The sequence below is a fragment of the Rhinatrema bivittatum genome, chromosome 6 (assembly GCF_901001135.1).
Source record: "Rhinatrema bivittatum chromosome 6, aRhiBiv1.1, whole genome shotgun sequence".
Taxonomy (NCBI): Eukaryota; Metazoa; Chordata; class Amphibia; order Gymnophiona; family Rhinatrematidae; genus Rhinatrema; species Rhinatrema bivittatum.
In genome coordinates, this window is record NC_042620.1 from 54824675 (window position 1) to 54968853 (window position 144179).

Sequence of the window (144179 nt, forward strand, 5' to 3'; positions counted from 1 at the left end):
AGGAATTGCCGTTCCATGCCGTTCCATGACGGTTTAGCTTTTTTATTTATTCCCATCCTCTAGCCTTTTAGGGATCCACAATATTTATCCCATGCCCTTTTGAAATCCTTCACAGTTTTAGTCTTCACCACTTCCTCCGGAAGGGCATTCCAGGCATCCACCACCCTCTCAGTGAAGAAATATTTCCTGACATTGGCTCTAAGTCTTCCTCCCTGGAGTTCAAATCAATACCCCTAGTTCTACTAAATTGTTTCCAATGTATCAACCTCCATCTCGGGCCAAGGGTCCATGAAACCCACAAATCCTAAAACCAGCCCCACCCGTCCTATCATTTTGCCCCACGGAAGGTGCTACCTGGGTGAGGTGAGATGCCAATTAATAGAGCATCCAAATGGAAATTTACTTTAGTTTGTTGGGAATAACCAACCCTCCTTTCAGCTTACTTGAATACAACATTTTGCTGTACATTCTGTGTGTGTATATGGGGGAAGCTGGGAGGGAGGTAAGGATTTTAACTCTGCACAATATCATATAAGGAACCATTTCTTTATTGTTTTATGATTTTGTTAGTTATTGCAACAGGCAGGGTTTGAAACGCATGGCACAGCCAGTCTTCAATGTTGTGATTCTGCCAATTTAGGGGCCAACGTAATAAGACCCGTGGTAAAACAGGTGCTAGTTGAGCCCAGGTTTTTATCACCTCACGTGGCTAAAGCTAGTGCCTCTGCAGGATGTAAAAATAAATGATGCAGATTATTTGTGTGCACAAATCCGAGCACACATGAAGAAATGCGCATACCTAGGCACTGTAAGGCCCTATGAAATAAACGGCAGCATCACTGCAGAAAAGCCACGCTGATAATACGTACACAAAAGCAAACGAGTGAACGTGTCTCCCTATTCAGCAAAAGTATGACCTGGAATATAATTTTAATATGCTGCAAAAAACATGGAAAACATTTTTATGGGTGATAATTCACACCGCAAGGCAGCAATAATGACGGGTCTTTTAAGACCGGGAATAGCAGTGCCTGTTCTATTGGCTGTTCTATTGGCTGCATCGGTAAGCGTGGGAAATGTAGCATTGGCTGTATAGGGGAGAGCGGGAAATTGTAGCACATGTTTCATTTGTTCTATACAGTGGCATGATCTTCAAAGAATTGTGATTGGTGTACATACATGTCAATAATCACAGGATACTTCCCTTTCCTGCTAAATTGCACATCCTTGCATTAGTCTGGTGTGGGTGTAGTTTGGAATTGGAGGGAGTAGGAGGTGTCGTGAGGATAGCAGCAGGTTTAGGAGTTATTTTTGAAATTGCTGATTGCTGTGTTTATTGAACTAATTGCTTATTCATTGTTCTTTCCCGAACCCATTCTTAGTCACTGCAGTATGGCAAGTTGACTTAGGGAATGGCCTCTGCTACTACTGGCCATAGTAGCATGGGATCTTCTTAGTGTTTGGGTACTTGCCAGGTTTTTGTAGCCTGGTTTGGCCACTTGGAAACAGGATGCTGGGCTTGTTGGACCCTTGGTCAGACCCAGTATGGCAATTTCTTATGTTCTTATGTTCTTAGAGCATTTTTTGTTATTGTCTTGCTGTCTGTGTTTTTATCCTCTAGGCAAGAAAGAGCAGAATGGCAGTTTTTGAAAATGGAGTATGACAGAGTGGGGCAGTCTGAGGGCGAGAATGTGCATGACAGGTGGATGAGTGCGAAAGGATGGATAGGAGGAGTGTGGAGTGTTATGGAGTCTCAATTTAGTGGACCTTTGGGCCGACCTGCAAGAGACTGGGAACGGTATTCAATGTCTCTGGTACACCGCAGGCTGGGAGGCAGATGTTCAGGCAGGACGTAGAGGTGCTCTTCACCCTGGAAGCTGGTGCTCCCTGGGAGGAGCCCATAGGAGCCCAGCCGCTGGGACTTAGGTGAGCCTTCACCCTTGGAAGCCGAAGCCCTCCCAGGAGGAGCCCGTAGGAGCCCAGCCGCTGGGACTTAGGCGAGTTGCTGATCTTGAGACTGGAGCGGGCAGGCAGATGAGCAGGACTGGAACTAGAACCAGACTAGAACAGTAGACAGGAACTGTAGCAAGACTCAGATACTGGAACCAGGCAGGAACTGTAGCTAGACTCGGGTACTGGAACCAGGCAGGAACTGTAACTAGACTCGGGTACTGGAACCAGGCAAGAACTGTAGCAAGACTTGGGTACTGGAACCAGGCAAGAACTGTAGCAAGACTCAGGTACTGGAACCAGGCAGGAACTGAGGCAGGCAAGCAGGAACCAAGCAGGTACTGTAGCAGGCAAGCAGGAACCAAGCAAGTACTGTAGCAGGCAAGCAGGAATGAAGCGAGTTCCAAAGGCAGCTCACTCCGGGGCACAGAGCAACAGGGAACCGGTTGGTAGCCCGTTGCAAGGCAAAGACTGAGTGTCCGAGGCCAGCTTATCAAGGCCGCAGGTCTGACGTCAGGAACTGGACGGAGTCACCACTGGCAGGAAACGGCCTATAAAAGTGCCCAAGTGGCGCGCGGGTGCCTAGAAGCAGGGCATCCATGGGAGGCTTCCTGACAGCGCAGCCCTCACGGAGACGCCGCCGAACAGGCCGCAAACTAGGCCAACAGAAGCGGGAACAGGTCCAGGAACACAGAGGTAAGGGTCTGGTCGCGACCCTCGTGGCCAGAACCGTAACAGTGGAGTCAGTCTCAGATAAGTGTAGTCAGGGAGGGCAGGTGGGGCAGGAGGAGAGGTGTGTGCAAGTGTTTGAGGGTGCAGCTCGGCATAGGAGTGGAGGGAAAAGAAGGCAGATGGAGGAGATAGAGCCCAGGGTGGGGGAAGGGGAGATGGGAGAGGGAGTAGTGGAGAGGGAGGTAGGGAGGTAGGGAGCCATTGCAGGCTAGTCCCAGTAATTTGGAGGAGAAAAGGCAGCAGAGGGAGGCATGATTTTCAGAGAAAGAAAAGGATCTGCTTGCCAGTAAGGTATGTGAGAACTACCATGCATTCTTTGGACAAAAGACTTCCACTAGGTTAAAGGAAAGAATATGGAAGAGTATAGCCAAAGGTGTAAGCAGCCAGTCAGTTGCAAACAGGTCAGTAGAACAATTAAAAGGATCGTTGACATGACACCAGATTAGCTGTAAAAGCCAAGGTGGCTCAGATAGAATTGTCACAGTACAAACAGGAAGAGGGTCACCATACAAGGTCCAGCTTGCAGATGTAGAAGATCTAATAAGAGCTACTCTACAAAGGGACTTTTTCACAGGGGTTCATACAGGAGGGACTGACACAGACACTGCAGACGGAGGCTGTGGGTATAGCATAGAGGTAGAGGAGACTGCTGTAGAGGAGACAGGAGCAGAACAAGAAAATTCAACCTTGAATCATTAATGTTTAGTGAACCCATGGGTTATTCGCAAGAGGACAATGATAGTATTCAGCTAAATTTGACTTGCATTGAGATATCATCCAAATCTGGGGACAGTGTGTACTTTGCCATTGAAGAGACCTCTGCTGGCAATGAGGAGGGGATAATATTTGAAACTCCACGCTCCTCCATAGATGCCTTTACAGAAAACCCAACTGCAGAACTCATTGCTAGGCAGCAGCAGATTCAGGGCAATATGACAACAGGATGGAGGTCTATCCATAATGAGATAAAGCAGCTGCACAAAGAAATTATAAAGATGCAAAGGAAGACTACATACTCAACCCAGCACTTATGTGCAGCAGTCAGGGAGTTGAATGCTATTTTGCAGACCTAATGAAACTCACTAAACAAAGGTTCAGCCACCTAAAATAACTCCTCTCACAGAGCTAGAGGCAGAGGCAAATGCAGAAGGCGGGATCAGGATAGTGAGAAATATAAGAGAGCTCATGGTACAAAATCAAAGGCAGTTCCATAAAGAAAATAGGAAAAAGCATAAGCATTGTCAAGTTAGGTGTAAAACACTGATAAGGCAGGCTAAGAGAGAATTTGAAATGAAGTTGGCCGTAGAGGCAAAAACTCATAATAAAAACCTTTTAAATATATCCAAAGAAGAAATCTGAGGGAGTCAATTGGACCGTTAGATGATGGAGGGATTAAAGGGGCTCTTAGGGAAGATAAGACCATTGCAGAAAGACTAAATGAATTCTTTGCTTCTGTGTTTACTAATGAGGATGTTGTGGAGATACCAGTTCCAGAGATGGTTTTCAAGGGTGATAAGTCAGACGAACTGAATGAAATCACTGTGAACCTGGAAGATGTAGTAGGCCAGATTGACAAACTAAAGAGTAGCAAATTGCATGGACTGATGGAATGCTTCCTAGGTTTCTGAAGGAACTAAAAAATGAAATTTCAGATCTGTTAGTTAAAATTCGTAACCTATCATTAAAATTGTCCATTGTACCTGGACTGGAGGGTAGCCAATTTATCCCCAATATTTAAAAAGGGCTCCAAGGGCTATCTGGGAAACTATAGACCAGTGAGCCTGATTTCAGTGCCAGGAAAAATAGTGGAAACTAGACTAAAGATCAAAATCACAGAGCATATAGAAAGACATGGTTTAATGGAACACAGTCTGCATGGATTTATCCAAGGGAAGTCTTGCCTCACAAATCTGCTTCATTTTTTTGAAGGGGTTAAAAACATGTGGATAAAGTTAACCAGTAGATGTAGAGCCTGATTTTAAAAAGCATTTACATGCGTAAAACTGAGTTTTATTTGAGTAAATGCACTTTATTCGAGTAAGTGGGCTTTTGAAAATTGCTACCATATATGCCATTGAATTGTCCATAAGCTTTGCTCGTGTAAGTGCACTTTACATGGGTCAAAGGCTTTTGAAAATTGCTACGATAGTAGTTACATCTACACACTTAAATCCTTTTGAAAATTCACTTGATAGTGTATTTGGATTTTCAGAAGGCATTTGACAAAGTCCCTCACGAGAGGCTTCTACAAAAACTAAAAAGTCATGAGATAGAACGCAATGCCCTTTTGTGGATTACAAATTGGTTAAAAAGACAGGAAACAGAGAGAAGAATTAAATGGTCAATTTTCTCAGTGGAAAAGAGTAAACAGTGGAGTGCCTTCGGGATGATCTAGAAAGGAATATCACATGTCAGATAATCAAATTTGCAGATGATACAAAATTATTCAGAGTAGTTAAATCACAAGCGGATTGTAATAAATTGCAGGAAGACCTTGCAAGACTGGAAGATTGGGCATCCAAATGGCAGATGAAATTTAATATGGATAAGTGCAAGGTGATACATTGAGGGAAAAATAACCCATGCTGTAGTTGCATGATGTTAGGTTCCATATTAGGAGCTACCACCCAGGAAAAAGATCTAGGCGTCATAGTGTTGCAGTCTGGGAAGCTGCGGTTCGAGAGTGGACCCTTGAGCCGAACCACCCTGGGTAGAGTAGCTCGGGAGGCAGAGCCACAGGCACAGGTCTTCACCTGGGAACTGGGAACCCCCCAGGAGGAGCCCGTAGGGTCCCAGAACCTTGAGACTTGGGAGTGTTGATAAGCTCTTCACCCGGGAACCAGGACCCCCCAGGAGGAGCCCGTAGGGTCCCAGTCCCTTGAGACTTAAGCACAGTGTCAGTCTCTCTAGGAAGGCCCGGGCAAGGAGAAAACACAGAGTCCAGCAGCAAGAGCCAATAGGCCAGGGAGCACAGAGCAAGCGGGAGCAAGGTCAGAGTCAGTAAAGTCTTGAATGGAACTTGCAGGGTGCAATATGGGAGCCAGCAGCGAGTAGGCCTGAGCCAGGCAGGAACGAGAAGGTAACAAGGCCCAAGACAGTCTGGCAGCAGTTCCAGCCCAGGCCTGCGTAGGACGCTGTCAGGAGGACAGGAGCGCAGCAGCTGCGTCAGACAAGCCGTGGACAGAGGCAGGCGGCAGGCAGCGGCTGAATCAGGAACGAGCAGAGGTCAGTGGCTGGCGGCAGGCAGAAGCAGAGTCAGGAACAAGCAGAGGTCGGTGGCTGGCGGCAGACAGAAGCAGAGTCAGGAACAAGCAGAGGTCGGTGGCTGGCGGCAGGCAGAAGCAGAGTCAGGAACAAGCAGAGGTCGGTGGCTGGCGGCAGGCAGAAGCAGAGTCAGGAACAAGCAGAGGTCGGTGGCTGAAGCAGAACAACGGAAGTGCAACTAAGAACTACACACTGTAGCGACCCTCGTTGCAAGGCAATGAGAGGACTGAGGAACGCCGGTTATATCGGGCTTGGGGCGTGGCGTGGCCAGCTCAGGCGGGATCAGACTTCCGGTGAGCGCACGTCCATAATGCGCGTCCCCGCGTGCGCGTGGGGCGGCAGCGAGACGGCCCAGCAATGGCGGGCGTCCTGAATACTCAGCAGAGCCGCGGAGGCGGCGTTCCCGGCCTCGGAGGTGAGCCCTGATCACAGCTAGCAAGGGGGAAGCGGTGGAGACCGCAACACATAGTGGATAATGCATTGAAATCATCTGTTCAGAATGCTGCAGCAGTCAAAAACACAAACAGAATGTTAGGAATTATTAGAAATGGAATGGTGAATAAAATGGAAAATGACATAATGCCTCTGTATCACTCTATGGTGAGACTGCACTTTGTGTTCTGTGTACAATTCTGGTCGCCGCATCTCAAAAAAGATATAGTTGCAGTGGAGAAGGTACAGAGAAGTGCAAGCAAAATAATATAAGATCAGCTCCCCTATGAGGAAAGGATGAAAAGGTTAGGGCTGTTCAACTTAGAGAATAAACAGCTGAGGGGGGATATGACAGAGGTCTTTACAATCATGAGAGGTCTAGATTGGATAAATGTGAATCAATTATTTACTCTATTGGATAATAGGACTAGGGGGCACTTCATGAAGTTAGCAAATAGCACATTTAAAACTAATCAGAGAAAATTCTGTTTTCACTCAACATACAATTAAGCTCTGGAATTTGTTCCCAGAGGATGTGGTTAGTGCAGTTAGTGTAACTGGATTTAAAAAAGGTTTGGATAAGTTCTTGGAGGAGAAGTCCATTAAGTGCTAGTAATCAAGATGGCTTAGGGAATAGCCACTAGGGATGTGAATCGTTTTTTGACGATTTAAAATATCGTCCGATATATTTTAAATCGTCAAAAATCGTTAGGGCCACGATACAATACCAATTTCCCCGATTTATCGTCAAAAAATCGTAAATCGGGGGAAGGGGGAGGGCAGGAAAACCGGCACACTAAAACCCCTAAAACCCACCCCCGACCCTTTAAATTAAATCCCCCACCCTCCCGAACCCCCCCCCCAATGCCTTAAATTACCTGGGGGTCCAGCGGCACACTAAAGCCCCCTAAAACCCACCCCCGGCACACTAAAACCCCCTAAAACCCACCCCGACCCTTAAAATTAAATCCCCCACCCCAAATGCCTTAAATTACCTGGGGGTCCTTAGCGGCGGTCCGTAGCTTAAATTACCCCCGGGTCCGTAGCTAAATCGGGGGAAGGGGGAGAGCAGGAAATCCGGCACTCTAAATCGTGGTGTCTTCAGCCGGCGCCATTTTGCAAAATGGCCGCCGCAAAATGGCGGCGGCCATAGACCAATACGATTCGAAGCAGAAGGTCGTTCCGGACCCCCGCTGGACTTTTGGCAAGTCTTGTGGGGGTCAGGAGGCCCCCCCAAGCTGGCCAAAAGTTCCTGGGGGTCCAGCGGGGGCCCTGGAGCGATCTCCTGCCGCGAATCGTTTCCGTACGGAAAATGGCGCCGGCAGGAGATCGACTGCAGGAGGTCGTTCAGCGGGGGTCCGGAACCCTCGCTGAACGACCTCCTGCAGTCGATCTCCTGCCTGCGCCATTTTCCGTACGGAAAGGATTTGCGGCAGGAGATCGCTCCAGGGCCCCCGCTGGACCCCCAGGAACTTTTGGCCAGCTTGGGGGGGCCTCCTGATCCCCACAAGACTTGCCAAAAGTCCAGCGGGGGTCCGGAACGACCTCCTGCGTCGAATCGTATTGGTCTATGGCCGCCGCCATTTTGCGGCGGCCATTTTGCAAAATGGCGCCGGCTGAAGACACCACGATTTAGAGTGCCGGATTTCCTGCTCTCCCCCTTCCCCCAATTTAGCTACGGACCCGGGGGTAATTTAAGCTGCGGACCGCCGCTACGGACCCCCAGGTAATTTAAGGCATTTGGGGTGGGGGATTTAATTTAAAGGGTCGGGGTGGGTTTTAGTGTGCGGGGGGTGGGTTTTAGGGGGTTTTAGTGTGCCGCTGGACCCCCAGGTAATTTAAGGCATTTGGGGAGGGTGGGGGATTTAATTTAAAGGGTCGGGGGTGGGTTTTAGGGGGTTTTAGTGTGCCGGTTCACGATTTTAATGATTTTAACAATACTCTAAACACCCAAACGGCGACGATACGATTCCCTCCCCCTCCCAGCTGAAATCGATCATTAAGACGATCGAGGACACGATTCACATCTCTAATAGCCACTGCTATTACTGGGATCAGTAGCATGGGATCTACTTTGTGTTTGGGTACTTGTTAAGTACTTGTAGCCTGGATTGGCCACTGTTCGAAACAAGATGCTGGGCTTGATGGACCCTTGGTCTGAACCACTATGGCAATTTCTTATGTTCTAATATTAACTTCATGCTGTATACAAAGAGGTGTAAACAGCTTCTGTACTTCCTTCTGGTGCTGATGTATCTCTTGCCTGCAAGCCTCATCTCTTCGCAGACAGCTCTCTCTCCCTGGCTCTGCCTTTGCCTGGCCTGTCTTCGCTTGTCAATACTGTAGGTGGATATGGACAATTAGCTAGTGCACCTCTAGCCAATGCAAATGAATTTCTTACATTCAGCTCTCATCTCCTTGCACATGCCTTCATCCTGCAGAATCTTCATATACTTGGTCATTTCTCCTCTGTTGCTTCTAAACACATGAGTAGCATCACTAAAATTCCAGTAGTTCTTGGGTTCTAGAGCTGGAAGTGTTCTGTGTTGAAGGTTTTGACAAATTATTTTTTTTCTTTTATGCAGGTTATAATAAACGTCATCACTCATCCATGCTGTACACAGAAAAGTGGCAAACAGCTTCTGGACACCCTTCTGGTGCTGATGGACCTCATGCCTACAAGCCTCATTTCTTCACAGACACCTCTCCCTCCCTGGCGGCCTTTACCTCGCCTGGCTTCCCTTGTTACCTCTGGCCTGTGCGAATGTTTCTCTCACACTCAAGAGCCTGGAATGTCTTCATTCATAACTGCTGTATGTGAGTAGTAGTATCCTCACCCGCTACCCCTCCTTTTTCTAGGTACTCATTCTCCCATCATTCCCTTCTTTTGACGTCCCTTCCCCCTTCCCCCTTCCCCCTTCCCCCTTCCCCCACAATCCCCCCTTCTTCTTCTCTTATGCAAGACTTGCACATGACAATTTCTCCAACCCCTCCCCTACCCCTCGTTTTCTCTAGGTGCTCACTCTTCCAACCCCTCTTCTTTCCCCCGTTCCACCCCCTTCTTCTGTGCAAGACTTGCTACTTATAAATTCTCAACCCCCTCCTACCCTCCTTTCTCTAGGTACTCTCTCTCCCATCCACACCTTCTTTTGACTTCCCCCTCTACCATTTCCTCCTTCCTCTTCTCTTATGCAAGACTTGCTCATGACAATTTTTAAATGTTTTCATTTGTTTATTAACCTCCTCTTTTCAGGTACATGTCAATGTCAGCACTTATCACTGCTATATGCGTAGATCGCAATTTTGGCTCCTTCACTTTCTTCTGGTACTGACACTTTTTATTATTGCAAGCCTTGTCTGTTCGCAGATCATCGTCATTTTACTGTAATGTTAATTAAACCATTTGCACAGAAAGCACCTTGTTTTATTTATTTAAAGGTTCCTCCCATCAATTTCTATTCACGTAAGGTACTCCCTCTCCCAAACCACCTTCCCTCCTCATGCAGGACTGCATCTTCACATCTTCTCTGCCCACTGACCTCATCACTATTCTCACCAGGTAATTTATTTTCCAAACCCCCTTCTCTCCTTCCCCCCAACGGTCTCTCTCTTCTACTCCCTCCCTCCACTTCCCACTTTCTTTATTATCCTCACAGTCTGACCTCTTGCCTCTAATCACCTTTATTCTGTCCCCTCCCACCCCCATAAGTGTTCCCTTTGTCATAAGAGTTGTATTTATCACAGCACTCCCCCCCCCCCCCATCTCTTTCCTTCCCCTTTCTAAGTTCTTCACTAAGTAAAACCTCCTAAAACACTACCCACCTTCTATGGTCTTCTCCCACCCCACCCCCAACCTCCTCTCTTATTGCAGAAACCAAACAAAATAAAAGACATACACACCTTTGGAATTTAATTGTAGAAATGTTTATAGTTGTGTAGACTATTAACCATGAGTAGATGAGTGTGCCGCTTGACATCCTGTTAGCAATGTACATAGTCAAGTAGAAATGAATATACTTGTATAGTCTAATAAACCTGTATATATTTGTACATACTGCCAGCCTTGTTCACAGTCCCATTTGTTTTCCTGGGGTGAAGGGAGCGAAATCCCCCTCACTAACACCTTCTCATGGAATCTGCCCTAGGGGGGGATCCCGCCAGGTCGGTCCCGGACCCAGGAACGCCCTGCGAGGAAAGAGGTCAAGGGGGCTTTACACCCCTTTCTCATCGTCTCTGCCCCTCCCAAAACAGTGTGGAAATCTCCAATTCCCAGTACACTAGTATCAGAGTACTGGTGTCCATGAGCCCAGAGACTACCACCCCAGTATGAAGGGAAATTAACTGCAGCATGGTTGCTGAGCTTGGCAGAGGTGTGCTATGTGTGCTGCCTGATCAGCTCTGTAAGGCAGTGGATTCTGGACACTGGGCTGGCAACCCCAAAGTCCACCGATATCAAGGACAGGATCCAATGCAGTAGAGAACATTTAAAAATATATAATTCTTAAAGAAATACACAACTATTATTGATACATTAAACAGAATGTACAAGAACATAGATCCTTAAGCACAATTCCAGAACTTTCTGGCACAATCCTCAAGGAATTGGTGCTGTTCATCCAAAATAGTCTGTTATCACCTTTCGCCTTATTTCATTTCCCCTCTCTGTGCTGTTGTTTTCTGGGGCTGGAGTGCACATCTCTGGTTCTGTTTCAAGGAACAGGTTCAGTTCCTGCTTGATGCCATGCTGAAGGGCTATATTGTGGAGCATACAGCATGCTACCACAATATCTGCTACATTTCCTGGGCTGTCCAGGCACCAGAATCTACTTTTAAGTAAACTTAATGTGCACTCTATTATCCCCTTGGTTTTGTCATTTGCCTCCTGATATTTTCTTTCAGCAGCACTTTGATGCACTGCCAATGGTGTCAGAAGCCACAACCTACATCCTTAGCCAGCGTCACCTGTAGATCACAAAAATATATATATATATTTTTTCCAAAACAAAATAAGATTGTTCTTCCTGAAAGTTTCCTATCTTTACCACCCCCCATGAGTTAAACACTGAATCATATCATGCACACTGGCTAACCATGAGCCTATAAACACTAAACTATTCTGTCTTAGATGCACAGCACTGCACACTGCCATGTCTTGTATATTATTAGGTATGAAAGCACACATGTAGCATACTGCATGTACAATGATAACTTAACTAAATCTGCATATTAGTACATTCTGACCGATACATGTTTACTCCAGTAACAACTATTTGGTTAAACATGTCAGCCTGAAGGCTCCCAAGGTATAATGTCATAATCTTTTTCATGCATGTGTGCTAAAATGCAAAGCTAAAAGTAACACATGTGAAAAGTAACACAGGTAAATAACCAATTTAGTAGGGCACATGTAACAGAAAGCACGTACTAACTAGACTTTTATTCCTTCCTCTGCACACTATTTTTAACTGCACATCCACATCCCCACAGAGCAAATAACAATTACAAATTAGTCACTTTGTTATATCTTACCAAGCAACCAGCCTTCACCAGTTTTCCCTTCTGTGAACTGCTGAGCCAGTGCTCACTGCAACAGGATGAAGGAATCATGGCTACTACCAGGGAATTTTGCCACAGCGCTGAGAATCTTCAGTTCTGCGTTGCACACCACTTGCACGTTAAGGGAATTTATTTATTTATTTAGTGCTTTTTTCCGGTATGCCATTTCTCTTCCATGAGGAGGGGTGAGAGCCACATGGGTAAAATCGATAGCACCCATCACATTTGGCATAGCAGCTATATCAAAAAATGCTCTCTTCATTTATTCCCACCTCCGAGCTGCTGTGGGATTCTGATGTACTTGACCCTCTTCAGAATGGCTCTCAGTACCTGGGTGAAGTAATGAGAGAACATGGATTTCTCCATGCCAGCCACCACAGCCAACATTTTCTGGAAAGAACCGGTGGCCAGAAAATGAAGGGCTCCGAGCAGCTTCACCAGGTCTGGGATGGCATATCCATATTCTGTGATTCTGTGAGGGGATCAATATCCACTCTGAGCTCTTCATACAGGGTCATGATAGCCCTGGAGCTCAGTCTGTAGGTCCTCACCACATCCAACACATCCCCAGCAGCTTGGTCCTGAGGTGAAATATCCGCTCCCTCTGTACCCTTCTGTGGCCTGTTCCAGTTGGAACAGCCTGCTCCTTATGATCCCTCCTCTCCACCAGCTCCCTCCGGATCCTCTCTCTCCTGCCACAACCTCTGTCACCTGCCAAACCTTCTGCTACTGTCATCCTTTGGCAAACCTGTAGGATATACCATCAGGAACAGCTGGACACAATCAGAAATCTCCATCATAAATCACACTAGAACTGCACAGACACACAACCACACCACACCAATGCAAGCAATGAAATAAATTGGCCCCCGAGTTGGCGCTCGTGTTCTTTCAATGGCAGTAAAAACCCGCATTAAAAAAATCCACAATCGAATTATTATGTCTCCTTTCATTGCCTATGATTAGATAATCATCTCCTTTGCATGCCATTAGCATGGACTCGCGTATGTGCTTTTTCCCCCATGCACAAATCCCTTATTACATCGCCATATATGGCTTTGCGCGTGAAAAAACATGTATAAATTCATGGAAGCTTGAGCGCACCTTATTACATCAGCCCCTTAGTTATTAAATCATTTTTATATTCCTATATACTACTACTTCCAAAAACACACTGTTCGTGTAGATAACAATCAGTACATTCATAATATGTAAACATGAACAAATAAATATGCCCAATAAAATAATCGCATAATACATAAAATAACTGCATGATACATAAAACAAACCCCAGCCCATATAAAATGTAACAAATGAAATAACAAAATAATAGAATAAAAAGACTCAGCTCACCCAAAAGCCTTCCTTATCTTTTCTGGCAGCTGGTTCCACAGCTTTCATACTGCAAAAGAAAATGGCCTATTCCTTATCTGCGCTTGCCTTTGGTTATGAAGAGGGGGCACCTGCAAAAGTAATTTCCCTGCAGAACGCAGAGTCCTAGAAGGAGAATATCAAGTCAACGTATTGCGGCAAATACATGGTTTTTCAGAGGTCAACATTTCATGAAATGGAATGCTTAACCATGATCCAAATCTTTTTCATCAGAACTAGCTAAGTTGCAGCATGAAGGTGTTTCAGTTTTGTTTGCTATAAAAATTTCCAAATGCTTCATTTAAAGACAAATTGGTCATTTTGATCTGATTAACATTCAGATCCTCAGTTTTATGGCAATCGTTTTCAAATCCAGATGTGGTGTTATAGTTATTTAGGGTAAATTTGCAAAAGGTTCCAGCTGTCTAACTTTGGGGTCCATTTACTAAACTGTGGGAAAACGGTATGGACAGAAACGAAAAGCCAATCAAACTGTCCAAATATTAATCACACAAATCAACTGGGGCAGTAGAAGAAAAGTATTTATTCAGCAAGCTTTTTTTTAAGGGCAAATCTAAATACATTTTGATATCCTTTATGGGCTGCTGGGTGACTGAGAGGTCCGGGATACTTCTCCTTTTAGCTGAGAAGTATTGCACATTTTCCTGGCTTGCTGACACCTGTGAACTCCATCATATATATGGGTATAGATTCTCCTAAAAAAAGCTTGCTGAATATTTATTTCTTTCTACCATCCCAGTTGATTTGTGTAAAATGGTAAGGACCATGCTGTTTTATTTCAGGAAAATTACTGCATGGTTGACTAAGCTGCAGTACCCAAGAGCTGCAGTTTAATAAATACTGAGGTAATTTTTGACATGTTGCAATAGCTAGGAACATCGTATGTTACTGACCCTTCATCTCTGGCTGGCTCCAAATGTTTTAAAAGGTCTTTGGCTTGATAAATGTTTGCTACTCACGTTATGTAATCCCTCGGTGGGGTAGTGGTCTAAAAGTAGCCCTCTTCCTCACACTCCCCACCAAGCCCTTAGAAATTTAACAAAAGCCCCAGAAGCCCCACCACCAGATTAAAGACAATACCCACCCCCAACCTGTCAGAAAAATGTACCTGGATACTCCTGGTGGTCCACTGGGGGGCAAGAGTGATTCCCATCATTCCTGCCTCACTGACACCATTATTCAAAATGGAGCCAGTTGATCCCTGCGGCTCTTTTGCCTCTCCATGTGGGGGACCAAGAACTACCAGGGGGTCAATCAATGGTGATACCATTTAGAAAAATGGTGTAGCAGAAGCGAGCAGGGATCACTCCCGCCTCCACTAAAACCCCTCTGGACTATCAGAGACTTTCAGGTAAATTTCCCTGATGATCAGGCACTGCGATGGTGGGGGGGGGGGGGGGGGTAGTAGGAGTACATTCCCCTGTGGGAGGACATTACATTTAACCTAGGGATGTGGCTTGGGAGGGCTTTTGTTTGACTTCTAAGGACCAGGTGTGAGTGCAGGGAAGGGGGCTACTTTTAGACTACTATCCAACCAGGGACTTGAGCACCCTAAGGAAGTGAACATTTTATCCAACCACAGCCCCTTAAATTCACATCAATCACATTGGAATGCGCGTTAGCATTCCACTATTCCCAGAGAAAGTTCACCCCACCTTCAGATGTGTGGTTAGCTTTCTGGGAATACTGCAAATTCTACTGATTACTGTAATCTGTATTGTTCATTTTGCATAATAATGAGCTACTTTACATATACCTGCATGTGATGAGGCTCATTATTTATGGCCATGCATTAGGCCTAATTTTTCCAGTGTTTTAGAGCAATAATGTAGATTTTTCACCCATTAAGTCTTGTTAGTTAGGGCAATAACACAAATTGTTGACTATCACAGCATAATAAACAACACCCTGAGTTAGTTAGGAGGCTAGACATGACCTCCTGAAAATTTACTCCTCTAAGTGGCTAAATATAGATGTCTTTTTTCATTAGGTGCCTATAGTTTTCCACTTAAATTATAAGCATTCCTGTAGGCATGATTACGTCGATGATAGCAGGAAAGGGAACAGCCATTTTGTATGAATTTTCAGTGCTTGCTGGCTAAATTTAATTAGCTAAGTCCCTGCAACAAATTAAAAGCTTAAATCTGTCTAGCTAGGTTATAGCTGAAATTTCACCTAAATAAACTTAGCTAGTTATAACATAGTTTCCTAAGTTGGCACTGAGTGCCTAGTTGAAAAAATGACCCCTGCACTCCTTCCTTAGAAATACAGGTAGAGGTATAATATGTTTTGTGATAGGATCACTTCATCGATGAACATTGCTCTTTTATTTTAAATTATGCACAGTATTTGAATTTAATTTAATTCAAAGTGCCTGAAAAGTAGAATATAAATCAAATAAAAAATTTGCATTTGAACAAACTGATACATCTGGCTTAGTAAGTAGATTTTTTGTGAGAACTTCTATTACTAATTTAAATAATAGTCATGGTAGTGGGATTCCTTCCTGACACCCCTAATGATTTGGAAAATGTGTATCCACCATTAATTTTTGACCCTGGCTGCTAGCGTCTTATAGTTTGCATACCCAATTATAGAGTTGGGCCCCAGTTCATTATGTCTGCTAGCTTAAAACAATTTTGGTTATCCCTAGTCAATGCTTTTCTTGCCTCTAAGGACAATAACATTGTGTAAGGTTATCAAATGTTTGTCTACCGGGAATTAAACAAGAGGAAGAGGAGGCAAAGAGGACAGGGACCTTGTGGGGCATTGGGTCCAGCTGTAGGTGTTTTGCTTGGGGGTTCTACTGGGAAGTTTTCTTCTTGGGGATGAGTTTGTGGTCCAAGGGAGGCTCTGCTAGAGGGTTTCAATTCAGTAGAGTTGGAGTGATGGACGAGGGAGGGGGAATTGCACATGTGAAGGATGATACTCTGGAGGGTTGCTTTGGGCCACCACCAGCCCATGTAAGGAGAGTGGAGGAGCTGGGAATGAGAAATTGTCAGCACCCCTGAGCAGAACCCCTCCCCCAGCTAGAGTACTTCCCTCCCAAGTTCCCCGCTGTACTAGCCTCTTTTACTTCCAGGTAGAAAACATTAGTCAATGTTACAGTAATATTCTAAGAGGCGGAAAGAGTATCTGAGGACTAGCTAAAATGTTTGAACAGGACTGGGATTAATTTTCATAAATGGGTAAGAAAACTATATAAGAAGTTAGCAGGCAGATTGAAAATGAATTGTGGATTCTAAGGGGATTATTTACTAGAGGGTTTCTCTCATTTTGTGTCTATGAAAAAAATGCTTAATAAAAGGGCCCTATGTTTCCAAATCATGAGGGCTACCAGGAAGTGATGGCCACAGTCATCACTATTATTTGCATTAATAGCAGACGTTTCACAATAAAACTGCTTACTAATCCAGATATATCAGTTGTTGAAATGAGAATAATTGAAAATAAATGGCCAATGTACACCTCCTGAGGTATAGTTAAGTTTTTGAATTAACAGACGATTAATGAAAATGTTTTCATTAATTCAACTTGCTTTAAATTTAAATGAGCTGGTCAGCATATTAATCAGCTCATGTACCTTTTAATGTAGAGAGATTGGAATTATTGTTTTAAGAAGTGTTAATGAAATAATTCCTTGGTTAAACGCATATAACATTCATTAATTCTGAGTTAACATATGTGTGGCATGTCCCTGTTCATGACCTACTCTGAACTGCTGCCAAAACCCTCGGAACACTGCACACAGCCAGGCAGTTACAGTATAATGACGTCTTTATTCCTTGTTCATGCCTATTACTTCACAATTTGAGCATCAGTCCCTTCCCTGGGACACCAGGGCAATGCAATCATGTACAGCAGATATTTATCAACAGGCTCACCTAAACTCTGTGCAACTGCTCTAATCCCCTTTACATTAGCTTTTCCCTCCGGAACTGGAAGGGCAGTGGTAAATCTACCCCCATTCTCCCTCTGATCTTCGCCTGCTTTTACTCTGTGGCCTTCCTGGCAGGGCTTTGACCTTAGCCTCTTCTGGCAGTGTAGGCATAAGCCAGTTACCCTAAAAAGAGTGTGCAACCAAGCCAAACTTTGCATGCTGAGCAACACAAGATGGAAGTCAAGCCTATACATACCTTATTTTGTGCCTGTTTGTAAACCGTTGCGATGGTACATAACTTAGCGATGGTATAGAAAAGTTTTTAAATAAATAAATAAATGTGATGACCCCTGCAGTTTTAATGTGAATGCCTGTGAGAACTGCACTGAGGAGAAGCTGCCATTGTTATTCATATTGTACAATCTGTCTTGACCTTACAATTTTGTTGGTACTGCCAGACACAGTTGTGCTAAGCTGTGGCCTTGACAAACTTTGTCTGTACCCATGAGACCCAGCATTGTTTTCAGATATCTTCCAACTCACGCCATCATCTGCATGAGAGTATACACACATGTATCAGGAAAAAGGACATCTTATTTGAAGCCCACCAATCTTATGTTAGTAGATTGAAGTAACATCCAATCAATATCAACTTTTGGACCCTACACATTTGTATATGTATTAAGTCATGATGAAAAAAAAAACACTTTAGACTTAAAAATTTAGGGCAGCTGCTACTGCTACTTCTCTACTTCTGCTTACTGCTATTTATGCAAACCTCACACCGATGAACTTTGCACCTGGACTTCTCACAAAACTCAAGCCTACGTTTTGAGACTGGGTTCCTCTGCTCAGTCCAGCCCTGCTCCATTAACTTTGGAATACTTGCAGATCTCATCCTTGCCTAAGCCCTTATAAGCCAAGCCAGTCTTCACTTCTGTCCCCTGCCTGCATAAATTACAGAGGCATCTGTAAGCATTCTGGGTCTGCCACTCTGGAACGGTGATGTTAACCTGTTGTTTGCCTGCTGGAGACCCAGCTGACTGCCCTCTAAGCTAAGACAGGACCTTGATTCTCCAAAAGAACAACCTGACTACAGCAGATATTGAGAGAGCTGAGAACATCTTCTTTACATCTTTCTGCACTCCTGGCTAACTTACTACTTTAAGCTGGTTACTTTAGTTTACTGGCAATGCATTTGAGGGTAGAAGCGAACTCTAGTAGTTCCTGCCTTGCAGTTCTAATTTCCAAACTGTTACCAACTGACCTGAGATTAGCACCATTGTGAATTTTTGACATACAAGAAAATAGGGCTGGCTGACAAAGAACCCAGCACCATTTTCTTATATGGTAGAAATTCACAAAACACCAGACTTGAGTCAGCAGGCACCATTTTGAAAATCAGGATGGACAGGGAAGAAGTGACTTGGCAACTTTGCTTTCCCTGAAGACACTTGGATGGGGTAAGGGACCAGAGAAGGAAGTCAGGAAGGAAGGGAGCTGGACAATTGTCAGTTGTTGTTTTTTTTTTTTTTTTCAGTGGAGAACAGGATCTGGAGCTAATTTATTTTGAAAATAAAATTAATAAGAAAGAACAAAATGTTTCTTTTATTTCATTTTCAAAAATGAATTGAAACAAAATGGGAAATTGTTAACATTTGTCATTTTGTTTAAAATAAATGCACATCCCTACTTTTTTATCTGTGTGTGTATATGTGTGTGAGTGAGAGAGAGGGTCAGACCAGGCAATGGAGCTCCTCTTCAGTGTCTTCTTTCTTTGGCACTTGACATCGTCTGCTAGGCTTAGGCCCAGGAGTCAGGACCAAGCATCCTGATCCGGCTCCAGCGTTGGGCTTGGGTCTGGGCCAAGGCCCAAGCACTGGGATCCAACCTCCAGTCTGGGCCATGGCATCAGGCCTTGGCCTGATGCCATGGCCCAGATGTTGAGACTCTGCTTCCGGACAGGGCCCTAGTGTCATGACTAGGACTGGGCCAGGACATGGTGTCAGTCATTAGAAAATTTCCTGTGCCTGGTCCTTTGCTCGTATGTTGTCCTAGGCCTCAGCATTAGGCCAGGGCCTAGGCCAAGACCCTGGCATCAGGCTCAGGCTTAGGCCAGGCCCCTTCATCAGGTCATGGCCTACAATTAGGCCCAACCAGCCACTTTTTTTTAAATGGGTGTTCAAGAAAAAATGAGATTCCTGATGAAATGTTGTCAGAATTTAACTCATTCCATTTTGAAAATGATTCAAAACATTTGTGTTAAGCCATGCGATATGGCTTTATTTCACTTTGTGATGTTTTCACAAATAGCGTTTTCAGTATTTTAAGCTGAGAGAGAGACTAGCTATAAGGCCCTCATACTAGGTAGGTGTTTATACCTCTATAGGAGGTATTTATACCTCTATAGGAGAACCACCTAGCTACTTGAGGTGAGGTTTAGGTATTAGTGTAGTGGTTAGGGGCCACTTTGACATGCAGAGTGCGACATACGAACAGAACAGTGCACTCTTGTGAAGATTTGATGACCTTCGGAGTGAGGAAACTCACCCAAAGATGAGATTTGTGCAATGTTCTCTCCACCTAGCTTGATATTACCCAGGTGTATATATATATATATATATATATATATATAGATATGTCATCTAGCTACTTTATAATATTCAATCCTAAATACAGACCTGGCGGTCCCAGCACAGCATAGCACAAGGTATTACAACAGTTTGTCCTGTAATTTAGCTTCGGTACTTAACAGACACTCTGCTTTGAATATGAGAGAGATAAATTCAGAGATTGTTCTATTTGTTCAAGAGAGATATCTCCTAACTCTCCTTCAATTACTTATGTTAGATCTCACTGGACTCTTCATGCAAGAGACAAGTATACATAACTCACAATAATGGGAAACAAGGTATGTGATCACAATCACTCTTCCCAGTTTCTTTTCTCAGTTTCATTCAGCATTGTAATTAATCTATCAAAGGTTGATAAATACTATCGATCCAGCCACTGTTATTACAATTAACAGTTTAACTGTCCTCATCTGAACCTTACCTTGACTTTTCTGCTTTTCCACAATTAAATTGCTCACTAATCAGACACACATGCCCTCATTATTCACACAGAAAGTATGTGCCTTCCTCTCTGTGCATTTCTATCCCTTGTAAGTAAGTAGGAACACACCCTGGAAGTTGAGAAAACCCTTCTGCTCTTGGCCTCTGCCAACAGACACTCTTGCTCACAAGAAGCTTCACTGTTCCAGTTCTTCAGAGAACACTACACCACCTGTGATAGATACTTTAGAAAAGGTTTTTGGATAGTTTTCCCCTGTGTACACCCACTGCCTTTCTATGACAGGGCAATCTTTTGGGAATTCGTAGCCTAATTACACATCGGGATGGGATCTGAAACGCTTGTTCAGTGGGGAACTCAAATGTGTTATTCCGCCAGTCTCTTCACAGCACCCTCTCAGCACATGCTCACAAAGTGGTAGGGACTAGCTCATTTGCATACACACTGGCAGCAATTTTTCACAGCACTTCTGTGAACTGCAGGCTGATTTTCTTGAACATTTGGCTCTGAAACCCAAATTTTCTTCAAAACAGATTCTGTTAGCAATTGAAAGTGGTCCACAGTATTTCCCCAAAGTCACAGGCCCCACTTATAGGGTAAAAATTAGAGATGTTAATCGGAACCGGAATCGGTTCGGATTCCGGTTCCGATTCACATGTGGGTTTTTTTCAATCGGGCCTGATCGCGGTTTTGTTTATCGGCTGTGCCCAAGCCGATAAACAAAAAACCCACCCCAACCCTTTAAAAGTAACCCCTTAGCTTCCCCCACCCTCCCGACCCTCCCAAAAACTTTTTACAGGTACCTGGTGGTCCAGTGGGGGTCCTGGGAGTGATCTCCCGCTCCGGGCCGTCCTCCCACTCCCGGGCCGTCGGATGCCACTAATCAAAATGGCGCCGATGACCCTTTGCCCTTACCATGTGACAGGGTATCGTGCCATTGGCCGGATCCTGTCACATGGTAGGAGCACTGGATGGCCGGCGCCGTCTTGTGCTCCTACCATGTGACAGGGACTGACCAATGGCACCGGTAGCCCCTGTGACATAGTAAGGGAAAAGGCTATCAGTGCCATTTTGAATACTGGCAGCCGACGGTCCGAGTGCAGGAGGTCGCTCCTGGACCCCTGCTGGACTTTTGGCTAGTCTTGTGGGGTCAGGAGGGTCCCCCAAGACTTGCCAAAAGCCCTGGTGGTCCAGCGGGGGTCCGGGAGTGATCTCCTGTTCTCGGGCCATTGGCTGCCAGTAATCAAAATGGCGCCGATGGCCTTTGCCCTTACCATGTGACAGGATATCCGTGCCATTGGTCAGCCCCTGTCACATGGTAGGAGCACAAGATGGCGCCGGCCATCCAGTGTTCCTACCATGTGACAGGATCTGGCCAATGGCACGGATATCCTGTCACATGGTAAGAGCAAAGGCCATCGGCGCCATTTTAATTACTGGCATCCGATGGCCCGAGATCGCTCCCGGACCCCCGCTTGACCACCAGAGCTTTTGGCAAGTCTTGGGGGACCCTCCTGACCCCCACAAGAGTTGCCAATGGCACGGATACCCTGTCACATGGTAAGGTCAAAGGGCCATTGGCGCCATTTTGATTAGTGGTAGCCGATGGCCCGGGAGCGGGAGGATGGCCCAGAGCGGGAGATCATGGGAGATCGCTCCCAGGACCCCCACTGGACAACCAGGTACCTGTAAAAATTTTTTTGGGGGGTCGGGAGGGTAGGGGAAGCTAAGGGTTTACTTTTAAAGGGTCAGGGTGGGTTTAAGGGTTATTTTTGTGTGCCGTTTTTCCCACCCTCCCCCAAAACGATAAAGGAACCCACACAATCAATATCGTGGGGTTTTCCTATCGTTTTGGGGGAGCCCCCGATTTCTGACGATTTTGAAAATATCGACGATATTTTCAATCGTCCGAAGCCCGATTCACATCCCTAGTAAAATTTCCTCATATGACCCTACAATAAAATGTATACTTTCTCCTCTGATTTTTATTTTTTATTTTCTAATCATTTTCATGGCAAAGATCAAGAAGAATAAAAAAGGAGAATTCTACATCATTCAGAAGAAAAATGTTTTCCATTAAAGCAGTGAATTCTAATTCAATACAGTCAATAAAGCTGGAATTACCTCAGCATATACTTCCAAAAGCACAAAGTATAGTTTCATATATTAATGGGTCAAACAAACAGTTAAGTGCCTTCCAGATACTTCTGATATGGACCCCAAATGCTAATATATTTTGCATGTTGTTTTTGAGGTCAAAGCATAACAATTCAAAATCTGCAAAGTCTTTGATCTGCGAACACCAGTATTCAATGTTGGGACCAACCTTCCAAAAAGCGGCTAATGGTAAATCTGGTCACTAAAGCTGCCCCACCAATGTTCTATATTTAACTGGGACCAAAGACCTGTTCCAGCATCCCAATACTCCCAACTCAGGTGTCACTTGAAAGGGGAAACTAAGAATATCAGCAATTTCCTGAATAACTTGCTTCCATTGGGCAGAACCGCCATGTGAATATGTGCCAGTCAGGCCACAACCTCTCCAGCATTGAACTCCAGCATTCAGGAAGCATTTAGCATAAAAGATGGTGGTGCAATAGGTTCTAGATGAGAGAACAGCTGTTCTCTTGGTACAAATAGGGATGTGATGTGCAGAGCTCCATATATGCTTCCAGGTTCTGTGGTCTAGCTTTGAATTTAGATCATTTTTCCTGGCATCCACTATAGATTATACTGGGTTTTTTCCCCCTATATTTACTAGGAAAAATTCCTGAATATATATGAGAAATACTCTTACCGTATGCATCAGGGTCTCTCGTATAAGTCTCCAGTCCATCTAGTTGACATAATATATTGGTTAAATCAAATCCTTCCCCCAATACCCTTTGTAGTTGGAGTTAAAAAGCATGGAAATAAGGAGGGAGGGAAAATCCTTCACAAAGTGCCTGAAAATGAAGAAACCCATCCTCATCCCAAAGTTGAGCAACCAACACAAGGCCACTATCTCTCCAACTCTAAAAGTTGGTGAAAACATACACCCTGAGAGAGTCGTCATTTCATATATAGGAGCAATCGTAGAGTTGACATCATCCACCCATCCCAAGAACTTCAAAACCTGCTACCAAACTTGAACAGTATGAGCAAGCATGGGACCATTTCTACAAACTCTTCTACTAACAGGAGAGTGCCGAGAAAGAAAGGGGAGAACCGCCAAATCAATCACCTCAGCCTCAAGTTTATCTAGCTGAAGCCATTATTCTTCATGAGATGTTGACCAGGCTTTCCTAAAAATAAGAGAGATTAGGCAGGGCTATATCACTCTGCAGCTTGGATAGCCAGAGGCATCTCAACCCTATCTGAGCATGTCTACCTGGCCAAATAAACTTAGAAATACACTTATTCATATCCTTAGACACACTGACGGAAATCTGGCAAGATACATGCTGACACAAATATAAAAGTTTTGGAAACAAGGTCATTTTAAGCAAGTTAATTCTACCTGCCAAGGAGATGGTCATGTGTTCCCAGGTCTGCATTTTTTGTTTTATTTAAGATATTAGCTAGGGGGTAGATTCTCAAAGGGTTACACATGTAAGATACGCGCGTAACCCCTGAAAAGCTGCCCCTTCCACCCCCTGCGAGTGCCAAGCCTATCTTGCATAGGCTCGGCGGTGTGCGCAAGCTCCAGGACGCACGTAAGTCCCAGGGCTTTCCTGGGGGGGGCGTGTCGGGGGTGTCAGGGGCGTGTCGTGGCCGGCGCATCATCAGGGGGCGTTCTGGGGGCAGGGCCATGGGCGTGGTTCCAGCCCAGGGGCATTCCGGGGACATGGATGTGGCCTCCAGACCAGACCCGAGTTATGCCTCGGGCAGGCATAACTTTTGAAATAAAGGTAGGGGGGAGAATTAGTTAGGGCCGGGGGCGGGTTAGTTAGGGGAAGGAAAGGGAAGGTGGGGGGGGCGCCGGAAAGAAAGTTGCCTCCGAGGCCGCTCCAATATCAGAGCGGCCTCGGAGGGAACGGAGGCAGGCTGTGTGGCTCGGCATGCGCAGACTGCCGATTTTGTGCAGCCTTGCGTGCACCGACCCCGGATTTTAAAAGATATGCTCGGCTATGTGCCTATCTTTTAAAATCCAGCGTACTTTTTTAAAATCTGCCCCTAGGTATTTATTTTATTTATTTATTTATTTAAAATATTTTATATACCGTCGTTTAGTAATGCACCATCACAACGGTTTACATATAGGCACATATATTTGGTTTGGTTATAAAAATAAATTTACAAAAGTGACATTACAATGTCAGTACATGCTCATATAAAATAATGTATAAGAAATGTGGCATGGATCTAGTCCATGTATATGCTTTATATGATAATCATACAAGGGTTATGCTTAAGCTGGAATTCTAACTTAATTATTGAGTATAAAATAGAATAAAAGTTTGTGGGACCACTTATCTAGGTAACCTTGTTCTAATTTTTTTCATTCTCTGTTCTCATTGTGAAATGCTTTTCTGAATAGCCAGGTTTTTAAACCTTTTTTGAAAATTTTTGGATCAGTCTGTAATCTTGTCTCTAGTGGCAATGTGTTCCATAACATTGGTCCGGCCAAGGATAGTGCTCTCTCTCTAACTTGTGTTAGTTCCGCTGTTTTTACCAATGGGATTGTTAGTAGCGCTTTATTGGCTGATCTCAGATTTCTTTGGGGTACGTGTAAGCATAGCACTGTGTTTAACCAGTCAGCTTTATCCTCATTGATTAGTTTGTGAATTATGCAAAGTGTTTTAAATTGCACTCTCTGTTCTATTGGTAGCCAGTGTAGTTCGGCCAGTGTTTGAGTAATGTGGTCTCTTTTGCTTTTGCCAGAGAGTATTCTGGCGGCAGAGTTCTGAAGGACTTGTAGAGGTCTTATTGTGGAGTATGGTAATCCCAGAAATAGTGTGTTCAGTAGTCAGTATTTGTGAAGATAAGTGATTGGAGGACTGTCCTGAAATGTTTCTGGGTTAGTAACGGTTTTAGCCTCCTTAGGATCATGAATTTGGCGTAGCCTTCTCTGACCTTTAGTGATATGTGGTGTTTAAGGCTAAGTTCTGTGTCTATTATTACTCCTAGGTTTCAGGCTTTCTCGGCTATATCCACTTCCTGCCCATTTTTAAGCTTGATAGGATTTTGAATTAGTTCCATGTTTTTTCGTTCTAGGTGTATTAAATTCCATTTTTTCAATGTTTATCACTAGCTCCATTTTGCTTAGTAATTGCCTAATTATGTCTTGGTACATCATTGCTAAGTTTAGTGTTTTTTCGATTGTTTTATCTACGGGCAAAATTAATTGAATGTCATCTGCGTAAATGTAGTGTGTTATACCGAGTCCTGCTAGAAGGTGGCATAGCAGTAACATGTAGATGTTAAACAGTGTTGCCGATAGTGCAGAGCCCTGCGGTACTCCTGTCTTTAGTTTTATTTTATCTGATGTTGTGTTTTTTATCTGTACTTGAAAAAATCTATTGTTTAGTATAAGTATGGAGTGGTTTACTGTGTCAAACGCTGCTGATAAATCCAATAGTATCATTATGTAGTGTTTACCACTATCAAAACCTCGTAGTACATTATAATTATACACATAAAAATCTTTAAAGTTCCTTGGAATAAAAATCCCTAAATACTAAAAACCATGGGCCCTCCTTTGATTTTTCTCAAATAACAAATATGTAGGTGGTCCCCCATTCTCCTTTGGGGTTGATGGGGGATTTGGTACAGAATATTCCAGTTTTTATAACTGGTTTAGGCCATTTCCCACTGGTAGATTTTTAGTCCATTCAAAACCCTCTAAAATCTTTAGAAAAGCATAATGGAGATCCTGAACCCCATCTTACCTGACATCCCTTAAATTAGGACCAATTTGGGCAATTTATGAAATTTCAACACCCAATTAAAATGGGCTTTCAGGGCCAATTTGGGGTCTCAGATCACCAGTAGCCGCCAGAAAAGGTTTCTCCACCCTGGTCCATGTATTTGTTTTTTCCCAATTTCAGCTTTTAAGGAAGTTCGGAGACCTTCCATAAAGGGCTGGGTGATGTTCACCCAGACCCTTTAAATTACTGTGGGAGCTTGGACTGGTTCCTCACCCTAAATTGTGGTTTATTTCCCAATTTTGCCACTTAGTTCTCTTTTTCTTTTAAAATTTAAAAATTGTTCCAATCTAGCTGCAAACCAGAAATGACTCATGCTCTCACTTCCGGTGTGACCTGCATCTGTTATCAGCACTGGAGACTTTCCCATCTGTCCCCAATGCTACTTTCTGGCTCCAGATGGTAGAGGCAGCATCCCCAGTGCTGTTGTTGCTTAAACCAAGTGCCCAGTGTCACCGTGATTCACTCATGATCGCAGAAGCTGCTTCTCCTCCTCCCCTTCAGCCTCTCATGGACCTTGGGAAGCTGATGGCACATTTCTTTTTCTGTCGTGGGGCAGGAAACTCTTGCAGCTACATTGAACAGCTGACCGCTGCCTCACATAGAGTACCTGGCTCTCCTGAGCAGCCCTTCTCTTCTGGCCCTTGCAGCCTCTAACCAGATGCCACCTTCAGTTGTTCCAAATTGGCCCGGGACCTCGGGAACAGGTAAATAAATAAAAAATTCTCCCCCGCCCCCCATAAAGTTTTTAACCGTAGGGTTACATGTAGAGTAGAGGCATATGCTGAAGAGCCAGTTGGGGGGCTGCAAGAATAGGGGCTGCCTCAGTTTCACTGTGCGGCTACAAGGTCCCACTGCTTCTGCAACTGCTCCTCCTCAGATCCAGCGGAGTTACTGTTCCTGGCCCACGTCTTCCTTTGCAGCACTGAAACTGTTCCAGGTTTTAGAGAATGGCCAGCAAGGCTGCCTCTCACTGGCTCCTGTATTTTCTGTGGCATCCTTGTGACTGGAGGCTTCTGGAAGGACCCCACATTGATGGTATTGAGACATCACACTATAGTCTCCCACCACTATTAAGAAACTCTGTGCAGAGTCTGTAGAAAAAGTTTATTAAAATAAAATGCCTCTTGACCTTGGTTAGGAGTATATATTGTTGTTAGCAAAAACATCTTCTGTTGCCCCATTAAGAAGCAAGTATCTACCACCTTTGCCCAACTTTAATTTCACTGGACTGAAATTAATATGTTTGATATAAAGATTTCCACTTACAGTATATTTTGCTAGATCTTGAGGAGGCTAAGTACACCTCCGGGAGGTTTTTTCCCTTAATAACTTTTTATCCATTCTTAAATTGTGTTTCTTGGATCATTACAATATTCAGCTTTATGCAATTTTGCCTCATGAAATAAAAGTTTCCATTTACGTAGGGAATTAAATCACTTAGCATTTATTGTCATTACCATCCAGCATTATATTTTATTTTATGAGCTTGTCTTTAGAAATATAATTATCCCATTGTTATTAGATATTATTCTGTCAGGATTATTAGGTTGTTCTTTCATAGCTGTCTTATTCATTATTACCTCGTTTGTAATACTCCTTTAGTACCAGTATTTCCCATTTAGTTCGTTGTGCTTTCAGCAATTCAGTTCTATCTTCTATTAAATTGTTCTTAAGTATCTTACTGACCTCTGATAATGCTAAGTTATTCCCATGCATCCATCAATATGTCATTATAACATAAAATGGTAACCAAAAACATTGACCCTTGTCTAAAAGCTAATCCCAAGAAAACATTCCAAATAAGACTTTCAACAAAAAGTAAGGAGTCTCTGTAGGTTATGATACTTTTTTTTAGATTAAAAAAAAAAAATGCTGCTGTAAATCTTTATCTGTTGATTTAATAAAAGTTAGCATGCCCTAAGAAGATTCCACTTTTCTTCAGGACCAAAATGGCTGTTGCTATTCAACATAATATATATCAACCAACCTCGTTGCCTTGTGCACAAACTCTGCAACCTACCACATAACAAGGGAACTGCTCGTTATGAGGACATATGTGCGGGTACCGACCCTGAAGCAGTCTTGTGTTCTGACTGCTCCCTTCTGGTCGGCTCCCCTCTGGTCGGGAGCCGACCAGAGGGGAGCCGACCAGAGGGGAGCCGACCAGAGGGGAGCCGACCAGAGCCGACCAGAGGGGAGCCTCTGGTCGGCTCCCCTCTGGTCGGGAGCCGACCAGAGGGGAGCAGTCAGAACACAAGACTGCTTCAGGGTCGGTACCCGCACATATGTCCTCATAACGAGCAGTTCCCTGGCTATTCAACATAAGCCAAAAACAAACATGCTCAGCATGACTAGATAAATCTACAGAATTACATTGAAGTTTTTGGGGCAGCCACAATGCTCTGGCAGCATGATCCTTATGCCCCATATAAAGATGTAGTAATGGACTGTAATATCCTTTATGTGGATTTGGGACTGTTCTTTCTTACCAGGGATCTGATGGATCAGAACACAGTCACATATTTGCTGCTATATGACTCTGGATCATGGGTCTCATTCAAGAAAGGTTATTTTGACCTTCAGAAGGATATTCTAGCCTTGCTATATAGGGCCTAGAATTTCTATCATTTTCTGTCTATATTATCTCAGACTACTAAGTAGCATCCATTCCTATTTTTTGTCCTGTTTCAGCATCTATGGCTTTGCATTTGTTTAGGTCTTCCCCCTGCTTAAATCCTACCTTTTTGTGGGCAGTGGCTTAGGGATATAAATTTCCCCTGAACATGTAATTAGGGTCATTGTATCTCCCTAAAACGATTGATTCAGAGGGATCTGTCTGCTTCCCTGGTAGATGGTACACAAGGAGAGTGGGCATTTGAGAGTGAAAGAATAGTGGAGCTTTGAAAGATTTTTTGAAATGTGGATTTTGAACCAGTTTCATTTGAGAAGGCCAAACCCCCAGTATATGGAAGGGCTGGATCTTTTAGCATTGAGACCAGTTAACAACACAGATTGGGAATTGTGGAGTTTTGGGGACTTTGAGATTTTTGTAGAGACTGTTGGAGTTACCTGTTTTGGAAGATCTAATTTTTGAACAAGGGGCTTGTCCTCTTTCTAGCCCCTGTTTCATGCTGGAACTTGAAAGAGATTATCCAACCCTCAAGGGAGAAAGAGGATTCTAGAACTGGACACGGGTTTAGATGGGAGAAGAACACTTTAGGGATTTACCATGAACAAAGAGTCTATTGCTTTTTTGGTCATAATTTTCTTGATGTTAATTTTCCATACTGGCCTGTATCTTAATTTCTAAACTTCAAGCAAAGTTTTCTTTCAACACCATCCTCGGCCTCTGTGTTGTTTTTTTTTTTCTATCTGTATCCCAAGTGGTAAGACTTCCCATCAGTGAAAAGCAAGAGTGGGGTGAGTTTGATTTTTGTGATTGCATCCATGATTGCACCAGGGGCCCAGGAGGCAGAACCCCCCCCCCCCACCCCCTATTGGATGAACCCCAGTGTCTCCACTGTGTGAGAAAAGGAGAGGTCCAGGACATAGAACTGCTGCCTCGGGAACTTTGTGACCCCCCTAAATTCACTGCACTCCACGAATGCGGGGGGTCACAACCAGTTGGATCTGTTGGAAGATATCAGAGGTAGCTCATAGTAAATCAACTGCTGGAACTCTTGGGGGATCAGTTCGGTATTAGGAGAATTTAAGTCCTATCGCATGAAATAAATACAAATTGTATACCGTTTCATCATTGTCAAAGGAATCTTTTTTTTCTTTTTTCTAAAGAAAAGAATGCCTTGCTGACTGAATATTTATAAAAGAAAGTTAAGTTCTCAAAACAGTGGGTTTATACAATGCAAGAAATTTCATTGAGAGTTTTATCTAATATCAATATGTTCAGCAGAATATTTGAAACACCGGAAAAAGGCTATCTCATAATAATATAAATATAGATCTTATTGTATTTATGAAATTATTTTATATATTACACATATGTCTGTTCATCACATTTTCAACTGGATTATAAATCCCCCTGCACATAAAATCCGACCTTTACATGCGTGACCGGCCTTTGCGCACGCCAAGCCTATTTTTGAAAAGACCCGGCCACACACGTAAAGGCCGGTATGCACATACGTGGCAGCCTTCATGCAAGGGGTGGGCCCGGGGGCGTGTTCTGGGTGGGGAGGGGCCGGGCAGGGTGCAGGCCGGGATAGTGGCATTGATCGCTGTCCAGGAGCCTCACTCACTGGCCAACTGCCGGCTCATGCAACTTACTTCAGGTCGGGCCCTGAAGTAAGATGGAAAAAAACCCCAAAAAGATAGGACTTAGGGGTTGGGGGGGAAAGGGGAAGGGAAGGGGAAAAGAGGCTAGGTTAGAGGGTAGGGAAGTTCCCTCCCAGTCTGCGATGTGTTGCCACGCGAAACTAGCAAAAATCTACCTCCCTTGCAAACGCCTCGCCACATGTGCACACGGATTACAAAATCCAGTGCGCATGTGTGTGTGGCCCGCTGGTTTTATAATATGCATGCACCTATTAAAATCTACCCCTTTATTTTTTGCATTTCTTGAAGGAATGAAAAAATGCCATGAGTTAAACTTATGTAAAGGAGAGCTAATTTCAGTCATGGGGAGAATGAAAGAAAAAGAGGACTGAGATCACATGAACACATGAAGAATATCAAAAGGAAGAAGAGTAAATAGTAGCACATTTAAAACTAATCGGAGAAAATTCTTTTTCACTTAATGCATAATAAAGCTCTGGAATTTGTTGCCAGAGGATGTGGTTAGTGCAGTTAGTGTGGCTGGGCTCATAAAAGGTTTGGATAAGTTCTTGGAGGAGAAGTCCATTAACAGCTGTTAATCAAGTTTACTTAGGGAATTGCCACTGCTATTAATTGCATCAGTAGCATGGGATCTTCTTAGTGTTTGGGTAATTGCCAGGTTCTTGTAGCCTGGTTTGGCCTCTGTTGGAAACAGGATGCTGGGCTTGATGGACCCTTGGTCTGACCCAGCATGGCAATTTCTTATGTTCTTATGTACAGAAGCACATTAAGTTACAGGTGTACATGAATACGTGCAAAAAACCAGCAAAAAGATGCAGAAGTATATCCATAATTTAATACAAAAAGGACTGGGGAGTGGAGATCATTGGCAGCAACTGATTGCATTTCATGAGATTTAGAAGGGGTTCTGGATTTAAGAAAAAAGGCATCTAAGGAATATAAACTGTTTTGGGACACGTTGCTACACAAGAAAAACTGAATTGTTAAGTTGCAGAGTCGAATAAATGTGGGATGAGTGTGGTATGAAAGATTCAGGTATCGCATGATAGCAGGGGGAAACAAAAGAAAATGGAAGTCTATATCTTAATTGAAAAGTAATGAGCAGTATCTTGCTGTTCTGTGTATGTTCTCTTACTGCTTCTGATTTTGATTAAGCTGCAAGTGACACTGAAACCATGTTCAGTATGCCAGTGAGTGGACAAGTTATCTGGCTAAAGTTAGCCTTATAATGTGACCCATATATTCAGTGGAATAAACATCCCGCTGAATGTACGTACCTAAAGTATTCCAGCTACATGCAGACAGATAACTAAAGAACCTAACTGGATATGTATGAAAATAACTGGTTAGGTTTTTTAGTTATCTGGCCTTATGTGTCCAGATCTATCTACCTATCTGTCTATTTATTTATTTATTTATTTATTTATTTATTTAGACAACATTTATCGATTGCCATTCCACAGGACAAAACAATTTACAAATAAAGTCATAGTAGATTAATTTAAAGCATTAAAAACATCACAATACAATAAAAGTAAAAAAATAAATATTAAATCACTTTTAAAAATCTAATAAAAATGATTCATATTACATATTCAAATAACTTCCTACTTAACTGGATACCTTCAAAAGATATCCAGATAAGTTGTGCTGTGAAATATTAAAAAAAAAAAAAAAAAGTAATGGAATCTGTGGCCTGATTTCCTTCATCCCCCTCTAACAAATTTCATTGATGTCCCTGTTGGGCAGTGCATCCCCAACCCCACATTCCCTCCTATATGTTAAAATTGTTCAGGGGTCCACAAGCCTGGCCCTCTCCCCATGCCAATTGCTAAGGTTTATAATCTCATGCCAGATTTGCCAGCTATTACTGTGCATTCAACAATAGTTAGCTCTGGTTTCTTCTCACAGACTTTGCTTCCTGCAGGCAGTGGACCCTGAGGACCTTGAGTGTCACTGATTAGTTGTCAGCAGTTTTTCACTTCTGCATCCCTTGCTATATGGCTTGGCATTTGGAATTTACAATGAATTAACTCTCCTTGCCCTTTTGTTAAAAGTGGTCTGTGAGTACTGGATGAATATCCTTGAAAATTAGTTACCAGTGGATGTCTGGATGAATGAGATCCTGTCACAGGACTTCTCTGTTTCTCTCTATTCATATTTTCTAACTGTTGTGCTATTCTTTCCTGTTGTCTGCTTAAATTTTCCATAATATTGGTCAGTTAGGCTATTACCTATGCAATGCTTCCAGCATTGCATAGGTAATAATGCTCGAAGTGTACTGTTTAGTTATGATAGAAGCAGCTGGGATCGCAGAGAACAGTGATCCTGGCAGAGGATCCACAGCCCACTTTTGGAGGTATTGGGTTGGTGGGAGGGTATCATCCAGCAATGGGGGAGAGAGATAATGGGGAAGGCAGACAAGGGACATTTAACATTTTTTATGGGGGATGGGGGAGGGGGGAGACCCATGATGGTGGTGACCATTTTAGGAAATTGTTTAATTGCCAAGTTGTAGGGCACATGAGGGGGGGGGGTGGTAGATATATGTAATGGTGGGGTGTGTGCAACAGGTCAGAAACCTGCAATATTGTTTTTATAATTTGCACTACTTACCCTACTATTTCTGAAGATATTTAGGGAAGTACCGAGTTATCCATCCATACGAGGCCAGATAACATTAGGCCTGTTCTAAAGCATGTAACTCCTTTGAAAATGACTTTCTAAGAGGGTAATTTACAAAGGTTTACACGTGCAAATGTAACATATTATCATAGCAATTTTCAAAAGCCATTTACCCGAGTAAAGTGCACTTTCTCAAGTAAATCCTGTGGACAATTCAATGGCATATATTGTAGCAATTTTCAAAAGCCATTTACTCGAGTAAGGTGCACTTACTGAAGTAAAACCCAGTTTTACTGGAATAAATGCTTTTTAAAACCAGGCCTTTAGCTTATAAATTAAATAATAGAATGATAAGTCTGCCTACTCTCTCCCTGTTTCTCTTCTGGTATTTTATGAGAGGTCCCTGTTGCTTGTTTCAAGAAGACCAGTTGAAGTTTTTCTAGCGCCATTCCCAAAATAAATAGATAAGTGATTTTCTCTATTAAGTTTATTATAGTAAGAGATTTTCATTTCCAGAGTTCTAGTAAGGAGCTATGGTAAGAGGTATAGCACTTCTATCTTTGACTCACTTTCTAGGTCAGGAGAACTCTCTCTATACTAAGAAAGTGCTGTTATGTTTAGTAGGTGTTTGTTGACATCTCACTCTTTTAGTTGCAGAAGTCAGCTCCAGTCAGCTTCTTTACCAGCTGAAATACCAGCTTTCAGAATTTTTCTTACCCTTCCCTTTATCTATAGAGAATGCACTTTTGCTATGCTGAGATCACCTTCTTCACTTGAACTAGGTAACCAGAATAATATAAATACATTGAGGTGATCTCTCTTTCTGCTGCACTCTTTCTGATGAACGTGAGGCAGGGATATGATAGAGGTGTTTAAAATTATGGGAGGTCTAGAACGGGTTAATGTGAATCAGTTATTTACTCTTTCAGAAAATAGAAAGACTAGGGGGCACTCCATGAAGTTAGCATGTAGCACATTTAAAACTAATCGGAGAAAGTGCTTTTTCATTCAACGCACAATTAAACTCTGGAATTTGTTGCCAGAGGATGTGGTTAGTGTAGCTGTGTTTAAAAAGGATTGGATAAGTTCTTGGAGGAGAAGTCCATTTCCTGCTATTAATTAAGTTGACTTAGAAAATAGCCACTGCTATTACTAGCAACAGTAGCATGGAATAGACTTAGTTTTTGGGTTCTTGCCAGGTTCTTATGGCCTGGATTGGCCACTGTTGGAAACAGGATGCTGGGCTTGAAGGACCTTGGTCTGACCCAGTATGGCATGTTCTTATGTTCTTAACACACTCGAATAATTCCAGTAAAAGCTGATTGTTAATCATTGCATCTCAGCTTTGTAGGTTTTAATTTTAGCTGACTTATCCTTACCTTATATATGAATTATATAAGAAAAACCTCTAAAAGATCATCCATACATAACGCATTCATCAGTTGGTGTTCTCGACTCTTCCATTAATGTTTTATTTTTCACTGTACAGACAGAACAAACTTTCTGTAACTATCAGCTGTGCATGACTGCCTCCATCACTCTCTAGCATGGTTCTTCTTATATTCTAAACTTTAACTTTTACTATTTTACTAGTCAGTGTTACAATATCCACTCTCCACTGATTTCTCTGAAGGACAATTTCTCAGACATCTCATTGACACATGTCAACATTGGAGCAATGAACACCTCGCCACATGTGAAGACCATGCAGATATTTCTGATGTTTTTCTGTTTTTCTAACTTTATTTTGGGGCTGAGAAATGTAGTCAACTCATTCCCATAAAAGTGTTCTTCCTTGGGCAGATCACCTGTTTCTTTACCCAGGTCTTGCTCAGGTTCCCATGGCAACGGCTGCTTGAAGAGCTGAGCATGGCTTGGGAAAACCTGGTCTGGAACAGTTTCAGGCCTTGACCTGAAATCCTAATACACAAAAAAGTTTCTCAGACTTTTCCTTTGGTCTCAAAAGTAGTTATTTGGACATTAATAAGACCATTTCAAAGTACAGTAAGCTGTTTTGTTAATTAATTTGTTCTCTATTACCTGGAAAATGCAGAATGTTCATTCGCTATTCAATCAGCCCTATTTAAAAATTGTAAGCATCGTACTAGTAACCAGTCTAGAGGTGTCTCAACTCCATTTTGGTGTTTCTTGTGCTTATTTAATTTGTATTCCCCTTAATTTTGTTGTTTTCCTCATCCTGGCAATGCTGCTAGTGCTGATATTTTTAATTCTGATGTTGGGGCTTTCTAGAGCCATGGGCAGGCTCCTTTTGCTTTCTCCCCTGTCCCCTAAGGATTTTGAAAAGTTAATTTGGTTTATTTTATTCTTCTTTTTTTTGTTTACTTGTAACAGTTTTGCCAGCTCTCCCATGGTTCCAGAAGTGACGTCAGTCTGGTGTCACCACCAGACTGGGCCTTTCTCCCTTTTTGGCTCCAAGATCTTCCCCAAGCACCCAAAACTATGGCCGGTTATTTTTTTTTATCCAAATGCAGAGGTATGAGCCATCTTCTGCTGCTCTTGCATTAGTGCAGCAGTAGCAGAGCTAATCCTTTGGGCCGCTGGATCTGCCCCCTCAGTAATGGCCTTATTGGAAGCTGCAGTGGGCAGAAGCAGTCCCCCCATGGCCTGGCCTTTTAAAAAAAAAAAAGCCTAAAATCCTGCAGCCATTGGAACTTGCAGCATGATGCTGTGCAAACCTTGTTAGCTCTGTGACAAGAGACCCTGTGGCTCCCCTAAGTCTCCTCTGGCTCCTTTTTATGGCAGCACAATACTACCTGTTGCCTACTTCCTGCCTGCAGAACCACTCCATCATCCCATCTTGGGCCACACAGCCCCCAGACAGCCATATATAGTATCTATCCAATGGGACAGAGGATATCCTTTCTGGTCAGGTAATTGTGTATAGAGGAATGGGTTCTTTGTTATATTCCCCTTACTAAGTCTTCGTGTTGTTCTCTACATATGTCACATTTTATTTTTCTTATATCTATAGTCATTTTTCTTATACGGAGTAGTGCGCCCCCTGCCCCCACCCGAGGCCTTCCCAGCCGAGCCAGAGTTAGTTGCAGTGCACCGACGTGGAGGAAATGTGCCCTGCGGGGGTTGGGGCCATGTGGGAGGAGTTCCCCTCCCAAGGGGGATCCACCACCCCAGTCAGACCACACTCTTAGAGGTTTCACGCCCTCTTGAATTCAAATCAGTTTTCTAATTCAGCCAGTCGCTGCTCTCAGGGCTCTGTGATGCTGTTCCTGCTGTATTTCTACCTTAATGTAAGCCCCGCCCCCTGGGAGCAACTCACACCCCAAGTCCCCGCTAGAGTAGTCGCTAACCTGGCCTTCTAATATAAGGGGTGTTTGTTAGCAGTGGGAATAAAGGTTTACAAGAATAAAGAATTAGAAACCAAAAGTTGAAATTTTATACCTTTTTGATCACTAGGTAAATGTACACTATCTTAAAGTACTTAGGGAGAAAACACTCAGACTCAAACTCGTAGAGTTAGAGCAAATAACTTCTTTATCATTTTTTGTTTTTTTTAGTTTGTTACATAACATTCTGAAAACATCCCAAGTCCAAGAGAATTGACAACATAAGTCAGAAAAATATAAATACAAAATTTGCTTTCTCTATCCTTTAACATATGTATCCTTCCTTTTTATTATAATTTTATTTCTAAAAATAGGTTCTTTAAATTCCTTGTAGATTCAATGAAAACATCAGGTAAGTAAATGTTTTCCTTATTCCGTCTCTATTTTGTTTTTGTTTTTTTTTAAACTCTCTTTCTTTCCTTTCATAAATGTCTCAGTCTTTATACATAACCTCTAATACTCTTTCTGGTCCATTCTCCTTTTCCTTGTCCTACAAAAATTATTTTATTGTCTTTGTTTTAGTGAGCTCACCAATTGAACACTGGTGGGGCCCTTTCTTTCAGATTTAGCTTCTTCTTCTTCTTTTCAAAGACTCCAGTTTTCTCCATTGCAGGTCTTCCTCAGATACCTACTACATATCTAAAAATACTAATTAAAAGAAACTATTCTATATTTTTTTTAACTTAAACCCTACCTAACTAATTCAAATAAATGAATAATTATAAGCCCTCTAACTAAACCCTTAACCAGGCAGTCTCTAAAAAAAGAGACTGCCTGGTTAAGAGACCCCTATAATCTATATATTATAAATAGATTATAGGGGTCTTTATGCATTAGCATAGTTTACTTGTGCACATATACTGAACTTCTTTAGAAGGTAATAATTCAAAGCTTTAGTTATAGGCACTTAGTTAATAAATATGGCCCTTGGTCTACAGCTCAGAACTGGCCAATTTTTAACCTGTGCCTCAGCTTTTACAATATTTCTTAAAGCTTAAGAAATTCTCTTGAAATCATAGAAACATAGAAATGATGGCAGAAGAAGACCAAATGGCCCATCCAATCTGCCCAACAAGCTATGCACATTTTTTTCTCATACTTATCTGTTACTCTTGGCTCTTAGTAACCTTTTGGTTCTATTTCCCTTCCACCCCCACCATTAATGCAGAGAGCAGTGTTGGAACTGCATCTCTGTGAAATATTTAGCTTAATTAGTTAGAGGTAGTAACCGCCGCAGTAAGCAAGCTATACCCATGCTTATTTGTTTTCCCAGACTATGTAATTCAGTCCTTTTTGGTTGTCTGTATATAGATCCTCTTTTCTTCATTCCCCCTGCCATTGAAGCAGAGAGTTATGCTGGACATGCATTGAAAGTGAAGCATCAGTCTTTCTCCCCTGCCATTGAAGAAGAGAGCTATGCTGGATATGTGTGAAGCATCAGTCTTTCTCCTTTGCCGCTGAAGTAGAGAGCTATGCTGGATATGCATTGAAAGTGAAGTATCAGGATTATTTGGTTTGAGGTAGTAACTGCCATAACAAGCAAGCTACTCCCTGCTTTTTTGTGAATGCAAATCCTTTTTTCCACATTCATTCACGTCCTCTAGACTTTATGGATCCACAGTGTTTATCCCACGACCCTTTGAAGTCCTTCACAGTTCTGGTCTTCACCACTTCCTCCGGAAGGGCATTCCAAGCATCCACCACCCTCTCTGTGAAGAAATACTTCCTGACATTGGTTCTGAGTCTTCCTCCCTGGAGCTTCAAATCGTGACCCCTGGTTCTGCTGATTTTTTTCCGACGGAAAATGTTTGTCATTGTCTTTGGATCATTAAAACCTTTCAAGTATCTGAAAGTCTGTATCATATCACCTCTCCTCCTCCTTTCCTCTAGGGTGTACATATTTAGATTCTTCAATATCTCCTCATAAGTCATTCGATGAAGACCTTCTTACTTTTGGTCACCCTTCTCTGGACCGCCTCCATCCTGTCTCTGTCTTTTCAGAGATACGGTCTCCAGAACTGAACACAGTACTCCAGGTGAGGCCTCACCAAGGACCTGTACAAGGAGATAATCACTTCCCTTTTCCTACTCGATATTCAATCAATATAGGATCCTCAGACTCCTAAAGGGTTCCTTTAAATTTAGGTAGTAACAACAGCTTAACAGTGGCTCTGTCTTCCTATCAGCCAGGTTTAAGTTCAACCGGCTTCAGAGAGGAAGTTATGTTACATTAACTAGACCACTGTCAGTTTAAAACTAACAAAATTCAATAAAATTCTTTTCTTTTTTTTTTGAGTCCCTATCACATCCACACGCTAGAGTCATTCTCTAGCGGGGCTCTCTAAGTTAACTAAAAGTCTCACTCACACATTCACATCCCCACACGCTCAGATTGTCATAAAAAAAATACTCACAAAAATGCCTTTGAGAGAAAAGATCTTCACATACACAACCTCTCTCTCTCAAGGCTGCCCACCCACTCACTGTTTAACTGTCACACTTGGAATGCTGACAGCAGCCGTCCCAAGCTCAGTGAGCCTATGACAGCCACATGCATATAGAACTTTCATTCAGACACACCTAAACTTGCCCCTTTTATTCCCCCTTACCTCTTTTCAGAACTTTTCTTCTTTATTTTTTTATTTTAACCCATATGGGTTACATTAAGCAAGCATACCACAGTGCACTTTCTTCTTGGGTTCTATCTGAGAAGGTTGTTTGCTGTTTGAGCTCTCTCAGAGTGTCTCAAATATTTATTCAATTGCTAGTGCTAGTTTGCTACAATTAATTTTCTATTGCTGAAAAAGATATTTGTTCTTTTTTGCTGCTGTGCCCACCAGGCAGCTAGGCTTTTTTTTACTGCACTTTTTTTTTATTGAAATACTTGTTGACTATCGGTCTCGTGCCAGTGTTTAGCCTTAGATGGAGTTTACCACCCACTTTTGGCTGCATTCACAAACAACCCAAATCCGAGAAGACCTGTTCCCGTTGCGCCGGGGACCATTACTACCGGCCTAACACCATCCGTGGGCTGAGCCTCATCTTGTCTTGCATCCTTGTCTTTCCCCTATCAACACCACAGCGACCTGACTACCTCAGCTCTGCTAGCCTGTCTTGCCCCTATCAACACCACAGCAACCTGACTACCTCAGCTCTGCTAGCCTGTCATGCCCCTATCAACACCACAGCGACCTGACTACCTCCGCTCTGCCAATCTGTCTTGCCCCTATCAAAACCACAGGGACCTGACTACCTCCGCTCTGCCAGCCTGTCTTGCCCCTATCAACACCACAGCAACCTGACTACCTCAGCTCTGCCAGTCTGTCTTGCCCCTATCAACACCACAGCAACCTGACTACCTCAGCTCTGCTAGCCTGTCTTGCCCCTATCAAAACCACAGGGACTAGACTACCTCCACTCTGCCAGCCTGTCTTGCCCCTATCAACACCACAGCGACCTGACTACCTCCACTCTGCCAGCCTGTCTTGCCCTATCAAAACCACAGTGACCTGACTACCTCTGCTCTGCCAGCCTGTCTTGCCCCTATCAAAACCACAGGGACTAGACTACCTCTGCTCTGCCAGCCTGTCTTGCCCCTATCAACTTTCTGCCACTCTGCCTTGCTGCCATACACCAGACGACTCTACTCCTTGTGGTGTTCTTGCCACTATCATGGTTCCTCAGTGTGTTGATGCTAGTCTTTCTTTGCTGCTTGTCCCTTTATCGGCACCTTGTGGGTTTTTTTTTGCGGGGGTTCCGGACCCCGGCTGAACGACCTCCTGCAGTCGATCTCCTGCCGGCGCCATTTTCCGTACGGAAAACGATTCGCGGCAGGAAATCGCTCCCGGACCCCCGCTGGACCCCCAGGGACTTTTGGCCAGCTTGGGGGGGCTTCCTGACCCCCACAAGACTTGCAAAAGTCCAGCGGGGGTCCAGAACGACCTCCTGCAGTCAAATCATGTTGGTCTATGGCCGCCGCCATTTTGCGCCACCATTTTGCAAAATGGCGGCGCAGAATGGCGCCGGCTGAAGACAACACGATTCAATTGCAGGAGACCGTTCCGGACCACCGCTGGACCCCCAGGTAATTTAAGGCATTTGGGGGGGGGGGGGGTTCGGGAGGGTGGGGGATTTAATTTAAAGGGTCGGGGGTGGGTTTTAGGGTATTTTAGTGTGCTGTTTTCCTGCCCTCTCCCTTCCCCCGATTTAGCTACGGAGCGCCGCTGGACCCCCAGGTAATTTAAGGCATTTGGGGGGGGGGGTTCGGGAGGGTGGGGGATTTAATTTAAAGGGTCGGGGTGGGTTTTAGGGGGTTTTAGTGTGCCGGTTCACGATTTTAACGATTTTCACGATACTCTAAACACCCAAACGGCGACGATACGATTCCCTCCCCCTCCCAGCCGAAATCGATCGTTAAGACGATCGAGGACACGATTCACATCTCTAATTAATACCTCCTTGAAGTATTCCCCCATCTTAATAAAGTTAGTTTTTCTGAAGTCAGGGACCATGCCTTTGAATGATCCACCCTGACCATGCTCTACTATTGAACCACACCAGCCAGTAATTATTGGAATCCAGATGACTAGGACATCGAAAATACTTTCTCTATTTGTAAGTACCAAGTCCAGTTAGGGTTGGCAAGTGGCTCCATATTTTAAGGAGAGGTTGATCCAGTCCTGGTTTTACCCCTTTGCAAACAGCACAAAATAAGCTTCTCAAAAAAAACATAGGAACACGTAATTTTAAACTGGACAATTTTTTAAACTATTTTCAGTTATAGAGGAAATGACTTCAGAAAATGAGCTGATCTGACTAAATTCCTGGTAAAGGCTCTAGGTCAATCATACGTCAGAAAAACCTCTATTTTTTGTTTTTTAAGGTGAAAAAATGTGTGTTTAATGTGCAAAGAGCATAAAAATATATTTTACTGTTCTTCCTGCCATAGCACATGCAGATCAAAGCTAAAGAACAAGTACAATATAGAGCAAAAAAATATATCTCCTCATCCAGGTGTTCTCATGTAATCACTTCTTACTTAGACTAAAGTTAACTTTTAAATATTTTTATATTACATCAAGATTAAAGTTTATGAGATTCTGGAACTTCATCAATAGTGTAAAATAACTCAAAATTTCAATATGGAAAAAATGAATGTGTCTGTTCTGTAAATCTGAATATTGAAGTTCCATGTGGTCTTTATAAGTATATGTTTTTGGAAACCATGATGTATTGAAGAATGCTTGTGCTGTGTAGAACATATAGAAATGATGACATTGACAACATTTTGCAGAACTGCTGCATCAGGACATTTCCTATAGGAAGAAACTACAATTTAAAATTGCACAGCTCAAATCAACTCATCTTTTTAAAAAAATATTCACACTTACTTGAATCATTTCACAACAGAATAATTTTTAATGTGGCATACACCCTCTCAATGTTTTTAAATTAAGAGAACTACCACAGATGTAGTGCTTATAAAGCTTTGTTAAGTATCACATGGCTTTCAAATAAACCAATAGGTAACAAGCCCTTTAAATTTTTAGCAAATCACAAGCAAAATAAAGGTGAATTTTAAAAGCCTGGCACGTGCCAAAACTGGGAGATACATACACAAGTTGGGCCAGTGCACACCGAGCAGATTTTAAAAGGTGCCCAAGAAAGCGTGTATCTCCTGCTACACGTACAAAATCTTTTTCTAAAAAAGGGGGAGGGTAATGGGTGTGGTCTGGGCTGGTACAGGCATTCCTGGATTTTTCATTGACACCAGCACATAAATACTTACATGCACAGCACAAGCCAGGATCCCCTGCCACATAGCTTTACTTTTTCTTTGGATGGTATTTAAGTTATAAAATAAAAAACATCTAGGCATGTGAACAGGGTTTAAGGATCGAGGCTAACAGGGGGGAAGAGAGGCTATTAAACCTGGGGAGTTTGGAAGCCCCATCCCTTGTCTGGGTGAACTGTGAACGAATTGGGAAAACTGGTAATTGCATCAGCACACGAGTCTACTAAAATCCTCCCACTTACACAGTAGAAGCAGCATTAATGCACACATGCACACGCCCACTTAAAATTGCACATACAGGGGCGGATTTTAAAAGGAGCGCGAATAGCCTACTTTTGTTTGCGCTCCAGGCGCAAACAAAAGTACGCTGGATTTTAGTAGATACGCGCGGAGTCGCGCGTATCTGCTAAAAACCTGGATCGGCGCGCGCAAGGCTATGGATTTTGTATAGCCGGCGCACGCCGAGCAGCGCAGCCTACCCCCGTTCCCTCCAAGGCCGCTCCGAAATCGGAGCGGCCTCGGAGGGAACTTTCCTTTGCCCTCCCCTCACCTTCCCCTCCCTTCCCCTACCTAACCCACCCGCCCGGCCCTGTCTAAACTCCCCCCTTACCTTTGTCGGGGGATTTACGCCTCCCGGAGGGAGGCGTAAATCCCCGCGCGTCAGCGGGCCTCCTGTGCGCCGGGATGCGACCTGGGGGCGGGTCCGGAGGGCGCGGCCATGCCCCCGGGCCGTAGCCACGCCCCCGGGCCCGCCCCCGGAACGCTCCCGACACGCCCCGAAAATGCTGTGCGTTCGGGCCCGCCCCCCGACACGCCCCCGACACGCCCCCTCCGAAAACCCCGGGACTTACGCGAGTCCCGGGGCTCTGTGCGCGCCGGTAGGCCTATGTAAAATAGGCCTACCGGCGCGCAGGGCCCTGCTCGCGTAAATCCACCCGGTTTTGGGCGGATTTACGCAAGCAGGGCTCTGAAAATCCGCCCCACAGTGTGCATGTTCAGCCTACTTTATACCATGCATGCAAATGTTATAAAATGGATGCATCTCTGGACGTGAGCCAGCAACCTCGTGTGGCTGTTTCAAAGTTACCATCGCTATGAAAATGAATGAAATATTGCACTGGCAATTAGTCACTCAGTCCAAGCTTAAAGAACTGCCAGTTCTGTTGTTCCTCGCTCAAAAATCTATTTCTTCTCAAGTTGGTATAAAATCCTATCCTGATCCCCTTCTCAAATATTGCGGGGGACATGATGCATAACAAAACATCCAAGCACATCAAAATTGTTATAACATTTGGCTGCCATGGGCAGCCTAACTTACCTCTGAATACTGCTGACACTTCCCCAGCAAAAGGCCACCTTGACTAGCTGTCTGACTCAGGCCTCCCATAGGCTCACCTGGCCTGCTGAAATAGGCTCTGTGGATATTCCTCCTCTGTGGTCACAAATCTGCTTCATCTTTGGCAGGGCAGAAAATGACGCCATCCAGTTCAGGATCCTCGCATCTGAGCTTCAGTGGAACCAAGAAAGCATGGTGGCCAGCTTCTGGTGGTGTCTTGCTTGACCGTATTGAAGATGAGTTAGCTGGGAGGGATGTGTCATCAGCACTGGGTACCCTCATTACCCTTTGCATCAATAAAATAAAAAATACAATAAAATTACATAAAACATAGGACAATGAAAGGAATGTTCTTACATGAGCACTTACAACCACAGTCATTTGGGGTTTGAGGTTTCTAATTTGTATATTGTAAGTGGTATAAAGAATTGCTATAAGTTTTATTGTAACTCAGTCTAGGATTTATGATGTATAGTGGGTAATAAAATGTTAATTATAAATAAAGACATATAAAGCCTGATTTTATAAAGCATTTACACCCTTAAAATTGGGTTTTACACATATAAATGCACTTTACCCATGTAAGTTGGCTTTTGAAAATTGCTACAATATATGCCATGGAATTGTCAATAGGCTTTACCCATGTAAGTGCAATTTATGTGGGTAAATGACTTTTGAAAATTGCTACAATAGTAGTTACATTTACATGTATACATCATTTTGAAAATTACACCCATACAGCATTAAATAATTAATGGCATAAATATGATAATTATTGTAAGAAAGTTAAGAAATGAATAATTTTATTAGTAATCTTGAGTTCCTTGAAGAGCTTAAGACATTTTGCAGTGCCATCTTGAGAAAATGTTCTGAACCTTATGAGAGTCATGACATGTACATAGATACATAATTCCATCCTAAGTATTAGTAAAAAAAAAAAATGTAAATTAGTAGCATACAGTACTGTTAATAGAGCAGTAAAAAAAATCCTCAAGCATTTAAGAAACCTGTTCCTCTTTTATCATTGTTTTTAATAACAAGTCTAAGAAAATGGTCTCAAGGTTAATTAGAAAAATTATCTCATCTGAACAAAAAATCAAGCATTTGTAATCTCTGTTTTGAACACACTAATCTTTGCCAGATCTGTTTCAAGAATACCTATAATCCATCATTGTCAGCCCTTGATCAGTTCTTAGGAGGCATCAAAGATTCAGCAGTGATTCACAATGTACCTTCTACTTTAATAATATTAGGCATTTTAAGGTTTTCCCCTTCAATGGTATATAAAGTAAGGACAAAAAGAAAAAAGAATTATTGATATAGCTAGAAGCCAAGAAACAATTATTAAAGGTATGTAGGTGGTCTTCAGGCTAAAAATCATGGTACCGATGAATCAAAAAATTCAAGTGGTCAAGCGATTGACAGTTAAGATTCAATGCAAAAAAGTGCAAAATCAGATATTTGGGGTACAAAAATCTGAGGGAATGGTACTCACTAGGGGCTGAGATACTGATGTGTACAAACAAGGAGAGAGATATTAGGATGATCCTGTCTGATGATCTCAAGGTAGAAAAACAGAGTGATAAGGTGATAGCCAGAACCCTAGGGTACATTGGAAGAGGTAGAACCAATAAAAAAGGATGGAGGTGATAGTGTATGTGTACAGGATGTTGTTGATACCTCAACTAGAACATTGTGCCTAGTTCTGGAGGCTGTACCTCTAAAAGAATATAGACAGGCTAGAGACAGTATAGAGAAATGTTACCAAAATGTGGCAAGGTATACACTAAAAACCATATTAGATGACAATGAGGGACCTAAATATGTATATCCTAGAGAAGACAAGAGAGTGTGGGATATAATAGAGACATTCCAATATCTTAAAGGTATAAATATAATGCTTTAGAAAATAAATCATGGTATGAGGTTCTGAAGAGTAATGTCTGAAAATGTCTTCATGGAAAAGGTAAATTAATAGAATGGCCTTCCAATGGAAGTGATAGAAACATAAATAATAATGGAATTCAAGAATGCATAGGATAATCACTGGAGGTCGATATTCAGGGTCGCTTAGCTGGATAGGGATGACTTATCTGGCTAAGTGGCAGTGGCTGAATATTTGGCCCCATTTAGTGGCTACCATTTATCCAGATAAGTACTTATCTTGCTAAGTGATGGACAGGAAATGACCATTTCAGGGAGAAACTACATATCCAATTAACATAGTTTAATAAGTATTGATATTTAAACTTATCAAGGTACGGCATACATGAATCACAATACAAGAAGTAAAGTAAAGGCAATCATTATTATAACATGCGCCTTATCGCAGGCTTTAGGGCCTTAACGCCCGCAATAATGCCATAATGTCTGTGATAAATAAAGCATCACGAGATGCATATGCAAATTTTTAAATGGCGGAGTTAGGGCAGAGTAAATTAAAATGAGGAGTGCTTAGTGTTGTGTGCGATAGCGTAACGCATGCTATCACAGCTTTTAATGCCGGAAATAACTACACATTTTTTCCTGGCATAATGCGCTAAAAATTGCAAATACTGTTTTGGGCAGAAGGGGGGGGAGGGAAGGGGAGGGGAAGAGAGGGGAGAAGAAAGCGAGAGAGCTTCTGCAGACACACACATATTAATCAACTTTTTATACCACTGTAAGGGGCACTAGTAAGTCGGGTGAGGTTTTGGTGGTGTGCTAGGTTTTGGGAGGCAGTTTTACATGTACAGTCAGAGGTACAACAGCACAGTACACTTCAGTGAAGATATGATGTGATTTGGATGATGAGATTTGTACATTGTACTCTTGACCTAGCTTGATAGCAGCTAGGTAGAGAGTGCATCAAACTAGGTCGAGAGTACATTGTACAAATCTCATCTTTGTGTACATTTCATCTCTCCAATTCACATCAAATCTTCACTAATGTGTTCTGTGCTGTTTGTACCTCTGACTGTGCATGTAAAACTGCCCCCCAAAACCTAGCACACCACCAAAACCTCACCCGGAATTACTAGTTGCCCCTTTTACAGTGGTATAATTAGTTTATTTATAGGGGAACTATTAAAAGGTTCTCTGTCTCTCTCTGTCCCTCTCACTAATAAATCTAGGTCTTTATTAATTAGTAAATAACCTGTCTATCCAGAAAAGAAAAATGACTTAAAAGAGTATATAGGCATGCAAAAAAAACCCCAAATAGGCAGGATAGGATTACACAGAAACAAAAACGGTATCGGCAGATAAATTAAACACTGGTATCTCCAATCTTCCCACTTGAGCCTACCTTCTGTGTTGCCACAGATCCTAAACTCTTCTTTATCCCTTGTCTGAACCAAGTATGCTTGAATTCTATCACTTAATTAATTTAGTCACCTTTATTTCATCATATCCTAGTAAACTAACTTGGCAACCACAGTGCTTTACCAGAATCTTAATTAAAATCACTTTACAGTGCAGCAAACCATGAGTCTCTTAAAAGCATATGGTATTAGAAGACGAAAAATGAGTGAAAAATATTGACTTTGCCTTACTAAAATATGACCCTCATCGATTCGTACTGTAGGTACATTGTTATTCTTACTGTGCATTAATAGTATTTCTGCCTGCTCTTTCAATAAAGATTCATGTGACTGAACAAGTGTTAATCTTTCTCCCTCTCCAAGATATAGGAAATGAATGTACATAGTCTTGGAAAGATTATCTCCTTGGGTCAAGCATGCACCTTTCTTCTGCAGGAAGAGAAGATGGAAGGATCAATTCACTCACTGGACTTTTGGATTCTGCAGAGTGTATGTCTACAGATATTTAGGTCTTATTGATTAGAAACTGTCAAAAAGAGGGATAGATGGGAGATGTTATGTGGAGTCAAAGGGGCATTCTTCAGAAAAACATTAAAGTTATTAGAGGAATGCAGGAGAAAGAGTCACCATAGAGGCTTTATTGATGTCCTCTGCTCTACTTGCAAACCTTCCTACAAAGGATTATTCGTCTCCACATATACACACGCTTAAAAATAGGTTTTGTATGTGCAAGTGGACTTTTGAAAATTGCTACAATATATCCCATTGAATTGCCCATAGGATTTACCCACGTAAGTGCACTTTACGTGGGTAAATGACTTTTGAAAATTGCTACAATAGTAGTTCATAGACATGTGTAAATCCTTGTGAAAGTTACCTCCACATGTTTTTGTTCACCTGCCAGATTTTTAAGTCCCTAATATATTATTAACCTCTGTATCCGGCTGAAATATCTATAGGCCAAAATATTTCCTCTGCAATGCAGCTTCCATCACAGTCAATGAAAGCAATTTAAACACACTTGTTGTTTATTTCTTGTTTTAGTAAAAACAAAACAAAACAGGAAACCTAGCTAGAACAATCCAAATCATTTTGTTCTATTTCATGAGAAAGAAATATGTAATCTGTTTCTCCAGTTGTAAAATTGACCTACCTTTTTCATTGCAAAAATCAATTTTAAAGGGACAGTGTTTACATTTCTCACAGGGGAGTGTAGCATTCCTCCTCTCAAAAACAGAGTGGCCCTGACTTTAACATCTATAGTTCCCTTCATTGTATGCACATCAGCTCTATTATTCTCACCTAAACATACATTCATTTCTCTCAATTTTTGAACTCCTCTCCCTGTCTCACACATATAGTGATTCGCTCAAGCCTCATACAATAGTAAATGTGCTATAAATATTTTTGCATGCAGACAAACTGTTGTCTACTCAAAGATAAGCATTCATTCATAGCAGCAGCACCATATCTTCTCAAGACAGTATGTAGATGACAATGCACAAGTACTACAAGCAATACAGCCCTTCCACATGACTTAGCATGAGTCACCATCAGTATTCATAGCACTACCTACTGCTATATAGAGGCTTATGTTTATCACACACAATTATTAACTCATATATATATATCACAATACCACTCTCAGACCACACATAAACCTCTAATCATAAATCAACATACAAACCTCATCTATACTCACAGCAATACATGCCACATGGCATACATGAATAACAAATACAAGAAGTAAAGTAAAGGCAATCATTATTAAATTTTAAACAAAAGAAAAACTAAAGGCTGGATTTTTAATGGCCCGCATGTGTAAAGCACAGAGGTTACACGCACAAGAGCCAGGCCTCGGCAGAGGGTGGTCTGGGGGGTGGGGCAAGGCTAGAGCGCACCGGCACTCCTGCTCCTTTGCAGGAGCAAAAAGTAAATAAAAAAAAATGGGGGGGGGGGTGTGCTAGGATAGGGATAGGGGGTGGGTAGGATAGGGGAAGGGAAAGGGAGATTAGGGTAGGGGGTAGGGAAGTTCCCTCCCAGTCAGCTCCTTAAAAGAATGCGCGCACGTTCTTTTTTTTTTAATCTACCCCTAAATGTTTATGATCTTTTTTTGTTGGTTTCAGGGAAGGGTGATGTGGTGGACTGTGACTAGATAATTCTCTCTGTCATCCTGCTAAATTTCTGCAATGGATAACAAAATTTTATGTAATAAAGTTGTGTCAGGCATTTCTGTTAACATTGTTTTATCTACTTTCTAAATACACAGCTTGTGGCAAGTTTGGTGATTCAATCATTAGAAATGTAGATAGCAGGGTGGCTGGTTGACGAGGACCACCTGGTAAATTGCCTGCCTGGTGCAAAGGTGGCAGAATTCACGCGTCACCTAGATAGGATTATAGACAGTGCTGGGGAGGAGCTGGCTATCGTGGTACATGTGAGCACCAACGACAAAGGAAAATGTGGGGGAGAGAGGTTCTGGAAGCCAAATTTAGGATTTTAGGTAGAAAGCTGAAATCCAGAAACTCCAGGGTGGCATTCCCTGAAATGCTCCTGTCCACTTGCAGGTCCCCAGAGGCAGGCAGAGCTCCAGAGTTTCAATGCATGGATGAGATGATGGTGCAAGGAAGAGGGATTCAATTTTGTAAGGAATTGGTGAAACTTTTGGGGAAGTGGGAGACTTTTCCAAAAGGATGGGCTCCAACTTAACCAGAGTGGAACCAAGCTGCTGGCACTAACTTTCAAAAAGGAGATAGAGCAGCTTTTAAACTAGAACAAGGGGGAAAACCAACAGTCACTCAGCAGTGCATGGTTTGGAGACATGTATCCTTGAAGGATAGAGGATACTAATGAAACAGGAGAATTAGGACATCCCAACAGAGAGGTTCTAATAAAAGCAAACATAGTCAATGTGCCTATATGTAACAAATCACCGAAGCTAATGATTTCCAAATCATTCCTAACAACTGAAAAGCAGGTTGTTAATACAAACAAAAAACACACTTTGAAATGTCTGTTTGCCAATGCCAGAAGTCTAAGAAGTAAGATGGGAGAGATAGATTATTTAAACTAATAACAGGAAGGGGGACAATAAGTAAATCTACAGCTCTAACACTAAACTTTCAAAAGGGAAACTTTTATAAAATGAGGAAAATAGAATAAAACTGAAAGATGCAGCTGCAAATGTTAAGTGTTCAACAGGCATGGACATTGTTTAAAAATACAGTCCTAGAGGTGTAGTCCATATGTATTCCACACTTTATGAAAGGTGGAAGGAAGGAAAAACGATTACTGTCATGGTTAAAAGATGAGGTGAAAGAGGCTATTTTAGCCAAAAAAAATCCTTCAAAAATTGGAAGAAGGATCTATCTGAAGAAAATAGGATAAAACATAAGCATTGTCAAGTTGTGTAAAATATTGATAAGACAGGCGAAGAGAGAATTTGAAATAAAGTTGGCCATAAAGGCAAAAACTCATAATATAAACTTTTTTAAAATATATACGAGGCAAGAAACATGTGAGGGAGTCGGTTGGACCATTAGATGACCGAGGGGTTAAAGGGGTTCTTAGGGAAGATAAGGAAATTGCAGAAAGACTAAAGGAATTCTTTGCTTCCATGTTTACTAATGAGGATGTTGGAGAAATACCAGTTCCGGAGATGGTTTTCAGGGGTGATGAGTCAGACGAACTGAACAAAATCACTGTGAACCTGGAAGCTGTAATAGGCCAGATTGACAAAATAAAGAGTAGCAAATCACCTGGACCGGCTGGTATTCATCCTAGGGTAATGAAGGAACTCAAAAATGAAATTTCTGATCTAGTAGTTAAAATTTGCAACCTAACATTAAAATTATCCATTGTACCTGAAGACTGGAGGGTGGCAAATGTAACCCCAATATTTAAAAATGGCTCCAGTGTGATCCGGGTAACTATAGACCAGTGAGCCTGACTTCAGCGCCAGGAAAAATAGTGGAAACTATTCTAAAGATCAAAATCGTAGAGCATATAGAAAGACATAGTTTAATAGTTCACAGTCAACATGGATTTACCCAAGGGAAGACTTGCCTAGCAAATCTGCTTTGTTTTATTGAAGGGGTTAACAAACATGTGGATAAAGGTGAACCAGTAGATGTAGTGTATTTGGATTTTCAGAAGGCATCAAAAAGGAGGCGCTAGGGACTTGCTAGGGTCCCTAGCGCCTCCTTTTGCCCGTTTCTACCGCTGGGCCTCATTTGAATACTGTAACGCGTGCACAGGCGAGTGGCCTGTGCACGTGCCGGGAGAGCGGGCATTCGCCCGCTCTCCCGCGGACTTTACTGAATCGGCCTGATTATGAGGTGTAATGCTGTTCTAGGGTCTAGTGCAGTATTTGCAGTGCTGCCTTTTCATAGGTAATGTTTGAGTCTGGCAGTTGGTGTGTGATGGTATATCAAGTAGGCTTTACAGATTCTGCAAGTGTTTTTTTGCAGAGCTTTGTATTACTTTTCAAAGTTCTTGGCAGTGAAAGGAGACTGAGATGACACTAAAATATGAATATGTTTCTATAGTGAGTAGCAAATGAAAACATTCTAGTTCTTTTCTGCACCCATAGTTGTGGGGGTTGCTGTGGATGAAAGGTTTGATGAATTTGAGGTAACTGATTTATATTGGAATTATGTACCATCCTGTATAGACGCCATACTTCACTCCCATTATAAAAATCTCTGAATGGAAGGGCAGATAAAGGGATTATGGGCTTGTGCACAAGATTTTTTTTCTTACCCACTTGCTTAAAATCACTTCTGCATTTGAGTATGTGAAAAATGTATTTATTTAGTTATTTACTTGTATTTTATCCTATTCTTCCTATGATATCTGAGTGCTTTGCATGTAAATCAATAGAACTGTTTCATTGAATGAATCAGAAAAACATAGTATAAAACAATTCACAATTATTATAACAATAATTATAAAACATCATACAAATGAAAATATAAAAATCTAGACTTCTTGTTATATGGTTTTTGTTAAGTTAACCCCTAAGTTTGATGTAAACCGGCCTGATATGAAGCTTGTCATGAAGTTCGGTATAGAAAAATGTTAAATAATAATAATAATAATAGACTTTTTAACCTCTAAAAACAAAAAGGGCATATAAAATTCAAACCAACATATAAGCAAACCCTAATATAAACCATAACTGAAATCAAAACCATGATTCTAAAGATAAAACTATGAGTCAGACAATTTGGTGCAAAAACCAAGAGGGTAAAATCAGCAGAACTAAAAGCTAATGGGTCTAGCCATATCTTGGTTTATCTCAGAAAATGCTGCAAGCTATCTAGTAATTGGATAGCCTTTGAAAGCTGATTCCAAAGTTTAGGGGGAATATCAGTAAAAGCATTCCTTGTCTTTTGCAATTGTACTTCTTTAGGTGATGATAAGTGCATAAGAGCTTCAATCTGAGATCTCAATACTAGTGAAGGAATGAATATATGTTACCGACTCTGTGAAAGACCAGCATACAGTGCATTACAGTAGTTTACATGCAATATATAATAAATCTATGGACCATATTTGCCTGATCTTAAGCTTCAAAACTGATCACATTTCTAGGTGCAGTTCAAAGGAAAAAAAAAACAAGAACTGCTTCTCACAGCTAAGACCTGTGGGTCCATCATCAGCGTTTTTATCTAGCAACACTCCCATATTATAAACTTTAGAAGTTAACATCAGAGGTTCTCCATCTAATATTATAAGAGAAGGTAAAGGTAGAGTAGGTACTTTAATCTCCCACAATACCTCAAGTTTGGATGTGCACAGTTTCAATTTATTCTCTGTAAACTATTCTGAAATTATAGCTAGATTAATATTCAATTTTTGTGAGTGGTTGAGGCAAGAGGACAGCATGACTGGAATTTGTCAGCATGCATGTAATATGTTAACCCCCCACTTTTGAAGCAGGTCTTCCAAAGATCTTAAATATAAATTAAATATAAATATATGACAAAATAGATTCTTGGGGGACAGCACACTGAATATACTAAAGGACAGATTAGTTATTCCTCAGGCATGCACCTTTTGAAATCTAGTTCCTAAGAAGGATATGGAGAACCATTCCAATATAATGCCCTAAAATGTGTCTTTTCAAGGCAGGGCTAAGAGAATCCTTTGGACTATTGTATCAAATAGAGCCATAAGATCGAACAGCTCAAGCACTAAGCAGTAGCAAAGTGCATTCATTTTAAACAAATGGATTTTTCATTATAAAAAAAAAAAAATCTATTTTCAGTTCATTTCGAAAATAGACCATATCCAAAAATCTTCAGATGTTTTTGGTTCATTCCAAAATACACACACACATAAAAGAAGAGAGCCTCTCCAGGCCCCTTTGCTGCTATTTAAACTGGGCTGGAGCCTCCCTGGACTGCTCTGCTCCTCCCCATCCCCAACAAAAAAAGGAGCGGCTTTCCTGTGCCTCTCTGCTTTCCCCAATCCCACGCAAAAAAAAACAAAAACCAGGGCTTCCTCAGGCCCCTCTGCCCCCTCCTGCTTCAAATCAGTGAGGACCAGGATTTCCCTGGCCTCCACGTCCCCCTTCCATGTGGGTCTTCCATGAAGAAAGACGGAACAATGATCTCCTGTCACTCCTGCCCTGCCTAAGGACCGGTTAGTGCCATATTGTTTTTATGGCCATAAGTAGGACTTGGCTTTTTTGTAGGTGTGAGTGAAGGAGCCCAGAAAGGCCTAGGCACATTTCAGTTAGCAGTAGGGGAGGGGGCGGGGGGGGTGTACAGAGAGGACACATTTTATTTTCATTCTGTTTTGTTTTGTTTTTAAAGTTAATGTTTATTTCGTTTGAGAAAGCAAACCAAACTGAAGAAAACAGTAAATAACATGAAACAGAAATGAAATACACTCCGAAATGGAAAAAGAAACTAGAAGGAAAAAGTGTTTGTGTTCAAATTCCTATCAAACAAAGAATCCCAATCCAAATCCCCTCTAAGGGATGCAACAGTGCAATTCATGAGGATTATTCCAGTATTTTACTAACTTACAAGAAATGTGGTGTAGGGAAACAATAATGTATATCATCTATAAAACAACCATTAGAAAAATTATATTTTTATTTTGGCAAAGGTTTAATGAAGTTAGCATAGATTGTCTCCTATGATTTCTGTCTTCCATACAGAAATATACCACATACCCTGGGAGAGATTAACTGACCAAACCAGTAGAGAGAGCTGAGCTAAAGAGATAATCTGGGGGAAATGTCCAGAGCAGAGAAATAGAAACAGGAGAAGAAATACAATTCCCAGAAGACATAGGGGCTCTGGAGGGGATGCTCCAAGAGCAGGCAGGGAGGGACCTTCCAGGCTGTGCACTATCCAGGTTAATCAATCACTGAATGAAGAGGAAGCAGAGGTGCACTTTGATAAGGAAGAGAGGGGGTCATTCATCAAATCATTGTAAGGCTTTATCATGGGCATTAGGGCCCCTAACACTCGTGACAATGATGTAATGCATGCAATAAATAATGCATCGTGAGATGCATATGCAAATTCTAAACATTTAGTCAAAAAGGAGGCGTTTATGAAAATAAAGGGCATATAATGTTGTGTGTGATAGTGTAACGCATGTTATAACTATACCTTTTTTCATGGCATTATTGTAAATCCCATTTCAGAAAGAGAGAGAGAGAGAGCCTCAGAGGAGATGCACTTATTAGTCAACTTTTTATACTACTGTAAGGGACAACTAGTAACCACTCCCAGAATCTCCTGCGCCAAGGACACATTTAAGCTATCAATCATAGCATTGTCACTTGCATATCTAGCTGGCAAAACACAGCATCCTATAAGACTGTATAAGGTAGCCTGTCCCTTTCCCTGAGCCTTTAAAGACTGATTTGCATAGCCTAAAAGCATATCAGATTGTTGTGGGCCAGTATATGTGCAGGCTAGCAGTAGCCAAAAGTAGCTCAGCTGTTGGGACAACTGAATCGCATCTGGGTATTGCAACTCAAACTAATGCTATTTGCATCCGATTTCAGATCAGTAGTCCAAGCATTGATATTATCAGGCCTCGATTACTGTAACTCACTGTATCTAGGACTCCTGACCACGATCATTCATCATCTTCAACTCATTCAGAAATCTGCTGCTCGCCTACTATACAACATACCTCGCAAAGACCATATCATGCCAACACTGCAATTTCTACATTGGCTACCAATTTCATATCATATTAAATACAAAATCCTCATCATAATACACAACTTAATCTACAACCCTTCATCAATCTGACTATGCTCAGTGTTAAGACTATATAAACCAGCTTGCCAACTATGTTCAATGGACAAATGCATACTTGTAGTACTCACAATAATGAGAGCAAGATTGGATCTGACCCGTAAGCACGCTTTCTCAGTCACTTTTCCGGTTTTATGGAATTCCTTACCAGAAGACATTAGTCTCATTTCCAATATTAAAGAATTTTAAAAAGCTTTAAAGACCAATTTTTGCACCATCGCTTACATTACATAGCCCACTATCTTAATGTCCGCTTCTTCTTTAGCTACCTGATTATGTTATTTTTAGGCTAATTTATATATCCATATTGTTCTTAACTATATAATCCACCCATCCTTTGATGTATTTTATTCTATTGTTTTATTTTGAATTTTATGTACATTAAATTGTAAACCACATAGACCAATTAACCAATTGTATAAGTGGTATATAAGAAATTTTTTTTTGTAATTTTTTCTTTATTGAATTTTTAAATGTATAGACATTTTACACAAAGCAAACTAGTAATGCAGCATAGGAAATCACAACTCCATAAATTCTACTATTTATTTATTTTATTTATTTATAGGCTTTTTTATACCGAAGATCATGTACAAGTACATATCGCTTCGGTTTACAGAGAACCAACAATAGGAAATTACAGCAAACAAAATGAAAGAAAATCGAACATGGATTACATAATAGGGATTAAGGGGAACTTCGAGAAGACAAATACTACAAAGAAAGAGTCAATAAATCTGCTTACTTGAACATATTGGGGTAGATTTTAAAAAGGTGTGCGCGGGCGTAGATGTGTGCGTGCTACTCAGCACGCGCACATGTACACCCGATTTTATAACTTGCGCGTGCAGGCGCGCACAAGTTATAAAATCAGGGGTCAGCGCGTGCAAGGGGGTGCACAATTGTGCACCCCCTTGCACGCGCTGAGCCACGCTGCCTTCCCTCGTTCCATTCCCCCTAAACTGACCTTCCCACCCATTCCCCTAACCTTTCCCACCCCCAGCCCTACTCTAACCGCACCCCCCCTGTCCTTTGTCTTACCTTTTGCGCCTGCCTATGGGCAGGCGCAAGATGCACGAGCCAGCAGGCTGCCGGCACGCGATCCTCTGACAAAGCGGCAATGGTCGCTCTGTCGGAGGCCTCTGGCCCCACCCATGGACCGCCCCTTTTGTAAAGCCCCGGGACTTACACGCGTCCTGGGGCTTTTTGTGCATTGTCCCTTTTTAAAATAGGCCTGGCACGCGTAATGCATGTTACACGCGTAAATCCTCTGGATTTACGTGCATAACCTTTTTAAAATCCGGCCCATAATCTAGGGGGGAGAAAGGAAAAAAGTATCATTATGCGAAAATACATATAAAGATATGTATATATACACATAATCACTTATACCAAATAAATGTGTGCTGCGGCAGTCAAAAAAGCAAACAGAATGTTGGGAATTATTAGAAAGGGAATGGTGAATAAAACGGAAAATGTCATAATGCCTCTGTATCGCTCCATGGTGAGACCGCACCTTGAATACTGTGTACAATTCTGGTCGCCGCATCTCAAAAAAGATATAATTGCGATGGAGAAGGTACAGAGAAGGGCTACCAAAATGATAAAGGGAATGGAACAACTCCCCTATGAGGAAAGACTAAAGAGGTTAGGACTTTTCAGCTTGGAGAAGAGACGACTGAGGGGGGATATGATAGAGGTGTTTAAAATCATGAGAGGTCTAGAACGGGTAGATGTGAATCGGTTATTTACTCTTTCGGATAATAGAAAGACTAGGGGGCACTCCATGAAGTTAGCATGGGGTACATTTAAAACTAATCGGAGAAAGTTCTTTTTTACTCAACGCACAATTAAACTCTGGAATTTGTTGCCAGAGAATGTGGTTAGAGCAGTTAGTATAGCTGTGTTTAAAAAAGGATTGGATAAGTTCTTGGAGGAGAAGTCCATTACCTGCTATTAAGTTCACTTAGAGAATAGCCACTGCCATTAGCAATGGTTACATGGAATAGACTTAGTTTTTGGGTACTTGCCAGGTTCTTATGGCCTGGATTGGCCACTGTTGGAAACAGGATGCTGGGCTTGATGGACCCTTGGTCTGACCCAGTATGGCATTTTCTTATGTTCTTATGTTCTTAGAGAAGCAGAATAATTTATTATTGATCTAATTCTCAAATTAAACTATGCTGGATGCTCATTCAAAGTGGATTCATCACTGAAAAATGTCTTCAGATGTAAAGAATCTGGAAACATAAATTTCTTTGCCTGAAGTGTAACATAGCAATAACAAGGACATTTCAAAAAGAAAGTGGCTCCAATTGCCACAGTTTTACCCTTCAGGGAAAGAAGATGTTTCCTACGGGCCTGTGTGGCCCTGGAGAAATCAGGGTATATTTGGATTTTCTGGCCACAAAAATTTGCATCCTTATTCTTAAAAAAAATCCCTAAACAATTGCTCCCTATCTTGTTCTAACATAAAAGAAACAAGTGCAGTTGTCCTATTATTGATTATATCAATTGATTCCTCTAAAAAGGTGGACATTCCTAAACCAGCTGAATTATCAACATCTCCACTTTGTACTTTCCCCACAACAGCACCTCGTTTGGGAAAGTAAAAGATTTGAGAGAAAGTGTTATCACCCTACCTCAGTATTTCCTTCAGGAATTTCTTAAACATTTCGTATGGTGACAATAAACGAGTTTGAGAGAAATTAACCAATCTAAGATATTTTGACCGCATTATATTTTCAATTGTATCTATTTCTCCATGTAATACTAAATTATCTTTAATATACATACCTTGTGAATTTGGGATTAACCGATTTTTAGAATTTAATTGACCCAGAGTTGTTTCTAAACTAGCAATCTTCCTACCCTGTTTATCAATAACAGCTCTATTTGCATTAACTAAAGAAGATAAGTGTACATTCATATGAGAAACATTCAAATCTAATTTAGTTATTACATTCCACAAATCCATAAGTGTGACATTAGATGGGGGTTCAGCAAGTTGTAATCTACCTGCATTTATAGATGCACCTTCCACAGTAAGAGACTGACTGGCTGTTATAGCTACAGTCTGTGTTGAACCCATTACTAAGGTATTTTCATTACAGCCCCCCCCCCCCCCCCCCCATAGTTGCTACCATGTCACTATTAGTTGTCAAGATACTTATTGGTTGTGGAGGAGAAAAAGGACCTTTGCCAGAACTCATCACTCTCACAGTCCTCTGTAGGCGCATCATTCCTCCTGATCACATGAATGTCCATTGGGCCTCTGGGTAGTTGTTGCTTGGGAAAAGAGGTTGTTATCTTTGCCTTTCTTTTCTTCCCAATAGAGGCAAGATCAATTAATCAACAGCAAACAACTGGCCAAACAATCCAAACAAATCCAGAATAAGCCGGACAAAGCCTGTGTCCCTTTAGCACCGCCTTGCTGCTGGTTTAAAGGGCAGGCTGCCACTCCACTCCAATGAACCAGGCCACGCCTCTAAGTTTCAATTGGCGGCAAGGCTGGACTGTTCAAACAGCCAGTTCAGATAGAAATGCTTGCTCTGCAAGGGGGGGAACACAGAAAGCCCAGCTGCTCCTCTCTCTCACCTCCAGAGCTCCCAGTGTTGTACCGCCCTGCCGCTGGTTTAAAGGGCAGGCTGCCACTCCCCTCCAACGAACCAGGCCACACCTCTAGGTTTCAATTGGTGGCAAGGCTGGACTATTCAAACAGCCAGTTCAGATAGAAATGCTCGCTCTGCAAGGGGGGAACACAGAAAGCCAAGCTGCTCCTCTCTCTCACCTCCGGAGCTTCCCGGTATATAAGAATATTTAATTAATTAAATAAATAAATAAATAGATAAATTATTGCATGCCAGACCCTCGCAACCAAGCTAAGGCTATTGGGATGTAGCTGGCTGCCAACCTTGAAGCGATACATAAGAGCTGACACATCTGTGTTAGCTGCATAAACGATACCTCATAGTGTGATTGGGAATGTCCATGCCGGCTCAGCTGTATGTCCAACATATAAACCCATTTGTGAGCCACAACACAGGGAATACGGCATGCCACCAACATGCACAGGACACTGTTTCTGGATGAGGTGTGTGAGGCTCCAGACAAACTGTGGGCAACAATGTGGTTGACATCTCACTAAGCAGCCACACATGATCGTATGCCAGCAGTGTGGACACTTCCAGCTTGTCATAAACCTGCAAGCTTTAAATAGTTCCCAATGGTAGTATTGAACAGGGCCATTTTGAAAATGAACATGTTGAAAGATTACAGTGCCAGCTCACACCCCAAGCTTTAGGGCTAGTGCATTGTTTGTTGGGACAAGATTAGCAGGCATGTGCAGCATGGGCTGAAAAATTCTAGCCCTGGGCCAGTGGGATGCAGACATAACTGTGCAAGACACTTGTCATGGCAGTGATGCTTTTCCACCACCCCAGCCACCGCCCATTTCCATGCCATTTGCTACTAACACAGAGCCAAAGATGGAATATAGAAGGAAGTGTCTCTCTTGCCTACAAGCCAACCATCACCATACAGGCCGTCCTCAAAATTTTCAAAGAGGCCCAATTGCCTAAGTGTAAAAGAATAGTGTGTGGCTCCTGGGAACCTGGCCACCACATCCAGGATGTGCATTCGAGCATCACAGACCACTTGCACGTTGATGGAGTAGAAGAGTTTTTTTGTGGTACATCTCCTCCCTGTCAAAGGGTGGAATGATGGCCACGTGACTGCAATTTATAGCTCCCTGAACATTTTGAAAGTTTGTAAAGGCATAAAAGCCTCTCTTCAAGTCCATCAAGTCCTGCCTGACACAAGGAAATGCTTTGTAGTGATTAAGGTGGCCAGAGATTGCTGAGCGTTACATCCGTCGGTCCTCAACGGCTTCGCCCCATTTGCCTCACCTTATTCACGGCTCCTCCCACTTACCTGGGAAAGATGGCTACTGCAGCGTCGACAAGCCGACCTCTCTCGTGTCCCCAGAATGGCTATGGTTCAGCATCCTGCCATTACTCCTCCCAGGTACCTACTAGGGTGTGCGCGCGAGCGCAATTCATGTCTTTATACCACCCTTGGCGTGAACCTCAAGGGTGTTCCCTCATTCTGATGTCACGCCATCTGGGTATATTACCTCCACAGATTTGCTAGCTCATTGAGATAGCAAGGACTCAAATCCATTCCTGTCTAAGCTACTCTGCCGCTTCTGTGCTGCCGCAGGAAGCTTTCTCTCTGCCCTTCGGGGTAATCGCTAACATGGGTACCTGCTCTTCAGGGGCTCTCTGCTTTATTTCAGGTGCCTTACAGGGAACAGGTACTCGCTCTTTGAGGGCCTGCTCTCCCTGCCTCAGTGCCTGTTCATTCTACAACATACCTGGTGAAATTGCATACCAACAGCTACATCTAGTGAGTACTCTAACTCTCAGGCTATCTCATCCACAGTATCTCCTCGCTGGGAGACCTGCTGCGGAACCTCCTGATGTCATCAAGGAGAGAAGGGCTCCCTTTGCCAAGGACCCTGAGAATACAACTACACACTGCCTCACTACTGCCACCTCTGGTGGAGATCTTCAAGCTGTACAATAAAGAACTATCCTGTGTTTTGTGTGTACGAGTCTAGCCCAGTGCTGTGGCTCCTCACAGGGCTCCTCCCCGTGGGCGTGGTCATCTCCACAGCACCCAAGGATCCACAAAACACACGTTATCATAACAATGTGATTATGTGATTCAGACAGCATGAAAATGAGGTTTGGGACATTCCCCCCACAATCCCTACTGTCATCTGGAAGGAGCCACTTGCCATGAAATGCAGGGTGGCCAACAGTTTGATGAGGCGTGACACAACGTGGGACCTTTCAGTGATCGGATACAGATCCCCCGGATTTCTTCATATAATTTTAGGATAACCCGAGAGCTGAGGCAATACCTGCAAATCACATAGTCCTCTGGCATGCCCAGCAAGGTTGTTCGCGAAGGAAATGTATGCTCCCTGTATTTCCTGCACCATGGGTACCTGCGTGCCGGTGGCTGGCTTGGGTCCCCAACCTAAAGGGCCCATGGCTCTGCCTGTGGTGCAGGTACTTCCCTCGAAGGGCTGAAAACTGGCCTTCCCTTCTTTTGAGGTTGTTGTTCCAGTTGTACTTGTCTGCAGTGAGTCTGCCAATGCATCCAGTATGCCGCAACAATTACACTGGCCTCGAGACCTGCACCGGCTGCTCCAAACGACCGATCGCAGACATCTCGGTCCCTGCGCCCACCGGAACCCGCCGACAGCCCTGAGGATGCCTCTCCACCTGGTTCCACCACATGACCGAGGGATATTTAAAGGAAGGCGCAGGCCACAGGCGCCACTCACCTCTCCGAGACCTGCACCGGCTGCTCCAAACGACCGATCGCAGACATCTCGGTCCCTGCGCCCACCGGAACATGCCGACAGCCCTGAGGATGCCTCTCCACCTGGTTCCACCACATGACCGAGGGATATTTAAAGGAAGGCGCAGGCCACAGGCGCCACTCACCTCTCCGAGACCTGCACCGGCTGCTCCAAATGACTGATCGCTGACCCATCTCAGTCCCTGTGCCCACCAGAACCCACTGACAGCCCCGAGGATGCCTCTCCACCTGGCTCCCCGACGTGGTCGAAGGACCCGCCCCATCTGACAATGTCAGCGGCGGCGCCGAGGGACATTTAAAGGAAGGTGCAGGCCACAGGCGCCACTCACCTCTCCGAGACCTGCACCGGCTGCTCCAAATGACCGATCGGTGACCCATCTCAATCCCTGTACCCACAGGAACCCACCGACAGCCCCGAGGATGCCTCTCCACCTGGATCCCCCACGCGGCTAAAGGACCCCCCCCCCCCCCCCCCCCCCCGATGACGTCAGCAGCAGCGCCGAGGGACATTTAAAGGAAGGCACAGGCCACAGGCACCGCACTCCGGGCGCCGGGCATTGCTCACCGAAGGAGTGTGACAAAAGGGGCTTGCCCCTTAGTGCTCCCCTTTGTGCTGCCCCCTTTGAGCTGCACCCACCACACTTCACTCATCAGACCTGAACAAGAAGCGTATATCAAAGACTTCTCCTGACCTCAACACCCTCCGGCAACCACAGGACTAAAAACTGTAAGCAACCTCCTGCTCGCAACCTCCTCAGAGCCCCCACAGCCACTGCACTCTACTGCCCCTCTACAATCTATGACCCCTGACAACCCCTTCCCAACCTTTCAAACAAATCAAACTGATCCCCCACCCCCCATCAATCAACTCTGACCCCCGTAGCAGCATCCTAAGTTTTGAAACCTCACCAAAACACACAGGAAAACTTATTCCCACCACACCTGTCCCCCAAGTGCCTCAACCCACAAGGCTTCCACCCTCCAAATACCTTCACCCCACTTCACACAACTCACAACAACAACATACACACATCAAACATGGAATTATACCTCATTCCTAGGATCAAAAGACAAACTCACCACTTCAGAAAACCCCTCATCAAAATTCCCACCACTCACCCAAGATCATTTATCCCTATCATGATATCACCCCTGACCCAACTACTTGGCCTCACAGCCTTCTCTCTAATGCTATTTAACGCCCAATCGCTAGTAAAAAAAGACCCCAATCCCAAACGACATCCTACTAGACCAAAAACCAGACATATGCGCCATAACCAAAACATGGTTCAAAGAAACAGACACAGTACTCATAAACCAACTACCAACTCATCTCTACGATATCATCTCCATCCCGAGACACAACAAAAGAGGAGGTGGACTACTCCCAGCAACAAAGAACGAACTCAGAGTTGTGCAACAGTTCATTCATGCACCACCACGATATGAAATAGTTTTTTTAAATCCACCCACCTCCAAATCTGTCTAGTATACTTCCCCCCAGGACTCCTCGAAAGCAATTTCTCTCCCCTAATCAAATTTATCGCCGAAACCATTGACATGGACATCCCAAACATCATCCTAGGTGACTTCAACTTACACGTTGACTCTTTCCCCTTAACCACCAACTGTGAAGCCCTCCTGATCACACTTAAGGCCATGGGCTTCAAACAAATCATAAACCCCCCACACACAAAGCAGGGCACTCACTAGATTTAATCTTCATAAATTAATTTCATACAACACTCAGAAACACCTTCCTGCACTCCTGTCCCATGGTCTGATCACACAACGATAAAAGCAAACCTCTCCATTAACAAAACCCCCATCTCTCCCCCCAATCACAACTCCACTGTACAATTCAGAAAAGCCTGTAACAAAGACAACCTGATTGAATCCCTCCCAGACCCTCTGAACGAGCTAGACCTCACTAAAACAGACTCTGCTCTCTCTACATGGAACAACTTCACAAACAACATAGCTAACAAATACTGTCCCCTAATAACCAAAGTAGTAAACCCCTCACATAACAACAAACAACCCTGGTACACCACCGAATTAAAAAATCTAAAACGCTCCCTAAGGAACTTAGAAAAGAAATGGCGCAACAACCCCACCCCCAGTCTACTGACAACATACAAACTCTCTCTGCACAATTACAGAACCACTATCCTTAAAACCAAATGCAATTTTTACAGTAAAAAAAAATTCATGACTTCCAATTCAACGCCAAAGCCTTCTTTTCATATGTAGCTAACCTAACTAAGACATCCCCTACAGTTATATCCGACAAAGAATCCAAAGCCAAATGCAGTGATCTTGCCCACTTTTTCAATGATAAAATCACAAACATAATGGCTAAATTTCCTACAACCAGCACAAACAAAATCACCCCCCAAAAAACCCCCGATGCCATCTTAGATGCATTCGAAACCACATCCCCCTCAGAAATTGAAAAAAATATAAAAAAATAAATCCTGCAAACCACCCCACCAATGCAATCCCTACTAAATACCTAAAATCCATACCAAACATAGTAGCCAAACCCCTCTCTGATATTATCAACACATCCCTTACACATGGAAACGTCCCAGTCGCAATAAAACAAGCCATGGTTAAACCTTTCTTAAAAAAAATCCCATCTAAACCCCACCGAACCAGCCAACTACAGACCTATATCCATGCTCCCCTTCTTAGCTAAACTACTTGAAAAAGTAGTCAACACCCAACTAACTGAACACCTAGAAATACACAACATCTTATACCAATCGCAATTCGGTTTTTGCAAATTCTTCGGTACGGAAACCCTACTAATCTCCCTCACCAACACTATTCTCAAAGGAATAGACAAAGGCCATTCCTATATTCTAGCAATGCTAGACATCTCTGCAGCATTTGACACCATCAGCCATAAAATCCTATCGAACGACTCATTGAAATTGGCATAACAGGCACCGCCCTACTCTGGTTTCAATCTTACCTTGAAAACAGACATTACAAGGTCAAAATAGGCAACAATGAATCCAAACCCATCAAACTTACTCACGGCGTACTCTTCAATATCTATATGCTGCCCATATGCAAACTCCTATCTGACCTAGGACTCACACACTTCATCTATGCGAGCAACATAAAATTCTATTACCCATCACTGAATCCATTCACAAATCCCTCCAACTATGGGATACCTATCTCACAGCCATCAACCATCTACTCACCCAGCTGAATCTTGCCCTAAATACCTCCAAAACCAAACTCCTATTAATATGCTACAAACTAAACGAAAAGACCCTATCCGACTTCCAACCCCTCCATCCCAAACACCCAATCACACAACATGTAAGAGAACTAGGTGTCATTCTAGACAGCGAATTGAACCTTAAAAAATTCATAAACACAACCATGAAAGACTGTTACTATAAACTACACATTCTTAAAAAACTGAGACCCCTCCTTCACCAAAACGACTACCGAACCGTCCTCCAGGCAATAATCTTCTCTAACATTGACTACTGCAACACCATACTACTAGGTCTCCCTGCCTCAACTCTCAAACCCCTCCAAATGATACAAAACGCCACCACCAGAGTCCTCACTAACACACTTAGAAATGATCATATCACACCAATTCTAAAAGACCTCCACTGGCTCCTGATCCACTACAGAATTATTTTCAAGAGCCTAGCCATAATACACAAGACCATACTCAATCAAAACGTTCATTGGCTAAACACCTCCCTCCACTTCCAAACCCCCAAAAGAGCCACCAGATCCGCTCACAATGGAACTATACCCACACCATCCCCCAAATGAACACACTTCAGCTCCACCAGAGAACAAACCCTTTCACTTGCCGGCCCCTCCATTTGGAAGTCAATGCCACCAGACCTAAGACTAGAATCCAACACACAAACCTTCAAAAAAAGGTTGAAAACCTGGCTATTCACAATGACCTTTCCATAGCTCTCCCCCCCCCCCCCCCCCACTCCAAACAATCAAGTACCCTAATACAGACTTCTTAATTAAATAATACCTGATCAAAGTTTTTCTCTCCAGGTTTTCTCTATGTTAAAACACCATATATATAAAAATGCAGTTTTGTTGTATTGCTCGCACCCTGTACCTAAAACTTACCTACCCTGAACTGTTGTATTTTCTCTTAAAATGTTAATATGTAGCTATCCAATTTCCTTTTCTCACTCCGATTCTTTGTTAACCTATGTGTTTCACTGTAAACCGATGTGATGTGCAAACAAACTTCGGTATATAAAAGATTTAAATAATTAAATACATAAATTATGGTTTTAGGAAAGTAGACCAGGTTAAAACAGGAGTTTTTATTGGGCCAGTTTCATTTCCTTTTTTTATCGCATGTGATAATTGCTGCAATAATAACGGGATCCACGATATCACCTGCGATAAAAAGTTTTTTTCACGGTATCGCAAAGAAAAAAGGTGTAGTTATTTCCGGCGTTAAATCCCGTGATAGTGTGCATTACTCCATCACACTCCACACTAACAAACTCTCATTTGCATTTACTCCACCCAAATTCCTCCCACTTGAATAGAAATGTAAAATTTGAATATGCATTTTGCGATACGGTATTTATCGTGCGCGTTATGGCATTATCGTACACATTACGGCATTATCGCGCGCGATAAGGCCCCTAATGTGAAATGATAAATGACCCTGCAAATTTATTATCTCAAAGATGGTTTCATGGATGCATTAGAACATCCATCAACATGTGACTAGCATGTTCAAACTGTGCAATATGGCTAGACAGGCCATAGAGGTAGTATACCCACAAACTGTGGGGGTAATTTTCATAAGGATTTACACGTGTAAATGTAACTGCTATTGTAGCAATTTTCAAAAGCCATTTACTGGAGTAAAGGACACTTACGTGAGCAAATCCTATGGACAATTCATGGCATATATTGTAGCAATTTTCAAAAACCCACTTACACGAGTAAAGTGCATTTACTCGAGTAAAATCCAGTTTTAAGTGAGTAAATGCTTTTTAAAATCAGGCCCTGTGCCTTTACCAGAGCTTTCTGCTGTCATGCTTCAACATCAGAAATCAATCCAAAACCAAACCCACCACAAAGCAGCAGAAGATCACACAGTTCCATCAGTACCCCTGTTACCATCTCCATAAAATGTAGAAAATCATACATGCAACATTTCAAATAATCAGAGAAAAGTATTTATAGAAATCCTGATATATCTTTTCTGGGCAAGTAATATTGAATGCTACATCAAGAAGAATGTTGACTGAGATATTTTGCCTAGTACATTCAAGGTAGCATGCTAAGACCCTGAGACTAGAAAAATAATAACATTCAACTGTTACTTCATGACCAGATACTCCATAACCCCTGGCTGTCAGGGGATCCAGGTCTCCCCTCAGTTCCTCATGCAAAGCCATTATATCTTTAGAATTCAACCTATACCTTTGTGAAACTTCCCGCTCACAAATTGCTTTTATGGTACTTCTGAACCAGAAAAGCACAAAGCTTTCCCACTCTCTTCCTCCTTCTCTGTGGCTCCTACACCTGTGAATGACCCTCCGCATCCCAATCTCCTTCCACATCTTCATTTTTCTCTCCACTGGTCTCACTTTCCTTCTGGCTTTCACTCCCCTAATGACTCCATTATGGGTAACTATCTTCTAAGAGAGAAGATTTTTTAGCTTGAAAGGCATTGCAATGAAAGTGTTGTATTTTTTTAAATATTTATATGGAGATTAGGTATAGTATTTGTTTTCAAGTTATTGGAAAAATTATGTATAATATGTAGATTTGCTAAACTCAGTTTCATGGTAATGATTTCTCAGGTTCTACTAAAAACTTTGATCTGTTGTTCTTTCTGTGGATAGTATGCTTTCTGCTACATTACTATGCATTACTGCAACTTTCTGAGTTATTTCTGTTGCTACACAATATTCATGATAGCAATTTGATACCTTAGCAGTTTCAAGGTTATAAAATGATTGAGAATCCTACTATCTACTTCAAGGTATAACATAAAATGCTGCTGCCATCCATTATAGTAGTATAATAGTTTTTTCTAATGTCTATCATAAACTGCTGACTTAGAAGTGTAAACCTGTTTTCAGAAAAAAAGGCTTACAAGTTTCAGGTGTTGGAAGTGCTACTCAGGTATTGAAAAAATTACAAAATCCACTGTAAACATGTTTCTATATAGCTAGGTATATGGGAACCACTTGCCTAATGTCTCCACATCTTCTTGGCACTTAGTGACACATCAGAACAGCATGAGATCATCTTGCTGTATTTAGAATGCAAGGTAAAAAAAAAAATGGTTGTCTAACTGATAAAGCAACAAACTAATGTTTTTCCAATATCACTGTCTTGATAGGCAATGCATTAGGAACTTTTAGATTAGAAGCCTGCCATTTTAACTGAAGTACACTCAGATATAGCCTAATGCTGCAAACTCTTCAAAAGTAGGCAAATGAATATTTAGATTCCACTGAGAGAGAGAGAGAGAGAGAGAGAGAGAGAGAGAGAGAGAGAGAGAGACTATCTATAAAGCCCTTCTAGTAGTTAGCTATTTATCCTACTATAGGAGGCCCACCTAGTAATTCGAGGTGAGGTCTAGGTAGCAGTATAGGGGTTAGGGGCCACTTTTACATGCAGAGTTGGACGTACGAACAGAACAGTACAGTCTTGTGAAGATTTGATGTCCTTCAGAGTGAGAAAACTCAGACAATGATGAGATTTGTTCAATGTTCTCTCAACCTAGCTTGATGGACTCTCAACCTTGGTAACATCACCTCGAGTTACTAGGTGGGCCTCCTTTAGTAGCATAAATAGCTGCTTGCTAAGGTGCCACCCCCAGAGGCTCTCTTCCCCTCCCTCTCCTCTTCCCACATCTTAGGCCTTTCCCCCAATCCCCTCACATCTCAGGCCCTTCCCCAGCCTAAAAATGCCCAAAACAGAAGTTGTGAAAAAGTCACAATTTGTGTTATGGGCATATCACATGACATCACCCAGCTTAATATTAATGAAAAAGGTGTAGTTATTTTCGGTGTTAAAACTGTGCGATATAATGCTTTATGGCTTTGCAAAGCCAGCCCACTTTTACAAAATTCATACCCCGAGTCCTCCTCTTTTAAAAATTAGCATCACACCATGTATTATGGTGCTTTTCACATGCTTTTCACATTTTTAATATGGCGACGGCAGTCCATTGCTTCAACCATGTGACAGGGGCCATCCAATGGCACCGATAGCCCCTGTCATGTGGTAAGGGCAAAGGGCCATTGGCGCCATTTTGATTAGTGGCAGCAGACGGCCCGAGAGGGGGACACCACCATGGACTTTAGGCAAGTTTTGGGGGTTCGGGAGGGTGGGGGATTGTAAATAATTAGATCTAAAGGGTCGAGTGGGTTTTGGGGTGTTCTGTGTGACCTTTCTCTCCCCTTCCCACCAAAATGATAAGAAAACCACATTAAAATTTCATGGGATTTTCCTATCATTTTCGGTGACCCCTGATACATGACGGATTAGAAAATATTGTACGATATTTTCATCCGTCAAAAAAATGATGCACATCCCTAGCAGATTCTGGCTTCTATACATTTACATTTATTAAAATTTATAAACCGGCTAACACTTAAAGGCCTAGGCGGTGTACAAAATGACAAGCATAAGTTACATCAAAAACAAGAACAAAATAGCATACAATTAAAATCAAGAAAATTAAAATATGTTGCAGAATTTAAAAGAATAAAAAATATTAAATTAAAAAAGTTAATAAACACAAAAGTAAAATAATAAGAACAAACTTAACCATTTGCTGACTTAAATAAAAAAAAGTCTTGATGTATTTTCTGAACTGAGTGAGCGAATCACAAAGTCTAATTTCTATTGGAAACAAATTCCATAGGGTTGGTAGGTTCCGTTATATTCTCAGAGATTCTACACCAGGATGTATGTCCTGTAGAGATGTGAATCGTGTGCCAGATCATCTTAACGATCAGATTCGGCTGGGGGGGGGGGGGGGGAATCTGATCGTTAAGATATGTGAATTGGAATCGGAAATTATTCCAATTCACATCGCTAATTTTTTTTTTAGGGAGGCCCGCGCCGCTAAAAAAAAACAACCCACCCGACCCTTTAAATCGACCCCCCCTCCCAACCCCCCCAAAACCTTTTAAAATTACCTGGTGGTCCAGGGGGGCCTTGGGGGGCCTCGGGGAGAGATCCAGGGGAGCCTCAGGGAGAGGAGAGATCCAGGGGGGCCTCGGGAAGAGATTTTCTGTTCCCAGGCATCAGCTGTTCTAAAAAAAAAATGGCGCTGATGCCCCTTTGCCCTTACCATGTGACAGGGTATCTGTGCCATTGGCCGGCCACTGTCACATGGTAGGAGCACTGGATGGCCGGCGCCATCTTTAAAGATGGCGCTGGCCATCTTTACTCATCAGCCCTTATTATAAAGTATAGTATAATAGGGGCTGATGAGCACTGGATGGCCGGCGCCATCTTTAAAGATGTTGCCGGCCGTCCAGTGCTCCTACCATGTGACAAGGGCCTGCCAATGGCACGGATACCCTGTCACATGGTAAGGGCAAAGAGGCATCGGTGCCATTTTTTTTTTAGAACAACTGATGCCTGGGAACGGGAAATCTCTTCCCGAGGCCCTCCTGGATCTCTCCTCTCCCCGAGGCCCCCCTGGATCTCTCCCCGAGGTCCCCCGAGGCCCCCCTGGACCACCAGGTAATTTTAAAAGGTTTTTTGGGGGGGTCGATTTAAAGGGTCGGGTGGGTGTTTTTTTTTATCGGGCCATCGGCGCCATTTTAATTAGTGGCAGCCAAAATGGCGCCGATGGCCCGAGAGCGGGAGATCGCGCCGGGAACCCCCCACTGGACCACCAGGTAACAACATTTTTGGGGGGTTCAGGAGGGTGGGGGAGGGTAAGGAATTGGTTTTAAAGGGTCGGGGTGGGTTTAGGGGTTGTTTTGGTGTACCGGTTTTCCCGCCCTCCCCCAAATAATTCCCGTGCCCTATTTAACGATACAATACAAATGCTCCTGACGATAAATCGGGGGCATTTGTATTGTATCGTGCACTCTAATGATTTAGGACGATTTTAAAATTATCTGACGATAATTTTAATCGTTCAAAAACGATTCACACCCCTAATGTCCTGCTCTGTGAAGGCATGATTGGGAATCAGATGGTGTCCTGCCTTCACTTGTATTTTCCAATGACCTCTGACATGTCACTGTGACACTATGGTTTCTAAGCACTCTTACAGCACCCACATCTCTCCTGAGCAAAGGTTGACGTCACAGAAGGCAACAGTAAGATATATTGTAATCTCCTGGCTTCAACTCACCCGTCACAGGTACGCTTACTCAGATATCTTGAGTGTCGTAGGATAGGAGCTAAATTTTATAACATTTTAATTAGTAATTTTAGCTGGAAAAGTTTAGTCATAAGTTTTATATTGTATGTTAATTAATTTTATATATGATATGTTAATTGTTATTTGTTGTGAACCGTTCCGATAGATGCTGAGGGACGGTATATAAAAGATGTTAAATAAATAAATAAATAAATAAATAAATAAATATCGAGATGTCAGGGTGCAACAAGTCATTTGGTGCAGCTATAGGGATGTATGTATGTTCCCAGAAAACAGACAGAGTATTTATCTTTTACCTAAAGCTAGTATCTCTTACAGTTCAGCAGCCATCTGTGAGCACCCTTAAAACACATAGCCAGAGTACTCCAGCACCAAACAGCTTACAGATAGTTCCCTTTCCAATGTTACTTCACACGTTTCCATGCTTTCATGCTTGCAGGCCCTTTTTGATCCACATGCCTGTAACGACTTGTGGCGAATCAGCAAGAGCTACTGTCTTGTAGACTGTGCATCGTGTGGTGTCTGTCACTTTCACAGTTTGCGGTGAGCATGGCAGGTGTGCTCTGACACTGTCAAAGATCTGCTCTGTGTATAGCATTATTGCTAGAGAAACTGTTGTCAGCTAAACAGTTAATGGGCCTCCAAGCTGCCTCCATAGTAAATGGAACACAGTGCTGAATGCATAGGCCTACTGCTCACAGAGGGTTCATGTGGTTGCCATGATGGCTGATGGCCTTGCATTTTTGGTCTCTTGCCAGATACACACATAAGACCTTCATGGGCCCATGTCACTACCTCTGACAAAGTAGGTGACATTTATGCCGCTGACAGATGTGTTTTTAGTAGCCAGATATAGATAGTGTTACAATGAAGGACTATGACTACATCATTGGTAGTTAGGGACAAGAAGGCACAGACATCAATGTTGTCTGATGACAAACATTGTAGGAATATACGCAGTGCCTAGGTGTAGGTGCAGAGAGTGCTGCAGGTAATGCATACTGCAAACATAAGTGTGTCAGTGTGCGACTCGGTGACTGACGTGTTGTGTTTGCCTCTATCAATCTCTGTGTCTGTGGGTATAGTTGCAGTGGGAGGTCCCTCCCTTGCCACAGCAATCCATACCTCAAAGCAGGCAGTGTGTGTGCATTATGTTTGCACACACTGCTTTTGTACAGCAGTGATTGAGTGCTTGCACTTTGGAGAACAGGTGCCTCTGACAATTGAGCATATGGGCTGTGGTAGGAATGGCCTCATGCCTTGTACTTAAACATTTGCCTTAGTAAACTCACAGTTGATACCTACCATTGAAAGAGGGCCAGAGGTGTGCAAGGTGGCAGTGTCACATGTCAAAAATGCAATCTTAAGTGCACATACTAGTTGACAATTGCCTGGCATGCACACCATCCTCCCACACGGATGCTTTTCTGCCCAGTACTTGCAGTGGGCCTAATAGTTCAGTTATTAGGGGATGTGCAGGCTACCCAGACCTTAGGCAGGCACAGAGACTTGCAATGTTAGGGAGGAGGTAGTGGGTGTTAGGGATGTGAATCGTTTTAGGACGATTAAAATTATCGTCCGATAATTTTAATATCGTCTTAAACCGTTATGGAACACAATACAATAGAGATTCTAACGATTTATCGTTATAAATCGTTAGAATCGTGAGCCGGCACACTAAAACCCCCTAAAACCCACCCCCGACCCTTTAAATTAAATCCCCCACCCTCCCGAACCCCCCCCAAATGAGTTAAATAACCTGCGGGTCCAGCGGCGGTCCGGAACGGCAGCGGTCCGGAACGGGCTCCTGCTCCTCAATCTTGTTGTCTTCAGCCGGCGCCATTTTCCAAAATGGCGGCGAAAAATGGCGGCGGCCATAGACGAACACGATTGGACGGCAGGAGGTCCTTCCGGCCCCCCGCTGGACTTTTGGCAAGTCTCGTGGGGGTCAGGAGGCCCCCCCACAAGCTGGCCAAAAGTTCCTGGAGGTCCAGCGGGGGTCAGGGAGCGATTTCCCGCCGCAAATCGTTTTCGTACGGAAAATGGCGCCGGCAGGAGATCGACTGCAGGAGGTCGTTCAGTGAGGGTTCCGGCGCCTCGCTGAACGACCTCCTGCAGTCGATCTCCTGCCGGCGCCATTTTCCGTGGCCGGCGCCATTTTCCGTACGAAAACGATTCGCGGCGGGAAATCGCTCCCTGACCCCCGCTGGACCTCCAGGAACTTTTGGCCAGCTTGTGGGGGGCCTCCTGACCCCCACGAGACTTGCCAAAAGTCCAGCGGGGGTCCGGAAGGACCTCCTGCCGTCCAATCATGTTCGTCTATGGCCGCCGCCATTTTTCGCCGCCATTTTGGAAAATGGCGCCGGCTGAAGACAACAAGATTGAGGAGCAGGAGCCCGTTCCGGACCGCTGCCGTTCCGGACCGCCGCTGGACCCGCAGGTTATTTAACTCATTTGGGGGGGGGTTCGGGAGGGTGGGGGATTTAATTTAAAGGGTCGGGGGTGGGTTTTAGGGGGTTTTAATGTGCCGGTTTTGCGATTTTTCGATTTTTCGATTTTCACGATTTTTCACGATTTTTCACGATATTTTACCCCCCCAAACGGCAACAATACGATTCCCTCCCCCTCCCAGCCGAAATCGATCGTTAAGACGATCGAGGACACGATTCACATCCCTAGTGGGTGTCAAGAAGCTGTCTACTGAATGTGCATATGCTGTGATAGATGGAATGTGGAGTGGCAAGGACCACCTAATGCCATCGATGTAGGCCTCATTCAAATGAATGGTTAGCATTGTGATGATTTTGTAACAGCATGTACTCAGCCAGTTCAGGGGTGTGTGTGTGTGGGGGGGGGGCGGGGGGAGGGGGTTACTTGACAGGTGCCTGAGGCCTGGCATAAGTCCTATTTGACTGTCCCTTTTTGCTGTCTCTGGTCTGCTTTGCCTCCTCTCAGTTGATCATATCATGCACACTTGACATAGAGGCTGCCACCTATGATGCATCATTTCACAGTCACTCTGTCCTCTGTATGTGCTGGCAGGGTAGGGATACCTTCTTTCTGCCTTATGTTGGTCAATAGCTTTCCTATCCATTCTTAGAGGTGGTGCATCCATATCTGCTGTTAAATGTAGGGGTCAGGGTTTGCTTAGCACTTTAGGTACTTCACTTGTACACTAACCTACCGTTCCCTTCCACACCACTTGTGTACTTGCTGACTATTGGAACAGTGACAGCTGCTGTGTGACAACTAGGGAGGAGGAGGAGGGCGAGAGTAGTGTCTTGTCTGCAATGTGCACGGACAAATAGCATAGGGCCTAGAGGGTTGCTGCTGCTGCTGATGTTTGGAACCTGGCAGACTTTCACGGACAGGCTGCCATACCTGTAGTGGGCTGCCTTTGGGATCTGGATGTTATCTGTAAGGTCATCCTTATGGTTCATGTATTATACAGATCCCAAAGCCATCCCCATACAAGGGTGCCAGGCACTGTGTGGCTGGCCATAAGCAGCTTCAGACCTCTAGGCCCTGTGCTGTTTGCCTGTACACATTGTGGACAAGACACTACTCCCTCAGTCCTCCTCCCTAGTTGTCACACAGCTGCTTACACTCTGTTCCAACATTCAGCAAGTACACATTGGGGCAGATTTTCAGAGCCCTCCTCGCCTAAATCCGCCCAAAACCGGGCGGAATTAGGCGAGCAGGGCCCTGCGCGCCGGTGAGCCTATTTTACATAGGCCTACCGGCGCGCGCAGAGCCCCAGGACTCGCGTAAGTCCCGGGGTTCTCCGAGGGGGGCGTGTTGGGGGCGTGTTGGGGGCGTGTTGGGGGGCGGGCCCGGTCGTCGCGGCGTTTAGGGGGCGTGTCGGCAGCGTTTTGGGGGCGGGTCCGGGGGCGTGGCTACGGCCCGGGGCGGTCCGGGGGCGTGGCCGCACCCTCCGTACCTGCCCCCAGGTTGCGTCCCGGCGCGCAACAGGCCCGCTGGCGCGCGGGGATTTACTTCTCCCTCCGGGAGGCGTAAATCCCCGGAGAAAGGTAAGGGGGGGGTGTAGACAGGGCCGGGTGGGTGGGTTAGGTAGAGGAAGGGAGGGGAAGGTGAGGGGAGGGCGTTAGAGGATTCCCTCCAAGGCCGCTCCGATTTCGGAGCGGCCTTGGAAGGAACGGGGGTAGGCTGCGCGGCTCGGCGCGCGCCGGCTATACAGAATTCATAGCCTTGCGCGCGCCGATCCAGGATTTTAGTGGATACGCGCGGCTCCGCGCGTATCTACTAAAATCCAGCGTACTTTTGCTTGTGCCTGATACGCCAGCAAAAGTACGCTTATTCGCGTTTTTTGAAAATCTACCCCATTGTATTAGGTTTACTGTGAAAGTGACAAAGGTTTGGTTACACATTGCCTTTCAGTCATGACACAAGTAAGGGGTCCGAAGATCAAGTCTTGTGTGATGATGACTCAAACTCCCCATTAACACCACACAAGCTCTACATGTACACAAAACTGTGTGTGGCACCTGCCTACTGCACATATCACATACAGGCCCATGCAAACAAGAGTTACCTATGATTATGCAGTGTGAAAACGGCAACTAGAGGCAATAATGAAGGTCCCCAGTAATGAGCTTCTTCTTTAGCTCTTGCTGTATTCCTTTGCATCATACACTGAACATTCAGTTCTATGGGCTACACCATATGCTCTTGCATGCTAGATAAGTGACAAGTTGGACTGTGCAAGGGCATTCTAGCATACAAGGTCATATGGAGGGCAAACCATGTACCTAGTGAACTTTTAACACAAAAACCACACAATGAAAGGAGCCAACCAGGAAGTGTCTTTTTCAAACAAGTGACCATTTTATTAGCGAAGACATTAGTGCACTGTTTGAAATAAAGATAATGAGTTATGCAATCACAATGTGCAAGGACAAGATAGCAAATACCACAAAACTTTGTACATTTAGGTGTAGATTTTCATAGGGTTGCACGCGTAAGATACGTGTGCAACCCCCGAAAACCTCCACCTGCACGTGCCAAGCCTATCTTGCATAGGCTCGGCTACACGCGCAAGCCCCGGGTCGCGTGTATGTCCCGGGGCTTCAAAAAATGGACGGTCTGGGGCGGGGCCATGGGCGGTCCGGGGGCATGGCCGAATGCCCCAATACAGTGGCCTGTGTCGGGGCCTGGCCAGCTAGCGCGCAAGTTACGCCTGCCTCGGGCAGGCGTAACTTTCTCAACAAAGGTAGGGGGGATTTAGTTAGGGCTGGAGGGTGGGTTAGGTAGGGGAAGGAAGGGGAAGGTGGGGGGGTGGAAAAATTTCCCTCCGAGGCCCCTCTGATTTTGGAGTGGCCTGGGAGGGAACGGAGGCAGGCTGCTTGGCTAGGCGCATGCAGGTTGCACAATTGTGCACCCCCCTGCGCGCTCTGACCCTGGATTTTTTTTTTTTTGCAAAATCATTTTTATTGTAAAGACAAGCATTTCCACTAGCACTGCAACATATTCAAAAACAATAGCAACAAGAGAACAAACAGTACAGTAGTGATGCTGGCCTCCTGTTTAGTAACAATACCCACCCCAATAAGCAACCAAAACCTCCACCACTCCCAACACATTCAAACTGCACAACCACATACACCCCATTCAGACAACCACCTCACCATCCAACCACATTCGCGCCCTCCCCTAACCCCCGCCCAAGAGCCCTAAAAACATTTAGGGAAAGAAACTAGGGATGTGCAGAGCAAAATTTTATGTTCATATTTTTTATGTCCGAAAGGGGGTCCCACTTGCGGCCAATATGGACAAAAAAAAAATCCAATGAGTTGGGTATATGTACATATGTGCAAAAAAAAAAATTAAACCCCCTCACCCTCCTTAATCCCCCCCCCAGACTTACCACAACTCCCTGGTGATCGAGCGAGGAGTGAGGACGTCATTTCTGCAATCCTTGGCGAGAAGCATGTGACGTCGGTGGCACGTCGAGTGACGCGGCGTCACGTGATTCCCGGCAAGTTCGCGCCGGACGGCTCGTTCGGCCCAAAAAGAACTTTTGGCCAGCTTGAGGGGGTCAGGAGGCCCCCCCAAGCTGGCCAAAAGTTCTTTTGGGCCGAACTAGCCGTCCGGCGCGAACGAGCCGGGAATCACGTGACGCCGGCGTCACTCGACGTGCCGCCAACGTCACATGCTTCTCGCCAAGGATTGCAGAAATGGCGTCCTCACTCCTCGCTCCATCACCAGGGAGTTGTGGTAAGTCGGGGGGGGGGGGATTAAGGAGGGTGAGGGGGTTTATATTTTTATTTTGGCTCAACAATCGCGATTTCCCACATATCGAACATATCTATGTTCGATATGTGGGAAATCCGATCGTTTATGTCAAATCAATTTTTTAAGTAAAAAAAAAATATGAGTTGCGTTTTACTAATGCGGTCAATCCGAATGCACACCCCTAAAAGAAACCCTGATCAGAGAATTTAGTAGCAAGGCTACTCAGGAGTTACTCGCCCCGGGAGAGTTGGTGTACCAAGTTTCAATATATCCTGCTGTAAGCAATTGAGTCTGGAAATCCAAGGTGAGAGAAGAGTAATAGCAAGCCCAGCAATCTGCATATCGCTTATCCCTAGGCTGAGGAGACTTGGGAAAATCCATGCATTCCAGCAAAATCATGTCCATCATGCGATGGTGCCAGGCCACAAGTGAGGGTGTACTCGCAGGCTCAATCCACTCAGCAAGTATTGTTCGGCAAGCTAGTAGAAAAGCAGTCCTGCCAAAGTGCTCCTGAGCCCCTGTACATTTCACAAGGAGCGCCTGCGGTCCTGTCAATAGGAGCACAGCAGACAATCGTAAAGGTATCTGAATACATTTATTGACGCAGGCCAGTATATTTTTCCAGAAAGTCTCCAGGGAAGAGCAGAGAATCAGCCGATGCAACATGGTACCCTCTGTTGTGGAACATTTAATACATAGTGGAGAGGAGAGACGGCCCATTCGAAAACGGCGCACATCGTCACAAATAGTATGATGGATAATCCGAAATTGCAGGTTACGCAACCCGCAGTCCTTCAGTCATTTATATAGAGAAGTGAAGCATGAAGTAAGGAAGGGAACTGTAACAATCTTTGCACAAAACGGTGTCCAGTAGCGGGCCAGAAGATCAAGATGAGGAGTCAGTTGCGTATTTGAAATCAATCTACTCCAGCCCTGTATAGAATTATGTAAGTACGCACACTCAACCAGTGTTTTAGCAAAAGCAGTTTCGCGTGCATACTCTTCTGATTGCCAGCGAAAAGCCTGCAAGTAGTGGCGAGCTTGTAGGTAGGCAAAGAAAAACTTACGGGGTAACTTGTAATTCTCAACCATAGTTGTATATTGTAACACTTGAGGGACGTCTTCTTCAAAGTAATGATAGGCATACCTAAGTCCACAGCGAGCCCAAGTCTTGAAGATGCCACTGGTGGTAATACCAGGCTGAAAATCACAGTTACCCACCTGCGGGGTAAACAATGAGAACAAGCCTGGCAATCTATACAGCCGACGGAGCCACCGCCAGGCCCTGCAGCATGGAAAAAAAACCATTTGGGAATATTGAGAGATTGTACCGTGGCCGCAGGAGCTTGGACCACGTAGTGAGGAAACCAGGGCCAAGTCATACGATTTAACATCCCTTCTTCACAGTAAGTGTATATTCATCAAGAATCCATTCCCCAATAAAATGCATCTGACAAGCAACATTATAAGCACGGAAATCGGGCAGGCCCAACCCACCCCAAACCTTCAGGTGCACCAGTGTTTGATAAGCAATCCGTGCACGCTTACCCGCCCATATAAATTGGATCAACCCCCTCTGCAATTTATTAAGATCATAAACCTTAAGCCAAAGGGGAAGCATGTGTAACTTGTATAGCAATTTAGGAACAATCATCATTTTAAGTAGAGCACAATGCCCTGAAAATTGAGGGGAAGAGACTGCCAGGCCTGCAACTGTCGTCCCAAGGATGCCAAGGTTTCACATATGTTACACTCATAGAGCTTATCCAATTCTCTGGGAATCCATACTCCTAAATATTTTAGTTTCCCAGGTGCCCATTTGAAGGGGAAGGAGCCAGGCCATGTCTGTGGAAGCCGTGAATGTAGGACCAATGCTTCTGACTTGGAAAAATTAATGTGAAGGACCGCTATATCCCGAAACTGTGTAAAAATAGAGAGTATTACGGGCACACTCTGCCGGGGTCGTCCGACAAAGAGCAGAATGTCATCCGCAAACAAAGCAAGTTTAACGGGATGTCCACTCAAACTGATTCCCCAAAATCCTTTGTCCCATTGTAACTTCTCAGCTAGTGGCTCTATTGCCAGTACAAATAGTAGGGGGGAAAGTGGGCACCCTTGCCGAACCCCACATTGCAGAGGGAAGGAGACCAATAAACCTCCGTTAATAAGAATTTTGGCACTAGGATTGTTGTACAGAACTTGTAGCCACGTACAAAGTCCCCAGTTATCCCATATTGCTGAAGCACCCAAAACATATAGTCCCAGGATAAGGAGTCAAAAGCCTTTTCGGCATCCAAACTTAGAATAAGAGCTTCCTCCTGGGGATAGTAATTTAGGGCAGCAATGAGCCGTCTCACATTTTGCACCCCTTGGTGACGAGAAACAAAGCCAGTCTGATCTGAGTGCACCAAGGTGGGCAAGATAATGCTGAGCCGAGCTGCCAAAACTGCTGCAAGAATTTTGATGTCCACATTTATTAGAGAAATGGGCCGGTAAGATCCCATCTATTGTAAATCCCTCCCTTGTTTTGGCAATAAAATGATAGTGGAACAATTTTCATCCAGTGGGAGGTTCTTACCCTGAATGAGAGAGTTATAATATGAGGTTAAACTAGTTAATAATGGGAACTTTAGGATTTTGTAAAACTCGTTACTTAGCCCATCAGGACCAGCTGCCTTGCCCTTTTTCAGTTTCTGTATGATAGCAAAAATTTCAGAGTCCACAATGGGGGCATTTAATGTATGGAGGGTGTCTCCAGGCAGGTTTGGCCAATTTAGATGTTGAAAAAAAGCTTCTGACTGGAATCGAGGGAAAGGTTTAGATGCATATAGCGACTTGTAATACTTTACAAAACTCGCTTCAATATTATGTGGATCAGTATGATAGGTACCATCACTACCCTTAACCCCTGCAATAAAAGACTTGGTTTTGCAAGGTCTGGTTAAGTTCGTGAGAAGCCTATCCGGAACATTCCCATGTTTAAATAATTGATATTTAAAATATCTTAAGGATTTCTACGCTCTCTGGTGCAGAGCATTGTTTAAGGCATGCCGTATCTGGTCAGCCTCTTACTTGTTGGCTGGAGTTGAGTTGCAAACAGATTTAACCTACGCTCACTTTAACTCTATGGTAAGATGCAGAATTTCTGCATTTCTCTGCTTGTTACGCATGGCAACATAAGCAATAATTTTCCCCCTCATTACTGCTTTTCCAGCAAGCCAAAGCTTGTGCGGGTCAATGCGGGTGTATTATTGAATTGAATATACTCGTCCCATCCCTCTTTAAGGTACTCCTGAAAGCGCACATCAGAGTCTAAATCTGGAGGCATTCTCTAAGAAAAAGCTGCAGGAAGGGACCTACCCAAATTTAAAGAAACAGAGACGGGGGCATGATCAGAAATTGAAATAGGCCCGATAGTGGTGTCTGAGACGCGAGAAAAAAAAACGCTCGGGCACCAAAATATAATCCAACCTTGAATAAGAGCTATGAGGATGAGAAAAAAAATGTGAAATCCTGTTCCCCTGGGTGTAGAGTCCTCCAAACATCTATCAAATTGAGTTCATTACAGAGAAAATTAACGCCTTGATGCATGTCATTACTGCTCGCAGCTCTAGGGGGCTTACAATCAATTTGCTTATCCATGACCGAATTGAAATCACCTCCCAAAATGAGGGCGCAATCAGGTAATTTCGTTAAAATACCCACCAAATGGGTGAAATAATCATGGGAATAGACGTTTGGTGCATAGGCATTACAAAAAGCTATTCTTTGATGGCAGAGTGTCGCCATCACAATGACATAACGACCTTCTACATCCTGTAACACCTCAGCCAGCTGAAATGATACCTGTTTGTGCAGAAGTATTGCTACTCCCCTCTGTCATGAAGAATACGAGGATGAGTAGCAGCTCCCAACCCACTCCCATTTCATTTTGTTATGTTCCAGCTCCGTCAAGTGAGTCTCCTGTAAAAAGACCACCTGTGATTTGGAACGCTGAAACATGGATAGCAATTTTTTCCTTTTGATTAGAGAAGGTATGCCATCCACATTCAGAGATGTTATCTTAACTGATACCATGTCAGCTGTTTAAAGGGAACATAATAATAGCAGATAGCACAGAAGTGACAATGACAGTGATGGGACCGAGCACCCCCCCAGCCTGGGCGTCCCGCCTCCCACATCCAAAACAATAGAAAAACTTTCCAGACAGATTTAAGAAACCGAAAGGGCTCCTGGGCGTATCTTTGAACCCTCCCCCCAACCTGTTTCCCACACACACACACACACACATATACACACACACACACACACACGGTCTGCACCCACACCCACACATACTCCACGCATTTGGGTCTCATCCAACCCCATAACTTTTTGCTCCACAAGAGGCACGAAATACCCATCTGCCCCATAGGGCCATGGGCTTCCCTCTGTCCCCTCCCCCCGAAGCCTTAGCTGCCACCATCCCCCTTCCCTATACTTAAGGCACTATAGCTGGTGACAATGAAACAAACACTTTGAAGTTTACTAAACCACTGAACCGCCCCTCAAAGAACAGTGAACTGTAATAAAAAAAACAAAAAACTGTGAGGAGACAAGAATTGTACCCTTAATTAGGGGTCCAAAGTCAGTCATAGGGTAACTACAGTGAATTGAAAAACAAAGTATTTTGCAAATACAGAGCCAGCAGGCTCACACCGCTAGGAATTTGAAAACCTGACTTGCTGGTGAATTTCAGTCCATCAGAGCTGTGTCATTCAAGTAGCATTGACTTGTTCCAGCGAGGATATAAAAGAATTGGCTTCCGGGGGAGTGAGAGGCGAAAGAGACCGAAGGGAACAGCATTTCTTTATAAACTCCTCTTCTATTACTACAAGTTACCTCTTGGACTTGGAGCCGTCGCCCGGTGAGCCACTTCCTGGTTCTCGCCCCTGACGTCAGCAAAGGGGAGGAGCCGGTAAGCTCAAAACCGGCACCCCTTGTGGAGTGAAACCGGGAAGTGAGAGGCGAAAGAGACCGAAGGGAACAGCGTTTCTTTATAAACTTCTCTTCTATTACTACAAGTTACCTCTTGGACTTGGAGCCGTCGCCCGGTGAGCCACTTCCTGGTTCTCGCCCCTGACGTCAGCAAAGGGGAGGAGCCGGTAAGCTCAAAACTGGCACCCCTTGTGGAGTGAAACCGGGGAGTGAGAGGCGAAAGAGACCGAAGGGAACAACGTTTCTTTATAAACTTTTCTTCTATTATTACAAGTTACCTCTTGGACTTGGAGCCGTCGCCCGGTGAGCCACTTCCTGGTTCTCGCCCCTGACGTCAGCAAAGGGGAGGAGCCGGTAAGCTCAAAACCGGCACCCCTTGCAACGCGTGCCGTCGCCGACGCGCAGCCGAAGCCGCGCGCGCTTTGTTTCCTGGTACTGGATTCCACGAAGGGAATGATTTAATTGAAACATATACGGAACTGTAAGTAAGCCTCTTAAATATCCCCTCACTCCCCCACCGGAGGTCCTAGGAATTAAGGTGTCTTTGAGAAATTATAAAGTACTGCCTCAACAAAAATGCCGCACACTAAGAGAAAGGGAAGACTACGCCCGGAGACCCCGACTGTGCTAGACCCTTCCCTTTCTCAGCCCTTAATTGAGAATTTTCTCAAAGTTGTAAATGTCAATACTCCTGGGGGCTCCAACTTGGATACCGAACAGGAGCAGGTTCAGGTATCCCAGGAGCAGTTCCAGATCACCTTAAGCCCAGGAGCGCCTTTGACTCCAGAGCCGCCGAAACCTCCTCTCAGACCAAATCCAGAAGTGCCAAGTCCTACTGAAGATGTTGGCCAGGCACTTAACATCGGGGGGGGGAATTGGATCTGAAGGGGGAATGCAAGGGAATACCAGTAATCTCCTGTTAGATAACAGAGAAATAAGCTTGCTGAGAATACCCCTATCTTCGACACCTGACGGAGCTATTGGAGGAGTAGAATCTTCAGATGTGAAGAGAAAGTACTACTCACAACCTGGAGAAGATATAGTCGAAAGAAAAACTAATCAAATGAAAGACAATCGTGGAATTACATTGGAAAATATTTGGGAAGTGTTAATAGACCTGAAAACTTCTATGAATAACTTAGAAGTTAAAATGTCTGGGGTACAAGTACAGGGTGAAATACTAGAAGAAAAAATTAAGAAAAATTCAGAAAAAAGTGAAAATATAGAAAAACAACTAAAACAAGTTCAGGAGGTTCAGACAGGATTGATTAAAGGGGAGATAGCTAATTCTAGGAAACTGGAGATGATTGAAAATAATCTACGCTATAACAACTTACGAATTTTGAATTTTCCTTCTGTTAATTTAATATCACCGTTAGAGCAATTTAAAAGATTTTTAATTGGAAATTTATTGATTTCTACTGAAAAGATTCCCTCAATTGAAAAGATCTTTTTTATTGCTCAAAGAAAGAGGGAGGATGTTAATTCTATAAATCAATCCCAACAAATTGTAAATCTTACACATTATTTAGAAGAATCTATGGAAAATCAGGTTACTGTTAGAGGTACCTTATGTGTGAGGTTCTCAAAAATGGAGGATAGGGATAATATCTTAAAACTATTCTTAAAGAACCGAGAAAAATTATACCTTTCTGAAAAAATCTGGATTTACCCAGACATTACAAAGAACACCCAAATTCGAAGAAAAAGCTTTATTCAGATGGGCCCCGAAGTTAAACAACTAGGAGCCCAAATGACAGTATACTTTCCTTGTAAATGCACTATAAAACATCTAAGTGAACGATTTGTATTTTTAGAACCATCTGAGCTTAGGAAATTCCTAGATGCTAGACAGGTTAAATAAAGACATATATATATCCAGGTTGTACTCAGGCATTTAGTGAGTGACATTTAATTCACCTTATATTTGATTGTATTTTTATATTTTGCTCCTTAGCATTAAACCTAGGATTTTCAGATTCTTTATAACAGGGTTAAATAGACTTTTTCCTAATTTTGAAAATGTTTATTATTTACTTGTACTATGAATGCCCTAAGTTTGATTTGTAATTTTACGGTCAAATAATTGTTGTAAAAACTCTATAAATAAAATTAAAAAAAAAAAAAAAGAATTGGCTTCCTCCTTTTTAGAGAAAAACAGGGTAGTACCATTGTGCTGCACTCGGCGTTTGGCAGGAAAATGTAGTGCAAACTGGATCCCCCTTTTGTGTAACTCTGTACATGCAGGAGACATAGCTTTACGCTGTGCTGAGACTGCTGCGGAGAAATCATGAAACAGCATGATCCGGTGGCCCTGATATTCCACACCCTTGTGCTGCCGAAAGGCTCTCATAAGTTGAATTTTGTGGGACCAGTTTAAAATTCTGGCCATCACAGGCCAAGGCTTGCTAGTCGCTTCCCTGGTCGGCCCCATTCTGTGTACCCTTTTGCAGTGCAAGTGACCAGAAATCAAAGTCAGACCCACCTGAGCCGGCAGCCAGACATCAATAAGCTCATACAATTCTTGGTCTGACATGGATTCTGGAAGGCCAATTATTTTGATATTGTTACGCTGGTTCCTATTCTCTTGATCCTCTAAACGGTCCAGCAACGAGGAATTTTGCGTGGTTAGATCTTGTACTTGCCTTTCCACAATATGCAGCTGGTCTTCCTGATCAGATACTCTATGCTCCCCCTCATCCAGCCTTTTAGCCTGCCCCTTTACTGCATTCTTTATTTCCTCCATGGAGGATTGAATTTTTAACAGCCTGGCATCAGCACTTCAGCAACCCTAGCAGATATTTTTAGGAGGGCCGTCTCAGAGACCTCTGCCACCAGAGCTGTGCTATCTCCTGCGATGGTGGCAGCCATCTTGGCCACACTATGCCTTTTCTTCTGGGGAGTCCGCGCCGATCTTTGGCACATATCAGGTCGCAGAGCACTCGTTTTGGTCCCCAGCCACGGCGAATTGACAGCCCCACACATCCTTTATCACCACCAAGCACCAGACAGGCAAAAGAAAAACAGACTGAGGGAGGATGGTGGCCAATTTGAACAGAGGTGCTCCAGAGCAAACTCATCAGGGGAGCCAGGTAGGCCGCACCAATCTCGGGCTCACTGCGGGTCTCTGGATGCTTGTTTTTTCGCCAAATTGCGGTGAAATAGCAGCCCTCGACGTCCTGCACTACATCCAGCCGAGAAAAAAATGTTTTTTATAATTTTAAGGGAGGGATGGCAGCCGATTCAGGGGGGGGGGCCTAGAGCCAGCTCACAGTGCTGTCGACCCCAGTGACGTCATCCAGGAAGTCCCCCAACCCTGGATTTTATAACATGTGCGCGGCAGCATGCACATGTTATAAAATCGGTCATAGATTTGTTCGTGCCGGGTTTCGCGAACAAATCTGCGCCCACGCACAGGTTTTAAAATCTGCCCCTTAATGAACAGCACAGCCCTGTACATACATTGTTTCAAAAAACTTCATTACATATACAGGCTTAACATCTTATCCTTTTGGCACAATCATGATTACAAGTAAGAACATATAAAGCAGAAGTGGCACCCAAATAGCTACAGTACAGCTCTAATGTCTACTAACTTTCAAAAAGAAACTAAAGACATGGCTGTTCTGCCGAGCCTTCCCCGCCAATAGCCCAACAGCCTGATTTAAAACTATCCCATCACTTATGTAAATAAACAAAGGTTAATTATGCTCACAAGTCATCATGAGGTCGGCTCCTTGCCTCCCTCCTATATTCCATTGTATATAGTAATTTATCTTTGTCCTCCCTCTCTTTTTTTCCTTCTCCCAGTTAAGGCATCCTTGTTATAATGTAACTTTATGCTCCTTTAAATTGTATCATGTTGACTGGTTGGTTACAGTTACTGCTTAGTTCGATGTAAACCGAGTTGATTTGATTTGTATCAAGAAAGTCGGTATATAAAATCCTTAATAAATAAATTAAATAAATAAATAAATAAATAATGTTAGAGGTTAAAGTAGCAGTAATATGTGCTGTTAACCATAAGTCCCCCGACAGTCCATGTTGAAAGAGTGCACTCAAGGGAACAGCCTAACGGCCAAGGTAGCAGAGTTCAAGTAAAGGCCCCAAACAGTCCATGTTGAAAGAATGCACTCAAGGGGACAGCTTAAGGGCCAAGGCAGCACAGTTCAGCATGCAGGCAGCAGAAGCAGGTAAAGACCCATCAGCATGGAGGGAGGAAGCCCAGGAGGAGACCCAAAAGAATGGAGGCAGTAGCAGCAGGAGCTGAGATGAGAGGACACACCAGCAGTATGGAAGCAGTAGCAGCAGGAGCTGAGGTAAGAGGATACACCAGCAGCATGGATGCAGAAGCAGCAGCAGTAGCTGAGTTGAGAGGACACATCAGTATCCAGAGAAGAAGATGAGACATGATGAGAAGAGACAGCAGATAGAACAAGACTGCAGGCTGCATCAAGGAGGATGGAATATGGGCAGAGCATTGAGGAGGGCTTTATAGTTAGGCTGCTGGACTGCAATGGCTGATAGTAGACCATCCCTTAAGCATGCTAGCATAGGAAATCTGTAGTAAGGATGGGCCCAGTAGGCTTCTTCCATGTAGCCGGCACAGGAATTCTATAGTGAAGATGGGTCCAGTAGGCTTCTTCCATCTAGCCATAGTGAGGACGGGCCCAGTAGGTTTCTTCCATCTAGCTGGCAGCCGGCCATCTAGCCTTCCATCTTGGCCGGCAGCTGGCCAGCCTTCCATCTGGCCAGCCTTGTCCTACAAGTGTTGTTCTTCGCCCTTAGAGGCCAGGTCTTAGAGATATTCATGGCACCCTTGCCAAGTCATGGCTTGCCATTTGGGGGGGCCTACCCCTCAGCGACTGGCATCCTGGGGACTGCTGCAGGGTGTGGACTCAGTTGATACTGGGGATGAGCCAAATGGCTGCTCAGGCATCCTTTGGAGGATCTGCATGAGCACATTTGTCATACTGTTCATAGCTGCAGTGAGCATCAAGACATTCTGGGTTTGTGTTGCAGTTTGCTGTTGCAGGATCATGTTTTGCCTGTTGACACTCCTCCTGAGGTGCACTAGCTCTGCCCGTATCTGTCTGAGATATTCACCATGGCTCCTTTGCAGCTGGTCCAGCTGCAAATGCATGGACTCCTCTTGTGGCGGGAATGTTAATGGTGCTGCTGGTGGTGGTAGTGGTGCTGGTGCCAGTGCTGGGATTTCAGCCTCCAAATTTGGCATGAGTGGGCTTGTGTGCTCCTCTTTCTGAGGGCATGGTAATTCAGGCTGGTGCTGTTGTTTGCTGGTTTGAGGTTCAGTAGGATGTGAAGCCTCCCTCTCAAGGCTTATATCCTCCATGAAGCCTGTCAGTGAGACATATAATGGGCTGCCAAAGCCCGGGGGCAGCATTGCCAAAGGGTCCTTAGCCAGGGCCAGCTGCTTCTCCTCCTCCTATTCCTCACTGACCTAAGTCTGGGCATCTATGAGTAAGAGCATCTGCAGAAGGGGTGGTGCACTGCTTGTCCCTGGGGCTTCCCTGCTGGTCCCTGGGGCTTCTTTGCTGGAAACAGCAGCTTCGTGGGTGAGAGCTGTGTAAATAAAATATAACAAAAAATGAGCCCAGCTTCCAAAAACCGGGAGTACGCATACACAACAATAGAATATGGTTTTGGATCAATTTTTCAGAATTATGTACGCCATATATGACAAACAAAAATTTTGTTTGTCATATATGGCGTACATAATTCTGAAAAATTGATCCAAAAACCATATTCTATTGTTGTGTATAAATAAAATATAAAACATAAGTACCAATAGCAGCAAGTATGCTTTTTTCATTTCACATCAGAGGTGCACTTTGATTCTTAGCATTGTGAGCATCATATGCCAAATGATGTGTATTTTATTTTATTTTATTATTTTATTTAGAGGTTGTATGTACCATCGTTCCATGTGAAAATCACTATATCACCATGGTTTACAGCATTGACATTCACAAATTATATATCACATATTACAAATTATTGATTCCAGCAATATCATTACAGCAATATCATTACAGCAGTATCATTCACAATTATTAGTGATTAGAGAGAGGGGATTGTGTTGTTTAAGTGATATTTATTTATTTATTTATTTAACAGTTTTTTATACCGACCTTCATAGTAAATAACCATATCGGATCGGTTTACATTTAACAGAGGGTATAACTGAAGGAACAATTCAGGTAAACAATAAATAACCATAGATAGGAATAAGTCAAAGTTACAATCAACGGGAGTCAAGAACTTGGAAGCTTAAAAACAAGCTGGAAGGAAGATAAAGGCAAGTATTAATTATGAAAGATACGATAGAGAGAACGGGTTAAAGCTTGAAAGTGCTTTAACCTGGAGGTACCAGAGTCCATAGTTCATGAAAATAAATGCCAAGGCCGGATGAGAGTGGAAGCCATTAGTGATTGTCTGGAGGATCGGAGAAGGCTTGGTGGAAGAGCCACGTCTTGAGTCTTTTTCTGAAAGTTAAGAGGCAGGGTTCCAATCTGAGGTTTGCAGGGATGTTATTCCAAATAGATGGGCCTGCTATCGAAAAAGCTCTGTCTTTGGTCGTGGAGAGACGTGTGGCCTTAGTCGGAGGAAATTGTAGAGAGCCTTTGAGAACCTCTCTAGTTGGTCTGTTAGAGGAGTGGAGTTTGAATGGGATTTCCAAGTCGAGTTGAAGTTGATGATGGATGGTTTTGTGAATTAGGGTGATTGATTTGTATAGGATTCTAAAATGTACTGGTAACCAATGTAGGTTACTGAGGATGGGTGAGATGTGTTCACCGCGGCTGGTGCTGGTCAGCAGTCTCGCTGCCGCATTTTGTAACATCTGCAGTGGTTTGGTGGTATCCCAATAAGTGGTTTGGTGATATCCCAATAAGGTCTGATGGAGATTGTTATTTATATAATTTGGGACTGATGCATCAGATATAATGTTTTGTTAAGAGATAATGTAATCTCACAGATTATTTTGTACTATACGCTAGGGATGTGAATCATTTTTTTGATGATTTAAAACAATCGTCAGATATATTTTAAATCGTCAAAAATTGTTAGAGCCGCAATACAATAGCAATTCTCCCGATTTATCGTCAAAAAATCGTAAATCGGGGGAGGGGGGAGGGCGGGAAAACCGGCACACCAAAACAACCCTAAAACCCACCCCGACCCTTTAAAACAAATCCCCCACCCTCCCGAAGCCCCCCAAAATGTTTTAAATTACCTGGGGTCCAGTGGGGGGGGGGGGGGGTCCCGTCGCGATCTCCCGCTCTCGGGCCACGGCTGCGTTAATAGAAATGGCGCCGGTGGCCCTTTGCCCTTACCATATGACAGGGCAAAGGTAGCGCCGGCGCCATTTTGGTTCCTGTCACCCAACGTCACGAGTGCAGGAGATCGCTCCCGGACCACCGCTGTACCCCCAGGGACTTTTGGCCAGCTTGGGGGGGCCTCCTGACCCCCATAAGACTTGCCAAAAGTCCAGTGGGGGTCCGGGAGCGACCTCCTGCACGCGGGCCGTATTGCCAATATTCAAAATGGCGCCGGCGCTACTTTTGCCCTCACTATGTCGACATTTCTATTAACGCAGCCGTGGCCCGAGAGCGGGAGATCGCACCAGGACCCCCCCCCCCCCCCCACTGGACCCCAGGTAATTTAAAACATTTTTGGGGGCTTTGGGAGGGTGGGGGAGGGTTTTAGGGTTGTTTTGGTGTGCCGGTTTTCCTGCCCTCCCCCGATTTACGATTTTTTACGATTTTTTACCAAAAAAACCCATGACGATCAGATTTCCCTCCCCCCAGCCAAAATCGATCGTTAAGACGATCGATCACATGATTCACATCCCTACTATACGCATCTTGGAACAGCCAGTGATTCAGGACTTGTTTAAATTTCTTTTTTGTCTGTTGTAGTTCTTAGTTCTTCTGGCAGAGAGTTCCATAGTTCAGGACCCACTATAGATAGTACTCTTTCTCTAGTTTGTGACACCCATTGCTGCTTGCCCATTTACAGGTGAGGTGAACTTACCGGTTGCGGCTTGTGTGCTGTCCAGCTGCTCAGCCATGCTCAGCCATGCTCAGCCATGCTCATCCATGCCCTCAAAGGCATCTGGCCCTAGCCTATCCAAGAGTTTCTCCTCCATGTTGGTCAGGATGATTGAACAAGGGGCTTTTCCTCTGGTCCTCGGAAAGTACTTGTTTCTGGCCGCCACCTTGCCTTTCAGCTGTGCCTTTATGTTTTGGTACCAGTGGATGACCTGCTCCACACTTCTTGGGACTCCACTACTCCTGGGAATGGCCTGGGCTATTTTGCTAGTTGTGCCAGATATGTACCTTAGCTGCCTTGGATGTCTTGGCCACCTGGTTGCCAAACAGCATGGCATAATTCTGCAGGACCCTTTCAATCATCATATAATTCTCCTGCATATTAAACTTGATAGCCCTGAGACAAGTGCTATCACTCAGCGCATAGTTAAGCTCTGGAATTCATTGCCAGAGGATGTGGTTACAGCAGTTAGTGTAACTGGGTATAAAAAAGGTTTGGATAAGTTCCTAGAAGATAAATCCATCAACTGCTATTACAGTAATTAATAAGCAATAGTAGCTTATGATCTATCTAATGTTTGGGTACTTGCCAGGTACTTCTGACTTGGATTGGCCACTGTTGGAAACAGGATACTGGGCTTCATGGACCCTTGGAATGACCCAGTATGGCATTTCTTATGTTCTTATGTTATGGCCGTGGTGCTGCCTGGCTGCCAGAAGGATGTGCCATTTCCTCTTCCAGAGAGGTGTTTTTCCTTTCCTCACTCTTTGTCCTGCTCTCCTCTTCCCTCCTTTCTGCCCTCCCCCTCCTACCCCTGCCCTGCCTTCCCCTCTGCCCTCTCTCTCAAACCCTAGCCTGGCATGCTTCTCCCTATGTACTTGCCTGCCTATTATTAGTGAAGCTAACCGAATTGGTAGTGCGGTAATAATGGGAGACTTCAATTACCCCAATATTGACTGGGTAAATGTATCATCGGTACATGCTAGAGATATAAAGTTCCTGGATGGAATAAATGATACTTTTATGGAGCAATTGGTTCAGGAACTGACAAGAGAGGGAGCAATTTTAGATCTAATTCTCAGTGGAGCACAGGATTTGGTGAGAGAGGTAACGGTGGTGGGGCCGCTTGGCAATAGTGATCATAATATGATCAAATTTGAATTAATGACTGGAAGGGGGACAGAAAAGCAAATCCACAGCTGTCGTGCTAAACTTTCAAAAGGGAAACTTTGATAAAATGAGAAAAATTGTTAGAAAAAAACTGAAAGGAGCAGCTACAAAGGTAAAAAGTGTGCAAGAGGAGTGGTCATTGTTAAAAAATACCATCCTAGAAGCATAGTCCAGATGTATTCCACACATTAAGAAAGGTGGAAAGAAGGCAAAACGATTACTGGCATGGTTAAAAGGGGAGGTGAAAGAAGCTATTTTAGCCAAAAGATCTTCATTCAAAAATTGGAAGAAGGAGCCAACAGAAGAAAATAGGATAATGCATAAGCGTTGGCAAGTTAAATGTAAGACATTGATAAGACAGGCTAAGTGAGAATTTGAAAATAATTTGGCCATAGAGGCAAAAACTCACAGTAAAAACTTTTTAAATATATCCGAAGCAAAAAGCCTGTGAGGAAGTCAGTTGGATCGTTAGATGATCGAGGGGTTAAAGGGGCACTTAGAGAATATAAGGCCATCACGGAAAGATTAAATGATTTCTTTGCTTCGGTGTTTACTGAAGAGGATGTTGGGGAGGTACCCGTACTGGAGAAGGTTTTCACGGGTAATGATTCAGATGGACTGAACCAAATCACGGTGAACCTAGAAGATGTGGTAGGCCTGATTTTCAAACTAAAGAGTAGTAAATCACCTGGACCGGATGGTATACACCCCAGAGTTCTGAAGGAACTAAAAAATGAAATTTGATACCTATTAGTAAAAATGTGTAACCTATCATTAAAATCATCCATTGTACCTGAAGACTAGAGGATAGCTAATGTAACCCCATTATTTAAAAAGGGCTCCAGGGGTGATCCGGGAAACTACAGACCGGTTAGCCTGACTTCAGTGCCAGGAAAAATAGTGGAAAGTGTTCTAAACATCAAAATCACAGAACATATAGAAAGACATGGTTTAATGGAACAAAGTCAGCATGGCTTTACCCAGGGCAAGTCTTGCCTCACAAATCTGCTTCAACTTTTTGAAGGAGTTAATAAACATGTGGATAAAGGTGAACCAGTAGATGTAGTGTACTTGGATTTTCAGAAGGCGTTTGACAAAGTTCCTCATGAGAGGCTTCTGGGAAAAGTAAAAAGTCATGGGATAGGTGGTGATGTCCTTTTGTGGATTACAAATTGGCTAAAAGACAGGAAACAGAGAGTAGGATTAAATGGACAATTTTCTCAGTGGAAGGGAGTGGGCAGTGGAGTGCCTCAGGGATCTGAATTGGGACCCTTACTTTTCAATATATTTATAAATGATCTGGAAAGAAATACGATGAGTGAGGTAATCAAATTTGCAGATGATACAAAATTGTTCAATCACAAGCAGATTATGATAAATTGCAGGAAGTCCTTGTGAGACTGGAAAATTGGGCATCAAAATGGCAGATGAAATTTAATGCGGATAAGTTCAAGGTGATGCATATAGGGAAAAATAACCCATGCTATAGTTACACAATGTTAGGTTCCATTTTAGCTGCTACCACCCAAGAAAGAGATCTAGGCATCATAGTGGGTAACACATTGAAATCGGCAGTTCAGTGTGCTGTAGCAGTCAAAAAAGCAAACAGAATGTTGGTAATTATTAGAAAGGGAATGGTGAATAAAACGGAAAATGTCATAATGCCTCTGTATCGCTCCATGGTGAGACCGCAACTTGAATAATGTGCACAACTCTGGTCGCTGCATCTCAAAAAAGATATAATTGTGATGGAGAAGGTACAGAGAAGGGCGACCAAAATGATAAGGGGAATGGAACAGCTCCCCTATGAGGAAAGACTAAAGAGATTAGGACTTTTCAGCTTGGATAAGAGACGGCTGAGGGGGAATATGATAGAGGTGTTTAAAATCATGAGAGGTCTAGAACGGGTAGATGTGAATCGGTTATTTACTCTTTCAGATAACAGAAAGACTAGGGGGCACTCCATGAAGTTAGCATGTGGCTCATTTAAAACTAATCGGAGAAAGTTCTATTTCTCTCAACACACAATTAAACTCTGGAATTTGTTGCCAGAGGATGTGGTTAGTGCAGTTAGTATAACTATGTTTAAAAAAGGATTGGATACATTCTTGGAGGAGAAGGCCATTTCCTGCTATTAATTAAGTTGACTTAGAAAATAGCCACTGCTATTACTAGCAACAGTAACATGGAATAGACTTAGGTTTTGGGTACTTGCCAGGTTCTTATGGCCTGCAATGGCCACTGTTGGAAACAGGATGCTGGGCTTGATGGACCCTTGGCCTGACCCAGCATGGCATGTTCTTATGTTCTTATTCCCTTCCCCCTCCCCCTCCCCCTCGTCCCTCCCCCATCCTCCTATCCCTTCCCTCCTATCTGACTCTTCTACTGTCCCTGTCCCTACTCCTGCTCATGCTCCTTCCCCTAGCACTCCTGCCCTAGTCTTCCCCCATCCTCTCCTCCCTCCTCTCCTCACACCTTGCCTCTCCTCTCTCCCCTCACCTCTCATGCTCCATCCTCTCTATAACCTCCACTCACCGCCTCCACAGACACTTCCACACACGCCTCCTCCACTCCTCCTCCACACACCTCCACTCCACCACCACCACCACCACCACTCCTTCACTCTGCCACCACCACTCCTCCAGAGCAAAAGACAGACAGACAAACTGGACCAACAATCAAAAACTTTCACTCCAACATAGAAGTCAAAAGACCTACAAAAAGGGAAACAGATAGCAACAGAAAACAGGACAATGCACTCAGGTAATCTGCAAAAACTCCTCTGCACTCCAAATAAGCAACACACCTCCTCGTTTCTCCAACGCCTGCCACACTCTCAAAGAGGCAAGTGCATGAAAATAACACAGCATGCACTAACTAATTTTATGCAATTGATAGCAGCCTTGACAGATAAGTTGTTTATAGATGTATATAGTGATATACAAGATGTATATAGTTCCTATTGCATTCAGTTCCTATCTAGTACGCAATTCCTCGTACTCAGTTTACTATTGATCTCCATCTCCTTCCCTTACTTCCACCTGCATCTCTTTCCCCTTCCCTCTTCTCCCTCCTCTCGCCTGCCCATTCTCCCCTCCCCTCCTTTTTTTTGTAATTTTCTTCCTTTCAGTTCATTGTAAACCGGCATGATGTGCCTTACGAATGTCGGTAAAGAAAAGCTCTTAATTAATTAATTAAATAAATAAATAAATAAATAAAACGTATGCTAGACGCGATGGTGCAATACAGCATGTGATGCCACAATGCTGCATGCAATGATGCAACGCCGCATGTGTTACTTAGCTGTGCAATGCGGCAGGCTGCTAATTATCCTAAACACGTCACTTTTTTTATCCTGGATGCTATTTTCGCTATATTTTTAGCAAAATGATGAATCTAGGTTTGCCGCTGCACGCTCCCATATTCATTATACTCTTCCCCATGCCGTAAATTGTCTTTTATTGAAATGAGTGTCAGCAAGCTTCTCATCTTCCTGACACTGATGTGCTGGAATGGTTGGTGGGCTGTGTGAGATGGGTTCAAAATGTTATGGTCGCTATCTCTCCTGTTTCTATAGGTGGTGTCAGGGACCATTACATTATTTTTCCCCTTCCATTCCTTCTGCCTCTGCTGTAGTTTCCTTTACCTCTGTAAACATTGCTGGTAAAACTTTAAACTAACAAATATCTCCTGAAAAGTAGTATTGCACAATTTCTTGTTTATGCATGATACTTATTTGTAAATTTATATATTTGGATATAATATGTTTGTATAGCTAATTCATATTGAAAAGAGTAAAAAAAAAGTCAGATTTCTATGCATGTTATTTGGTGAATAGTCCCCTAAATACAGAGACTAATGCATTATTTCACAGAAAGGAAAAATCAAGAAATAAAAAAAATGGAAGGGAAACTTTTAACATTTTATTAAGAATTAGCAGTTAAGAAAATTCCCACTGTAGCTGATACCAGCACGCTGTGACAAGCATATGCAGCATTATAACTGTTATATGCCAAAAATGTAACAAGCAGCAAATGACCATTTAAACACTTCTGCCAATTACAGTATTGAATTCAGTTTGGCAGAAAAAAAATCAATGCTCCCTCTAAGCTGCACCGGCGTCTACCATCCATGTACTAACCACAGTGCATGCTGCAGCCCTTCTATGGCTTGAACTGTACTGGGAGGGTGAATCCCCATGGGATATACTTGCCCTGGGCATTCAAATTGTGAGATGGCTGCAGCACACTCTATAGAGAGAACAGCCTAGAGGGAACATTGGATAAGATCCTTGGTTTATACAGAACCTTTCTACTGCAATGCCTGATGTTCCTGTAATTGCTTAGTCATATCTAGCCCAAATCTTTGCTATGCCAGAAGACTATCACAATATCAACTTTGGACTTGTCTTTTATTGCGTCATAAAAAAGTTAATAGTAAAAATGTTTACTTCAGGGGCCCAGTTTTCAGATGCTTTTCATCCTTACCGTGCCTAATGAAAATCTTTTTTGAAGATAGAGAACCAGCTATTTTGCATTGCTCAAATTCTAAGCTTCAACAAAATGTATGTTTGCACTGAGGTCATAAAATACTTTACCAAACTCTAGCTTTATTTCAAATCAGAACAAAGTACTGTGCTTTAGTCATTTTACATTTTCAGGTGACAAGGCCTACTGCGATCATTTGACAAGAAAATTCAGTGTCTAAAGTGATTCATCATTTTGTCAGATTCCCCAGCACTTTGTCACAATGACTTGACAAAAGGGGAAAACCTAGAAATAATGCAAAGCTTCTGTCTTCACAGATTCAGCTTGCAGTGAGATTAGATAAAATCTCTGCAATGTGGGTGGAATTTTAACTTGTTTCTAAATAAATTTGGACAAACTATGAAACTCCTATTTCTTTTAATGCCGGGATCATGTCACCTCACACTTTTATACCTTCTCCCAAATCACACCCACTCAGTGGAACAAATTATTATCTATCCAAGGTGCCTCTTCCTTCTCTCATTTCTGAATCAAACTAAATATTTACATTTCCAAACTTGCATAGCCTGATATGTAATTCCTCAGTGTCTGCTTCATTCAACGTAAGGTATGGCAGCATTAAATGGATATAAATACATAAATAACATTTTTTCACACTGGAATCAAGAAGCTGGATTTAGCTTTGCCCATTTATTTCTAATAATTGGGTTATAAAACTTATCTTGAGGGTAACTTAGCATGTATCGTCCTGTATTTTTATTTTAAGGGGGTAAGTCTGAATCTTTATAAGTCTTCATTTTCCTTAAAGAGAAATCTATTTTCCTGTAATGTGAGATGGCTAGCTGTAAATGTATTCTTAATTTTAAAAATTAAAAAAAATATTTTTTCTCATAGATGATGTTAACTTACATGGAAAATAAAATAGGTGTTATGGGCGTGGACCCTTGGACCCAGGTGGGGTTTGCGCAACCTGTTGGAGCTTCACCTAAGCCAGCCCTCATTTCCCTCGGGTTGAGCCTATGGGTGCTGGGGTTGACTGCTCTTAGATGGGGCCTCTGCTGATGGCTAGAAGATCCGTTGAAGAGGCTGGGATGAGCAAGCAAAGTCAGAGTCAGACTTGAATCACTGGCAAGCGGCATAGGGAGATATCTAGAAAGCAAGCAGAGGTCAGAGGCAAGCAGCAAGCAGGAGGGTCCAGGAGGCAAGCAGAGGTCCAAGGTAGGAGGCAAGCAGGAGTACCGAGGAGGCAGGTAGAAGTCCAAGGTAGGAGACAGTCAAGTGAGGTCCAGGAAGCAAGCTGAGGTCAATACCAGTATCTGTCCAAGGAAAGGTGGTTTGGATAGTCAGGGCATGAAGACGAGGAGCAACCCAGGAGGCAAGGCACACTGAAGAACTGAGGAACAGAAGACTGTCCATGAGAACTGACAAATGAGACGAAGACCACAAGAACTGAAGAACCAAGACTCTGAAACTGAGGACAGGAATGAAGACCAGGAACTGAAGACAGTAATGCAAGCAGGGAATGCTATGACAACTCACACTACAGGACTGTAGGAGACCTGTTGCCAGGGTAAGGAAGTCAGGATCTGGAGGCCTTTTATAGGCCTAGCTGGATGATGTGATGGGTCTATAACGTGGGGCTTTCCCCTTGCAGTCTCTTTAAATTTCACAGCTAAATTTGGACCCCTGCATTTTTTTTATAAGAAACATATTTGTTGTAACAGATCAATAGGGTTGCATAATAAATGTAATAGTTTTTACTTTAGTAAAAAATAAATAAATAGATTATAATTTTATAAATAGGTTTATTTTTACATATTGTTGTATTGTAGCCATGACACATTAAACTCCAAGGCTCCATTATTTGGTAGCTAATCAGTATCAGGCCTGTTTAGTAGTATGTACAGAGATAGGAGTTAAGAGTTGTTGGGGCTATGCAGGAAATATTCCAGCATCACAGCCTAAGGATGAACTCCTGGCAACCGAGGATTGTGGCACTGTCTTCATCCAGACTGTAATGGCAATGTTGTTCTTTTCTGTGGCAGTGATGGCCTTTTTTTTCCCCCTTTTGGCAAGTGGTGATGAACTTCTGGAAAGGAAAAGATATTGATTCAGCAATGTTGACCCAAAGATGCTGATGCAGTCTTGGTTTTAAAAGGCCTGCACATGTAAATCCCAGGGTTTATGTGCGTGGCTGGGCCTTGCGCGCACCGCACAAATTTTCAAAGGGGCCCGGCCATGCGCATAAACCCTGGAACACGCACAAATACCGGGCCTCTTCAAAGAGGCGGGCCAAGGCAGAGCGGGAGGGGGGGGTGGGCGGACCAGTACAGAGCCATTGTACGCTGTCTTGATGACTCGAGCCGGCAGCCAACCAGCGTGCACAACTTACTTCAGCTCAGGACCTGAAGTAAGTTGTGAAACAAAAATAGAACAAATAGATTGGTAGGGTTTAGGGAGCGGGGAGGAGAGGAGAGGAGAGGAGAGAGAAAAAGAGAGGGAGTTTTGGTAGGGGGATAGGGAAGTTCCCTCCCAGTCCGCTCCTTAATTGGAGCGGACTGGGAGGGAACTGGGGAAGGCCCGATTGCGTCGCTGCACAGAAATTGCAAATGTTGACCCCCCCTTTGAGCGTGTCAGTCACACACGAGTGTGCGGATTATAAAATACGGCGCACATGTGCATGCGGCCACCCGATTTTATAACATGTGCGTGCCGGCGCGCACATGTAATAGAATCAGCTCGTATGTTTGAAAATCTACCCTTTTATTGTTAAATGGCCAATGTACTTAGCTTTCATGGTAATCCCTGACACAGCTCTGTGTTTTGAAGTTGCTACTGCTTCTGCATCAGGGGGAAGGACTGATGATGACGTCTTCTCAACAGCATCTGTAACTGAAAACACAAACACAGTGAATTTAAATATATGCATGCTGCAACACATCCAATAGTGTGGTGCTACTTATCACATTATCAACATGATAACATACATGTCTTCTCATTGGATAACAAGGTCTGAATGTTAGAACTCTCTTAGAAGGGAATCCCACTCAATTTCCATATTTAACCTGTGGGGAATTGCTGAATTCAAAAGAAAAATCCAAAATTGTTCTCTAGCATTTAGACAGGCTTCTCTAACACCACCTCTCCAGGACTGATGTATATACTTTATGACAGTCTATTTAAGATCCTCAAACACATGGCAGTGAGCAATACAATGCTGTTCCATAGGAGCTATAGTTTTAAAAGTCATGATACAGCTCTGATATTCATGTAGTCGTATGTTAATAGCCCTTTGTACGGCCAATATAAAATAAAACAGGGGCATATGATAATATATTTGACCAATGTGGAAGTACTGTTCAGGCATCCCTTCAATTTCAAAATCTTCCCCAGCTAAATGCTCTGTTTTCTCAATGAAGAAAGGTAAACAGGGGAGTGACCCAGGATCTGTACTGAGACCACTGCTTTTCAACATTTATAAATGATCTAGAAATGGGAACAAGTGAGGTGATCAAATGCCTGATGATACCAAATTATTCAAAGTTGTTAAATCACAAGAGAATTGTAGAAATTGCAAAAGGACTTTGCTTGATTGGGAGACTGAGCATCCAAATGGCAGATGACATTTAATGTTAATAAGTGTAAAGTGATGCGCATAGGGAAGAGCAACTCAAATTATAGTTACATAATGTAAGGTTCCATTGGGAGTTACCACTCATGTAAAGGATATAGGTGTCATCATGGGCCCTTTGCCCTTACTATGTCACAGGGGCTACCGCCGCCATTGGTCAACCCCAGTGACATAGTGAGGGCAAAGGGCCGTTGGCGCCATTTTGACTATTGGCAGCCGACAGCCCAAGTCCAGGAGATCGCTCCCGGACCCCTGCTGGACCACCAGGGACTTTTGGCAGGTCTTGGGGGGGGGGGGGGGGGGGGGGGTTGTAGTAAATTAATTTTGGAGGTCTTGGGGGGCGTCAGGAGGGTTTTGTTAGATTTTTACTTTTTTATTAAAGATTTGTCTGCGAGCCCTGGACCCCCGCTGGACCACCAGGGACTTTTGGTAGGTCTGGGGGGGGGGGGGTCAGGAGGGTGAGGGGTTGTAGTAAATTAATTTGGCAGGTCTTGGGGGGGGCGTCAGGAGAGTAGGGGGTTATAGTAAATTAATTTGGTAGGTCTTGTATGGCTCTCACGGAATTACATTTTAAAATATGTGGCATTCATGGATAGAGCAGTGGGCGATAAACCAGGAGACCAGGGTTTGAGTCCCGTTGTGCTCCTTGTGACCTTGCGCAAGTCACTTTACACTCCATTGCCTCAGGTACAAAACTTAGGGGTAGGTTTTATAAAAGTTCACCCACGCATACTTTTGTTCGCGCATCAGGTGCAAAAAAAAGTACGCCGCATTTTAATAGATACGCGTGTAGCTGCGCATATTCTTTAAAATCCGGGGTCGGCGCGCGCAAGGCTGCCCAAAATCGGCAGCCTGCACGCGCCAAGCTGCGCAGGCTGCCTCCGCTCCCTCCGAGGCCGCTCCGAAATTAGAACGGCCTTGGAGGGAACTTTCCTTCCACTCTCCCGCACCTTCCCCTCCCTTCTCCTACCTAACCCACCGCCCCAGCCCTATCTTAACCCCCCCTTACCTTTGTTTTAAAAGTTACGCCTGCCTCTGGCCAGCTGGCTGGCTCGTGATTCCCCGATCTGGGAGCTGTTTCGGTTGCCTCGGCCGAGCCCCTGAAATCCCCCAGGCCGGAACCACACCTGCGGCCCCGCCCCGAATGACGTGCCACCGCGACACGCCCCCCAGACATGCCCCCCAGGAAAGCCCCGGGACTTACGCGCGTCCCCGGGCTTGCGTGCGCCACCGAGCCTATTCAACATAGGCTCGGCGCGCACAGGGGAACTTGGAGCAGGTTTTCAGGGGGGTACACGCGTACCCCTTTGAAAATCTGCCCCTTAGATTGTAAGCCCTCTGGGGATAGGGAAATGCCTACAGTACCTGAATGTAAACTGAAGTGATATTTCAGATCGAATGTAGGTATATAATAAATAAACATGATTTTGAAAAACACATTAGCCAAATATAATAGTTGTGCAGCAGGAAGTAAAAAAAAAAAAAAGGCATTTTGAGGGGTGTCAAAAGTGTGGGCAAAACATAGATGAACAAGTCAAAATTTCAACAGCATTATACCATGTGGTGTCTGATATGTATCCAGATAACTTTAGCAAGTTTACGGCGTGGGCCTTTCAAAAAACACTGATTCATTCAGCTAGCAAGCATTTTAGTTGCTGCAGTTCATAGAGGGCAAATGCTTCCATTGGGGACATTGTGGAACCTTTGGCAGCAGAGGAGTCCTTCTCAGTGCTAGCGGCAGCAGATGAAGAGATGGAATTACCGGGCACGAACGGGCCTATAGGGATTTACGCCTCCCTCTGGGAGGCGTAAATCCCCCGACAAAGGTAAGAATGGGGTTTAGACAGGGCCGGGCGGGTGGGTTAGGTAGGGGAACGGAGGTAGGCTGCGCGGCTCGGCGCGCGCCGGCTATACAGAATCCATAGCCTTGCGCGCGCCGATCCCGGATTTTAGCGGATACGCGCGGCTCCGCGCGTATCTACTAAAATCCCGCGTACTTTTGCTTGCGCCTGATGCGCCAGCAAAAGTACGCCTATTCGCGCGGTCTGAAAATCTACCCCATAGTTTCACTACACTGATCATTTTAGAATATAAGAACATAAGATATGCCATACTGGGTCACATCAAGGGTCCATCAAGCCAAGTATTCTGTATTCAAAGCGGCTAATCCAAGTGACAAGTACCTGGCAAGTACCCAAACATTATATAGTTATCATGCTACTAATTCTGGCAGGAACCAGTGGCTATTCCCTATTGATTAATAGCTGTTTATGGAACTCTCTTCCAGGAATTTATCCAAACCTTTTTAAGCCAGCTACACTAACTGCCTTAACCATATCCTCTGGTAATGAATTCCAGAGTTTAATTGTGCCTTGAATGAAAAATAATTTTCTCCAAACTTTATGGCCTGCTACAAGTAGATCTAGAAAGTGATACCCCAAACAGTCATGCATTGCCAATGCACATTAAGGTCACCACAGCTTGGCTTTCTTGGCATAGGAAGTTTTCAAACAGAAAGGACATTGCAGGAATTACATAGCATGTCAAATCCCATTGCATTTATCAGTTTATTCAAGAAAAATGTATGACTACATTTTCTTTTGTCATAGAAATATAGAAACATGATGTCAGAAAAATACCATATGGCCTGTCTAATCTGCCCAACTAGTTTAGCTTTACAATTCCCATCACTCTCTCAGAGATCCCCAGGGTTTATCCCATGTTTCTTGAATTCAGATATTGTTTTTGACTCCACCACTTCCACTGGCAGGCTGTTCCATGCCTCCAATACCCTCTCTGTAAAGAAATATTTCCTAACATTACTCCTGAATCTACCACCTCATCTCATGATCCCTTGTTGAAGAGCCTCCTTTCTGCTGAAAGTGGCTTACCTCCTGTGCAGGGAAACCTTTGAGATATTTAAATATCTATATCATCTCTCCCTTATCTCACCTTTCCACTAGGGTATACAAGTTTAAATCTTTAAGCCTATCCCCATATGCTTTAGAATGAAGACCACTGACCATTTTTATAGCCACCATCTAGACTGACTCCAACCAGTTTATATCATTTTGAAGGTGTAGTCTTCAGAATTGTATACAATATTCCAAATGAGGTCTCACCAGGCATCTATTGTATCATGCTGCTGATCATGGGCTACTGCTCTGTGGTCAGCATCCTATAACTCTTGTTCCCGGGTCTGGTGCCACGAGTCATCTGGCATGGTTTCTGGTGTCGTGCCTCTCCACAGTACCTGGCCGCTCTGAGTAGGCCCCACAGTAACTCACCAGTCTTATAGGCCCAGCAATTCACCTCCCGGTGGTACTGGCTGATGATGTCATCACTGCTGCAACATAAAGGGAAGACCAGTCCTCTGGGCTGGTACCTGAGCAACAGGTTCTCTTCCTTTGATCCCATGCTAATAGTTGTTCCAGTCGCTGTTTCCTGGTTTTGACTCCTGCCTGACCATGACTCTGCTTCTGTTTGCCACCTGCCCTGATTCCTGCTTGACCATGACTCTGTTTCTGTTTGCTGCCTGCCAAACCCTTGCCTGATCTCCACTTCTGCACAATCTCTGCCTGCCTTGACCTTGCCTGCCCAACCACACCTCTGTTGCAGATTTTGGTATCATTGGCAAAATGACAAACCTTTCATGACTATCCCTCTGCTATGTTTCTTGTTGAAAAATCTGATTCAAGGACCGATCCCTGAGGCACACTGGTAGTTATGTCCCCCTCCTCAGAGTGACCTCTTTACCACTCTTCTTTGTTTCCTCCCATTCAGCTAGTTTCTACCCTAGCCAGTCATTCTAGATCCCATACCAAGGGTGCTCAATTTATTTATAAGTCACCTATGAGGAACTATGTCAGAGGCTTTACTGAAATCCAAGTATACTACATCTAGCACTCTCCCTTGATCCAACTCTCTGGTCACTCAATCAAAGAAATTGATCAGATTCATCCGACAAGCTATATCTCTGGTAAAACCCTGCCACCTCAGATCTTGCAATCTACTGGATTCCATAACTTCCACTATCCTCTGTTTCAGCAGAGATTCTATTAGTTTGCTTACCACAGAGCTCAGACTACCTGGCCAGTAGTTCCCAACCTCCTCCTCCTCCTTACTTCCACTTTTATGAACAAGGATTACATCTTCTGGTCTCCAATCCCCAGAATTACTCCTGATTCTACAGAAGCATTGACAACATCAGCCAAGAAAGCTGCCAGATTTTCTCTAAGTTACCTTAGTTCCCTCAGCTGTATCCCATGTGGGCACATCACCTTATCTACTTTAAATTTAGCTAGCTACTCACAAAGATGCTTTTTTGAAAATTGCCTGATGTTTACCTTACTTCCAGTCTTATCTGTGTTCATTTTCTGTGGTCCTGCTTTTGGCCCTTCCATAGTGAACACCAAACAGAACTATTTGTTAAGCAATTTTGCTTTGTCCGCATAATCTTCTACATATTTCTCTCGTCACCTCTGACTCTTATAATGCTACTTTTGCACTTTGCTCTACCACTATCTAAAAAATGTCTTGCTCCCCCATTTTAACTCATTTGATATTTTTTCTTCCATTTGAATTTTTATTTCTAACTACTTTCCCAGCTTCTCTTAGCTTTTCCAGATATTGTTCCCCGTTTTCCACTTTCTATCATTTCTTGTATGTTATAAACATTAACCTTTTCTCCCTTTCCTTTTCAGCTACTTCTCTAAAAAATCAAAGAAGCTTCTTTTTCCTCTTTCCTTTATTTACTTTCCTATCCAAACGTTAGTTGCACTTATATCTCCTTTTATTTTTGCCCACTTTTCTTCCATTTCTCCTAAATTCTCCCATCCAGCTAATGACTCCTTGAGGTACTCCCCCATTTTAACAAAGTTAGGGCCTGATTCATTAAAGCTTTTCTCCCAATCTGTGTCTATGGGAAAAAATGCTTAGTAAATAACCTCCCCCCCCCCCCTCCCTCCCCCTAGTTTTTCTGAAGTCTAGGACCCTTGCCTTTCAATGAACCTTCATCTCTTTTGCTCTAATCTTGAACAACACCATCTGGTGATCAATGGATCCCAAGCTGCTGTGAAATTCTGCTTCCTTAGGCTGCCTCCCTTTTTTGACATTTCTCAGCTATCATTTAGACAGGTAGGTTTTAAATATGACCATTTGTTTGGATGTTAATGAGCAAACAACTGCCTAAAAGGTCCTCACTTATTCAAATAAGTTTCAGTCAGATAAAAACTGAAAATGTGATTAGAGGCCACATGGCTGCACAGCTGCTAACCAGTTATAGTACTTAGCCAGGTATATTCAAAATAATATGCATATAAATAACTAAAGGGGTCAATTTTGAAATGTTTCTATCCAGCTAACTAAGAGACCTTTAGGATCTGTTTTTACATCCTAGATAAAAGGGCTTAGGGTTCTTAATGAGGTTTAATTAGTTGGACATAGTTGTAAAAAAATGTCTATTCTTTGCTGGGCAGAGTATGATCTCCTGAGGGTGTGTCAAAAATGTTTCAGATGGGAGTGCTTTGCATCTAAAGCCTTGCACACTTTGAAAAACCAGGAGTGTCATTTTTACCAATAGATTCATCTTCGGTAGGCTCCAGTAATAAGGAAAGCTTTCAGAAGTAGGGGGCAACCAATAGAAGTGAAGTTGAACTGTGGCATATATATAATACATAGCTGCCTACATCCTACAGCTCTGGAATTCTAGAGGTTTTCCTACCATTCCCCTTACATTTGTCTGACCCTGTCACAGAAGAGGAATAACACAGCAGAAAGGACTTTTAAATTAAATATGCTGTTCTGTGTGTGTGTTGGGTTTTTTTTCATTGATGTTTCTGCTTCTCTCTTCAGACCTTGCAGCTGTTAGTGACTCCTTCTCCAGAGTGGTAGGTTCTTCTGCTAACAGCTGTACATATGTAACTGGTTGTTGCCAGAGCAGCTTTTTACTTGAACTGTTATGGGGTGAACTAAATGTAGCCAGTGAAAATAATACGGCCAATTTGTATGTTCAGGGTCTCCCAGTATTAATCCTTCTGACCTTTCCGCGTAGCAGCACCTCTGAGTGCTTTGTGTTCGAGAATCCTTAGAAAAGCAGGCATGCATTGTGACAAAGCCCCGACTAATAAGCCAGGGTCTGAGGACAAGATCAATCATTTTCAGCTATATTGCAGTATCTGTGAACTTTCAAATAGCATCTGTGTAGCAGCTTATGTCTTTCGACAGGGGATTGTGCTCCTAGCCAAAGATGTTCATATATTTGCTTGGGGCTGCCACAATCAATTTTCCCTTTCCCCCAGCCCCCAAGAGGTGGATTCTTTCTGTGGGGAGTAAAGGTAGTCCTTTGTGGCCCAGGTGATAGAGTGCTGTTTTCTTAATGTGTGTTTTGTATTTATCTATCTATCTATCTATCTATCTATCTATCTATCTATCTATTTGTTTGAGTGTTTTATATACTGTCATTCCATGTGAAAATCACCAGATCATAACAGTGTACAGGTTTAACACTCACAAAGAATGAGGTACAAAGGCAGGCATACATACAGATAAACATTCAAGATAAACATACCAAATCTAAGGCTTTGGTTAGTTGCTGATCTCAAGGGGTGAGATGCTAGGACAAAACAGGCTGGACTCTTTGCTGGGTGTTCAAAATAAAGTTTACTCATTCTTTTAAAGTTAAATCAATGTTCAATCAATCCAAAGGTTAAGACTACAGCTGTGTGCTTACAGGTATTTTTCTTTCTTTGGGTATGTGTTCCGTCTCTCAGATCCCTAAGATGGAGCTTTCCACTTCTTTCCTTAGTGAATAAACTGTCCCAGAAGTTCAGGGAAATCTTAGAGGTGATGAGATCCACCTATCTATAGGAACATCCTACCTTAGTCCTGTTATGCTCAGGCTTGTGAACCCTTGGACGACAGGAGGATGGTATACCTCAGGAGGTGGATCCGTAGGTTCTCCCATCGGATGGCGAGGCTGAACAGAAGATGTGACCAGCTGACCCTTGGCACTGGATACAGGTGACTGTGGAGACAGATGAAGAGTCATGACATCGAGGAGAGGAACTGTGTCTTCGCCAATGGAAGCCCGCAGTCCCCACAGGAGGAGCCTGTAGGGACCCAGGCCGCTGGGACTTAAGTGGACCTTTGAGAGGTCAAGACGCCGGGAGATCGATGCAAGGGCTAACTGGAGCTTCACCCTTGGAAGTCCGCGGTCCCACCAGGAGGAGCCCGAAGGGACCTGGGCCGCTGGGACTTAGGTGGGCCCTTGGAGACGAGGGTCCAGAAGAAGTCTGAGATCAAGTGCCAGAGGTTCATCGCTTACCAGTCTGAGGTCACACACCAAGGGATCGCCGCTTGCCAGTCTGAAGTCACACACCAGGAATCACTGAAATGAGACAGGAACCAAGGAGCAAGGATCCAAACTACAAGAACTCACTGAAGCAAGCAGACCTGACAATGTGGAACATTGCCAAGTCAAGGAATGAGCAGAGGAAGCCTCCTTTTATACTTCCTCTGCTCTGGCTCATTGAAGACAGCTGAAAGTAGTTAAAGGGATCAGGTCCCTTTAAATTTGGTGAGGAGGCGCGGCCTTGTGCCTAATATGGCAGTGGGATAAAAGCTGCCTGATGCCGCGCGGGAGGAGCAGAGACGGCTCCCAGCCTGGCGATCACCCCGGGGGCCTGCGCCGATGCGCGGGAAACAATGGGCACTGGACCACGGCTCTACTCCCGATGTTGCCGCGGCGGGTCGCCGTCGTGGTCAGGTAGGGGGGCGTGCCCACGGACGTCCATGGGCACAGATCACAACAGTACCCCCCTCTTTAGGGCACCTCCCTGGAGGCCTGGGTTTAGACGGATGGGCTCTGTGAAATTGCTCAAGCAAGCCCCGGTCTAGTATGTTGGCCAACGGCTCCCAGGTGTTTTCTTCGGGACCGAATCCCTCCCAGGCAAGCAGATACTCCCATTTCTTTTTATGCTTCTGTATGTCCAACACCTCCCGGACTTGATAGGTGAGGTCATCTTCAGAGGCAATAGGTTGGAGAGTTGGAGGCATACTGGAAGGCCAAGATAACACCAGGGGCTTCAAGAGGGAGACATGGAAAGTGTTGTGTATCTTGACTGAAGGCGGTAGACGAAGCTGATAAGATACCACTCCAACCTGTCGAATGATGGGAAATGGCCCAATAGTTAAGGGGCCAATCGCGCTGATGGCAGCTTCAAGCAGATGAACTGGGTGCTCAGCCATATCTTTTGACCCGGCCTCAAAGGAGGGTAGGGTCTTCGTCGCTGATCGGCATACCTTTTTGCCACCTGACTGGCTTTGATCAAGACACACCGTGTGGAAATCCACAGGCGGTGTAGCTCGTCTGCAGAGAGTTAGGCTACCGGGGACATGACTGAAATGGGAACTGGCAGCGGCGGGCGTGGCTGCTTCCCATTGACTATCTGGAATGGCGAGGATCCAGTAGCCGTGGAAAGAAGAGAATTGAGTGCAAATTCTGCCCATGGCAGCAGACTTGCCCAGTCATCCTGTTTCTCATTTACGTAGTTACGGAGGAACTGCTTTAATGTTTGGTTCGTTCTCTTCGCAAGACCACTGGCCTGCTGGTGGTAAGCAGAAGTATAATCCAGGGTGATGTCGAACTTTTGGCAGAGAGCTCTCCAGAATTGGATAGTAAATTGAGGACCTCAGTCCGAGAGGATACTTCTTGGTAGACCATGTATTCTAAAGATGTGCTGAACGAACAGCTGGGCCAGCTGTGGGACGGACGGCAACCCTGGGAGTGGCACAAAGTGTGCCATTTTACTAAATCGGTCGATGACCACCCATATGACCATGTTCCCATTGGATGATGGCAGATCAACCACGAAGTCATTCGCAAGATGGGTCCATGGTTCCAAGGGAGCTGGTAACGGCTGAAGCAAGCCCGGGGTTGAATCTGGGATCCTCTTATGACAGGCACATGACTGGCAGGACTCTATGTAAGACCGGACATCTTTGTTGACCTTAGGCCACCAGTAGTATCGGCGCAGAGTCTGTAAGGTCCGGGATTGTCCTGGGTGACTGGAGCAACGGGAGTCATGAGCCCACGCCAGGGCTTGTCTCCGCAGGTGCGGCGGAACCAGAGTTTTCCCGGGGGAAATAGTCGTGGTGGCAGATAGTAGGACACGTGATGGCTCAATAATGAACTGAGGGTCCTCAGAAGTCTCAGTAGCCTTGAAGACACTTGATAAGGCATCGGCCTTGATATTCTTCCCGGCAGGTCTATAGTGTAGAACAAAGTTGAATCAGGTGAAGAATAACACCCAGCGTGCCTGTTGAGGATTGAGTCATTGTGCCCGGTGCAAGTACTCAAGGTTTTTATGGTCTGTGTAGACCGTAAACTGGTGTTGTGCCACCTTTAGCCAAGGACGCCATTCTTCTAGGGCTACCTTTATGGCTAAGAGCTCTTTGTCGCCAATGGCATAGTTCTGCTCTGCTGGAGAGAACTGACGAGAGAGGAAGGCACACAGGCATAACTTGTGGTTTTTGGAAGTCTGGCTCAGAATGGCCCCTACGCCTTCTGAGGACGTGTCCACTTCGATGACAAATGGGCATTGCAGATTCGGATGGCGTAGGCACGGCTGTTGTAGAAATGCCTCCTTGAGGTGATGGAAGGTGGCCTCCGCTCCCAGAGGCCAGTTCTTGGGATACGCACCTTTCCGGGTCAGGGCTGTCATCAGGGGCAATTATGGATGCATAATGAGGGATAAAGGATCGGTAATAATTGGCGAAACCCAAAAACCGTTGGAGTGCCTTTAATCTGGAAGGCTGCGGCCATTCCCGAATGGCTTTCAGCTTCTGGGGGTCCATACGGAAAACCTCTCTGGAGACAATATACCCCAGGAAGGGAAGGGACTCCCGCTCAAAAAGGCAGTTTTCCAGTTTCGCATACAGGCTATGTTCTCTTAGGCGTTGCAGTACCTGGGTGACGTGCTGATGGTGAGTGGTCAGAGAATCTGAGAATATCAAAAACGTCGTCCAGGTACACGACCACACACTGGTACAAGAAATCGCAGAGTATCTCGTTCATGGTGTTCTGGAACACCGCTGGAGCATTACAGAGCCCAAACGGCATCACGAGATTATCATAGTGGCCGTCTCGGATGTTGAAGGCCATCTTCCATTCATCACCCTTCTTGATGCGGATCAGGTTATAGGCCCCTCAGAGATCCAACTTGGAAAAGATCCTCGCACCCAGCAGCCGATCGAAGAGCTCGGAGATGAGGGACAAGGGGTAACGGTTCTTGACCGTTATGGCATTCAGGCCCCGGTAGTCGATGCAAGGGCGAAGGGTTCCGTCCTTCTTCCCAATGAAGAAGAACCCAGCCCCCACTGGGGACGTTGACTTCCGAATGAAGCCCCTCTCCAGGTTCTCTTTCATGTTTTGTGTCATGGCCTGTGTCTCCGGAGGCAAGAGGGCATAGGTGCGCCCCCGAGGGGGCTCAGTGCCAGGAAAGAGATTGATGGCACAGTCGAATGGTCGATGAGGAGAAAGTATTTCGGCCTTCTGCTTAGAAAAGACATCCGCGTATGAGGCATAGGAGGCCGGCAGAACCTGAAGACTGGTAGAGGTGATGGAGCATGAGACTGGAATCACTGATTGGAGGCAATTGCCATGACAATTCAGCCCCCAGTGAGATAGCTGCAAGGTTTTCCAGTCAAACTGGGGACCATGTTCCTGGAGCCAGGGGAGGCCCAAGACAACTGGATGTATGGAATGCTCCAAGATATGGAAGGGTAACCACTCACGGTGAAGGTGTCCAACCCTCAATTGGATGGGTTCCGTGATGTGTGTCACATGTCCCGGGAGGGGTTTACCCTGGACTGATGAGATGACCAGTGGAGCTGGAACGCGGACCTGTGGCATCTTCAAGTGCTCTACCAGACTCTTCATAATGAAGTTGCCGCCAGCACCAGAGTCTACCAGGGCTAACGTGTGGAATTCTCCGGCTGCAGACGTTAGCGCCACTGGTAGCATTAGTAAAGGTGCAGGTAAGGTTAGGCCCAGGAGGAGACCTCCTTCAGGTCCTAGGCCCGGGAGTTTCCCGGTCGCGCCGGGCATGCGGCTATTTGGTGGCCCGCCGCACCGCAATAAAAAGAGGCCTTCCATTATTTGCCGTCGGCTCTCTTGGGTGGAAATTCTCCCACGGCCCAATTCCATGGGCTCTTCAGGCGGTGGTCGGGAGGTTCCCTTGGAGAAGGCACACGTCGGGGGGGCCTGGAAGGAGTTGCGGTGTTTGATGTCATCTGGGCCTCTTGGCGGCTCTCTTGGTGGCGCCGATCTATACGCCCTGCCAGGTCGATAAGGGTGTTCAAGGACCTAGGTGAGCTCATCCTTAATTTTGGGGCTAAGCCGCTGAAAGAAGATGGTTCATAGACAGTCGGGACCCCAACCGAGCTCCGAGCAAAGGGTCCAGAAATCTATGGCGAACTCGGCCAATGTCCTTGAACCTTGGCGTAGCTGAAGCAGTTTGGGCCCGGTGGAAACCTCTAGCGTAGGATCACCGAAGCTCATCTGGAAGAGCTCCCAGAACTCCCTCAGATTGCTCAGAATGGGATCATCCCATTCCCACAGGGGGGAAGCCCACTCTAGGGCTTTCCCTTCGAGGAGAGAGAGAATGAAGGTGGTCTTGGTAGCATCGTCGGGAAAAAGGGCCGACTGCAGGCAGAAGTGCATGTTGTACTGGTTAATGAAACCCCTGCAGGCCCGGGGTTCCCCTGAGAAGCATGATGGTGTAGGCAGGCGGATAACTGGACGGGCCCTGGAACCCACCGGTGGGGACAGCAGAGTGGGGTTCATGGGTCCCAATGCCTCGAAGCTCTGGTTTAGGCCCTTCACAGCAGAGACAAGGGCGTCCAGGGTCTTTTGCTGGTCCATCAGACGCTGGGCCATTCCAGGAATGGCCTGGTGGGCAGATACCTCCGCCGGTTCCATGGAATTGGCAATCTGTTATGCTCAGGCTTGTGAACCCTTGGACCCACAGGAGGATGGTATACCTCAGGAGGTAGATCCGTAGGTTCTCCCGTCGGATGGCGAGGCTGAACAGAAGATGCGACCAGCTGACCCTTGGCACTGTATACAGGTGACTGTGGAGACAGATGAAGAGTCATGACGTCGAGGAGAGGAACTGTGTCTTCGCCACTGGAAGACTGCGGTCCCCCCAGGAGGAGCCCGTAGGGATCCGGGCTGCTGGGACTTAGATGGGCCCTTGGAGACGAGGGTCCAGAAGAAGTCCGAGGTCAAGTGCCAGAGAGTCGTTGCTTACCAGTCCGAGGTCACACACCAGGGGATCGCCGCTTGCCAGTCTGAAGTCACACACCAGGAATCACCGCTTGCCTGTCTGAAGTCACACACCAGGAATCACTGAGACGAGACAGGAACCAAGGAGCAAGGATCCAAAGTACAAGAACTCACTGAAGCAAGAAGACCTGACAACGTGGAACATTGCCAAGTCAAGGAATGGCACTATAAATAACCCAAAGAAAGCTGAAATATAGAAATCAATCACAAGAGAAAAAATTCAGCTCTCTGAGGAACTCTATGTGAAAAGGAGTCTGGCAACCGTCATATCTGGCCACATATGCTTTATGGCTTATACTGTCAAGCTCGTGAACACTGGGCTTGTCTAATCATAGGTTGCGTAGGACTTATTATTATCCAAACGGGGATATATAATAAAGGCAAGCAATGTATGACAACTAATGCATGCACTTATCTCAATCCTCCACTCAATCAAAGTAGGCTCCAGACTGGAAAGGAAAACACTTACTATATAGCTGTATATGATCTGTCCATGCATTGGTAATAGTGTCTGCTCGAACGCTAAAACAATAGTAAGTGAAAATGTGTTATGACAAGAGTTCAGGAAAAATGTTTGATGATCTATTAGTTGATGATCTATTAGTTAAAATTTGTAACCTATCATTAAAATCATCCATTGTACCTGAAGACTGGAGGGTGGCCAATGTAACCCCAATATTTAAAAAAGGCTCCAAAGGCGATCCAGGTAACTATAGACCAGTGAGCCTGACTTCAGTGCCGGGAAAAATAGTGGAAACTATTCTCAAGAACAAAATTGTAAAGCATATAGAAAGACATGATTTAATGGAACATAGTCAACATGGATTTACCCAAGGGAAGTCTTGCCTAACAAATCTGCTTCATTTTTTTGAAGGGGTTAATAAACATGTGGATAAAGGGGAACTGGTAGATGTAGTGTATTTGGATTTTCAGAAGGCGTTTGACAAAGTCCCTCATGAGAGGCTTCTACGAAAACTAAAAAGTCATGGGATAGGAGGCGATGTCCTTTCGTGGATTACAAGCTGGTTAAAAGACAGGAAACAGAGAGTAGGATTAAATGGTCAATTTTCTCAGTGGAAAAGGGTAAACAGTGGAGTGCCTCAGGGATCTGTACTTGGACCGGTGCTTTTCAATATATATATAAATGATCTGGAAAGGAATACGACGAGTGAGGTTATCAAATTTGCAGATGATACAAAATTATTCAGAGTAGTTAAATCACAAGCAGTCTGTGATACATTGCAGGAGGACCTTGCAAGACTGGAAGATTGGGCATCCAAATGGCAGATGAAATTTAATGTGGACAAGTGTAAGGTGTTGCATATAGGGAAAAATAACCGTTGCTGTAGTTACACGATGTTAGGTTCCATATTAGGAGCTACCACCCAGGAAAAAGATCTAGGCATCATAGTGGATAATACTTTAAAATCGTCAGCTCAGAGTGCTGCAGCAGTCAAAAAAGCAAATAGAATATTAGGAATTATTAGGAAGGGAATGGTTGATAGAACGGAAAATGTCATAATGCCTCTATATCGCTCCATGGTGAGACCACACCTTGAATACTGTGTACAATTCTGGTCGCCGCATCTCAAAAAAGATATAGTTGCGATGGAGAAGGTACAGAGAAGGGCAACCAAAATGATAAAGGGGATGGAACAGCTTCCCTATGAGGAAAGGCTGACGAGATTAGGGCTGTTCAGCTTGGAGAAGAGACGGCTGAGGGGGGATATGATAGAGGTCTTTAAGATCATGAGAGGTCTTGAACGAGTAGATGTGACTCAGTTATTTTCACTTTCGAATAATAGAAGGACTAGGGTGCATTCCATGAAGTTAGCAAGTAGCACATTTAAGACTAATCGGAGAAAATTATTTTTCACTCAACGCACAATAAAGCTCTGGAATTTGTTGCCAGAGTATGTGGTTAGTGCAGTTAGTGTAGCTAGGTTCAAAAAAGGTTTGGATAAGTTCTTGGAGGTCCATTAATGGCTATTAATCAATTTTACTTAGGGAATAGCCACTGCTATTAATTGCATCAGTAGCATGGGATCTTCTTAGTGTTTGGGTAATTGCCAGGTTCTTGTGGCCTGATTTTGGCCTCTGTTGGAAACAGGATGCTGGGCTTGATGGACCCTTGGTCTGACCCAGCATGGCAATTTCTTATGTTCTTATGAATCTTGAGTTCGAAGCATACAATATAGAAGCTATTATCTGGTAGGTAAGAGTACTTACATATGCGGATGAAGTATAGCCTTTCAGCAATCTATTCCGCGACTGACAACAAGAGCGCGGCTGAAACACCATATTTAAGGGGAACTACTCTGATGGTTAGATAAGCCGGCAGGAAATGACGTCTTGCACCACAAATATGGTGAGACCCATATATGGAAAGTGACGTATGAAGGGGATATTCTGTGTTCAATGGAACCCCTATAAGTGAAATGACGTCGAGATCGCGGCCATTTTGAAAAGGCTTCTTCAAAACAAAGAGGTCCATTTATGGAAAGTGACATAGTGAATTCGGCCATCTTGAAAGTACTATCAGATGAGGGTGAACCATTCCACTTTCTCATTCAGCCCCTGTGGTTCCGTGGAACGTAATCATAAAATCCAACGATTTTCTTTGAAATTCAGCAGCGAAGTCCTATCACCTCCTCTCCAATGTGGAGGAATGTATTCAAGAATAATCCACTTGTAGTCCTCAAATGAATGTGCTTGTGTAATACTATGTTGAACAAGAGGTGCTTTAATGTCTCTGTTTATAATTCTACTATGGTGCTCGATGAGCCTGGTGCGAATTTTACGCCTTGTGCGCCCTACATATATTTTCGCATGCGGGCATTGTAGTGCATAGATCACAAAATTGGTATTACAATTTACTGCATGTTTATTTATGATTTGAACACCTGATTGGGGATCCTTCCATTCTGAACCAACGTGCGCTAAAGAGCAAAAGGAACACTTGCCGCATGGTGTTTGCCCCACTTGTTGGGGATCCGAGCCAATTTGTGGAGCTGTTCTTATGACCCTTTGCTTGATGTTCAAGCCACGAGTATATGCAAACATAGGAGGATCTCGGGAAAACCGGGTGCGGACTTAAAACGTGCCAATTTTTCATAATGGCTGCTTTAATGTAGGATGTGAGCTCTGTGTATTGATGAACACAAATTAAACTTGAGATTTCATTTCTTTGTTTGTAATGGAGGAGTTGTTCCCTATCTGAAAAAGTAGCCCTCTTATATGCTCTTTGTTTATGTGCAGGATATCCTCTTTCTAAAAATTTGCTGCGCAACTGGCCAGCTTGTTTGTGGAACTCGCTAATATCTGAACACAGCCTATGAATCCGAAAAAATTGGCCCACTAGTAGACCTTCTTTGAATCGTCTTGGGTGGTGGCTTTCAAACCGGAGGTAATTATTTCTGTCTGTGGGTTTCCTGAATAAAGTTGTGCTGATGCCCTGATGATTCTTCGTGATTTGAATGTCAAGAAAAGATAAACGTTTTTGATTATATGTGAGACTGAATTTGAGATGGGAATCCACTTTGTTAAGCCATAGATGGAATAATAATAATAGTTCTTCTGAATGAGTCCAGATGAAAAATATATCATCTATGTAACGAGACCACAACTTGACAAATTGAAAAAACGGGGACTTGTAGACCTGTTCTTCCTCAAATTTTGTGACATAGAGGTTAGCAACATGTGGAGCAATGGGGGATCCCATTGCTACCCCGTGGGTCTGAAGGCAGAATTGTTGTTCATATGAGAAAAAATTATTAAATAATATCAACTCTGTAAGAGCAAATAAATACTCTGATGATACATGATGTGGTCTTGTTCTACATTCAATAGTTTCTTTAACCAGTTGAAGAGCATCTATTTGGGGGACGTTAGTATATAACGCCTCAACATCTAAACTTACCAGGAAATGATCACTAGAAATATTTGTTACGCTAGAAAGCATATTCAACATGTCCGAAATGTCTTGGATGAAAGATGTAGCTTGTTTGACAGCTGGCTGAAGAAAAAGGTCCATGAACTTGGCTAAAGGTTCCAAAATGGACTCGTTGGCAGACACAATAGGTCGGCATGGCAGTTTGGCGAGGGTCTTATGGATCTTCAGAACCCCGTATATAACCAGAGTCCGTGGTGATGACACTTTAAAAAATTATATTCTTTTGTGGTAAGGAAGCCTTGGGTTAGAGCTTCATTTAAAAGAATGATGATCAAAATTGTTTATCTTTTCTTGACATTCAAATCACGAAGAATCATCAGGGCATCAGCACAACTCCTCCAATATAAACAAAGAAATGAAATCTCAAGTTTAATTTGTGTTCTTCAATACACAGAGATCACATCCTACATTAAAGCAGCCATTATGAAAAATTGGCACGTTTTAAGTCCGCACCCGGTTTTCCGAGATCCTCCTATGTTTGCATATACTCGTGGCTTGAACATCAAGCAAAGGGTCAAAAGAGCAGCTCACAAATCCGCTTGGATCCCCAACAAGTGGGGCAAACACCATGCGGCAAGTATTCCTTTTGCTCTTTAGTGCACGTTGGTTCAGAATGGAAGGATCCCCAATCGGGTGTTCAAATCATAAATAAACATGCAGAAAATTGTAATACCGATTTTTGATCTATGCACTACAATGCCCATGTGCGGAAATTTATGTATGGCGCACAAGGTGTAAAATTTGCTCCAGGCTCATCGAGCACCATAGTAGAATTAATAACAGAGACATTAAAGCACCTCTTGTTCAACATAATATTACACAAGCACATTCATTTGAGGATTACAAGTGGATTATTCTTAAATACATTCCTCCACATTGGAGAGGAGGTGATAGGACTTCGCTGCTGAATTTCAAAGAAAATCGTTGGATTTTCCGATTACGTTCCACGGAACCACATGGGCTGAATGAGAAAGTGGAATGGTTCACCCTCATCTGATAGTACTTTCAAGATAGCCGAATTCACTACGTCACTTTCCATAAATGGACCTCTTTGTTTTGAAGAAGCCTTTTCAAAATGGCCGTGATCTCGACGTCATTTCCCTTATACATCACTTTCCATATATGGGTCTCACCATATTTGGGGTGCAAGACGTCATTTTCTGCCGGCTCATCTAACCATCGGAGTAGTTCCCGTTAAATATGGCGTTTCAGCCGCGCTTTTGTTGTCAGTCGCGGAATAGATCGCTGAAAGGCTAATCTTCATCCGCATATGTAAGTACTCTTACCTACCAGATAATAGCTTCTATATTGTCTGCTTCAAACTCAAGATTCATCAAAAATTTTTCCTGAACTCTTGTCATAATGCATTTTCACTTACTATTGTTTTAGCGTTCAAGCAGACATTATTACCAACACATGGACTGATCATATACAGCTATATAGTAAGTGTTTTCCTTTCCAGTCTGGAGCCCACTGTGATTTATTAGCCTGCATGGCATGTTCTAAGAACTCTTTCATTGTCTCCACATAGAATTATTTTGTCAGTATGTAACCACCTGGAACTCCCTGAAGAAGGAGTTATACACTCCGAAACCCTGCCGTGTCGGAGGATGCATTCCAGGATTTCGCATACTACCTGTTGAGTGGAGGATTGAGATAACTGCATGCATTAGTTGTCATACATTGCTTGCCTTTATTATATATTAGGGATGTGCAGACAAAAAGTTTATGTTCATAAGTCCATAAGTCAAAAAGGGGGGTCAATTTCGGTCAATATGGACATATGGAGAATTCCATAAGTTGAGTCTATGTCCATACGTGCACCGGTTCCCTAAATAAAAATGTAAACCCCTCACCCTCCTTAATCCCCCCCCAAGACTTACCAAAATTCCCTGGTGGTCCAGCGGGGAGTCAGGAAGTCATTCCTCTATTCCTTTGCGAGGAGCACGTGACGTCCGCGTCACGTCGGAGTGACGCGGCCGTCACGTGGTCCACCGCGGTTCCACTCCCGGACCCCTCGTTGGACACAAACGGAACTTTTGGCCAGCTTTGGGGGGGCCTCCTGACCCCCTGACCTCCTGACCCCCCAAGCTGGCCAAAAGTTCCGTTTGTGTCCAACGAGGGGTCCGGGAGTGGAACCAGCTTGGGGGGGTCAGGAGCACGTGACGGCCGCTTTTGTGTCCAACGAGGGGTCCGGGAGCGGAACCGCGGTGGACGGCCGTTTGTGTCCAACGAGGGGTCCGGGAGTGGAACCGCGGTGGACCACGTGACGGCCGCGTCACTCCGACGTGACGCGGATGTCACGTGCTCCTCGCAAAGGAATAGAGGAATGGCTTCCTGACTCCCCGCTGGACCACCAGGGAGTTTTGGTAAGTCTTGGGGGGGATTAAGGAGGGTGAGGGGTTTAAATTTTTATTTAGGATCAACGATCGAGATTTCCAACGTATTCAACATAGCTATGTGGAATAAGTTGGAAATCCGATCGTTTTCACCGCATCACTTTTTTAAGTTAAAAAAAAAAAAAAGTAGCGTTTTACATATAAGTTCAAAACGAATGCACACCCCTATTATATATCCCCGTTTGGAGAATAATAAGTCCTAAGCAACCTATGATTAGACAAGCCCAGTGCTTCACGGACTTGACAATATAAGCCATAAAGCATATGTGGCCAGATATTATGGTTGCCAGACTCCTTTTCCCATAGAGTTCCTCACAGAGCTGAATTTTTTCTCTTGTGATTGAAGTCAAGGAGTGAGCAGAGGAAGCCTTCTTTTATACTTCTCTGCTCTAGCTCATTGAAGACAGCTGAAAGTAGTTAAAGGGATCAGGTCCCTTTAAATCTGGGAGGAGGCGCGGCTTCGTGCCTAAGATGGCGGCGGCCATCTTGGATTCCGGCCGCGGGGGAGAAGCTGCCTCATGCCACGCGGGAGGAGCAGAGACAGCTCCCAGCCCGGCGGTCACCCTGGGGGCCCGCGCTGATGCGCGGGAACAACGGGCACTAGACCACAGCTCTACTCCCGATGTTGCTGCGGTAGGTCACGGTCAGGTAGGGGGGCGCGCCCGCGGAACACAACAAGTCCAAACTGTTCAATCTCTCATAACCAGCCTGTGTCCTTTTCCCTGACAGTGAAGATTCAGATGGAATGTCTTCAGATATTTCTGCTCCCATTCTCCTTGTTACTGTTTTTGATGCAACTGTAAATGGGATGGTCTAATGGAAAAAAATCCAGTTCCTTCAGTTTGAGGTGACCTTCCGGATGGGATGGTCCGATGACAAAAATCTGGTTCAAGCATCCCTACATACAAGAGTGAGGAGGAGTAGACAAAAAATATCCCATTCTTCCAAAAATCGATACTTTAACTAACAAACTTGAAGCCTCATAGAGGGAATAAAAATCACCTTCACTGCAGGTCTGCCTTTCCCCTAGGCAGCTTATCACAGCTTCAGTATCCTGGCTTCCAGCTCGGGGAATGGGCCTTCACAAAAAAACCAGGCATCCACTCCAGATGAAAAGAAAGTTTGTAAGGACACAAAGGCAAAACCCACTGGTAGGCACTGAGATGTGCTTCGTTTTTAGGAATCGGATCGGGCTTCGGTCGACCGATTCGTTTAAAAGTTTAGTTTTTCGCGTGTGATTTGGTTTTTTTTACGAACAGAGTTAGTGCGCACTAACGGGGTTAGTGCGCCCAAAGTTCCCGTTAGTGCGCACTAACTAATGCTAGTGCGCACTACCAAAAATTGCAACTTTTAAGTAAAACGTATCAATTTTTAAGGAGTTCGTTAGCTAAATGTACGGTTCTGGGCTCCCACTGGTTCGCACCACCTGGAAAACAGCCAATGGGAATGTAGAATCAGTATTTTAACTCATCCGTAGTTAGTGCGCACTACCGCTGGATAGTGCGCACTACCGCTGGTTAGTGCGCACAAACGCGGATTAGTGCGCGCTCTCTTGAGCATGCTCTGTGAGGTCCCCAGAGGCCATTTTGCTGCACGCACTAATAATTATTTTCTTACTACGTGCTGTCTGACAGAGGAGAGCAGCAGCAGACTGCAGTGCCATTCAGGAATCAGAAGCTGAGTGCTTGAGCTGTAGTGTGCACAGAGTTACAATATCATCAACAACTTTACCAGTGTAAGTGTATAATATAATAAATATATAAGATTTTGTTTTAGTTTTTATACAGTATTACTTTACTATTAGTTAGTTGGTTAAGTTAAATAGTTAATGCACTTTTTTTTCGGTGAAATAGCATAAAATAATATAAAAATAATATTAAATGAAGTTACTTACATTAGGGGAAATTAAAAGTTTAACACACAAAAAGTACTTCATTTAATTTTATGCTAATTTAGTGAAAAAAAAGTTTAACAGAGATTGTCAGTGTCACACAGACAGCTCCCTCCCTGCATGAGAGGCTGGCTGGCTTCACAGACAGGGGGGGGGGGAGCTCAGCTGCCTGACCCTCACTCCTCCCCTCCCCCCATGTCCCTGCCACTGAACTGAATAGCGTACTGTCTGTCACTGTGAGGGTGAGGGCCGAGACAGCTCCCTCCCTGCCTGCATTACGTAGTGAGAGGCTGGCTGGCTTCACAGACAGGGGGGGGGGAGCTCAGCTGCCTGACCCTCACTCCTCCCCTCCCCCCATGTCCCTGCCACTGAACTGAATAGCGTACTGTCACTGTGAGGGTGAGGGCTGAGACAGCTCCCTCCCTGCCTGCATTACATAGTGAGAGGCTGGCTGGCTTCACAGACAGGGGGGGGAGCTCAGCTGCCTGACCCTCACTCCTCCCCTCCCCCCATGTCCCTGCCACTGAACTGAATAGCGTACTGTCACTGTGAGGGTGAGGGCTGAGACAGCTCCCTCCCTGCCTGCATTACGTAGTGAGAGGCTGGCTGGCTTCACAGACAGGGGGGGGGAGCTCAGCTGCCTGACCCTCACTCCTCCCCTCTCCCCATGTCCCTGCCACTGAACTGAATAGCGTACTGTCACTGTGAGGGTGAGGGCTGAGACAGCTCCCTCCCTGCCTGCATTACATAGTGAGAGGCTGGCTGGCTTCACAGACAGGGGGGGGAGCTCAGCTGCCTGACCCTCACTCCTCCCCTCCCCCCATGTCCCTGCCACTGAACTGAATAGTGTACTGTCACTGTGAGGGTGAGGGCTGAGACAGCTCCCTCCCTGCCTGCATTACGTAGTGAGAGGCTGGCTGGCTTCACAGACAGGGGGGGGGGGGAGCTCAGCTGCCTGACCCTCACTCCTCCCCTCCCCCCATGTCCCTGCCACTGAACTGAATAGTGTACTGTCACTGTGAGGGTGAGGGCTGAGACAGCTCCCTCCCTGCCTGCATTACGTAGTGAGAGGCTGGCTGGCTTCACAGACAGGGGGGGGGAGCTCAGCTGCCTGACCCTCACTCCTCCCCTCCCCCCATGTCCCTGCCACTGAACTGAATAGTGTACTGTCACTGTGAGGGTGAGGGCTGAGACAGCTCCCTCCCTGCCTGCATTACGTAGTGAGAGGCTGGCTGGCTTCACAGACAGGGGGGGGGGGAGCTCAGCTGCCTGACCCTCACTCCTCCCCTCCCCCCATGTCCCTGCCACTGAACTGAATAGTGTACTGTCACTGTGAGGGTGAGGGCTGAGACAGCTCCCTCCCTGCCTGCATTACGTAGTGAGAGGCTGGCTGGCTTCACAGACAGGGGGGGGGGGGAGCTCAGCTGCCTGACCCTCACTCCTCCCCTCCCCCCATGTCCCTGCCACTGAACTGAATAGTGTACTGTCACTGTGAGGGTGAGGGCTGAGACAGCTCCCTCCCTGCCTGCATTACGTAGTGAGAGGCTGGCTGGCTTCACAGACAGGGGGGGGGGGAGCTCAGCTGCCTGACCCTCACTCCTCCCCTCCCCCCATGTCCCTGCCACTGAACTGAATAGCGTACTGTCACTGTGAGGGTGAGGGCTGAGACAGCTCCCTCCCTGCCTGCATTACGTAGTGAGAGGCTGGCTGGCTTCACAGACAGGGGGGGGGGAGCTCAGCTGCCTGACCCTCACTCCTCCCCTCCCCCCATGTCCCTGCCACTGAACTGAATAGTGTACTGTCACTGTGAGGGTGAGGGCTGAGGGCTGGCTTCACAGACAGGGGGGAGCTGCCTAGCCCCCTCCCTGCATTAGTGTGTGAGCTTCTGAACAAACAGCTGTCCTATAGCACATACTTTTTTTCATCTTCTTTTTTATTTTCTCATGGTAGGATGGAACGTGAAAGGGAGTCCGGTGAGGACAGGGGGAGGGAGTCTGACTCCTCCCCACCGTCCTCCTCCAAGGTGGCAGCAAGGTCCAGGAAGCCCCGCTTTACCCAGGGCGACGTGGACCTCCTGGCCCGGCTCATGCTCCTGGATGAGAGGAACCTGTACACCCCCCCAGGCAGCAGGCCTAACCTGCAAAGGGAGACTGCTGCCTGGGCCTCTCTCCAGGAGGAGTTTTGCCGGCGGGCCTCCTACCCTCGTGAGGTGGAAGACCTCAAAAAGAAAGGTGAGAAATAATAATGTTGATCATATTATTCAATTATAAATTATGTATATTATTTTGTCATTGAAAATTAAATAGAGTATGATAGTAATACTAGCTACAGTAGCAGCTACTAGTAGCATACAGTGAGTTATATAATTATAATGTAATAATTAACTACTATAAGTAATAAAAGTTATAATGTTAAGTAAATATATTTTAAAAAAACAGAAATACTAGTAGCTAGCTACTAGCTAGCTAGCTACTAGTGTACCACCCTTACCCTATACTATACTAGTATTAATACTTAATAACTAGACTACAAAGGAAATAAAATTATCTGTGGTATATTATTGATATTTATATTTATCTTTTTGAAATGGTGGTATTTGGGATTTTTTTGAAAGCCACATTGAAATATAAATAAAATAGTATTTATGTATAACTAACTTTTGTATGTTGCATAAAAATAATCTAGTAGGTCAAGGCAAAACATGGGCATGTTGTAAAAATTAATCAATGTTATTCTTTTTCCTGTATATTCCTCTAATTTTCAGGTCGCCATCTGCGATTGCACGAGGGTAGGTGGCTCGAGGAGTTCCGCCGAACCTTGCCCCGTTCCGTGCCTGGTAAGTTGTTTTCAGAATACTACACAAGAACAACACACATTACACAACTATTCAATTAATTGTAATGGAATTTGTGTTAAAAATGTTTCTTTACTATAACAGTGAATGAATCATTGTGTCTGATCTCATTCTTGTTTTTAAAATTCTAACTGTTGTTCTCTGAATTTTGATTTGTCTTGTACAGAACAACACCCAGGTAGGGACGAGGCGGGGCTTCCTGGGCCTAGTGGGAGGCAGAGCTGTCACCAGAGGAGGACGGAGGCAGCAACAACAAGTGGTCTAGGTAGGAAATAATATATCTTGGCACAGCCAGTACAGTAGTATATATTATCTGAGGCTGAAAAACAAAATCTTTTTTTTTTTATATCAGTCAGTTATAGTGGCTGGGGATTGGGAATGGGGGGATGTGTGTATTTATTTATTTGTATATATTAAATGACACTGAGTGGCTATGATAGTAAACTAAAGAATTGAAGGTGAAAAAAAAGAAGAGGTTTGTAGTGTATCTCCTACCATCATATTCTGTGTAACCTGAGATTGACTATTATTTCTCCTTCCAATCCTTCAAATTATGTATTCTCTCTAATCTATGTTGATAGATTTGATATCCCTCCACTCTCCCCCTCACTCCTTCTCCCCTGCAATGGACTCCTCATTTTTCTATAATCCTCAAGGTCAATAAACTAAATAAGGGGTAGATTATTTTATAAACTTGCTCACACGCATCCAGTAGTATTTGCTTTTTTATTTGTCATATCTGACTATGTAATGTATGTATAATGTATAGTTCTGTGTCTCATGTTGAATTATTATTTATTTTAATTTCTTTATAGGACCACCAGAAAAAGCTGCCAAGAGCCAGCGGCCCACCACTGCCACCAGCACCACCACCAGCACCACCACCAGCACCACCACCAGCGCCAGCGCCAGTGCCAGCACCAGCACCAGCACTGCCGTACTTCCTCCAGGATCTCCTCCAACATGTAAGTGCTGCTGTGCACAATATTCAAAGTTGGAGGAGATCCTGCAGGAAGTACGGCAGTTCAAGGCGAAATATGATGCCGACTTCATGATGTTGCAGCAGAGTGTCGGAGAGGTGCAGGCCAGTGTCTGCAATGTGGAGAGGAGGTTGTTAGCCCTGGAGGAGGCCCCTCAGGAGCAGAGGGAAATGGCTTCTCCTCCTCATGAGATGCCTCATGAGGAGGAGGTGCCAGTTCCCTCTGCTTCAGAGGAGGTTTCTCCAGTGGCGACACCCTCCTCTCCACATGAGCCTGACCCTGCAACATCATGAAGTCAAGGCATCATATTTCGCCTTGACCTGGGCTGCTGGCCTGGGTTTTTTTTTTTTGTTTTGTTTTTTTTTTTAATGTGTGCATGTACTGTGGTGGTGGTGGTGTGAAATATAAATGTTAATAAATTTGTTTATATTGGAAATGTTTGCTTGTTCTTTTTTATATATTATTTTATTAGTCATTTAACTAATAATTATTATTCCAAAATAATATAGTATGGTACTACTAAATTACAAAGAGCAGACATGTACGGATGTATGTCTATTATAATCCAACATATTTCATTGTTTTAGTAGTAACTAAGTTAGTCATACACTTCCATACAACATTCAGTCTGGCTGAATTAGCACAAGTTGTATACTTGTGAGCAGTAGCGCCAACGTCAAGGCTTCAACCGTGGCTACTGACCATTCACACATCTTTCAACCTGGCCAATACAATATTGTGCACTGTGTGCAGTGTGTGCAGCACTCAAGCTACTGCAATGACTCACACGTCAATGCCAAAAATTGCTCCATGACCAAGACAGCCATTTGAAGCAAAAAATGTAATGCTTGTGATACTAAAGTAGGAGTAAGGACTAGGAGAAAGCAGACTCATGAACAAAAAATCCTTCAGAAATGTACAACTTCTGGGTGCTCAGTTTTCTCTTTTTATTACACTCAAGGGTGTCTGTATATATTTGGTTAATCAATATATTGTTACAGTAGTGGATATAACAGACAGTAACAGTTTATATCCAACTAGTAGCTAGTAGTAGTAGCAGCTACTAGTTGGATATAAACTGGATATCCAAGTAGTAGCTAGTACTTGGATATCCAGTAGCTAGTAGCTAGCTACTACTAGTACAGCCACTAGCTACTTAGTTAGAGTATCAACCTCTCTGTGCACTGTAAGTGCAATTTAATATTGTATTGGCCTGAAATTCTTTCATACTTCATTCACACAATCATGCTGTCGGAGATGGACGCTGAGGCAGAAGAACCCAGCGAGGACTTGCCTGCCTCAGAGGTGGACATTGGGGGAAAGGAGCCTGGGAGTGAGAAGCCTGTGTTGGAGACGCAGCAGGACAGAGTGTTCATGTCTTGTGACTCCCAGACTGGCTTCTCCTGTGGGCCACAAGAGGCAGCAGCGGCAATGTTGTGGCCGCTGCTGCCCCAGCAAGCGATGCGGGGAGCACAGCTGCATAGAGCCAAGCCTCTCTTCCACCCCTTGACCTTGGATCTCGGCCCTCGACAAGAGACTCACTCCTCCCAGTCACAGGGAAAGTTCGGATACCCAAGCTGTGGAAAGTTCGTTTTGATAAAAACCAATTGCTCGACTAAGTCTGGAGACAAACGTGCACGGTGTGGACTCACTATGTTCCCTGTCATTGAAAATACTCTTTCACTTTGCACACTTGTTGGCGGGCAGGAAAGAAAGTGCTGTGCTAGTATTGCAAGATCAGGCCACATTGAAGCTTTCTGTGCCCAATATCTCAAGGGATCTGAGTCCATGCTCTGAATTGGCTCAGACAGAAAACTCTTAACATGCAGTTCTGAAACATTCTCCTGCAGGTAGGACTCAGTAGTAACTCTTCTGCCAACAGCTGATGCGATTGCTTGTGACATGGCAGGCAGTTCATTAAATGTGGAATGACTCATATTTTGATGTGTTATGGAAGGGGTAGGGGAGCAGCTGATCATACTAGTACTTGAGCAGGATGGAGTTGGAGACTGAGAGGATGATACTAAATCTTTTTCATCGTTACCAGTGGAACAGACCCTGTTAGACATTATGTTTTCAACCATTGTAATCAACTTTTTTTTCCAATGTGTAAGAGCATTGTTCTTGAGAGCAATACTGCCTTTCACACGTGGGTCACACATCGTGGCTAACATATAGCAATCCCTTTGCATGAGAGGTTTCAATCTTTTTTCAACTTGCTCTTTTAAGCATTTAACAAGCATTAACACTTCCTTAGAGAAATCTGGATGATGCAGAAATTCCTCTAATACCTCCTCCAGATAGTTTATTACAGGGATGACACCACCCAAAGTGGCATTAGCTGAACTCAATGCATCAGTATATACTTTGAAAGGCTTGAGGACATGCACCATGTGTGCAATGTTTGTCCAGTCCTGACATCCAAGAGGATTTTCCAATCCAATTTCAGTTGCCATTGCCAAATCATGAAGAGGTGTCTGCTGTTCAGACAACCTCTCCAACATAAGATAGGTGGAATTCCATCTGGTAGGCACATCCTGAAGAAGGTTGTGCAAAGGTGCGCCAACTGCTATTTGCCTCTTTCTGAGTTGCTTCCCACTTTTTACACTACGATTGAAATGCCCAGCTATTTTGCGACACTTTTCAATCAACCGCTTCAGGAGTTGACTACTACAACTAGTAGTACCACCTTCCTTGCCACTAAGCCCCAAAGCATCCCTCACTATCAGATGCAGGGTATGTGCAAAGCATCGGATGCCGTTGAATCTACCATCAGCCAGAGCCTTAATAATATTGGAACCATTGTCAGTAATGAAAAATCCATTTAAGCATTCCATATCACTGCTTCTAAGGAGCCCATTCCATTTTTCCATCATCCCCTGAATTGCGTGTAAGATATTTTCGGAAGTATGTCTCTTGTCTAGCACTTGAGCATGCAGTAAAGCCCAATGGTATCCTGGCGAAACCTTTTTGGAGCTGCTGCCACTGCCACTGCCAATGCTGCTAGTGCTTACAGGTATTAATGCCTCATCCAGCTGCCACCAATGTGCTGTTAGAGATAAATATGCATGCATTGCATTCATACTAGTCCAAACATCAGTGGTGAGATGGATGCTCCTCCCCTTTGCCCTTGCCATCATAATCTGCATTTCAGCACGACATTTTCTGTATAGGGAAGGAAGCACCTGACGGCTAAATGTACTTCTTGAAGGAAGTTTGTAGTAAGGGGCGAAATAATGGAGCATCCGCTTAAATCCCTCATTTTCTACAATCTGCAGCGGCTGATCATCCAAAGCAATCATTAGAGCAATATGTCGTGTACCCACTTTAGACATTGCCTGCTTCCTGCTCTGTGACATTGCAGAAGAACACCACCCCATCTGCTCCATGGTAGCTTGCCGCTGCTGCTGGGGATGAGGAAGAGGAGACTGCTGCTTCTGCAGATGCACACAATCTGTATCTTCTTTATCTTTAGTACTACTACTACTTTCCTTCTGTGGCTGCTTCCCTGTTGCTTTACTTGAAGCCTGGGCAAGCACAGTGGGACCAGCTTCTTCTGCAAGCAACAGTGCTCTATGTTCTCTTTCAAGGTGATATTTCATGTTGCTGTTAGTAAGATGTCCAATAATTCTTCCACGGCTCACCATCTTTTTACAATGGATACATTGTCCAAATCTCTGGTCAGCCACAACATGATAATGATTCCAAATCTTTGATGTCCTTGTACTGTTCCTTACTCTAGGCTGGATACTTGTCATTTTCATACTAGTAGTAGAAATAGTAGTAGTAGTAGTAGTCACACGTGGATGTTCAAATGGTGTAGGGGACAGGGTACCAGCAATACTGCTGGCACTGGCAGTAGTTGTTTGTTTTGCAATCTGACTAACATTGTCATTGCTTCTGTTCTCCTCCTCCTCCTTCTCCTCAGAATGTTTACTAGCCAAAAACTCCTGATCATCCTCCTCCTCCTCCTCCTCCTCCTCCTCCTCCTCCTCCTCCTCAATATCTGATTCATCATCATCATCCAATACTTTCTGTAGCACCATTCTTTCATCTAATCTTTTCACCTTTCCCTCAAATTTTGCTCGTTCCTCTCCTTGCAACAAGTTTCCTTGCACTTCTACATCCTCTTTCTTCTCAAAAAATCACAGTTTTTTCCTAGGGACTGGCAGACAGCTCTTTCCAGTAGCACTATCACTAGCAACACGTTTTTTTCCAGAGGGTACTGGTAGGGGCATTATGATTCTGTGGTCAAAGAAATATATAATAAATATAGTACATTAAACAAGTTAATAAATTAGTTTGGTATTCATTTTTAAAACTTTATTGAGCTAATAGCATTAGCTAGCTAGCTATTGCTAAGGCTACCCCCAGACCACAGGACAAAGAAGGATATAGTGATTATTTATTAGTCAGTGAGTGACACTGACAATTGATAATTTGATATAGTATACTTACTAATATATTATATTGCAATTTATACCATGCATTGGCCAGAGCATCAAACTGCAGCAGACTGAGACTGAAACTAGGCTGCAATACTTCAGTTCACTCATTACACTAGCCTCCTGGCAGGACTGGCTAGTGGCTAGGCTTTTCTGCATTGAGGTTAGAGAAGTCCTATTCCTATTTTTTCATATCCTTTTCAGGCCTATTCTGTTCTTTGAACTAAAATAACTTCTCCCTCCCACTTCAAGTCTTACCCACAGATCTCACACACAGGAGCAGAAGCCTCAAGCCAAGCACAAGATACATAATATAGGATATTGGACAGACTATTGGCCAATTATAGGTTTAGTAGTAGAATTGATTTGATAGTAGTGACTCACTGGCTTTAATAGCTAGCCAATATAGCCAGTGACACTAGGCTAATAGCCAAGCTAGCTATTAGCCTAGTGTCACTGGCTAGGGCTAGCTAGCTATAAACACTATTAGTGATAAATCTGGTAGATTACACATACATCTATATAATATTGATAAATATAATATTATATAATTTTATATCTTTATAAATCTATTAAAACTCTACTGCTGCAATGTTCAGAAAGCAATCAACGCACCTACCTTAGTACCTTCACCTTGTCCTTTATAAGCAAGCCCTGCTGCTGGACTGGAGTGCTGGTGCCTGCCTATGCCTAGGCTAGGAATGCTGCGAACGAAGAGCTCACTCAAGAAACAGAAAAAAAGAGTAGAGCTCAGCTCAGCTCACTGGTTGTGGCTATTGGCTATTTTGGCTAGTGGCTTGGCTGCTACCAGTAGCTAGCTATATGCTACTGTGGCTAGTGGCAATGGCTGGCTACTGGCTGGCTGCTAGTATCATAGGCTGATACTAGTATCAGCTAGCTAAGCCAGCTAGCAGCTAGTACCCCTTAATAACAATAAAGGCTGTATAATATTAACTAACTATCAAATCAACAGCTGCAGCTAGCTATAAACTGATTGACTGATGTTTTCTCCTCAAACCCACAAAACAAAAGCAACACATAAGCAGAGCACCCCTTATTATATAGCTATTATTGCTACCTATTGACTAAACGTAGGAGGGAAAATAAACCTATTAATTTAAGTGGCCAATTCAAAAATGATGCAAATGAATATTATGCATAATATATCAAACAAATTCTAGTCACATGATTGATGACATAATCACAATATCCACAGACACACTACTACAGTAGGATTAGAACTTCAAGCTAATAGCTCTATCCCCCATTCCCATTCCCCATCCCCCATATAAAACAATCTGTAAAAAACAGCACCTTGGCTGTTGGTAACCTTGGTAATGAATAAAAAAACAAGAAGACACCCAATAGGAATACATATTCAACCTTCAATTTTAAAAAAGTGTCAATTTAGTATCAATTTACGTTAGTGCGCACTAACATATATCACTGCGCACTGCCATGTACCTAGTGCGCACTAATAATCCGTTAGCGCGCAGTACGGTGAGGCGCCATGTACTGCGCACTACGTCCAGCGACTGCGCGCTAACGGATAGTCCATGCGCACTAACATCCGTTAGTGCGCAGTAATAAAAAACCGACTTTAACCCGAAAATTCGTGGAATTTTGATTCTTTTTCCCAACTTCCCCAACAATGACGAATTAGACAATGTCGTTGGCATTGGCTAAATCGTGAAAAACGAAGGCACATCTCTATCATCCAAAGCAATCATTAGAGCAATATGTCGTGTACCCACTTTAGACATTGCCTGCTTCCTGCTCTGTGACATTGCAGAAGAACACCACCCCATCTGCTCCATGGTAGCTTGCCGCTGCTGCTGGGGATGAGGAAGAGGAGACTGCTGCTTCTGCAGATGCACACAATCTGTATCTTCTTTATCTTTAGTACTACTACTTTCCTTCTGTGGCTGCTTCCCTGTTGCTTTACTTGAAGCCTGGGCAAGCACAGTGGGACCAGCTTCTTCTGCAAGCAACAGTGCTCTATGTTCTCTTTCAAGGTGATATTTCATGTTGCTGTTAGTAAGATGTCCAATAATTCTTCCACGGCTCACCATCTTTTTACAATGGATACATTGTCCAAATCTCTGGTCAGCCACAACATGATAATGATTCCAAATCTTTGATGTCCTTGTACTGTTCCTTACTCTAGGCTGGATACTTGTCATTTTCATACTAGTAGTAGAAATAGTAGTAGTAGTAGTAGTCACACGTGGATGTTCAAATGGTGTAGGGGACAGGGTACCAGCAATACTGCTGGCACTGGCAGTAGTTGTTTGTTTTGCAATCTGACTAACATTGTCATTGCTTCTGTTCTCCTCCTCCTCCTTCTCCTCAGAATGTTTACTAGCCAAAAACTCCTGATCATCATCCTCCTCCTCCTCCTCCTCCTCAATATCTGATTCATCATCATCATCCAATACTTTCTGTAGCACCATTCTTTCATCTAATCTTTTCACCTTTCCCTCAAATTTTGCTCGTTCCTTCCCTTGCAACAAGTTTCCTTGCACTTCTACATCCTCTTTCTTCTCAAAAAATCGCAGTTTTTCCTAGGGACTGGCAGACAGCTCTTTCCAGTAGCACTATCACTAGCAACACGTTTTTTTCCAGAGGGTACTGGTAGGGGCATTATGATTCTGTGGTCAAAGAAATATATAATAAATATAGTACATTAAACAAGTTAATAAATTAGTTTGGTATTCATTTTTAAAACTTTATTGAGCTAATAGCATTAGCTAGCTAGCTATTGCTAAGGCTACCCCCAGACCACAGGACAAAGAAGGATATAGTGATTATTTATTAGTCAGTGAGTGACACTGACAATTGATAATTTGATATAGTATACTTACTAATATATTATATTGCAATTTATACCATGCATTGGCCAGAGCATCAAACTGCAGCAGACTGAGACTGAAACTAGGCTGCAATACTTCAGTTCACTCATTACACTAGCCTCCTGGCAGGACTGGCTAGTGGCTAGGCTTTTCTGCATTGAGGTTAGAGAAGTCCTATTCCTATTTTTTCATATCCTTTTCAGGCTTATTCTGTTCTTTGAACTAAAATAACTTCTCCCTCCCACTTCAAGTCTTACCCACAGATATCACACACAGGAGCAGAAGCCTCAAGCCAAGCACAAGATACATAATATAGGATATTGGACAGACTATTGGCCAATTATAGGTTTAGTAGTAGAATTGATTTGATAGTAGTGACTCACTGGCTTTAATAGCTAGCCAATATAGCCAGTGACACTAGGCTAATAGCCAAGCTAGCTATTAGCCTAGTGTCACTGGCTAGGGCTAGCTAGCTATAAACACTATTAGTGATAAATCTGGTAGATTACACATACATCTATATAATATTGATAAATATAATATTATATAATTTTATATATTTATAAATCTATTAAAACTCTACTGCTGCAATGTTCAGAAAGCAATCAACGCACCTACCTTAGTACCTTCACCTTGTCCTTTATAAGCAAGCCCTGCTGCTGGACTGGAGTGCTGGTGCCTGCCTATGCCTAGGCTAGGAATGCTGTGAACGAAGAGCTCACTCAAGAAACAGAAAAAAAGAGTAGAGCTCAGCTCAGCTCACTGGTTGTGGCTATTGGCTATTTTGGCTAGTGGCTTGGCTGCTACCAGTAGCTAGCTATATGCTACTGTGGCTAGTGGCAATGGCTACTGGCTGGCTGCTAGTATCATAGGCTGATACTAGTATCAGCTAGCTAAGCCAGCTAGCAGCTAGTACCCCTTAATAACAATAAAGGCTATATAATATTAACTAACTATCAAATCAACAGCTGCAGCTAGCTATAAACTGATTGACTGATGTTTTCTCCTCAAACCCACAAAACAAAAGCAACACATAAGCAGAGCACCCCTTATTATATAGCTATTATTGCTACCTATTGACTAAAAGTAGGAGGGAAAATAAACCTATTAATTTAAGTGGCCAATTCAAAAATGATGCAAATGAATATTATGCATAATATATCAAACAAATTCTAGTCACATGATTGATGACATAATCACAATATCTACAGACACACTACTACAGTAGGATTAGAACTTCAAGCTAATAGCTCTATCCCCCATTCCCATTCCCCATCCCCCATATAAAACAATCTGTAAAAAACAGCACCTTGGCTGTTGGTAACCTTGGTAATGAATAAAAAAACAAGAAGACACCCAATAGGAATACATATTCAACCTTCAATTTTAAAAAAAGTGTCAATTTAGTATCAATTTACGTTAGTGCGCACTAACATATATCACTGCGCACTGCCATGTACCTAGTGCGCACTAATAATCCGTTAGTGCGCAGTACGGTGAGGCGCCATGTACTGCGCACTACGTCCAGCGACTGCGCGCTAACGGATAGTCCATGCGCACTAACATCCGTTAGTGCGCAGTAATAAAAAACCGACTTTAACCCGAAAATTCGTGGAATTTTGATTCTTTTTCCCAACTTCCCCAACAATGACGAATTAGACAATGTCGTTGGCATTGGCTAAATCGTGAAAAACGAAGGCACATCTCTAGTAGGCAGTGCACATCAGGGTTAGCCTCCAAAGAAACAAACAGTGAGAGGTTAGGCCCCACTGTAAAGGAAAAATATGAGGTGCTACTTACTCCTCCAAGTCTTTAACAAAAATGCCACACTGATCTTTCTTTTAGCCCCATTTAGTTCCCGGAGATTGACCAATCACAGCCATCCAGATTGAGAGGGTCTGAAAGGAATGGAAGTCTCTAAACTGTTATAATTTCTAATGTGCGGAAACATAGTGCCATCTGGTGGTTGACTGGATAGTAGGTCACCCTTATATTAACAGGCCAGATTTTCCTATACTCAAGAGGGCATTAGCATTAATTAGGTAAAAAATCTAGAATCTCTGTGCAAACTATGCAGATCTAAGCAAGTGTATATTGTACAACTAGGTTAGTGTTGAAATAATGGGTGCTTTGTAATTGTCAGCGGTGCTTCTAGCCCAATAGAAAGTACATATGTTTATTTATTTTATTTAGCATTTTTCTATACCGACTTTCCAATAACAAAATTATTGATCAATTCGGTTTACATTTTAAACAATAACAACAATGACTTATTGGAAAGTCGGTATAGAAAAAATGCTAAATAAATATGTTTACATGTAAAGTATGAGATGCTACATGTACAAGATAGTTCCCACCAATTTCAAGAAATGTCTTGGCTGTCATACAGGCTTTTCTTGTAGACTTGCCATATTGACGGTCTTTAGGCTATTGTGTATTTTTCAGATAACATGATGTGCAAGATGGTTGCTACCTGTGCATTGATTAACATTCCTACATGAATGGAGCATGGCAAGATGGGGATACCCAATGAAGTTATTAGGCAATACATTTAAAACTAATGAGAAAATATTTGTTTACTCAATGCATATTTAAGCTCTGGAATTATTTACCAGAGGATGTGGTAAAAGCCGTTAGTGTAGCTGCATTTAAAAAAGATTTGTACAAGTTCCTGCAGGAAAAGTCCATTAACAGTTATTAAAGTAGTGTTGCAGAAATCCACTGCTTATTCTTGGGATAGCTAGCTTGGATCTATCTACCCCTTGGGATCCTGCCCAGGTAGTTGTGACCTGGATTGGCCACTGTTGGAAACAGGATACTGGGCTTGATGGACCTTTGGTCTTACCCAGTATGGCAAATCTTATGTTCTTAGGGGTAGTTTTTCTAAAATTGCGCGATTGCGTACTTTTGTTCGCGCACCAGGCGCGAACAAAAGTATGCTGGATTTTATAAGATACGTGCGTAGCCGCGCGTATCTTATAAAATCCGGGGTCGGCGCGCACAAAGGGGTGCACATTTGTGCAACCTGCGCGCGCCGAGCCCAGCGCGCGCTGCCTGTTCCCTCCGAGGCCGCTCCGATTTCGAAGCGGCCCCGGAGGGAACTTTCCTTCGCCCTCCCCCCACCTTCCCCTCCCTTCCCCTACCTAACCCACCCCCCGGCCCTATCTAAACCCCCCCTTACCCTTGTTTCATGATTTACGCCTGCTAAAAGCAGACGTAAATCTGCGCACGCCGGCCGGCTGCCCCGCTCCGTGTTCCGGTCCCGGGGGCTGGCGTCGCCGCCCCCAAACGCCGCTTCATGCCCCTGAAATGCCACGTCATTCTGCCACACCCCCGACATGCCCCCTCCCGCCCCTTTTAAAAAACCCCGGGACTTACGCGCGTCCCGGGGCTCTGTGCGCGCTGGCGGCCTATGCAAAATAGGGGCGCCGGCACACGAGGACCCTGCGCACATAAATCCAGCTGGATTTACGCGTGCAGGGCATTTAAAATCTGCCCCTTAGAGTTTATAAAGGCATTGTCTAGAGACGTGGTTGGCTCCGTGCTTTTTCTTTGTTACTATGTGCCTTTTATAGTGTGCATATGATGCACTATAAATGCAGGCCACTAGCGCTGCGTTTGTTCTCCCCTTGCATGTATGATGACACTTTGGTCAGAAATTTAATGCACTACAGAGATGCACTTACCATAGATAAAAATGGATCATTGTTGTTTGTAAATTCCACAAACTTGTGGCTTCACAGCTCACTACTATTGATCCCGTGTAGCTTGCATTGTTGTCATGAAATTTCTCTAGTAGCTGTTGTTGTCTGCAGCTGTGCACAGATAAATCCATTTTGAGACGCTTACGCTGCTCTCACAGATTTGTGGTCTCTCCCAGAAGATTTAGCACAAACACAAGTGTGATTTTGAAATGTTTATCTTTGCTGTTTTTCCTTTTTTTCCCTTGAATATTCGTTTATAAGTGAGATTCACAATATATTGTTTTGATTATTCTTACACTTGATGGGTTCTTGTCTTTTTGTACTGGGCTCTACCTCAACAGCACATGCCGGCAACCAACATGCTGCTCACTCAATAGGCGTACTGTCATGTATAAAAAAATCTTACACATATGAGTTCCACATTGTCTTCAGCTAAGGCAGTGGTTCTCAACCCTGTCCTGGGGACCCCCCCAGCCAGTCGGGTTTTCAGGATATCCACAATGAATATGCATGAGAGAAAATTTGCATGTTATGATGCAAATTTTCTCTCATGCATATTCATTGTGGATATCCTGAAAACCCGACTGGCTGGGGGGGTCCCCAGGACAGGGTTGAGAACCACTGAGCTAAGGGGTAGTAAAGATGTGGTGAAAGCTGTTAGTGTAGTTGGGTTTAAAAAAAGGTTTAGTTGAATTAATTTAGTTAATTTACTATTATATTCCACATCTTCCAACGTGGATTCCAAGATAACATACATAAAAATCATTAAAATAAGTCATTCAAAGCAAGTACATGGAACACATAAATAAAATCCAACATACAGTAAAACTGTCACACTTATACTTTACTCAGACTTCTAAAAAGGGAATGACAGCCTTCATGCTAGTTTTAAACAGGAAAGACATTTAACAAAAATCTTAATACAAAGAGCCTCATTCACTTAGACAAAAATAATAGATGTATCCAAAATGCATTTTTGGTGCATTAGCTCCAGAAAATATTTGAGTTATATCTATTATTAAAAGAACGCCTAATGGAAGCTCTTTTATAATAGATTTAACACAGAGTTTAGTAGATGAATGCCTGCATCTAAAGCACCAAAGGAAAAGAAAATATCTGCATGCAGCACTGTGACTTCTGTCAAAAAGGATCCTTTCAAGATGAGTTGAAGGAAATCATAATGATAAGGCTACTCAGAGAGATTAAGGTTGTATAAAATTACAAAAGACCATCAGAATGACCAACATCTGTTTATGGATGTGGAGTATTTGAATACCCTATTTGCAAACACATTTTCAGCTGTTCATCAGTGATATGCTACCCATTTCTTATCTCCAGCTCTGTTCCACTTGGTGAGACACTCTTTGTTTTCATAAAATAATCTAACGAGGTGCTCCTGGGAGCCCCTGGGAGTTCCCTCCAGCACATCACTGCTGTTCATGTGGCATGCAGCTGTGACTAATTAACAATACATTTGATTCTCTCACCACAAACAATCATATCCACACATCTGAAATAAATAGCATATCCACTGTAATTACATTTCTAAGGGTATTTCCTTTGGAATACTATTATTAACCGTGCCATCTATTGGAAGCAAGAAACAAAATCCAACTTTGCTATACCTTAATGTGCATGCACAGTCAGATTCACTATACTAGACTGACAAATCTATGCATTTTTTGTACCTGCTGATAAATCATTAGTCTAAGATGTTTAATAGCTGTTTAATAATTCACCTAAACATGTTTAATAGTTTGCCTAAAAAGGTACTTACCTGGATAACAGTGGTCGCCTAAACTTTGGCCCAGGTTTTCAAGATCTGGGCTGATGTTTAAATTCATGGCTCACAAGTTGGCCCTGCAAGACGATGTACTTACCCCCGACACCGCAATGACCATGCAAGCCACAGAACTTCTGGCTCTGACGTCATTCTCAGCGCCATGCTCTGGCTCCTTCCCATGACTCCCTTAGGCGTATGCACACGGTACATGGCACCTCTTAAAGGGCCTATGGTAGGAAAAGATCCACAGAGTTCTTAGATGATGTTGGCAGCCCATCCCTTTATAAACGCTCCTCTGACTGTCCTGCTTTGCCTCAGCAATGGGTCTCCTGCATTGCAGTGCATGTTGCATTGAGTTCCTGACTCCTGTGTCCTGCGTCCTGATTCTTTATGTAGTCTTGTCTCATCCAGCTTTGCCTTATCCAGCCTTGCCTCATCCTGTCTTCCTTGTCCAGCCTGCCTTGTCCTTCCATCTCATCCAGTGTCTTCAATGTATATTTCTCTACAGATCTTGGCCTCTTGCCTGCTCCTCCATGATTGCCTGCCACCTGGACCTGACCATGACATCCTGCTTCCTGGACCTGACCAAACTTGTTGGCTGCCTGCCCTGATCTTGGCCTGTCTCTTACTCTATTAGCTTGCTGCCTGCCCTGACCTCGGTGTGTCATTGGTCTCTTCACTGTTCTAGGAATCCATCTAAGTCCTGACAGCTGCCAGAACACAAGGGCTCAACCTGTGGGAAAGGTGGATGGTATAGGTGAACTTTCAGACTGTTCAGCTACATGGCGCGTTCACCAGTTGCTGGCGTAGGCCTCAGAGTTTTGCCTACGAGGTTGTGTCAACTGCACCACAGCACAAAGGGCTCACACCCACACTACTCTTCACAGTTTTCTGAGGCCATGAACTCAGTAAACTCGCTTCAGACCTCTGCCTGGGAAGCCTGGTTTGGATCATTTCATTTCATTTATGAAAATTTATTAATCGCCTACCACAAGGAGGCCTAGGCGATTTACAGCATTAACATTCATAATAAAAACATAAAAAATAACAAATCAGGATTAAAAACCTGCACTTTAAAATGCCATCCCTCAAGTTTTCACTGTGATTCGTCAGTCAATTTCCCATTGAGTGCAAGCTGAGTCCTGTAGCATACAAGATCAAATTACTGGAATTCTTGCAGATTCATCATTTTTTCCATGTCTCTCTTAAAACCTTCAATTCCCTCTTGGCTTGGCAGACTGCACTCCAGACCACCAAGTTTGCTATAGAAGAAAAACCTCAATTTGAGGTTCAGCAGTTTTTGGATCCCTGAATGGTCCAAAACCAGTGGTAGCATCTTTTCTCCTGGAAAAACTATGGACCCGAGGAAAATTCTTAAGAGCGAGACTCCAATCTACAAGCCCCCAATTCATATCTGAGTTTCATAGGAGGTTCCCCGAGAAGCCCAAGCCCAGAAGATTGGGGGGGCTTAGGAGGGGGGTTACTGTTAAGATTTGTGGCTTGTGGGTCAGTCCCGTGAGCCACTGCACATACCCCTAATGCCAACATGATCATGCAGGCCACAGCTCTTCTGCCGGCTCCAATGTTGCTCTCTGCCCACCATGCTCTGGCTCCTCCCCGTGGCTCCCTTGGGAACATGTGCTTGGTGCTCAGCACCTCTTAAAGGGCCTGCAGTGGGAAAAGGCACATAGCGCCCTTGGCTGACATCAGTAGCCCAGCCCTATAAAAGCATTCCTCAGATATTCCTGCTTTGCCTCACCAATGGATCTCCTGCCTTTGCAGTGTGTGTTGCCTTGAGTTCCTGGTTCCTATGTCCTGCACTCCAGATCCCTCATCCAGCCTTGCCTCTCTAGCCTTGCCTCATTCAGACTTGTCTCAGCCTGTCTTCCTTGTCTAGCTTGCCTTCTCCTTCCATCCTATCCAATGTTTTCAGTGTATATTCATCAACCTTTGGCCTGACTGTCCAGATCTTGAACTTTTGCCTGGACCTGACCACTATTGACTGCTTCCTGGACCTGATCTCTTGCCTGGACCTGACTACAATTGCCTATCACCTGGACTTGACCCCTTACCTACTGCCTGGACCTGACCTCTAGCCTGGACCTGACCTCTAGCCTGGACCTGACTATCCTTGTTAGCTACCTGCCTTGACCTTGGCCTGTCTCCAACTCCATAATCCTGCTACCTGCCCTGGCCATTTGAATCCTGCTACCTGCCCTGGCCATTGGAATATTTTTCTCTTCATTGCCCTAGGGACCCGCCTACGTCCTGCTGGCCACCAGAACCCAAGGGCTCAACCTGCGGAAAAGGCAAATGGTACAGGTTAAAGTTCCAGACTATCCCGCTACAGGGCACATTTGCCAGTTGCCAGTTTAGGCCTCATAGGTTTGACTATGATTTTGTGTCAACTACAACGCAGCACCTAGGTTCACACCCAGTTAGGAAATTGGAGTGGATTGTCTTCAACAGGTGACTACCCGCTTATGAACAAGCAGGTAGCAGTAGTATGGCTGTCTAAAGGTTCGAAGCAGAAACTAAAATAATTGCATAGCTCTGGGACGTAGCATGATCAATCTGATTAAATAAAAAAAGGCAAAACAATTTTTAGGACTACATCAATAGCACTTTACAATAAGTGGAACCTCAAAAATATGCTATTATATAAATCAATCCTTTAATATTAGTAGGTATGAGGCTAAAAGGCATAGAAAGGTTTAGGTGACATTAAAATATTTACAAATGAGAGAGAGGAAGGCATTGTATTCACATCAGCTCCTGCAGCAGAACTGAAAAAACTAGTTTCTCTAGATTAAACTTATAATTTACACATATTTCTGTTAAGTTTCTGTTAAGTATGAGTCTTCACGCGCAAGTTGTAAAATCAGGGGTCGGCCCACGCAAGGGGTTGCACAATTGTGCACCTTGTGCGCGCCGAGCCATGTTGCCTTCCCCATTCCCTTCCCCCTAACCTAACCTTCCCACCCTTCCCCTAACTTCCCCCCCCCAGCCCTACTCTAACCCCCAAAATTGTTATCTTACCTTTTGTGCCTGCCTCTGGACAGGCGCAAGTTGCATTTGCTGGCAGCCTGCCGGCATATGATCCTTCAACATGATGGCAATGGCCACTGTGTCGGAGGCCTCTGGCCCTGCCCCACCCACGGACCACCCCTGCCCCACCTCATCCACCCACCCCTGCCCCTTTAGTAAAGCCCTGGGACTGACGGGGTGGGTTTAGGGGTGGGTTTGGGGATTGTCTTTCTGTGGACTCTTTCTTCCCCCCCTCCCCCCCCCCCCCCAAAATGATAAGAAAACCACACAAAAATGTTGTGGGGTTTTCCTATCGCCTTCAGGGATCCCCCCCCCCCCCCCCCCCCCCGATCCCTGACGGATTAGAAAATATAGTACGCTATTTTCATCCATCAGAAAAATGATTCATATCCCTGGTAAGTGCTGCTTGGGGAAATGTTTAAAACTTGAAAATATTGGGGAGAAGTAAAACTATTGAGATATATTATTTAGTGTGTTTGTGTGTCTGTACTGAATAGCTGAATCCCTGCCCTCTAAGGGAAAAACCAGGAGGTTTGTGTTTTTTCTATTAAATAGATAGAAATGCAGGCAAAAAAACCTGATGTTTGTGTGTTTTGCATTTCCCAATCCTCCCATCCCTCTCCCACCCACCCCTAGCCCATCCTTTAATTTATAGGCAGCTGACACTTTCACACTAAAAGACTATAAATAAAATAAATTAAGATAAAATAAATTAAAATAAAATAAAAAATGAATCAGCCTTTTAACCTAAATTCAGAAATTCCCCACACCTTATCAAGAGTTTAATCATTCCTTTGTAGGCACTACCAGATATATAGTGAATACAACTAATACATTTAAAGGACCCTAATTGTATGCAGTCCTACTCCCATAGCAACCTAAAACTTAACTAGGAACTGAACAAATTTAAGATGAAGGCAGCAGTCCCAGCAGCAAGAGTGGGGCCTCTCAGTCTTCTGCAACGAGTGTCACATGTGTGATTTCTTACCTGCTGGTGAGAAATTGTACATGTGCATCCAATGCAAAGAGCTCTTGTCTCTCAGAGAACGATTCCGATCTCTGGAGGCTAGAGTGGCAGACCTGGAGGAGATGAGGCGCTCAGAGAGGTATATAGATGAGACCTTCAGGGATATCATAGCTATGTCCCAACTCCAGTCTGACAGCCCTGGTGCTGCCTTGGAAGAGAAAAGCCTCCTGATTGGAGAGCATCAACCTAGTGCAGCAGGAAATGATCCTGTAGCAAGGATCTGTTCTCCAGATGGATGTGTCTCTCAGGGCTACTGCATAGGAGGGAAGGGTTAGGACAGCCATCATAGTCAGTGATTCGATTATTAGGAATGTAGACAGCTGGGTGGCTGATGGGCGTGAGGATCGCCTAGTAACATGCCTATCTGGTACGAAGGTAGTGGGCTTCACGAGTCAACTAGATAGGATTTTAGACAGTATTGGGGAAGAGCCGGCTGTCGTGGTACATGTGGGCACCAACATAGGAAAATGTGGGAGGGAGGTTCTGGAAGCCAATTTTAGGTTCTTAGGTAGAAAGCTGAAATCCAGAACCTCCAGGGTAGCATTCTCTGAAATGTTCCATGTTCCATATGCAAGTCCTCAGAGGCAGGCAGAGCTCAATGCATGGATGAGACAATAGTGCAAGGAAGAGGGATTCAGTTTTGTAAGGAAATGGGGAACATTTTGGGGAAGGGGGATACTTTTCTGAAGGGATGGACTCCACCTTAACCAGGGTGGAACCACGCTGCTGGTGCTAACCTTTAAAAAGGAGATAGTGAAGCTTTTAAACTAAATCAAAGGGGAAAGCTGACAGTTGCTTAGCAGCGCATGGCTCAGAGGGAGGTGTGTTCAAAGGATACTATTGAAATTTTAGAGTTAGGGCATCCCAACAGAGAGGTTCCAATAATAAGAAAAGTAGTCCAAGTGCCTATAATTAGACTCACCTGAGCTAAAAGATTCCAATTAATCCTCTAACTGAAAAGCTGAATGTTAATACAAACAAAAAACAAACTTTGAAATGTTTGTATGTTAATACACCTCGCCAACCGACCACCTCGCCGACCAACCCCGGCTGCAGCTCCACGCTACTGGCACTGATCCGCCAGGATCCAGAGCCTACAGGTCCCTCCTTCGGCCCGAGATGCTACCCGACAATGCTCCCTATGCAAGCGGGAGGCCCGCACCCCAGTGACCTCACCACACCGTGCCAAGAGCTTCAAAAGCAGGCGCAGGCCTGCCTGCCCTCTCTCCACTTCGCCGACCGACCACCTTGCTGACTGACCCCGGCTGCAGCTCCGTGCTACCGGTACTGATCCGCTGGGATCCGGAGCCTACAGGTCCCTCTTTTGGCCCGAGACACTGCCCGACAATGCTCCCCATGCAAGCGGGAGGCCCGCCCCCCAGTGAACTCACTACACCGTGAAAAGAGCTTCAAAAACAGGCGCAGGCCGCTGGTGCTGCGTGCCAGGCGTCGTGCACTGAAGGAGCGCAACCAAAGGGGCCTGCCCCTTAGTGCGCCCCTTTATGTCGACCGTTTACCAACACAGGACCACCTCCTGTCTTGTTAACTGCACCAACCTCCATTCCTTCACCCCATCCTTAGCCCACTTCTATTCTGTTAATATATAAGAAATTCCTACTTATTTTCCCCTCCACCGCTCCCTTCACTCCCAGCCCCCCATTCTGCCCAAACTCCCTAAGTTACCTCCACTCTCCAATTCCTCCTCAATCCCCCACAATCCCCCCTCTCTCCTCCTCAAACACTCACATGCCTCCTTCTCTCATTCACTACTCCGGTCAACTTCCCTCCCCTATTCTCTCAACCTTCCCCCATCCCTCTCCCCAGCTACTATGGAAGCTCATCCCATACCTAAGATTCCATACCAACCTCACAAATACAAAAACCCCCTCTTTATGCACTCTACTATTCACTCTACTATTCACCCAAGATGCCTCATACCCATCATGATATCCCACCTAACACAACTACTTGGCCTCATAGCCTTCTCCCTCATACTATTTATCTCTCAATCCCTCATCAAAAAAAACCCCATATTAAATGACATTTTGCTTGACTACAATCCAGACATTTGTGCTATTACTGAAACTTGGTTCAAGCCAACTGATCAAGTCCTCATAAACCAACTACCCACACCTCAAAGACATCATCTCCATACCAAGACACAAAAAATGAGGAGATGGACTCCTGTTAGCAGCAAAGAAAAATCTCAAACTCTTATCTCAACCCATTAAAACTGAACCCAGATTTGAAATTGGCCTTTTCAAATCTTCCCTCCTCCAAATATGTCTTGTCTACACCCCCCCCCCCCCAGTTTTCTCGAAAACAATCCCTCCCCTCTCATTGAATTTATTACTGATAGCATTAATATTGACACCCCCGCCATTATCCTTGGTGACTTTAACCTACACGTAGACTCTGTTCTAGGATGTGCAGCAGGATGGATTCATCCCATTCGGGATTCAGATTCGTAGGGGCCCAAATCCATTGCATCCATTCTCGGGGGCCCCTGATCCATTCATATGTCAAAAATACATCCGTTCCCCCCAAAAAACCCCATCCCAACCCTTTAAAGCTTTTTATCTACAACCCCCCCACCCTCCTGACCACGCCCCCCAAGATTTGTCAAAATTACATGGTGGTCCAGCGGGGTTCCTGGAGCGATCTCCTGCACCCAGGCTGTCGGCTGCCGGTATTCAAAATGGCGCCGATAGCCCCTGTGACATAGTAAGGGCAAAGGCTATTGGCGCCATTTTGAATACTGGCAGCCGACAGCCCGAGGGCAGGAGATCACTCCAGGAACCCCGCTGGACCACCAGGTACTTTTGGCAAGTCTTGGGGGGGTCAGGAGGGTGGGGTGCCTATTAGAGATGTGCTTCGTTTTTTCCTGCCGGGTCGTTTTTTGACTCGGATACTTCATGGTAAATTTCGGGTTTCCTCGTCTCATTTTTCGAAAAAACGAAATGAGGAAACCCGAAACCGGGCCAAAAAATGAAACGGCAAAGGAATCTTTAAAAAAATCCACCCCAAGCATTTAAAATTCTTTTTTTACATATCTATCACTACCACCCCCCCCCCCATCCCGATCCCTCCCCAAGACTTACAAAGTAGATCCCTGGTAGTCCAGCGGGGTCCCGGGATCCATTTGCCCTCCTCCATGCCCATGTTTCTGCAGCCGTGCTCTTTAAAATGGTGACGCGCAGCCTCTGAACACCATGTCACAGGGGCTACCGGCGCCATTGGTCAGCCCCTGTCACATGGCCATCGGCGCCATCTTGTGCTCCTGTCATGTGACTGGAGCTGACCAATGGCGCCGAAAGCCTCT